The 137,615-nt window shown below is 59.3% G+C and overlaps 2 protein-coding genes across 4 annotated transcripts; one reads left to right on the top strand and one right to left on the bottom strand.

The window, feature by feature from the left end:
- The first annotated feature begins 28,543 nt into the window (after window positions 1–28,543).
- Window positions 28,544–35,001, top strand: LOC101541021 (cytochrome P450 1B1). Its single transcript, XM_055121713.1, has 3 exons — window positions 28,544–28,802; window positions 29,121–30,137; window positions 33,591–35,001. Exons 1-3 carry the CDS (start codon window positions 28,792–28,794, stop codon window positions 34,189–34,191), a joined length of 1,629 nt encoding a protein of 542 aa, XP_054977688.1. The 5' UTR covers window positions 28,544–28,791; the 3' UTR covers window positions 34,192–35,001.
- Window positions 35,002–35,178: 177 nt separating this feature from the next.
- RMDN2 (regulator of microtubule dynamics 2) lies at window positions 35,179–71,149 on the bottom strand. 3 transcript variants are annotated; one of them, XM_055121715.1, is made up of 12 exons: window positions 70,969–71,149; window positions 67,200–67,654; window positions 54,513–54,687; window positions 54,037–54,139; window positions 52,394–52,454; window positions 47,901–47,976; window positions 47,091–47,168; window positions 44,982–45,080; window positions 44,483–44,536; window positions 44,318–44,398; window positions 43,207–43,260; window positions 37,114–40,957 (listed from the first exon to the last, which is right to left on the bottom strand). In XM_055121715.1, the coding sequence occupies exons 2-12, from the start codon at window positions 67,637–67,639 to the stop codon at window positions 40,901–40,903; spliced, it is 1,278 nt and encodes a 425-aa protein (XP_054977690.1). In that variant the 5' UTR covers window positions 67,640–67,654; window positions 70,969–71,149; the 3' UTR covers window positions 37,114–40,900. The 3 variants fall into 3 exon arrangements, with proteins under 3 accessions (XP_054977689.1, XP_054977690.1, XP_054977691.1); XM_055121714.1 differs by lacking the exons at window positions 37,114–40,957; window positions 43,207–43,260 and adding an exon at window positions 35,179–36,180; XM_055121716.1 differs by lacking the exon at window positions 43,207–43,260 and having other exon boundaries at window positions 37,116–40,957.
- Window positions 71,150–137,615: the final 66,466 nt, after the last annotated feature.

The following is a 137,615-nucleotide window of genomic DNA, read 5'->3' as shown; positions in this document are numbered from 1 at the left end:
GGTGCCCCCGCCCCGGCTCTCACAGCCCTTGGTGCCATTTCCGGTCAGCGTCAGCCTCGTGCCCTGGTCACGCGTCACGGTGGCCAGGCCAGCCTGTAGTCACGCCCTCTGCTTCTCTGCCCATCGCGCTGGGGAGACCCTGTCCCCGGCCCCAGCCGCTGCTCCGCCTGTCTGTCTGTCTGTCTCTTTCCTGCCGGCCTCTGCCCAGCCGGCGCCCTGGGCGCTTCGGCACTGGCTTGGAGGAGGCGCCGGTTCCCTGCTGGCCGGGATTGGCTCGCGGACACGTGAGGCCCGCGGGTCAGGCGAGGCCCTGGACTCTGGTGTGGGACCTGAGAGCGAACTGCCCACCCCCCAGGCATGGGCTGGCGCGATGCTTCTCCCACAGAGGGACCCTGTACCCCGTGTCTGCCCGCAGAGGGTCCCTGCGCCCCCCCCAAGCCCCCCCAGAGTGGCCACACACCCCTCAGGCTCTGGGCCGGGCGAGACGCACTCACCGCGCCGGACCCCGCAGACTGCCCCCTGACCCCCCGCTCTGCGGCTGGGGGCTTTGCTCTCTGCACACCCCGGGACTGACGCCCCCTCCAGCCACCGGGGAGCAGGATCGGTCCCCGCCGTTTCCTTGAGCCGAACCCAAGGGCCAGAGGGCGAGAGAGCACGAACAGCACCAGGCAGCCCTGCGGGACCCCCGGCTCAGGGGGCGTCCTGCCCGCACGGGGCCCGGGCTCACACGCGGGGCATCTGCAGGTGGCGCAGACGCGGGCACACCCGGCCCGTGCGGTTCCCTCTGTCACTCTGGGGCTGGGCTGGGGTCTCGGCTCTGACTCGGGCTGTGCTGTCCGTCTCCGTGTTCTGCGGCTTCAGCCCCGTCTGTCCCCGGAGCTCACGTCCAAATCAAGGTCACCCCCTCCTGCCGCTCCGTCCCTCTCACGGGCTTCACCCCAGCTTCTGACCCGCTTCTCCCTCAGCCGGGCGGCGAGCGCTGTGTCCTGTCACCAGGCCGTCACTCTCGCAGGTCAGCCTGACGTGGGGGCCCCACGGGTGGCCCGTGTGGAGTGGGGAGGAGAGAGACGGTCACTTTCTCCCCATCCGCCTCTGCCACCCGGGACCCAGGGTTACTGGGTTCTTGTCTCGCCTCGCAGAAAGCGACTTCGGGAGTAGACGGCAGTGAAGTTATGGTTCCTACTGGGAGGCTGTGAAGGGAAGGAGGAAGAGAAAGCGGGAGGGACAGGAGAGTAACGTGCTCAAGAGAGAATGCAGGGGGCCGGAGCGATAGCACAGCGGGTAGGGCGTTTGCCTTGCACGTGGCTGACCCGGGTTCGATCCCCGGCATCCCATATGGTCCCCCAAGCACTGCCAGGAGCAATTCGTGAGTGCAAAGCCAGGAGTCACCCCTGAGCATCGCTGGGTGTGACCCAAAAAGCCAAAAAAAAAAAAAAGAATGCGGGCTTCTCCAAGGGCGGAGAGACCCCGACACACACCCCAGCATTAGACACGAAAGCATGACAGTCCCCATCTCAAGAGGGAAGACACGGGCAACACCTGTGCTCGGGCACCTGTGCTCGGGCACCTGTGCTCGGCCACATGGGCTGGGCAGCATATGGGAGCCCTCCCTTTGTCCAGGGTGGCCTTTATAGGGTTTCCCCACCACGTGGGGCTTCTCCCTAGGTCAGAGACAGTTGCTAAGGAGCTCGCCAGGGGGGTTGGCGGTGGTGATGGTCTTGGAAATTCCTTCCCTGGCCTCGTTCCTGCAGGCGCTCCTCTGGGTCCGTTGCTGTGGGTGGGTGAGGGTCTACTCAGGCCTTACTTCCTGTTTTTCCCCTGTTTTCTGCAAGGTCGGCTTTTGCCGTGGCCTTGGCAGGGGCCTCCCTGTCCTGCCTCCACCCAGCCCGCCTGCGGCTGGCCTCAGACCCGGCCCCAGTGGACAGTTCGAATCCACCCAAGCAGCCCACGCCTGACCTTGGTCTCCTGCGTCCCCCGGACCCTCGTCCACCCTCCTTCGGGCCAGCAGGCAGAACCGTTGCCTCCAGCTCTTAAAAGGAAGCCAAAGGGGCCGGGCCGAGGTGTGTCCGAGAGGAGCTGGCCAGGGGCAGGGAGATCAAAGCCGTCCCCACTTCACACGCGTTTACGAGGAGGCAAGACACGACAGAGACTCTCCAAAGGGCTTTTTTCACATGTTATTGACTCACCGTGAGATACAGTCGCAAGCCTTCGAGTTTGAGATTCCGCCGTATAATGACGGACACCCCCCCTCCACCGTGCACCGCCAGTGTCCCCGGCGTCCCCCGTCCCAGCCCTGCCAGTGTCCCCAGCGTCCCCCGCCCCAGCCCTGCCCCTGCCTCTGTGCAGACAGCTTCCCCCCACTCTCTCTCCACTGTTGGGCATTATGTTTTGCTCGAACTTTCCCACCACTGTTCCAGCCTGCCTGCCAGGGGCAGACGCTAGACGGGTTATCTTCCGTTGCTCATTTTGAACATCACGAGTGCTCGCTTTGGGGCTGTGCGCTTCCGGAATCCGAGGTTGCAAGTGGCTGGGTTCCAGAGAGCAGCGGGCGTTTTGGGAAATAGAAATCGACCTTTATCGGGTGGATACGAAGCCAGGTATGGGGACTCCGGCCGGTGGGGCCAGCACCCGCCCCCATCCCAGCCTACCCCGGGCCCCACCAGGGCTCAAGCAGCCCCCGGGGCCCGGGACCCCGAGACAAAGGCCCGACTGGGCCGGAGCTGACACTCCTGAACCGTGCAAGAAAACGGGTCCCTTTTTGGAGAAAAGGCAGTCGGGCCAAACCTCCCTCTCGTACCTAGAGTCACCAAGAATAAACGACACCGACCGTCTCACGGGGGGAACGGAGCAGCTCTGGGGAGCCTCAGGGGGCCTGCCTGCCTGCCCCCGGGGGCTGCCGCGCCCACGCCTGGTGAGGGTCCCACTGGCCTCACCCGGCAGGGCCCCGGCTTTCACCACTGCCTGAAAAACGGGGGGTCCTTGAGTCAGCTCTTGGGGGCCTTCAGCGGCTCCCGGTCGCGATGCCACGGAGAGTGGGAGGGGGAGGGGCCGCGGCCCCGGGGTGGGGGCTCCACTGCGCCACCTTCACTGGCCCCGAGGGCGAGCCCGGGCGGGGCAGTGCCCGGAAGTGGCCTCTGGGCGGCGCTGGCCGGCGGCTCCTTCTGGCTGGCTCCGTGGGGCCGAGGGGCCCAGAGGCTGGGCCCAGGGCCTCGTGGGGAGGAGGCTCCCTGGGTGCCCGCCAGGCCCCGCCCCTGCAGCAGCTCCTGAGCTCCCTTGGGGCTGGGAGGGCCGAGTGTGGCCTGGGAGCTGCTCTGGGCTGCTGGTTGTCCTGAGGGCGGGACCCACGGCAGCCTCAGGCACAGGCGGGGGTGGGGGGGGGGGCCTCGTGGGAGCCGGTGGGGAAGGGCGTGTGTGCGTCTGCGTGTGTCTGTGTCTGTGTCTGCCTGTGCATGTGTGTCTGGGAGTCTGTGTTTTGAGTGTGCGTGACTCAGTTTGCCCATCACTGTAGATGTTATTCCAGGTCTATTCCAGGCAAGGCTTGGGAGTGCGGACCCTCTACCCAGAAAGCCTCTACACACACACACACACACACACACACACACACACACACGTGATCACGTGCCCACTCACGCACACTCACATACACATGCATGGTACACACACATGGGCCCACTCACACACACACATTCACACACTGGCATGCACGGTCACACACATGCACTCATGGTCACACATGAGTGTGCATGATGTGCATGCATGCACATGCCCACTCACATGTGCGCACACACATGCGCATGTGATCTCACACACACATGCAAGCATGTGCACGCACACAGCACATTCAAGCTCACCTCATTTCCTGCTCAACGCTACACCAGCCCCTCGGGGGAGCTGGAACCCGGGGGGCCAGGGTCTGTCTCCCTTTGGCGCTGAGGTGCCCGCCCGTTCCCCAGGGCCCAGCCTTGTCCCGAGTGACGAGACCGCGGGCGGGCAGCGAGGCCGGCAGTCTGGGTGCCCCGGGCACGCCCTGGCCTTTGCCCCCTGAGACCCCCATCTGCCGCAGATGGCCCAGAGCTGCCCCAGGCTTCACGGCGCCCTCACGCCCGCCAGGTCCTCTGACCTCTCAACAAGGCGGCTCTGTGAGCCGGGAGGCTGGGGAGGCGCGTGTTTGTCTTGGGCCCCTCGAACCCGCGGGTCAACACAACAAGAAGCTTCTCCAGGCGTCACTGCCTGCCTTGGGCCCGGTCGCGGCTGCCTGTGCCAAGGGAAGGCCCGGCTGGGGGTGGTTGCGGCCCTGCGCCCACAGACCAGGCTCTGCCCCCTCCCCCGCCCCCGGCCAGCTGCCCTGGGCCGAGTTCTGCCCCAGTGGGCGAGTCCCTTGGCCACGGGCCCGCGTGAGGAGAAAGCTCTGGACGCGCGAGTTGGAGGCTGGCCTGGGAACGGTCCCCGCGGGGTGCCGGGGTCCCTTCGGGTGGAATCCATCATCATTAACCCCCCGCCGCCCCTTCCCTCTGCCAAAGCCCCGCGTGACCTGCCAGCGCCCCCCCCCCCCCGCCCCGTTCCCGGCTCTACTGGGCCAAGTTTACCAGCCGGGCCGAGACCGCTGGCGTCCTCCTGCGCCGCAGCCTGGCCTCACTCTCGTGGGCCTGCCGGAGGGGAGAGAGGGGCGGGGGCCTCCGGGGTCCACAGCTCCCCCTCAGAGGGCTGAGAGAGCCAGAAAGCAACTTCCACCCCGAATCAGAGAAGGAGCGAGAGGCCACGGCGGTGGGTGTCTGAGCTGCCGGCGGCCTGTTCTGCGTAGGTGGCCAGAGCACAGCGTGGCCGGGGCGGGCTGGACTGCCCTGAGGAACTAACGTCCAGCCTGGCCTGCAGCCTGGGGAGAATTCGTCCCGCATCGTCGGCACCCGCCTCTCCGGGGCGCGGAGACAGGAGAACGTCCTTCCCGCTGCCTCTCTGCTGGCTCGGGCCAGAGCCAGCACCCGCCTACCCGGGCCAGGGCGGCGGGGCGGAAGGGACCCTCGTGGGCCGGGTCGAGCCCGGGGCAGCTCCGCAGAGCGGGCCCCTCCCGCTGTCCCTCCCAGCCGCGCCTTGTTCGGGGGCGTTGATAACGCTGTTCCGCGTCTTCTCTTTCCCTGTTGGGTTTTGGTCTGGGGCCGCCCTGGTGACGCTCAGGGGTCACTCCTGGCGGGGCCTGGGGGCCAGGTCTGTCCCGTGCGGGGCCAGGAAGGGGCCTCACCCGTGGCCACGCCTCCCCTGCGTCTGGGCTCCGCAGTGCAGCGCGTCGCGTGGCCTTGGCGGCCGTCGGCTCTCGGCTCTCCACCCCTCCCCCTTGATCCCGAGAAGTGCCCGCCCAGGTCAGAGGGAGGCCCCTGGCGGGCTCTGGGACCCGCCGGCTCCCCTCCCCGACCCGCCATGACCGGCTCTCGCCACGCTCAGTGTTTCGCTGAGGCAGGCCCATGGTCATGTGGCTCCCAGGCCCTGCACACGTGGAGAGGCGTGTGGGCCGGTGGGCAGGAACAGTGTGGGGGGGCCACAGTGAAGCCCTCGGGGCCCCTCAGCGCGTCAGACACAGAGCAGCCCCCGGAGACTCCGTCCTCGAACCCCACCAGGAGCCGGGCATCAGCCCTGAGCACAGCTGGGCGTGACCCCCAGACCAAAAACCGTTAACAAGAACAACAACAACCACAGAATCAGAATAGCCCAGTGACAGAGCGAGTCCGCCTCCCGCCAGGACTGAGGGGAGAGCACTCAGCAAGGAGCAAGACGCTTGCACCCTCACTCAGCCACTGCTCTCCTCCCTCTACCCCTCCCCCTCTCCCCTCCCCCCTCCCCCTCTTCCCTCCCCCCTCCCCTCTCCCCCTCTCCCCTTCTCCCTCTCCCCCTCCCCCTCTCTCCCCTCTCCCCTGCTCCCCCTCTCTTCCCTCTCCCCCTCTCCCCTTCTCCCCCTGCCCTCTGTCTTCCCTCTCCCCCTCTTTCCCCTCTCTCCTCTCTTTCTTTCTTTCTTTCTTTCTTTCTTTCTTTCTTTCTTTCTTTCTTTCTTTCTTTCTTTCTTTCTTTCTTTCTTTCTTTCCTTCCTTCCTTCCTTCCTTTCTTTCTTTCTTAATTTCTTTCTTTCTTTCTTTCTTTCTTTCTTTCTTTCTTTCTTTCTTTCTTTCTTTCTCTTTCTTTCTTTCCTTCTTCCTTCCTTCCTTCCTTCCTTCCTTCCTTCCTTCCTTCCTTTCTTTTCTTTCTTTCTTTCTTGCTTGCTTTCTTGCTTTCTTGCTTTTCTTTCTTTCTCTCTCTCTTCCTTCCTCCCTCCCTCCCTCCCTCCCTCCCTTCCTTCCTTCCTTCCTTCCTTCCTTCCTTCCTTCCTTCCTTCCTTCCTTCCTTCCTTCCTTCCTTCCTCTCTTCATACCTGACAGTGCTCAGGGCTGACTCCTGGCTCTGTGCTCAGGGATCACTCCTCATGGTGCTCAGGTGAGCATCTGTGGGGCTGGGGATCAGACCTGGGTGGGCCATGTGCAAGGCCAGCGCCCCATCCCCCATCCTCTCTGGCCCCCCGGAAGGTTTCTTGAGCGGATCATTGAATGGGCCCCAGCCCCAGATTGTCTCCCTGTGATCGGCCCCTAGACCAGTTCCCCAAACACCAGCTGGCCCGAGGCCACAAGCCCTGCCCGTGGCCAGACACGAGGACCCTGGGGACTGCCCGCCTGGCCCCAGGTCCCGGGGCAGGGGGACGGGGCAGGCGCTGCGGGTGCGCTGTGTCCTGTGCACAGATGGGTGTCGCCGCTTCGCAGTGCCGTGAGCCAACGAGAAACGGGTGACCAGGGCCCAGGGAGGAGGCCTGCCCCTCCGGTCCCCACAGGGGCCGCCTCTGCCGTGGCCGCAAAAGGCCTGGGGGCCGTCCTCCATCACGCACCAGCCCGAGACCCGCCGTCGTGCCGCTGACCCTCCGTCCCTCCCTCGCCGAAGGCCTTTCCAGAACGTCCTCCCACGTGCCCTGGCCAGAGGGGCCGGCGGGCGGGACAGACCCTCAGGCCCCGACTCTAGAAGGTGGCTGGCCGCCCCGCGTGGCTCCGACCCGAGCACTGGGCTCCCTGCGTCCCGGGCCCAGGGTCCCGCCCGGAGGCCGACGCTGTGGTTTGGGGTTTCTCCGTGTGCCGGGTACTTCCCGGAGGCACTGTGTGGGTCAGAGGGCGGCGGGGGCAAGTGCTTTCCCGGGGGACAGCTGGGATAAATGTGGGGGAGCTCCGGGAGGTCGGGACGGACGCCAGGGAAAGCCGCGGGCCGAGGCGGTCAGCCCGTCCTCCACCAAACATGCCTTGTGGTCCGCGCCGAGGAGGAAGGCGAGAGCGCACTGCAATCCCTCGGGAAGCCGGGCCAAGTACTCCCCCCGGAGCCAGTGTTTACGAGGGACAAGCGCGGCCAGAGCTCGCGGGGCAGACAGGCGGGACTCTGCAGCCCTGGGTCCTGCACATGCTCCCGGCAGTGTCTCCGGCCAAGCCCTGCTCCCCCCACCTCCCCTCAGTCTCTGCCACTGTCACCGTGTCGGGGTCACTGGCCCGGAAGTGATGCTTGCGGGAGTCGTGCCCTTGCGAGGAGCCGGGCATCGCGGAACAATGCCCGGGATCAGGCTCAGGGCTCACCGGGTGGAAAGGGGTCTCCCAACCCCCCGTCTCTGGGCCACAGTGCCATGACATGTTCTGCCCCTGGTCAGCCTGCCTTCCAGAATATTCCACGTGAAGTTCCTAAAATCCAGCTCTGGTTTTACAGTTGAAGCAATGCTACGCCCACAGCTGTGACACCTGTGTAGCTGTAGCAAAATGCTGCTGCGCTGGAGGTCTGCAGATGAGAGGTTGAGGTGGGAGCTCCCCGGAGCGGGGCCTCAGGCAGTTCCCCTACAATCTGTGGTCATCACGTGACCTGATGACACCAGAAACTGCTGGAGCACAAGACAACCTTGGTTTTGCCTTAGCTTAACTATCTGTGCCTTTCTTCTGTGCATTTCTTATCTGTGCATTCGTATTGGAACAGTACGAGCGTTTCCTGATCAGGATGTTGCCGACACCACAGGCCGGCCAGAATTAGATGACTTAATATCTGAAGCCCCCCTTTCCTTTTGTTCAAGCACCTGTCTCAGAAGCATAGTAGAATGCTGGAGACGCCTCATTGGGTTTTTTCTAAACAAGGTTGAGGATAAAAAGAGCTGTTCTTGGAAACCAAAGCAACAGACAAAATGAAAGTAAAAACAAAGGTGTTGCAGAAATCACAGCATAGTGAGACAAAAACATTTCCAGAAAGAAGAGTTGGCTAAGATTCCCCGCAGGGACACAATATTTTGTGGGAGAGCGATGGCGGACTTTGCCGCCACGTTGCTCCCCCTGCAGTAAAAGATTACCTAGATCCACCCCCCTTTTTACAGGAACTAACGACAACATTGGGAATAGATGATAGATGGGTAAACTATGAAGGGAAACGACGGTTGTTTTCAGAGCTCCCATTTATGGCTAGATTAGCTAGATGAAGAAAACTCTGGTGTTTATTTAAACCTTTTGCAATATATTATAACAAATTTCTGACGGGAGAAAGGGCTTTAAACACTTAATGTTAAACTGACATGGATGTGATCATTGGCGCGAAACAGACATTTCAAAGAACCTTAGCTTTACCCTAGCCTTACAGGAAAGCCACAAGAGGTCACAGAAGCGATATGCGGAATTAGCTCATACTGTATTGTACTTCGTTAATAATTTTTCTGCTGAATTATAATCATCAAAGTAGTGTTCTAATGGTGTATTGTAATCATCAAAGCAGTGGTCTAATGGTGTAACCTGATGTTGTAATCCCCTGCTTATTGCTATTTCCTTGGAGAAACAATATATAAGCACAGCTTTGCAGAATAAAGTTGCAGCAGTTCACCAGCTTATAGTGTGGCTGTCTGTCATTTCCCCGCCGATTCCTGACTTCTCCTGATTCCTTCGACCCTGGTTCCCCGTGGTCGGTGGTCTCCACTGGGTGGTTTGCGGCAAAGCAAGGGGCTCCGGGTCCCCTGACGTAAGGTCCCCCAGCTGTGTCTGTGACCCTGTTTCACGCCGAGACGCGTCTCAGGGTAAAGAGGCACAGACAGAGGACACTGGTCACTGGTCCCCCCTGCCACTCGCGGCTAGCCCCCGGGGAAAGGGGCACTGCAGCAGCCCAGGAGGCGTGAGGGACGGGCGCGCGTGTCTCTGCGTCCACAGTATGCTACGGGCTCAACGCTCCCCTCGCCGCGGCAGTCTTACGGCCATACCTTGTAAGGCCGCACACTGGCAAGGGTCAAAGTCAGCGGCTGACTGAAATAAATGCCGCCTGCTAGAAAGCAGGTGTTGAACGTTAGAAACATTTCACTATTTACATTTAAAGTTTAAAAGCTTTTAGCAGAAACTTTGTAGCGAGCAGATGTTTTTCTGCTCCATCTTCTCGGCCTAGGCCCTGGAGGCGGCGTGCAGGATCAGGACCCGGGGCCACCTCTGTCCACACAGCTCGGCTCTCTCAGGCCTGGGTCAGCCTGGACACGTCCCCGGCGCTATTCCCGGCTCCTGGCTGGCCTGAACGGCTGGTCTCTGTCTCTGCTCGCTCAGACACTGAGGTTGCCCCGGCCCCGCCCACCCCAGGCGCTGCTCCCACGGGCCCACACGCCCACGGGCCCCCGCGGTCACAGGCTCAGCATGTCCTTAGAACACGGGCAGAGGCCCAGAAGCAAACTTCCTGGTAAAGGGACAACCCCAGGGGCCTGAATGATGGCACAGCAGGAAGGGAATTGGCTCTGCCTGTGACCAATCCGGGTTCGATCCCTAGAACCCCATCGGGCCACCTGAGCCTTCCAGGGTGATTCCTGAGCACCACCAGCTGTGACCTCCAGAGCAAAATAAATAAACGGATAAAAATGATAGCCGAGCCAAAACAAATTAGTGAGTAAACATTTAAATTAAAGCCACGCCCAAACCCAGGCCCTCTGCCGGCTCTGCAGGGCCCGTCAGCCGCTCCGCCTCTCTCCCACGGTGCCCGCCTGGCGCTCCGAGGCCCACAGTGAGCTGGGGACAGGGTCATGGGCCTCACGGCGGGACCGAGGGGACCACGGGGTCCCCAGACAGGAGGCCGGGGGAACTCAGGTCCATCAGGGGCTGGGGAGGCTGGCGACCGTTCCTGCGCCCCCATCATGCCCGCCTGACCGTTCACAGGGGTCCGTGAGGTAGGTCACCCTTGCTCGCCACCAGAGGACAAAACAAGCCAATGAACTTGCTCGGGGGAAGTTTGCCGGAGCTTCTGGAAAATTCCCCTGTCTCCAGAGAAGCAGGAGAAAGGGACTGTCTCGGGGGAGGCGCGTGTTAACGTCAGGTGAGGACGGGCCGCCTGGACGAGGCTCGGCCGAGTGGCCGCCACGCTCAGGTCAGACCCGTCTGCCCACCCGTCCCCGTCCCTCCCGCTGACCGGGAGTGTCTCGGCAGCTCGCGGTGTCCTCCCAGCTTCGCCTCCCCCCACCCCGATGTTCCAGAGCAGCCCCAGTGTGGGTCCCCGGAGTGGGGGCCGGGGGTCCCGTCTGTCTGCGGGGCTGTCGCCGACTGCCGCTGACCTGCCTCTGCAGAGGCGGTTGCTGGAGCCCCTGGTGGGTGGGGTGTGGGGTGGGGGGAGCCGAAAGCCCCCGACAGAGCGTCTGCCTGTTCCCTGGCCCTGAAGCAGGCCCGGCCCGGCCCGCTTGGTCCTGCAAGCCCCCCTCCGGCGCTGCTGGCTCAGGTGACCCGTCACTTCTGCACTGTTGCCCCTCCCCTGCGGCCCAGGTGGGCGTCCCTGGCCTCCTCGTCCCCCCCTGCCCCCGGTGGAGTTGCCCCACTCGGGCAGGGCTTCTGGGGGAGGGGGTCCCCAGGGCTGAGGCCCTTAGGGCCCCGATGGCTTTTTCTTCCTTTCGGATTTTGTCTTTCAACCCTCATGGGGGCCACCCGGACGACACCTGACTCGGTGGGGGGGGGGCATCAAGTCTGGGCTCCCACACACGCGAGACACACGTGGGCAAGCGGTGGGCTCCCAGGGCTGGCTCCCGGGGTCCCCGCCGCGTGCGCAGGGCCCAGTGCTCCCCAGCGTCTGCTCATTTACTCCGCACCGTGGGGAAGGCTGGAACAGAGACTCACCCAGGCCAGCTGGGCGCTGGGTTTGTTCACGCCACACATTCCTTTAAACGGCGTGCGAGGTTTTGTGTGAATCTCTGACAGGCCCGGCCTCTCACGTGTGACACGCACCCAAGGCTGCCGCCGCCGACCAAGGGGTAAGAAGGTGCTGGGGCCACAGCACAGCGGGGAGCCGCTGGCCCTGCACGCAGCCGGCCCGGCTCGAGCCCCCGCACCCCACACGCTCTCCAAAACCCCCGGGAGGGAGCCCTGAGCCCCCCCCCATGTGCCCTCCCCCCCCTTGAAGGAGAGAATCGCTGCCTCCAGGCTGGAGAGAGGCGCAGGGGTTCAAGGACCCGCCCGGTGCCCAGTGGTCTTGGCTCGACCCCGGGACCACACATGGCCCCTTGACCATCGCAAGCGCAGAGCCGGGTTACGGTAAGCCCTGAGCACTGCGGGCAGAGAACAAGAGCCGAAGGGAATTTTGAGTCTTATGACACGGAAGGTGCAGTGCTGAAAGGACACAAAGGCTCGGAGCTGAGGCCTCAGCTGGGTGTCAGCACTCGGCCGGCTGGCTGGACGCACCGCACTGTGGACACTGCGGGGGGCTCAGGGGGCGGGTCTGGGCACTCGGACGGGGATGAGGGGACAGTGCAGAGGGGCCCCTCCCGGGTGCCCTCTGCCGTGGCGGGGTGGGGGCCTGGAGCCTCCCTCTCCCCTGCCCCCCTCCCCGCCTGGAGCCTCCCTCTCCCCTGCCCCCCTCCCCGCCTGGGGCCTCCCTCTCCCCTGCCCCCCTTCCTGCCTGGGGCCTCCCTCTCCCCTGCCCCCCTCCCCGCCTGGAGCCTCCCTCTCCCCTGCCCCCCTCCCCGCCTGGGGCCTCCCTCTCCCCTGCCCCCCTCCCTGCCTGGAGCCTCCCTCTCCCCTGCCCCCCTCCCCGCCTGGAGCCTCCCTCTCCTCTGCCCCCCTCCCCGCCTGGAGCCTCCCTCTCCCCTGCCCCCCTCCCCGCGTGCTGGGACCCCTCCTGGGAGCCGGGAGCGGGCGGGCTGCGCTGCCAAGTGTCAAGTGAAGCTAATCGAGGTGGTTTCCAGCCGCTGGGAACCTTGGAGACAGCGAAAACTCTGCCGTGCAGCTGAGAGCGGGACCCGGGACGTTCCGCCAGCAGGCCCGGAGAGCACAAGCGCCCCCGCGGCCAAGGCAGCAGGGGCAGATCCGGAAACCCAGGGGTCAGCGCGGGCCCCTGCGGAGCCGCTGCTCTGCTCTCCTCCCGCCTCCCGCCCACCCCGACTTCCTGTCAGTTGGCTCTGCTTGGGGTCGGGGCCACGGGGTCTGCCCCCACCCTTGGGGGACTTTAAGTGACCGTCACAGCCTTGGAGGAAGCCTTCACGGCATGCGTGCCTGCGTGCATGTGTGCGTGTGTGCGTGTGTGTGTATGCATGTGCATTCAGGGCTCATGTATGTGCATGTCCTCACATCAGGAGCTCACGTGTGTAAGTCCACACATTAGGACGTGTGTGTAACACACCCAAGACTCGTGTATGTAGTGTGTGACTACACATTAGGACACGTGTGTGGAGTCCAGGCTTTAGGGTGTGTGAGTGTATATGCATCCAGGAGTCACGTGTGTGGTGTGTGTCCACACATGCAGGACTTGTGTGTGTTGTGTGCAGGGGTTCTGCCCTCCTCAGGACCCAGTCTAGCCTTCTTGGCTTGCTTGGTGGCGTCTGGTGACGTTCAGTCTCCCCCCAAGCTCAGGCTCCAAAGGACGCCGCGGCCCCCAGCCCCTTGATGTCCCCTTCTGTGCCAGCTGCAGTCAGAGCTGCTGTCCCCATGGGTGGGCGCAGGGGGGGCACCTGGGAATAACAGCTGGGATGGGCGGGAGGGTGCAAGGCGTGACTGGGCACCCCCTTTCTTTAAATCTTAAGGACCCCTTACAAAAAAAAAAGGAGGGAGGGAGGAAGGGAGGGAGGGAGGGAGGGAGGGAGGGAAGGGAAGGAAGAAGGAAAGGAGGGAAGGAGTGAGGAAGGGAGGGAGGGAGGGAGGGAGGGAGTGAGGGAGGGAGGAGGGAAGGAGGGAGGGAGGAAGTGAGGGAGGGAGGAGGGAAGGAGGGAGGGAGGAAGTGAGGAAGGGAGGAGGGAAGGAGGGAGGGAGGAGCTGCTGTCAGGAAACAGGCCTGGAGGGCGAGGCTCAAGCCCCCAGACCACAGGACCCCCAGCCCCGAGCCCCGCCTCGGTGAGGGTGCCCGTGCTCACGCAGCCATGTCCTGAGAGCAAACTGTCTCGGGGTTCGATTGTCAGCCATGTGATGGGAGAGGCAGGGCGAGCCTGAAGCACAGAATCGCGCAAAGAGGACAAGTAGCATCCGGCCACGGTGGACACCGGGCCCCGTCCCCCGCCGGCCCGGGAGCCCTCAGCCACGCTGGACACCGGGCCCCGTCCCCCGCCGGCCTGGGAGCTTCTTGCTTTGCCGGTCCTGGCCCTGCCCGTGTCTGCGTGGCTCTGCCCGTGCCCCCTCCCTGCTCTCCCCAGCAGGACCCCTGGGTTCCATGGCCTGCCGTGGCCTCCCGTGGCCTCCCCTGGCCTGGCCGCGCCCTTCCCTTGGGAAGTGCATCTGGGAGCCGTGGCTCAGCGACACAGAGCCGGGGCAGGGTGGGGGGGGGGCTCTCACTTGCTCCCGCAGTCCCGGGACCCCACACTCCAGGTCTGCGGCGGAGTGGGTGGCCCACCTGCTCTGGTCCTGGACTGGCCCCCGTCCTAGGCCTGTGACGCGCTGGGGCCTGCACCCCCAGTCTCGGGTGCGTCCGTCAAATCAGCATGGCGGGAAGTTCCGGACCCTCGCTGGGGAGAGGGTGCCCCTGCCCGAGACCCCAGGTGCGGGTGGGGGGGCCCTTCTCCTACCCTCGGGGGCTCGCGTGCCAGACGCCCCCCCAGGCGATGCTCCCAGTCTCCTGGGAGGCAGCGGAGTCGCCTGGAGTCTGAAGGGAGGAGGCCGAAGACCGGATCAGGACTTCCTGTCCCGGCCTCCAGGCTCCGGCCGCCCCAGTCCCCACAGCCCTCTGTCCGAGCGCGGCGTGGGCCAGGCCCTGCTCTGCCCTGCCGCAGCCCCTGCTCTGCCCTGCCCGGGTGAACTCAGGAGAAGCAGCTCCGGAGCACGGTGGGTCGAGCCCCGCTGTGGGCAGAGCCCCTCGCGCGTGACCCAGGTGGGCTGCCTGGGGGAGGCACAGCTGGCCCCACTGCCCCTCTGCACCCGGCCCTGCAACGGAGCTTCCCAGGCCACAGGGAGAGGGGCCTGTTCTCCACCCCTCACCTCCCTGGCCAGCTCTCCCTCTGAGGGCGGAGGCCACTGGGCCGAGAGCTCGCGCCTGCGTCTCCAGCCCCTTGTTCCTGAATAATTAGGGGCTTTCCGGTTATTTGCTATCAATGATAAATACTCTGCTGCAGTCTTTGTAAATAGCGTCTTCCCAAACCCATTAAACTATCTTTAAGATGAATTCCCACCAAGGGGCGGTGGGGACAAGGTCCCCCTCCAGTGAACTGGGAGCCCTTTGCATTTCTGCCCTAACAGTGGAGAATCCCCAAGCTCAGCTGTGCCCTTACACACACACGAGCGTACACACTCACGCACGTACACATACGCACACGCACACACACGAGCGTACACACTCACGCACGCACACACACATGCACGTACACACACACACGCACGTACACACACGCACACGCGCACACACACACACGCACACACATGCACATGCATACACATGCACACGCACACGCGCGCGCGCGCACACACACACACACACACACAGAACTTTTTGTCTGTAGCTTGGGCCACACCCGGTGATGTCATGGCTGCCTCCTGGCTCTGCTCTCAGGAACTACCCCTGGCGGTGCTGGGGACCCTGTGGGATGCCGGATCGAGTCAACTGTGTGCGAGGCAAACGCCCTCCCCGCTGCGCCACCTTTCTGGCCCCAGAAGCTGAGAAGGTTTAAAGGAACCCTGGCAGTGAAGCCGACACCCCCCACCCCCAGGCCGCTCTCCTGCGCTCCAGGGAATTCTCTGGAACATTTACATCTCCCTCCCGCCCCAGGCTTCTCCCTGTGCCCGGCGGTGCCCTGCTTCCATGTCCAGGGACGCCGAAGCCACGGAGGGTACCGTCCCCACCCCCATGTGTGACCTCACATGCACGCACACGTACACATACACTCCCACACACGCATACACTCATACTCGGTCACAAGTGCTCACAGACATGCACACTCCCCCCCCCCCCCCACACACACACAGTCCTGGCTGGAACCCTTGTCGTTGTCTTCCTGTTCCCAGGGAGCAGCCCGAGGCACCAGGCCCCACAAGTCCCGCCTCGAAAGGGCCGCTCGGCTGCCCTAGCTCTCCTGCACCGTCCTCTTGCCGCCCCGTGCTCGGAACCTTGGCACCATCCTCCTCCCGTGCTCCTCACCATCTCCCCCTCCTCCTCCTCTCACGCACCGCTTCATCAGTGTCCTCACTGACATCACTTCTCCCTCCCCCACCCCTCCCTCCTCCCTCCCCTCCCTCTCCCCTCCCCTCTCCCTCTCCCTCCCTCTTTCCCCCTCTCCCTCCCCCTTTTCCTCTCCCTCCCCCTCCCCTCCCTCTCCCCCTACCTCCCCCTCTCCCTCTCTCTCTCCTTCTCTCTTTCCCTCTCCTTCCCCCTCTCTCTCCCCCTTCCCCTCTCTCTCTGCCCCTCTCCCTCTCTCTCCTTCTCCCTCTCCCTCTCTCCTCCCTCTCCCTTTCTCTCTCCCTCTCCCTCTCCTTCTCCCTCTCCCTCTCTCCTCCCTCTCCCTCTCCTTCCCCCTCTCCCTTCCTCTCTCTTCTACCCTCTCCCCTTCTCCCTCCTTCCCCCTCCCTCTCCCTCTCCCTCTCTCTCTCTCCCCCTCTCTCTTCCTCTCTCTGTCCCTCTCTCTCTCCCTCCCCTTCTCTCTCCCTCTTTCCCTCTCTCTCTCCTCCACCCCCTCCTTCTCTCCCATTCTCTCCCCCACCCCTCCAGGTTAATTTCCAACAGCCCGTCTTAAAATAGAAGCAAATCTGGCACTGGGATGAAGGCACAGAGGGCGGGGGTGGGAGGGCTCTTGCCTTGCCTATGGCTGACCCGGGTTCTATCCCCGGCACCACATCTGGTCCCCTGAGCCTTGCCAGGAGTGGTCCCTGAGCACAGAGCCAGGAGTCAGCCTGGGCACCGCCAAGGGCAGCCCACATGCAAACAGAGTAATAATAAAACCAAATTCTTGTTTCCTCTTTTGTCACTCCGCGTCCCTGACTCCCTTCCCAGCAGAGCTTCCCAGCAAACGTCTCCACTGACCTCCCGCTCCCGCTCCTGCCGTCCCCTCCCCTCCCCCAGACCACCGCCTGCTCCCCCCTCACTCTCCGAGGCACCGCCCCTCGCTCAGCCCCCCTGACCCAACAGGACAGCCCCTGGGCTGCCACCCTCACTCCGCCCCTCGCTCTCCGAGACCCCTCCCTCATAACCGGACGCTGGGCCACATGCAAGCAGGGCCAGGTCCCTCGAAAGGAAAGCAAGCCCACCCCCGGCGGGCAGGACAGTGACCAGCCTGCCTTGCACGCGGCCAGCCGGGGCTGCTCCCTGGCACCCGGGCGCCCTCTGACCCTGTGAGGAGTGCTCTCCGAGCGCAGAGCCCCGGTCTCTGCCAGGTGTGGCCCAGAAGCCGAACAAGCCCCGCCTGTAACAACAGCAAAGCCACGCCAAGCAGGCCCAGGGCACCACTCACCCCCCTTCAGCCCTCTCTGCGCAACACAGATGCCAGTGCTCGGCGCTGAGGCAGAGCCGGGAGCCCCAGGCACCGTCTGGCCGGAGGGGCTTCAGTGCAGGGGCAGAAACATCCCGCCAAGAGGCAGGTCTTGGAAGGTACAGGGCTGGGCAGGGCGGGAGGGGGGCAGGGGGGAAGATGTCAGTGAGCACCAAGCGGAGCGGGGTGATCCAGAGAGGGACAGCGAGCCCGAAATGGGGCCAGAGGATGAAGATGGCTTTGGAGCTCTGTGGGGAAACCAGGGCGGCCGGGACCGGCCATAGGAAGGGGACGGGCTCGGGGGTCTGTTCTGGGGAACATGCCAAAGAGTCTGAGCAACACGCTTGGCTTCCCAGCTAACCTGTGTGATAGAAGGTACTGGAAACTCAGGGTTAATGGGGCTGGAGCAGTGTGGCAGCCGGTAAAGCGCCTGCAAGCAAAGGCTGGCCAAGGTTCAATCCCAGCATCCCACACGGCCCCACCAGGAGTGACCCCGGCTCCGAGCAAGGAGTCAGCCCCGAGCACTAGCCAGATGTGACCCCCAGCCCTCCCCCGCAAAAAGCGGTTTCATGATGTTTTCATGTTGAAATGTCCCCCCGGGAATACACAGTGATGGGGCCTAAGATGGGCCCCCAAAGTTCAGCGGCCCCTCCCCTCCTCAGAGCAGGGGCCGCGAACCCCGGGGGCCAGTAACTGCAGAGGAAAGTCTCTTAGACTCCCGTCCTTGACATTTGTTTCAGCACACATTTTCTTCTCTCTTTCAGGAGAAGGGAAAAAACAACCCCCGGCCCTGGGAAGAAATCTTGGCGGCGAGTCTAGACAAACAGAGGATTCGCTGATGTCTGCACTCCCAGACCCGCGCTTGTTTTCTCAATCCCAAGTGAGTTTCTGAAACATCATGTGACAGGAGGCTGGGGAGGAGCTGGGGCTGTTCTGGCCCCGAGCCCCCCTCAACCTCCCCCGCAAGCCGCCCCCCACCCCCACCCTGAGCCACCTGGGGACGGGATGATGCTGACAGCGCCCCCGCCCTTGGAGGAAAGCAAGGCCGCCAGGGGGGTTGGTCCCGGCTGCAGAAAGCCGCACGCGCGTCTGAGCAATGTGTGTTCCGAGCACAGGCTGGCATGAGTGCGCGGGGGTGTGGGTGGGGCGGGGGGAATCCCCTCTTTTACATGCAAGAAGGATGCCACCCCCACCCCCAGCCCCGGTAGCCGGGTCTGCTCCTGCGCACAGCCAGACATTTCTGTTTCTTTCTCCCCTCTCCAGGCTACGGGTGGGTGTCGGGACTCGGACCTCCCACAAGAATCCTCCCCTCAACCTGCCAGGGGGAAATCCTGGGTGCAGGGCCAGAGTGACCCCCAAACCAGTGACCCCCAAACCAACCAACCAACCACAGGAACAAGAATCATTCTCTCGGGCTGCCGCCTGCAGAGCGCCGAGGCTGGGGCTATTGTCGCTGGAAAAAGGATGTTCTCGCCTGTTCCGCCCCGTTCGGGCCTCCAGGGAAAGGCTTTACGGTCCAGCAGTTGCGGCCAGGGGCCCAGATTCTCAGGGAAGGTCCTTCGGCCCCTGGCGTCACGTGGCTCCCTGCCTTCAAGCTGATTGGTGGGAACCCCGCCTCGCAGCACACGGACTGCAAGCTGATTGGTGGGAGTGACCCCCTTGCAACTCCCGTCTGCAAGCTGATTGGTCTCCTTGCACCTGCTTGAAAGCTGATTGGTGGAGTTCTGTAGATGACTTTTTTTTTATGGAAGCTTAGTTCTTCCAGGGACCACTCGAGAGCGCAGTGATTGCCACACACACGGGTCACTTGGGGTACAGGTTAATGATCAGGTCGAGTGGACAAGAGCTCCTGACTCTCCTGGCCTCTCTTCCTGCCAGCGGGCCAGCTCCTCTCTCCGCCGCACAGAGTGCCCGAGTGGTTGGGACGCGCTTTCGTTTCTCTGCTTTTGCCCTCGGTGCCTGGAACCCCCGGCCGGGCTTTCTGAGGCCCAACAGCTGCCTCCATCCCGCCAGAGAGCAGCTGAGAGGCTTTGCTCAACAGCCCATGGATGGGGTCGTGGGAGGCCCCGCTGGGGTGAGCCTGGTGCTGCTCTTGGATCTCCAAGCCGGCCAGAGCCTGCCTGTCCCGGGGAAGCGGGCGCGTGCGTGGACACTGCAGGCCTGCGGGGCGTTGGGGCGGGAGGTGAGAGCAGGGGAGCAGAGCATCCACACACCCACCGCAAAGCCCCGCGCCCAAGACCCCGGGGTCTGGCTACACCGAAAAACCGAAAATATTACCTGCAAGAAAGGAGAGAGTGAGAGTGCCAGCTGCCCACGGGGCAGGCAGGGCAGGACACCGGGTCTCCTAGCAGAGGCGGGGTGCCCTCGGCCTGAGCCAGCAGCTTAGAATGGGGGAGGAGGGGAGGATGTGCTTCCCCTCAGAGCAGATGGTGGGGCCCTGGGAGAATGTCCTGGTCTTAGTGGGGGCGGGCAGGAGGCCCAGAACCTGCCATTGACCAGTGGGAGTGCCCAGAATGTTCCCACTTTGACCTGTTAGGCAAATTAAAGTATTTTGAAAGGAAGATGTGTGTGTGTGCGTGCGTGTGTGTGTGTGTGTGTGTGTTGTTGTTGTTGTTGGCCCTACCCAGTGGTGCTCAGGGCTGACTCCTGGCTCTGTACTCAGGGGTCACTCCTGGCAGGGCTCAGGGACCCTATGGGAAGTCAGGGGTCAATCCCAGGTCAGCTGCATGCAAGGCAGTGCCCTGCTTGCTGCGCTGTGGCTCTGGCCCTGCGAGGGTGATTTTGAAAGACTTGTCTGGCTGGTGAAATGTGCCGAATGCCAGAACAGACTCTCGGGACGGCACGGAGATAATAACAGTAATGGCTTTTGGTATAATTTTGAACTGAAAGTGATTTGGGATAATACCTGGTAGTTTAGAGCAGAAGGGACTTGAAAGAACACCCGGGTGACTTGTTTCAGTGATGAAGAAATTAATGGCCAGAGAAAACTCCCTTGTCTCAAGGCCAGGGGCTCTGGCCCGGGGCTCTTCCTGGCGAAACCAGCTCAGCCTTGACTGGACGGTCTCCGTCTGCCTGTCCCTGTGATGCGTTAGGGGAGAAAAACAGGGGGTGGGTTGAAGTGGATTGCCCAAAGGGAGGTGTAGGGGGCTACCAAACTTGGGGGCTCAAGGGAGAGATAGGGAAGAAGCTTGGGCGTGAAGACCCCTGGGCAGCTCGCCCCTGGAAACAGCCCGGGAAATCTCGGAGACTTCAGGGGACGAAGTGGAAGGCAGGGTCTGAGGGGAAACGTCGGGGACGTGCCCAAAGGACACCGGGCCTCAGCAGCCAGCAGCCAGGGGGGCGGCTCAGGGCGTGCTTCACGGGTCAGGGCTTGCCTTACATGCGGCCGGGCTGGGTTTGACTCCCATGTAGGGTCCCCCAAGCCTGGCGCCGGGGGACCCCTGAGCCGTGAGGAGCACTAAGCACCACTGGGTGTGGCCCAAACGCCAAATTTAAAAATAATAATAAATCAGGCTGCTCGGGGCTGAGCCAAGAGCCTGCTCCCATTAGCGCTGGCAGAAAGGACACGTTCGTCACGCCTGGGAGGCTCAGGGGACCCGGTCGTGTGTGGTCCCTCAGACCACTCCTCTGTCCCCGCCCCAGGTCACTCCCAGTGGCTTTCGGAGTCCTGCGTGCAAGCTCAGCGCTGACCATGCGGGGGGCCGGGCCAATCCCGGGGGCCACGGCCAGATAGCGTGTAGGTCCAGTCGGGCCGGGAGCAAATAAAAACCAGTGAGAACGTGTGCAGTGCTGAGCTCCTGGAGCCGGGCTGGGTGGGGGCGGCCGGGATGAGACGCGCCCAGCACCTCCTGCCTGCTGGGGAGTTTCTGCCGCGGGGCTGACCTCAGTCTGGGCGGGAGGGGCCGGCCTAGGACCAGCCAGGCCACGGCAGGGCTGGCCAGGGACCGAAGGGGGCCTTCGTGCAGCCTGGGGTGGGGGCGGAAGGACCAGCCCCTTGGTGGTGGCCGGCCATGGTGGAGGCTTGGAAGGGGTGGTGGGGGGTGGGTCCAGGACGGGGCAAGCCGCAGCTTTCTTGGGCCCGGGAACGTCCCCTCCTTGCTGCTGAGCCCCGTCTGGCCGGGGGGATCGAGAGGCTGGAGGCAGAGGCTGCTCAGGGCCCTCCCTGCAGCCAGGAATCAGGGCGCTGGTCGCCCCAGAGCCTTGCTCCTGAGGATTAACGCCATGGTTTCCGTCAGGGGTCTGGGGCCGCCTGGCCCCAGAGCTGAGAGCAGGCGGCCCGTGCGCCACCTCCTCCTGGCGGCTGGGTAAGGCCAGGCTGACACCCAGCGCTGCCCTTCCATGGCTCTGATGTCCTCGGTCCCACCCAGAGCAGAGCCCCCACCTCCCCAGCCGGAACTCACCATCAGGCCCCCACCCCTGGCCTGGGACCCCTGCGCCCCTAACTGTCCCCAGCTTTAATGGATCGGGGTTGTCTCCCTAAAATCGGGAAGGGGCACCACCCTCCCCGTCCGAGAGCACCCCATCCTGCCCCCCCATCCTGCCCCCCCATCAGTGTCCTTCCCCAAAGGCCTGTCACTCTGGTCAAGATCTGCCCCCGTATAGGACCCCCTAGGGTCCAGCTCCAGAGTCAGCACAGAGAGGCACGGGGGGGCGGGGGGGGCAGGGAGGTGGGCCCCCCCCACGGAGGGCAGGCTGGGCGAGTCCTCTTGAGGACACACGAAAGGCATGGGGGGGGGGTCAGGAGAAGCACCCGCAGTGCCTGGCACTTTGTTGACGTGTGTGTGTTTGTATGTTTTTATTGCTTTTGTTCTCTACAGCACCGCTCATCTTTCCGGAAGGCAGTTCCCACGAAGGCGCTCAGCGTCTCAGGAAGCCGCAGCCGTCTTGTCTCTGCGTGTCGGGCCTGCGCTGTTCCCGCTCCGGCTTCACGGTCTCACGGCCAGTGTGTGCCCCCCTCCGAGCACCCCCAGGTTCCCTCCCACCCCGGACGTACGTTTTTGTTCTTTCCTCATGAGTGGATCTTCAGAGCTGGGTTCAGCTGGCTCAGCTGCAGGGCTGAAGCGTTGCAGAGGAGAGTCGGGCCGAGCAGGGACTCTTGGGTTCCGAGATTGTTTTCCAAGGGGCCTCAGGAGCCCTGAGCTAAGTCTTTGGCGCGGGCCGCTATGAAATCATCGCTCTGTTTGCTGCCTTCTAAATAAAACCGTGGCGGTGAGGGGGGGGACGAGTGTGAATTTTATAGTAATTTCGACATCCCGGATGGCTGAGGAGCGGATGGAGCGACCCGTGAGGCCGCTGGAGGCCCCGGTCCAGCGCCCCGCCTGCCCCAGCCACTGTTTTGAAAGGAGAAGGTCCAAGCCCGCCCGGGACTGGGGGGCTCCCCGGGAGGCGAGGGAGAGGTGTTGAGTTGTGCGGGAACTGGAACCAGGACGCCTTTGCAGCTGGGGTCCTGCCCCCAGGGGAAACCTTCCCGCCCCTGCAGCATCTGGGGGAGGGGCAGGGCCCAGAGTCCCAGACTGGGCAACCTCGGGGAGAGTTCACGTTCCGAACCCTCGAACCCTCGAACCCTCGCCCCTTTTATGCAAAGTGGTAGCTAAAACACAGCGTTAGGAGCCCTGGGGTGCCCCGCTGCTGGCAGGAGCCTTAGCTTGTCCCGACTCCGCCCACCTTTGAGCATTGCAGCCCCCAGGGACCCGGCCCGGGTAGCCCACTCAGCTCCGAGAGTCCCGGGGATGTGTGGGTGCCTGAGTATCCCCACCGCCCAGGGGCCTTGTTGTGCTTTTGCGTGCTTGGCCTCCGCCTGCAAACCCCCACATGGAGGGGGTGGGTGGGCTGACTCAGCCCCTGTCTCCCGGAAAAGCCTTCCTCCCCAGCGCGGTCCTGTCTGTGGCACTCACTGCCTGGGGAATGTTCTGGAAGCCTTTAGGAATGGAAGCCTGGGCGGCAGCCAGCAGAGCCCCCCCACCCCGCCCCATCCCGCAGGGCAGGAGCCTCTGTAGTGCCCCTAGGGCTGCTGGAGACCCCCAACCCCTCCTCCCAGCCCGGGTGGGAGCTGATGACTGAGGGGGCAGAGGGAGGATGGGGGGCATTGGTGTCGGGGGCGGGGCTTGGGGGGCTGCCGAGCCCTCCGTGCCCTGGACTCGCTCCTTGGCGTCCCTGCAGCTCCCCTGGGTCCCAGAGGAGCGACCGAAGCCGCCAAGGGTCACCTGTCTGGGTGGGCCCCAGGGGTGGGGGTGGCGGGTGGGTCGGGGACTGGCCTTGCCTGACCCCCCAGCTGCGCCCCTTTCCCCCCAGGACCCCGCCCCCAGGCTGGGCTGGCGAGGGCGCCCTCCCTCTCGGCCTGTCTGAGCTCCAAAGAGTGGAGCAGCCCAGGGCCACTGAGGATAGAACCGGGGGTCGCCTGATGCTGCTGCCTTCCCAGGAGGCTCGCTGGGGTCACTGGGGTCCTGGCCCCCCTCGTGCTGCCCCATGTGTGTGGCCTGACCCGCCCTGGCGGCGCTGACCAGGCTCCCGCCTGTCCCGAGGGAAGGTGGAGACGCAGAGCTCAATCACAGGGAACCCTCCCCCCACACCCCCGGGCCTCCTGGAGGGAAGGTACGTGGCCCTGCTTCCTGGGACAGAGCCTTCGTTGAGGGGCAAACTAACTCCCCTTCCCAAGGCCAGGGGGTGGATTTCAGACCCGTGTTCAGGAAGATGCGTCTTCCCTGGTTGCAGCCCCAAGCAGAACAAGCAGGGGACATGCTGCGGGGCTGCCTGGTGTGCACGGAGCACTGCCGGGCGGCGGGCCAGCCTGTGTGTGTGTATGTGTGTGTGTGCGTGTGCTGAGAGACTGTGCGTGCATGTGAGTGTATGTGTGTGCATGTGTATGAGTGTATTGCGAGTAGTGTGTGCGTGCATGTGTGTGTGCTGTGAGTAGTACTCGAGCGTGTGCATGTGTGTGTTGTGAACACGGTGTGTGAGTGTGTGCATGCGTGTGTGTGTGTGTGTGTGTGTGTGTGTGTGTGTGGACTGGCCTGTGGACGCGCTTCCTCTGCCAGGGCCAGCAGCGGGACAAGCCTCCCGGCCCGGCTGCTTCCTGTGTGGGGGCTGCGGGGGGCTGCTGTGGCGTCCGCCAGAGCCAGGCGCGGTGGAGTGAGCCCAGGGACAGGGAGGGGAAGGTCCGGACAGGCAGAAACACAGAGGGGGGTGGGCACTGTCAGGCCAGAGGGGGGCTGGGTGCTGTCACTTCGGGCTTGCACACGCGGCCTTGCACACGCGGTCTTGCACGCGAAGGCTTGCACACGCGGCCTTGCGCACACAGGCTTGCACACATTCTGCATGTGCAGCTCGCTGGGGCCAGGGTGGGGCTCACACGTGTGCTCCCCGGGGCACCGCAGTCCCAGTGCTCACATATCTTTGATCGTGGTGTACCTCGAGAGCCACGCGCTCTGGGAACCGCCTGCGTGGACGCCTGTGTGGACGCCGGCTTGTCAACTCTGAACGAATCCTCTCTGGAACCCCGTGCGTCCACATCTTTGGACTCAGCTGTGTCTCTCACTGTCTCCGGACCCAAAGGGGCACTCGCCGCTAAGAGGCTTCTTGAGCGAAAAGTGACAAAAAGGCTTATTGAGATGCTAGAAATGCAAGAAGAAAGTCTCCCCCAAACCCTCTTCCCCCACCCCACAGCTGAGAAAGTGAGAAGACATGGGTGGTCTTGGGCGGAGCAGAGGGGGATTTTTTTCCTGGGCCCATCTGCTGAGGTCAGTGGGCCTGCGTGATTCCAGTGTCTCAGGCAGCTCCAGAGGGTCCTTGGAGTCAGCCGCGGGGGCTGACATCAGCAGGGTGACCTGGGGGGCTGTGACCTGCCGACATCAGCAGGTGACCTGGGGGGCTGTGACCTGCCGACATCAGCAGGGTGACCTGTGGGGGCTGTGCGGATGCTTCCCCACGAGCAGGAGGTGTCCAGTCATCCCGGAGGGCAGAAGCCCAGGAGTGCTGTGCGGGGAGAAAGCATCCTGCTAAGGCCCCTCCCCGCCCCAGCCGCACCCTGGCCCCGCACCCAGACACCAGGGGGGGGGGCTGCAAATACACAGTTACAGGGGTACAGTCTGGAGAAGTGCTACAGCTCAGGAGGTCATGTGCCTGAGGGTTTTAAGAATCAGCCCCTTTGTCCTGTAAGGGGGGCGAAATGGCTGCTCTAAAGGGAGAGAAATTCTGATAAAGATAAAAGGGTTAAAAAAGGAGATTAACATGGAAGTAACCCAAAACTCCCGCTGGGATGGTGGAGGGGCCTGTCCCAGAAGCAGCTCAGGGCAGACTAGAGGGGAGTGGGGGGTGCCGCAGCTCCCCCAACCTCGGAGCACGCAGAAGGTTGGTCCTGTCTGGCGTCTGGTCCCTTGGGCGGCATCCCCTCCTCCCTCCAGCTCACACGTCCCGCGGAGGAAGGGCTCAACATCCACCAAAAAGAAAGTGCCAGAAACGGAAACGTCAGTTTCCCCCAGGCGTTCTGGGGAGCAGAGGATGGAGGCTGAGGTGGGGGTCGTGGGGGAAGAAGCAGGAGTGGGGGGTGACCCCACTGCACTCGGGGCGCACATGCAGAGGGCGGGGCGCCCTGCAGGACTCACTCTCCCGGCTGACCCCCCTTGCTGGTTCAAAGCAATTCTGAGGGGCCCGGGGCCGAGGCACAGCTAGGAGGGCTCTGCCCGGCATGTGCCAGCCTGGTTTGCTGCATCCATACGGTCCCCCGAGCACCGCCAGGAATGACCCCTGCATCGCTGGGTGTGACCCAAAAAGCAAAATAAACAACCCCCACCCTCCCCCCAAATAAAGCAATAATGAAACAGCTCCATGTTGGGGGGTAGACAGAGCTGCCCAGTGGGCGCCCCAGCCCTTCCCGCTGGGAGAGAGCTGGTCTCTTCCTTTCGGGTGCCTCACCGGGGCGGCCTCTGGCCAGCTGGCCAGCCTAGGGGAGTGAGGTGGGGGCGCACGGCGGCGGGGGGCGCCACACAGAGCCGGGTGGGGTCCTGCTCCTTCCCCTCCCCAGGCCCGGGCGTCCACCTCGTCCACCTCCTGTCTTGCATCTGGTTTCCCATGTTTGGACTCGAGAGCACCAGGCCCAGAAGCCGTCTTCGTCCCACTCCCCACTGGACAGCTCAGAACAGGGCAGGACTGGGGCCCCGGACGTGCCCAAGCCCCAGGCAGCTGGCGGAAGGCAGGTGCAGCAGAGCGCCCCCTGGAGTCAGAGCTGCGCCCGCGAGGGTCTCCTCTTGGACCCCTGCTGGCTGCTCCTGGGGTCGCCCTGGGGCTCCCGACTGTCCGCAGTGTCGTCGCAGGGTACGGCCCATCCCATCGTTCTTCCAGGCATCTGCTGGACTGGTTCTGCCGCTTCCTGCAGGCACGTCCTAGAACTGGCCGAGCACCTGCTGGCGGGAGGGCTCCCAGGACGCTCGGCAGGGCGACGGCACCCACGGGTGCCGGGAGGGCCGATGGGCGGCCACCTCCTGGGTTCTCACGACCCGGCCTGGCCTCCCCCGCTGGGAGCCGTGCACAAAGGCTTTCTGGAATGTTGCCGGCTCAGGCTGGCTGGCGTCCCCACTGCGACAGGCAAAGGCAGAGTGGAGGAGGCAGGCGGGGGTCGGCGGCTGAAACGCAAAGGCCCCGGGGTCCACCCCTGACACTGCGCATGGCTCCCAGCCCTGGGGTGACCCCAAAACCATTGAGCTGGGAGACAGCGGGGCACTCAGGGCCAGGTGCTCTGCCCGCCCCTGGGTCCGGCGGACCAGCACACCCCAGCTGGCCTCTCACACCCTCCCAAGCGGCTTGAGCCCTGGGCCAAGTGGCCCTGAGGTCCCCCAGCACTGCTTGGAAGGTTCCTCAGAAACAAAGGGACAATAGCACAGCGGGCGGGGCTGACCCAGGTTGGTTCCCGGCACCTCATCTGGTCCCCCAGGCCTCCGGGAGTGACCCTAGAGCACAGAGCCAGGAGTAAGCCCTGAGCACTGCGGGGTGTAGACCCCAAGTGAAAACAAACAAGCCACTTGTTGTTTGAAGAATTGTGAGGAGGCTCCATCTGTGTTTCACTCAGAGCAACCATCACCCAACAGAGCCCGTCAACAGAGACAACTGCCAGTCTCTCAGCTGCCGCTCCCCTCCCTCCGTCCCCCTCTCTCCTTTTCTCTCACTCCCTCTCTCCCTCCTCTCCCTCTCTTTCCCTCCTCTCCCTCTCTCTCCCTTCTCTCCCTCTCTCTCCCTATCTCTCCCTCTCTCCCTCTCTCCCTCCATCTCTCCCTCTCTCCCTCTCCCTCTCTCCCTCCTCTCCCTCTCTCTCCCTTCTCTCCCTCTCTCCCCACCTCTCCCTCTCTCCCTCTCCCTCTTTCCCCCTCCCTCTCTCCCTCTCTCCCTTTCTCTCCCTCTCTCCCTTTCTCACTTTCCCCATCTCTCCCTCTCTCCCTTTCTCACTCTTTCTCTCCCCCTTCCTCCGCTTGCCTCCCCTTCCCTCCTCTCCCCCTCTCCTCTTCTCTCTCCTCTCCTCCCTTCTCTTCTCCTCTTCCCACCCCCCTTCCCCGGCAGTGGGAGTAAAAGGCACTTGGGCTTTTACAGGGCTTCCTGCCAGATTTCAGGTCAAGTGGTGCATCTGGAGGGGACCCCAGGGGCTCAAATCCGGACTCCTCTGCGAGATTGCTGTGTGCTCCTGGGAAAGCCACGCAATCTCTCTGAACCCATTGTTTTCCTCCAAACCGGGAACACGGAGAGCCCCACAGCGCCGGGAAAGCGCCAGACGCAGGGACACGCGGGGCACGCAGAGCTTGGTTGGCGCGGGCGGACCCGGGAGGCACAGTTTCTGCCGGGGAGGACGGCGCGCGGGGTGTGTGCGTGCGCCGGGCAGGGTGGCGCGGGCACTCCGCCCTCGGCCGCCGCCCGGGCCCGTCAGGTGCCGTGACAAGCGCCCTGGGCGCAGGAGCCGACTTTCCAGACCGGGCGCACGCGAGCCGCGGCTCCGCACGCAAGGGGGAGGCGACAGCGGAGAAACGCTTCCAGCCGATAAGTCGGCGCGGCCTGGAATCCGCGAGCACGCGGCCGCCCTCCCCGCGCGGGGCCCGGCCCGGCCCGGCCCGGCTCGGCCCAGGGCCCGGGCCCGTGGGCGGCGCCGCCGGGGGAGTCTCTCCGCGGGCGAACCTGGGCGCCCCAGCGCGGGCCTTTGTGCCAGGGACGCGCGGCCCGAGGCGCGGGAGCGGCGTCCGGGCTCACCCGACGGGCGCGGGCCACGGCCCCACTGCCCCGCGCCGGCCCGGGTGTTGGTAACAAAACCCCGCGGGGGCCGCACGGCCCCGCGCCCCCGCCCACCGACGCGGGAGGGACGCGCGCGCGTTTCTGTCGCATCACCCGGCGGACAGGGCGGTGGGCGCGCGCGGGGCCCGCAGCCTCGGACCCCGCGCGCGCCGTCTCCGTGGCGGGGGCCCGGGCCTGGGAGGGGGGTCGAGCGTCCAAAAACCTCGGCCCCCGCGCTCGCGACCCCCGAGAGCAGCCGGCCCGGGACCCTCCCCGCGCGCCCCGCCACGCCCCCCGCGCGCCCCGCCCCTCCCCCCGCCAGGTCCCGCCGCCTCCTCCCTCCAGGCCGACCTTAAAAGCGGCAGAAGGGGGACAGCGACCTCGGACTCGCCGGGGGACACTCGCTGCGGCGGCGCTGGGGGCTGAGCGGGGCGCGGGGCCCGGGAGTCCGTCCCCGCGCTGCGAGGAGACCCCGGCGTTGCCCAGGACGCAGGTTTGTGGGGCTCCGCCGAGGAGTTGGGGGGCGTCTCATCAGGCTCTAGTCCTCTCCAGGTCTCGCGGCGGCCAGAGTCTCCAGTCACCCCCGCGTACCCCCGGACACACGCAGGACCTGCTTCCAGACCCCGCCAGCCCCAGGCCCTACCGCCATGGACCCCAGGTGGGTCGATGAACGTCCTGGGCACCCTCCGGGTGCTGGGGTGGGCGTTGGGGGCGCGTGGCCGCGGTGCTGGGAGCTTAGGGGTGACTGCGCGCCACCTCCCTGAAGCCCACCCAGCGGTCTCTGAGCTGCAGGCGTGGGGGAGCGCGTGGCCCGGGGACGCCGAAACTAACGCGCCCCTTCCCTTCCCCTTTGGGGAGTGCTGGGGGGGGGGAAGGAGCTTCTGCCCTGCCCCTCCGCCGCGACCGCCGGTGCCCCGCTGTCCACTCGGGGCCGGCCGGGCGCCCCGAGCATCTCCCCGACGCCCTCTCTCCGCAGCGCGCGCTCCGGCCCGGCCCCCGCCGAGCCCCGGCCGCCGAGCGCGCTGGCCGCGCCGCCGTCGCTGCTGCTGCTGCTGCTGTCGGCGCTGGCCGCGCTGCACGCGGGCCGCTGGCTGCTGCGCGCGCGGCGCCCGCCGCCCGGCTCGCCCCCCGGCCCGTTCGCGTGGCCGCTGCTGGGCAACGCGGCGCAGCTGGGCCCGATCCCGCACCTGGCCCTGGCCCGGCTGGCGCGGCAGTACGGCGACGTGTTCCAGCTGCGCCTGGGCCGCTGCCCCGTGGTGGTGCTGAACGGCGAGCGCGCCATCCGCCAGGCGCTGGTGCACCAGGGCGCTGCCTTCGCCGACCGGCCGCCCTTCGCGTCCTACCAGGAGGTGTCCGGCGGCCGCAGCCTGGCCTTCGGCCGCTACTCGGAGCGCTGGGCGCAGCGGCGACGCGCGGCGCACAGCTCCCTGCGCGCCTTCTCCACGCGCAGCGCGAGCGGCCGCAGCGCCCTCGAGGGCCACGTGCTGGGCGAGACGCGCGAGCTGGTGGCGCTGCTGGTGCGACGCAGCGCGGGCGGCGGCTTCGTGGACCCGCGCCAGCCGCTGCAGGTGGCCGTGGCCAACGTCATGAGTGCCGTGTGCTTCGGCTGCCGCTACCGGCACGACGACGCCGAGTTTCTGGAGCTGCTGAACCACAATGAGGAGTTCGGGCACGCCGTGCGGGCCAGCAGCCTGGTGGACGTGCTGCCCTGGCTGCGGCGCTTCCCCAACCCCGTGCGCTCCACCTTCCGCAAGTTCCAGCGCCTCAACCGCAACTTCAGCCTCTTCGTGCACCGCAAGTTTCTGCAGCACCAGGAGAGCCTGCGGCCCGGGGCGCCCCCGCGCGACCTCCTGGACGCGCTCCTGCTCCTCGCGCAGGACGGCGCCCCGCCACTCGACCTGCAGGACGTGCCGGCCACCCTCACCGATGTCTTCGGCGCCAGCCAGGACACGCTGTCCACCGCGCTGCACTGGCTGGTCCTGCTCTTCATCAGGTAGGGGCCCCCAGACGCCTCGTCTCTCCCCCGTGGCCGGCGCCCAGGTCTGAGCCCGCTGGCTCCCGCCACCCCCAGGCCTCAGCTCTGCGCCCCAGCGCCCAAAAGGGGGCTTCGGGGACCCTCGGCGGCGCTGCCGCCCAGACCAGCCTCGGCACCTCCCGTAGCCACCAGCTTAGAGATGTGACGCATCCGTGAGACCTTCTCCCACTCGCTGGGAAACCGGGACGTTGGCGACAGTGTTTGCAGAGCAAGCAAGCCTGGTCCCTGCGTGTCGGGGAGCGGAGGGAGGGAGCTGGTGCTGTAGTTAACCCGCCGCTCCCTGAGTCCCTCCCAGCGTTTGGATCCGCAGTCCGTCGGTCGGCCTCACTCCCCCAATGGGCTGCCCAGAGCCAAAACCCACTGCTGGGCTGGGTTTCCGGGGTCCAGTGGTCACTGGGTAAGGGAAAGGGAAGGGGCCAGGAAGAGACAGCCACTGGCCCAGGGCGCTGAGCGGTTTCTAGAAAGGCACGCTGGGACCCACTGGGTCAGTGCTGGGGTGGAGGTGGGGACCCCCAGGGAGGTCCTGTTCTGGGCGCCCGGGGGGTGGGGGGTGGGGGTGGTGGTGACTAGATTTAGCAAATCAAACAGTGAACTTTAGGTAGCACATACTTTTCCTGGAGATCGGACATTGCTGGCCTGAAAACTCACATTTGAGGGTTTTTTTTCCTTCTTTTTGGGTCAAACCCTGCGATGCACAGGGGTTACTCCTGGCTCTGCCCTCAGGAATTACTCCTGAGTGGTGCTCAGGGGACCATACTGGATGCTGGGATTCAAACCCCGGTGGGCTGTGTGCAAGGCAAACGCCCTCCCCGCTGTGCTAGCCCTCCAGCCCCTCACATTTGAGTTTTGCCTGAGTTTTATCTGGCAGCTCTATTGGGCAAATGCATTTCTTCCGGAGAGACCAGAAGCCTTGGTGCTTCTCGGGTGAGGCCGCCCTGCCTCGAGCCTTTCCTCCGTGCTTGGCTCGGAAACAGCCGCTCCCCACAGCACCACTACCGGGAGCTGCCAGGCTGCTGCCAGCTGTCCTAGGGACCAGCTCTTCTCCTTCTGCAAGGTGGAGAGGAATGTCGCAGCTGCACAGCAGGAGGACAGAGTGAAACAAAAGGAGAGAGAGAGAGAGAGGGAGAGAGAGAGAGAGAGAGAGAGAGAGAGGGAGAGAGGGAGAGAGAGAGGGAGAGAGAGACGGAGAGAGAGAGGGAGAGAGAAAGAGAGGAGAGAGGGAGGGAGAGAGAGGGAGAAAGAGAGGAGAGGGAGTGAGAGAGGGAGAGAGAGAGGGAGAGAGAGAGGGAGGGAGAGAGAGAGGGAGGGAGAGAGGGAGAGAAAGAGAGAGGGAGGGAGAGAGAGAGGGAGAGAAAGAGAGAGAGAGGGAGAGAGGGAGAGAGAGGGAGAGAGAGAGAGAGGCAGCTCTGAATGGCGCAGCCGCTACACAAACTTTTCTTCTAGCGAAGGGCAGGGCTGAGTGGGACCCGGGAATGCGGGGCGGGCGGGATACGGTGCGGGAATGCGGGGCGGGCGGGATACGCGGGGCGGGCGGGATACGGTGCGTGCATCTCTTGGGCTTTTTGAGTGTGGCATGAACGGGAGGAATAGTCGCAAAAGAAAAGGTTTGATTCCAAAGACCTGAAATGTTGCCATTCTGAGCCTTTTGGGGAAGTTTGCGGATCCTCACAGTGTGACGATAAGCAACATTCAGAACCACCCCAAACGTCAGCGCACACATGCTTGAGACCCCCAGCCCTCTCCCGACCTGAGTTGTAATAGTTATTTATGTATTTCATTTTGCTTTTGACACTTCAGGACACTGCAGTGCGCATTCCCCATCTTCTCAACTTTGTCTTAGTGACTTGGCTGACTCACGGAGTATTTCCCCACGACCATGTCTTCTGATCTGTGATCATTTTTTGAACTTTAACATCATTGGTTTGAACCCTTTTTCCTTGAAAATATATTTCCAGACCTGGCAGGGATAGATGGATCTTGCTTTGTGTAGCACTGGAGCACTGTTGTCCCATTGCTCATTGATTTGCTCGAGCGGGCACTGTAACGTCTCCATTGTGAGACTTGTTGTTACTGTTTTTGGCATATCGAATACGCCACGGGGAGCTTGCCAGGCCCTGCCGTGTGGGCAGGATACTCTCGGTAGCTTGCCGGGCTCTCCGAGAGGGGTGGAAGAATCAAACCCCGGTCGGCTGTGTGCAAGGCAAATGCCCTACCTGCTGTGCTATTGCTCCAAGATTTTAATTTTTGTCTTTTCAAACAAATGTATGAGTTTATAATGCAGCAAAAGAAACTGATCTGCCATTTACGGCTGCCCCCTAAGTGTCAGGATGTAGGTGGCTTTGATGATCAGACACTGGTTCTCTCTGTAGCACCAAGTGTCCAGGGGCTGGGGGCAGCCTCCTTCCAGAAACTTGGTTCCATAAAAAACATTGTAATACATTCTGAGACAACACTGCTATAAAAAGCAAATATATTAAAATTAGACTAAAGCACTTCTTTGGCATGAAAGCTCCCTCTTAGCTTTTGACTTTGGAGAAAGGAAAACATGTTTTGTGGGCTCAGCCCTGGTGCTTGGGACCGGTGACATGGGACGGTTGGCGGGTCCCTCTTCTGCCCTTTCTGCGGAGAAAATTGGACTGTATCGATTGCCCAGCAGAAGAAAATTCGACGCCTGCAACTTTTTTTTTTTTTTTTTTTTTTTTTTTGCTTTTTGGGTCACACCCGGCGATGCACAGGGGTTACTCCTGGCTCTGCACTCAGGAATTACTCCTGGTGGTGCTCAGGGGACCATATGGGATGCTGGGATTCAAACCCGAGTTGGCCGCGTGCAAGGCAAACGCCCGACCCGCTGTGCTATCACTCCAGCCCCTGCCTGCAACCTTTATTCCAGGGGCCGATGCTCAGTTTCGTTTTGGGCAAGACTCGGGCGGGATGCTAATGGAATCCAGAGCGCGCTTAAACAGACTGAAAAATATCTGTCAGCAACGGGAAGCCACGGGGGATGAGGGACGAGGAATCCTGCATTTGCAGCAAGCGGGACGCCCGGGGGGGCGGGGGGGGCAGCATTCAGGGTGAAATAGGGCAGCTGCAGAGACAAGGAGCGTCAGTTTCACTTGTGTGGCCTCGAGAGAAAGTGAACGAATGTGCGGCTGTACAAAATAATAAGGAAAAATCCCACCCTGCAATCGTCTTGAGAACTAAGGCCAACGAAGCGTTTCCTATTTGATTTGGTTTTGGGCCACGTCTGGTGGGGCTTGGGCCTCACTCCCGGGGGGGGGTTGTGGGCCGGGGGTCGGCCCCCGGTGGCGCTCAGGTGGCCCATGGCTCCAGCCCCCAGGAGAGTTTTCTAGGAAGACGGAACTTGTCAAGTGCCTTGGCCTCGCTCACCGCCTCTCTCTGCCCCCCACACAGGTACCCCGCGGAGCAGGCTCGGGTCCAGGCGGAGGTGGACAGCGTGGTGGGCAGAGGGCGGCTGCCCTGCCTGGACGACCAGCCCCGCCTGCCCTACGTGATGGCCTTTGTCTACGAGGCCATGCGCTTCTCGAGCTTCTTGCCCATGACCATCCCCCACGCCACGCGGGCCAGCACCTCCGTCCTGGGCTACCACATCCCCAAGGACACGGTGGTCTTCATCAACCAGTGGTCGGTGAATCACGACCCCGCCCGGTGGCGCGACCCCAAGCACTTTGACCCCGCGCGCTTCCTGGGCGCGGGCGGCCAGCTGGACAGCGACCTGGCCGGCCGCGTGCTGGCCTTCTCGATGGGCCGGCGGCGCTGCATCGGGGAGGAGCTGTCCCGGCTGCAGCTGTTCCTCTTCACCGCCGTCCTGGCCCACCAGTGCCACTTCTGTGGCCCCCCCGAGCAGCGCGAGGTCCACTTCGACTACGGCCTGACCATCAAGCCGCAGGCCTTCCAGGTGCACGCGTCACTCCGGGACTCCATGCGGCTGCTGGACCAGGCCGCCCAGAGCCTGCTGGGCGGGGGGCCGGGGAGCAGCTCCGGGGCTTTCTAGCTGCCGGCTCGGTGCTCCGGGCGCGCAGGGGCCCCGCCCCGTCCCCCCGCACCCCTCCGCATCTGTCACAGGCTGGGAGCACTGCTTGTATTTGTCCTTAGGGGGCAGCACCCGGGCCGGGGCCCCTCCTGGTAGTTCTCGGCCAGCCACACACCCTCTCAGCTCAGTGCTCGGGTCTGGTGATGTGATTCAGCCCCGGGGACCTCCGGGGTCACACCCACGGTGCGGGAGGCGGCCACTTGGTGCTGGGGACTGATCTTGGGTCCTTGTGCTGGGCCAGGCTTATGCCCCCACCCGGATGGCTCCTTGAGGAAGGACTGTCTGGAGGTCAAGACACATGGGTGCCACCCCCACTCCCCATCACGCCAGCCTGTGCCTCTGAGGGTGGGACTTGAGGGTGACACGCCTCGGGCAACCGGGTGACGCCGGAAAGGCCCAGAAACACTCTTCTCGCCTGTTATTAAAACGACTCCTGAGGCTTAGGCACCGTGATGGACTCACCTTTTGCCCCAGGTTTTACTTTCTCTACGAGTTTTTGATTTGGGGCCACACCCAGCGGTGCTCAGGGCTTACTCCTGGCTCTGTGTCTCAGGGGACCCTAGGCAGTGCGGGGGACTGAGCCTGGCTCGGCCATGTGCAAGGCTGTGGCACTGTCACTCCAGCCCGGTGCCTTTTCTCTTTGGGATGAGTCATTTGCTCAAGAAAGAAACCAGCAGTCGTCAACATAGTGATTATCTTGGATTTTGGTGGATTTTAAGGTTGGAGCTCTTGAATTAGGCCTCCAAAGGTGAAAGTTAGCTCCCCTGGTTGGCAAATACAGAATTTCAGTTACAAGCAAAAAAAAAAAAAATTCCAGCTAAGCTTTCAATTATGAAAGCTATGAAAATGCAGAGATTTTTAGTGTTTGTAAGGCTAGAAAAGAGTCACCAAATAGTATTCAATATGTATGCATATATTTTATAATTATTCACAAGCACCACATGTTAATAATTTTTAAATCAGTATTCATTATTTTGATCAAGAACAAGTTAAAATGTAATTACTCTAGCAAATAGAAACGTAGAATGAGTTGAATCAATTTTGGCTCAAATACATGAAGTGAACTTGTTGAAACTGTTTGCCTCTTTGACATCATGGGAAATCAAGTTTTCATCCAAAACTTGCATGAGACTGAAAAGTCTCCGGTTGCAACTGTAAGAGGCCCTTTCACCACCTCCGATAACTTTATTAAAATCAGATCACAATACAGACTCTCTTTTTGAAACAAGTCCTGTTCCTGTGTGGAAATCCACGGTCTCCTGGCGTTTGCATCTCATCTTGAGGCCGTTTTGGAGCTGGAGTTCTCCCCAGAGTCGGTGAGGATGGGGTGGCAGAGACGAGGCGCAGGGGGGATGAGAACTGGCTTGTTGTTCATTGGTCAGGTGGCCAGGAGGCCGGGAGGGGGTGTTGTAACTGGCCTCACTTCTCTCAGATCATTCTAGATTATTTTTCCCATTTGAAACTTTGTTTAAACACTGTGACTGACCAAGTTGTTCCTCATACAGTCCTTTCAGGGGTTCTGTTTCCAACACAGTCTCACACCAGCACAGCCTTCCCTCCACCGACGTCCCCGTTACCCACCCCAGCCCGAGTCCGCCTCCTTAGCAGGCGCAGAGTAAGTTACTCTCCATTGCTTGCTCAACAGCTAGCTGAAGTGGCGTCGGGGAAGGTTTTGCCCGCAGGTCTGCCTGGCTCTCCCCTCCCTGAGCTTGGTGGCTTCACAATTCCCCGTCTAATTTGCCGAGCTTGTCCTGGGCTGCCAGTGGCCGTTACGTGGCTGTGCGCTCTGGCTGTGGCCGGGCTCCGGCCCGGTGGCGGCTTCTCTCCGAGCTGAGTGACAGTTTTCAAGCAGCACGCGTGTCTGATCTGGGGACCCAGGGCTGAGGACTTGTGCCCCTGGAGTTGGTCAGACGGACCGAAGACAGGGAACGGGAGCCACAGTCTGGGCAGCTGATGTAAAGAAACCGGAAACCGTAAAAAGGGGTGGGCATCTGTGCAGCTCTGATCTTCAGGGCGTATAACCTGCATGCAGGGAGCTGAGCGCTGGCCGCATCTTATTTATTTATTTATTTATTTATTTATTTTTGCTTTTTGGGTCACACCCAGTGATGCTCAGGGTCACTCCTGGCTTTGCACTCAGGAATTACTCCTGGCAGTGCTTGGGGGACCATATGGGATGCTGGGAATCGAACCCAGGTCGGCCGTGTGCAAGGCAAACGCCCTACCCGCTGTGCTATCGCTCCGGCCCCACATCTTATTTTTTTTTAAACTTTTTGAGTCACACCCGGCGATGCACAGGGGTGACTCCTGGCTCATGCACTCAGGAATTACATCTGGGGGTGCTCAGGGGAACCTATGGGATGCTGGGGATCGAACCCCGGTCAGCTGTGAGCAAGGCAGACGCCCTCCCCGCTGTGCTATCGCTCCAGCCCCGCTGGCCGCATCTTATTCAGCGGGACTCTCCTTGCCCAGGGGGTGAGGCGGGAGTGGACGATGGCCATGTGTGGGGTGGGGACAGGAAGCAGCAGCGCAGCGCCTGGGAAGGAAGATGGTTCAACATTTCCCCGTGCGTTCTGCATTCACTCACTTGCAGACCAACTGCATTACCGAGAGAAAAGTCACTTCAGATGCCTGGGCTGGCTCCGAGTAGATGTGAAAAAGCAACCCAGCAACATAGCAGATGTTTTATGACTTGGGATTCCCCCCACCCCTTTCTCAGTAATACTTTCATTTAGGACTGGGGATGGGCACAAGTGGCCGATTCTCCCAGCAAGTCCCCCCCCCGCCCTCTCCCCCGCACACAGCTGGGTGCACCCCCTCAGCAATGAGCATGTTTTTCATCGAATTTTAATGAATAAAGCCTGATCTCTCTCCCACCCACCCCCCACTTTTGTTTTTGTTTTGGGCCACACCCGGCAGTGATCAGGGTCTACTCCTGGCTCTGCACTCAGGGATCACTTCTGGTGGTGCTCTGGGAACCATATAGGATGCCAGGGATCGAACCCAGGTCAGCCGCATGCAAGGCAAGTGCCCTCCCCGCTGTCCTATGGCTCAGTCCCAAAATATCTGCCCCTTTTACAAATAAAGATCTGGGTCAGTAGTTTTGAAAGGTTCCAAGTCCACCACAGACTTCAGGCAGCCCAAGTTCTATTTTTTTTCTTTTTTTGGCTGTGGCTATTCCAGACATTACGGCCCACCTCTGCCCCTCCTGCCCAGTAGCAGGGAGACTGCCCGCTGTGTGGGCGGCCACCCACCATGGCTGACTGGCTGGCAGCTGTGTGGCAGCTCCAGTCTGGACGTCTCGCCACGTCAGCCAGCTCCAGATGTGCTGTGTCTAAGGCACAGATGAGTAGGGGCATCAGTTGTGCTGACGCTTTTCGTGGAGAGGAGAGAGCGAGGCTCTTCGAGGGTGTCTGGTGTCCATCACCTCCTGAAAGGAAGACAAGACCCAAAGCCAACAGAAACCCCACGGGGGGCCGTGGGAGACGGACTGGAGGCTTTGCAGGAAACCTCTCTCCACTTCTCCCCGCGGGAGTGGGTTGACCGGCCCCGTGAAGGTGAAGGCCACGGCCTCTAGGGATGGCGTCTGGCTCACCAAAGTTTGGCTGGTTCCGTGAAGCTCTCAAGGGCCTTGCGGAGAAGCCGCGTTCCACACCCCGATGCAAAAGAAAGGAGTGTCCGTGGGTTTCCCAAACTGCGTGTCCAGGACTTAGCTCTGTCCTGCGAAGCCTTGTGACTGCGCCCGCGCCCCGTTGGGAGCAGCCCGAGCTGCCTTGCGGGTCACTGGTTCTGCCACTCTGCGGAGTGGGGGGAGAGGGGAGGGATTCTTCCAGGATGTCACTGGCTGGGGACAGCTGTGTCCCCAACCGTTTCCCCGAATTTGCGCTTCTCCTGCCTGCGTACACGGCCGCTGTGGTTTCACCTGGCGCCGATGTGGACCCGGTGTGGGGCTCCTACTAGACCAAACAAGTGTGTCCTGGAAGGGGAAACCACATGGCACCGTTACCACAACACCAAAATCACGTGCACAGTCGTTCTTGTTGAGGTGTTTCCCTTTGTACCGCAGCGACTTGGCCATTTGCCTGGCCCTTCCGGAGGCCGACTGCAGTCCCGGGTGAATGCTGTGCCACGCGGATGTGCTTGGTGTGGATGAGCCAGCAAAGGGTGGGTGGGCGCCGTGTGGGTGGGCACCGTGTGGATGGGCGCCGTGTGGACGGGCGCCACGCAGCACTGTGTGGCTGTGCTGCGTGGACAGGTGCTGCGTGGACACACGCCCTCCTGCCTGCGCCCTCAGGCTGCTCTGTCCTCAGCTGACCCTCGCGCTCAGCTCCCCGCCACCCCGCGGGTGTCTTTGGTGAGTGAGTGTAAACCGCATCAAGTCCAGCGGTCGCGCTGGAGCTGAGCGTGCCGCCCCGTGTCTGCACAGCTGATGGCCTGAAGACAGCACCCGGCCCTCGGTGTCGTCCGGGAACCCCGGGGCACCCCGCCCCCGCAGTGCACTGCCCAGGACTTTGGGCTCCTTTGTGCGTGTGGACACAGGCCCCTTTCTGTGTTGGTCACAGCACACACTGGGTCGCTGTCGGGCGTGTGCCGAGGTGTCCTTGCTGCTGCCACTGTGACCCCGTGTCAGGGAACCTGGCTGGTGAGACGCTCGCTTCCCGGGCTAGGGCCCCTCCTACAGACGGCAGGACTGGGCGGTGCCCAGGCCATGCTTCCTCGGAGTCCAGTTCTGTGCTGCTGTGAGGTCGCCAACGGAGGCAGCACCCTGAGACGGGGGCAGCGCGGGTGTGAGGGAGCCCCCGGGTGAGGCAGCTCAGGCCTGGGGGCTCAGTCCTTTCGGGGGACAGGGGTCCTGACAGTCTGTGCAGGGGCCACCCCGGCTCCCTGCCCAGGGCACCCCGGGAGCCCTCAGGTCCCCATCTGAGTCACCTCTGACTCCTCTGGGTCCCTCGTAAGGCTGCTGTCTCCTGTGTCTGTCCCTGTCCATGCTGGCGGGACAGCCCCTCTGGGGCATCGCTATGAGGGACGCAGGGTGCCCGGGGGAGGGGGCAGGGCAGGAAGGGCCAATGCCCTCAGGGCGCTGCAGCACGCGGGCGTCCCCTGCTGGTGGAGTCACATCTGCACCGACACGCCCCCACACCGAATTCCAGTTACGCCAGAGACCCCTGGGTAACCAGGAGCCCCGGTGCGCCCCAATCCCGCCAGGGAGCCTGGGCGGAGGGGGGCTGGCTCAGGGCAGAGCACCTGCCTTTGTGAGGGGGCCTCCTGAGCGCAAACGCGTGGGGCCCCAGCCCTGCTCTCACGGAGCCTGAGCTGGCCCAGGCCCTCGGGGTTGCGTGTGGCTCTTCGGGGGCTGCAGGGTTGGGCAGGTCCGGGGGCACCTCACTCCGTTCTCCTGGGGCAATGGCTCTGCGCGGCCGCTGCCGGGAGCCGGGCTTGCGGGTGTGTTTGCCGGCGTACGGCGGAGAGGGTAGCTGCTCCCCGGGACTCCCAGGCGGGCACTGACACCGGCCCGTTCCCTCTAACCGCAGCCGGCGCGTGCAGAGCAGTCTGGCGTCGGGAAGTGAGACGGCACTGTGGCCTCCGTACCGGAAGCGGTCACCCTGCCTGGGTTTTAGGGCAGCAGACGGGGTTGCTGGGCCCTGACCCCGGGCCTTGGGCCCGCCCCGAAAGGGCCCAGCCTCGGTGGCCCGCATGCCCCAGGCCCCGTCTGTGCAGTCATCACGGTGGGGATGAGCTGGGGGCAGCGGGGGCTCCCCAGTGGCCCGCGTGCACAGAGGGTGGGGAAGGGCTGGCCACGGAGGGGGGTTGGTGGGAATGACCATCCTGCTGCTCCCTCAGACAAAGAGATGAAGTGGGGCCCAGCTAAACGCCCCCTGGTTAAAGAGCTGATGCATCCTGTAGTCTGAGCAAACATCTGTGCTGAAGAGCTTCCCACAGCCGTGTTGAGAACGCCCGGCCTCGTTCCTACCAGCACCGAGTGGCAAGAAAACGGCCCGCGGCTGCTCTGACGATTCAGTGTCTCTGCACGGTACTCGTCCCCGACGACGGTCACGTCCGGGTGCTCTCCTGGCAACAACTCCCTCACGCCTTTGGCCTTTCTCCCCTTTCGCACTCGCATCAAGGGGATTCTTTGATTTGGAAAGTCCTCATTGAAGCAGCAGAGTGAATTATATGACATTGGTTTCATGATTTATTTCCAGAAATAGTCCAAATGCTAGTTACTGATAGGAAAAATACAAAGCTTACACGCTTAATGATCGTTTTGTACTGACATGGTAGCAGGTAGCTTTCAGGGACCGTGATTCACTGTGTGTAACCTGTGCTAACACTGGCCAGAGGAGCATTTTCCTTCCAGATCTGAGCCCGCCGCCCTTGGAGCGAGCAAGGGGAAGGTCGACGAAGATCACGGTCCTGGCCAGTGTCAGTCGACAACAGCTGTTGGCTTCTGTTTTTTTTTTGATTTTTGATTGTGTAAGTTTGGCTTTGGGGCCATACCCAGTGGCGCTCAGTGCCGAGAGGCCCACCTGGCAGTGCTGGGGGGAGTGGGTGGTGCCGGGGCTTGAACCGGGGGTCCCGCACGCACACGTGGACCCTGGGCTCAGGCCCTGAGGCCACTTCTCGGGCACAGCAGGGCCACCTGGGACTGGCTGGAGAGTCCAGTTGGTGTTTACCTCTTTGACAAGGAGCCGAGCATGGCTCGTGCCTGCGACTCGGCTTCTTCATCCTGCAAGGACAGAGAGGACATGTGAGCGCGCCCCGGGCCCTGGGCTGTGGGAAGAGCACTTGCAAGAGGGGTGGCCGCCACCGGGTCTGGCAGCGGGGGCAGGAAGGAGGGGTCCTTGCAGGCGGGCTGACTACGGGACCCCACTGTGGGGTCCTGAGCGGGAGCAGGCCTTGACGGGGTGGCGAGAGGTGTGACCGGCCAGTGCCCGAGGGCCAGTCTGGGCCGGGCGCTGCCTCCCGCACCTGCTCTTTCCTCTGTTTCCATTTTGCTTCTCCCCCGGGAAGGCAGATGCTCATCACTCAGATACTGCTGCTCCCGCCCCACCCCCCACCCACAGCAGCTGAGCCCCCTCCAGCCCCCCAACTCCTTACCCCCACCCTCCAGCTGCCCCCACCCCGGCCCCTCCCGCCCCCCACCCCCAACGCCTCTGACAAGCGCATGTGCTGTGAGTCTCTGCAGGCTCCTGTCAGTTTGCTCGCCGGCTCTGCCTCTGCACAGACCCGAGAGGCGGACTCCTCCCACGCTAACGTCCTCTGAACAAGGACGGGGCTGGAGAGGGTGGAGACAAACCCGGTGGACGGGCAGTCCTACACAAGGGTCAGCGAACATTTACTCAGGATCCATCAGAAAGGCTTTCAGAAATTAAAAACAAACAGACGAGGGGAACTGGGCAAAGTATGTTTTTGGAAGTAGTTGCTTGCTAGATTAAAAAAAAAAAATTGGGGCTTGAGTTGGTGGCGGGCTCAGCAGATGGGCTGCCCGGGGCTCGGAGCAGGAGGCCACAGGCTCCCAGGGCCACGGGCTCCCCTGAGCAGGGCCAGCGGCCACCCTTGGGCACTGTCAGATGCAGCCTAAAGCCCAAACGAAACTTTCCCCGACAGTTTTAATCCTGAGCACTGCGCGCTGCTGCTACGCAGTGCCCTAAGCCCACCGCTCTGGGCTGCACAGTACCTCCCGAGCAGTGCCGTCAGTGGCCGCGGCAACCGGGCGGCAATTCAGTGCTAGGGCCAAGGCAGTCGTGTCAGCAGAACTAAAGCAGGCCCAGGGGCCTCAGGCCCGCCACGAGCTCCCCGGCCTCCCAACCCAATTGCTGATGGCCCTGAGAAAGGAAGATGAATGAACCTCTGATACTAATGTGGTTTTTGAAAGCTCTTACATAAAAGTCTAAATTTATGTGTCTCTTTGTTAGCCTTGGGCTGGCTCAGGAAGGCTCCCTTATCTAAAATCAATCTCTCGCAAGAATGCAGACAGGAAATGATTTCAGTATGTACAAGCTGTAATGAAAGATTTAAATTTAAGATCACAGCTTAGCAATATCTCTACTGACACACCGCCAAGAATTTCTCCACGGCTGCCTCAGTCTGAGAGCCAGCACCCCCCCCTCCTGCGGCCTCCCCGCAGGCTTCTCCCCAAGTCCTACCTATGTGTGCAACTGTGTGTGCATACATGCATACACATGTCTCTGTGCATTTACGCACAAGGCATGTGTGCACAAGTGCCTCTGTATGCATGCATATGCCCCCTGTATGCATGCATGTGCCCCTCTGTATGCATGTGCATGTGCCTGTGTGCATGCATGTACCTGTGCATGCAAGTACATCTATGTCATGCACATCTCTGCATGCATATACACATATAGGTCCATGGGTGTATGCACATGTGCATGTGTCTCCGTCTACGTATGAAGTGCCACTGTCTGCATACATGTGCAAATGCATGTGTGCACATCTCTTATGTACACACTATACCTGTGTGCGTGTGGATATGTGTGCACATTTCTTACCCACACACATACACCTGTGTATGAAGCACACATGTATGGGCATCTGTCCTTGTGTGAGTTCAAGCATGCCATTGCGCCATACACCTTTATGCACGTGTGCAAATGTGCCTCTTGCGGAGCTGGAACGGAAGGAGGGGGCAGCTCTGCGTTGGCGCAGGGGCGCGAGCAGCTTCAGAAGAGAGTCTGGGTGGAATCCAGGTGGCTGGGGGGTGGCGGGGGCAGAGGGGGTGCCACTGGGGAAAGGCTTCTACCAGGCAGGGACCCGGGCGGGCAGGTGGGCCACTGTATGCGTGCATATGCATACAGAGACAGGGTGAAGCCGGGAGGCAGCCAGGGCTCAGGGGCTAGAACCAAACCCCGAGGGTCCCTAACGTGCAGCCCTTCCATGGGAACAGCCAACTTCATGCCTGAACATTTGCATGTCAGGCCAGATGTGAGCACTCATCATACTAAGCTCCCCTGTCACCTGTGTCCGAGGCAGAAAACAGCTTGATCTCATAATCTGCTCCAATCTCATATTCTAAAAGGATGCATAGACACTCGCACTTAAAATGACTGCACAGCTCAGCAACAAAACCAACCAGAAAACTCCACAGCGAGTAACGGGGAAGGAGCGAGAGACACTTCTCCTGGGACGCCTGAGAGCCAACAGGGGCACGGAAAGATGCCCACGGTCCTGTCGGGAGGGCGCACATGACAAGGACAAGCGACCCCTGGACCGAGGGAGCCTGGGCGGCTGTGGGGAGAGGAGCAATGCAAGGGGGTCCGCCTCTGTGGGAGGCAGAGTGGCGATGTCTCAGGACTTAGAGAGGGTCCCTCTAGGGTCCAGCCATTCTACCCCTAGGTAGCGATCTGGAAAATGGGAAAGCGGGAATGTAAAAAGATAAATGCACACCTATATTCACTATGGCACTACTTACAACAGCCAAGATTTGGACACCTGAGAGTCCAGTGATGGGTGAGCAAAGGACATGTGGCCGACAGACCCGGGTGCGGGGGGGTGGGGGAGCTCACTGAAGAGAGGAAGCGCTCTCGATCTAGCCACAGCCTGGGAGGAACTCGGCGAGGCTCTGCTCAGCGAGAGGAGCTGGATGAAGAGCGATGAATTTCATCCACGCAAAGGATGCCAAGAAACGAGAGAGGGGCCAGAGCGACAGTGCAGCGGGGAGGGCACCCGTCTTGCACGTGGCTGACCAGGACCGGACCCCCGGCACCCCATCAGGTCTCTCGAGCACTGCCAGGAATAATTCCCGAGGTCAGAGCTGGGATAAGCCCTGAGCACTGCTGGGTGTTGCCGACCCTCCTCCCCAAAAGAAATTAGACAAATGAGCACAACACCCTGAAACAAGAGTTTCAGACACGCGCTAAGGCCCAATCTGAGGCTGTGTGAAGAAAGGGGCAGGGGTGGCAGCCAGGATGAGAGACCCACGCGGGCGGAGAATGACACACACCCCACACCTCCGGGCCGGCAGCAGCCAGCGCCGCTGAGTCAAAAACACGGTTTCCTGGAGCCAAGTTCCAGACGCAGCCGGGCCAGCTGCTCCCGCCGAGACCCGGGCAGCACGTGCCTGACTCACCTCTCTGCTCACGCAAGGCAGCAACTGCGCCAGGTCGCAGAACTTCAGAGCTTCAGGCACGCTGTCGAGATCCACGTAACACTAGGAAGGGAACAGGCCCCACGTTAAAGGCCAGCCCGCCCGGGTCATCGGCGCGAAGGGACCTCGGAACAGCGGTGCGGTTACCTTGGCCAAGAACACGTAATTGTACTTAGAAAAACCAGGTTTTAGCTCTTCAGCCTGATTTTATGAGAGAAAGAGAAGAGCGAAAGGTTAAACCACAGTAGCAAGGACAGGGCACCTGTTCCCAGGAACCAGGTGGAACTGAACCGCGCTGTGACCTCAGTGCGGCCAGCGGTAGCGCTGCCCCCTCAGGCACGGGGGATCTGGTGTGACCTGGGCCACCAGGGCGATGCTCTGGGCCACTCCACAGACTTGGCACCCTCCCTTCGCTCCTGCCCACAGCTGACCCTCGGCCCAGACTGTCTCTCCAGAGCCCCGAGCACTCGGCAGGGCACTACTGCTCCAGGCCCCAGTTTGGGCTTCAGACACGACTCTCCCGAGAGGCCTCCAACAGAGGGTCCCTGGGCTGCTTGAGAGGGGGCTCGGTCAGAGACTGAGCGTCCCTGGGCCCGAGAGGCGGCAGGGACAGCATGACACCGGGGCAGTGTTCAGACCACAGTACCTTCAGGAAGTCTTGCAGCGCCTCCGTGACGGTTGAGGTCGGCATTATCCCGAACAGAGTGGCGGCCATTCTCCTCTCGATCCAGCTCAGCCTCGACACCTGCGGGCACGGCACACGTGCTGTGGGCGCCCCTGGCTTCAGTGTGGGTGACTGTGTGTGTGCGAGTCGACGTGAGTGGATTTCGATATACGACTGTGCACTTGGTTGAGTGTATGCATGTGTGAGTATGTGTATGTGGACTGATGAGTGTATGTGTGTGAATGTGTGTATATCTGAGTGGGTGCACTTACGTGTATGTGTTAGTGTGTGAATGAGTGTGACTATATGTGTTTGTTAATGTGCTTTTTTCTGTTTTTTGGCTTTTTTGGGTCACACCTGGTGATGCTCAGGGGTTACTCCTGGCTCTGCACTCAGGAATGACTCCTGGCGGTGCTCAGGGGACCATACGGGATGCTGGGAATTGAACCTGGGTCGGCCGTGTGCAAGGCAAATGCCCTACCCGCTGTATTATCACTCCAGCCCTGTGTTTGTATATGTGATCATGTATTTGAGTGAGCATATGTGTGTGTGTGTGTGAGTATCCTTGTGTGTGTCTGTGGCTTCCGGGCCCCCACGCTGGGCTCTGAGAGCAGCCCCAGATGCCTCCGTGGGGGCCTTCTCTTCTCTCCCGTGTTTGCTGCTCGGACCCTGCTGTCCCCGGCTCTGACCCTCCAGGAAGAAAGAGCAGAAAGCCCAGAAGATCAGTTTCCATCTGAAACAACCATTTCCTTCCTGGGGCTTTGCGCCCAGACTAAAGCGTGCCCATTCTGGCCCGACCTGAAGCTGGGACAGGCACTGGCGCGATCCGTGGAGCAGGATGTCTGAGGACAGGATGCACCGGGTCCCAGCGCGGGGTGTGGGGGTCATGGCCCTCTCTACCCCTCACCGTCTTCTAAAGCCTCAAGGAAGAAGCCTGTCGAGCACGGTTGCATCACCCTGAAACAGCCTTTCTCTTCATGGTGACTCGGCCCTGACCCTCAGGGCTCAGTGCTCACATCCTGTGCCGTTCTTAGAGACTGATTCTTTCCAAACTCTGGGGCTCAGCGCTGCCTCACTGCCACAGCTCACGGGCCCCGTCTAATGATGGCCTTGAACACAGGAGCACATGGCTGATGCTCAGCCGCACAGGCTGGAAACAAGCCGCATGGGAGGAAAGCAGCATATCCTGCCCTGTACAGGGCAGTGTCTGAGCACACACACACACACACACACACACACACACACACACACACACACACAGAGGCACGCGTGCCTGGTGCATGAGCCAGTATGTACATGAACCTGCACATCTGTGAGTCTGAGCATGTACCTGCACATGTCTACACAAGCATGTGGGTACCCACACACATGTATCTGTGCTCACGTGTGCACACATGCTTGCTCACATGTGGTTATGCACATGGTGTATGCATATACATGTGTATGTCTGTAATTACACGGTGTCTGTACCATAGTAGAGAGCTCAAGGGGAAAAGCAAGCAGTGAAAGAGAAACACCACAGGGAACCTCACAATAGCCAACACAGGGAGAGAGAAACACCATGGGGGAGCCTCACTCCAGCTAACACTGTGAGAGAAACACCACAGGGAGCCTCACAATAGCCAACACAGTGAGCGAGAGAGAAAATGCACAGGGAAGCCTCGTTCCAGCCAGCAGTGAGAGAGAAACACCACAGGGAAACCTCACAATAGCCAACACAGTGAGAGAGAAACACCACAGGGAAACCTCACAATAGCCAACACAGTGAGAGAGAAACACCACAGGGAAACCTCACAATAGCCAACACAGTGAGAGAGAAACACCACAGGGAAACCTCACAATAGCCAACACAGTGAGAGAGAAACACCACAGGGAACCTCACAATAGCCAACACAGTGAGAGAGAAACACCACAGAGAGCTTCACTCTAGCTAAGGCACAGAGAGAGAATGTTGGGCTCAGGCAGGGCCTGCCCAGGAACACCCATGTCCCTGTGTCACCTTATGTACTAGAGCATATGCGTGTGTCCATAGGCAGGTGCAGCCAATCCGTGCACCATCTAGAAAGTTCCCGGTAACAGTTGGCAACTTACAGCGTAGCAGTACCTTCCTCTGAGGTAATACAAATAGGGCTCTTCAGGTAAGAACTCGATTGCTTTATCTAGATGTTTCTGAAAGACAATCGGAGAGAGAGCAGGCTTTAGGCGCTGTGGCCTGGAGGTGCCCCTGATACTCCCTGGGGTCCTGCCAGTGTCGCCCTGCTGCCCTGCTCCCCCATCCTCTGCACCCACCTGTCAGCCACCCGCCGAGGGGCCTCACGGCCAGAACAGCCGCGTTTCCCTGGGGGGCACGTGTGGAAGGAGAAGGACAGGGTCACAGGAAGAGGGGACATCTGAGGTGAGTCTGCTACCAGAGCAGCCCCGGGGCTCTGCCCTGAGGCTCACAGACCCCAGAGGCGAGACCCCCAGAGTGCAGGAGAGCACCAGATGCTGGGGCCAATTTCTTCCTGGCCGTCAATATGGTTCTAGCAGCTGGAAAGCCAAGAACTCGCCATGGCCCTGGTGGCCCCTCTGGGGGGTGGGGTGCTGTCACCCATAGCCAAGTCTGGGGAGCTCAGGACAAAACAGACTGGTCCTCAATCTTTGAAAGAACACGACTCATTCATGAGCAGCCCCTTGTGGGTGGGAAAACAATAATCTTCAACCACTGACAGACTTTCAGGTCACATTATGATTACTTTGGTTTTCGGGTCACACCTGGTGGTGCTCCTTGCTCTGTGCTCAAGAGTTACTCCTGGTGGGACTCGGGGGACTATTATGTGGTGCTGGGGATCAAACCCAGGCTGGCCACACACATAAGTGTCTTAGCCCTCTGTGCTATCTCACTGGCCCCTCAAGAGATACCTTGAAGCAGTGTCCATAGTTGATTTTGTTTTGCAAACCCTCAAACTCAGACACGTGGCCACACAAAACCGCGTACCTGCAAAGGATGGAAAATGGGGTGTCAGTGGTCCTGGACACAAAGACCCACAAGTTTCCTCTGAAAAATACCTCTCACGTGTCTGTTAGCGTTTACTAAGGCGGTGACCCAGCAGCCGCAAGGGTGTGACACTAATTCAATGTCAGTCTCTGCCCCCAGGGGCGGGGGCACCCTCTGTCCAGCTGTGTGCTGGGGCTGAGTTGATACATTTCTGGCTGGGCGAGGAACGGTCACCGTGTCCCCAACACTACCGAAGTCATAGGAGGGTCACAGACGTCTCATCCCTCAGACACTGACATCCAGGCAGCTCTGCCCTCCAGAATGAGGACAATGAAGACCAGTTCCCGTGGCCTCTATTCTTGTCACCTGAAAATAAAAACCCTGATCGGGGCCGGAGCGATAGCACAGCGGGTAGGGTGTTTGCCTTGCACGCGGCCAACCCGGGTTCGATCCCCGGCATCCCATATGGTCCCCCAAGCACTGCCAGGAGTAGTTCCTGAGTGCAAAGCCAGGAGTAACCCCTGAGCATCGCTGGGTGTGACCCAAAAAGCAAAAAAAAAAAAAAAAAAAAAACCCTGACCCCAAACAAATCAAACTCAAAGGTGGGGCTGCTGGAGCCACAGACAATGGGGGCTGCTAACCTCCAACTTAGGCCCTTTCTAGAATTCTCTGTGTCAATATTGAAAGTAAAGCCAATTATGGACAAGATTCTCGCTGGAACTATGAGAACAGTTCCCTGTGGTCAGAATTGGCACCAGGGCCCGTTACATTCGGAGAAGCAAAGGAAGAATCTGAATATTTAAGAATATAAAATCTGGGTTTAATATTTGAACAAATTCATGATTAATTTCAACATAAGACACCACACACACACACCCTTCACTCCCCCCAGTTTCCCCATCTCTACAATGGAAATCAGTTGTTCTGCGAGTTCAAGTCAGGAAGAAGCATGTGGATATAATTTGTGGATGGCAGAGCAGAACAAATGTGTCAGACATTAGTTACTATGAAAGCTGGGCCAGCAGGCTACGGCCTGGCTATTGATTCTGTTCTCCTAATTCTAGGGGCAAATGTTGTTTTATTTAGATTCTCTTCAGAAGCTTCTGGAGGCTTCAAATGAGAATTGCAGTTGGAAACCATGAAGCTAAAAACCCACGCGTCTCCAAGGTGGGCTCTGGGGACAGGACGGCACTGCGACCCTCACCGAGGCTGTGAGCAACAGGACCTTCAGCCGGGCAGGAGGCGGACCTGGCCCGGAGCCTCATTTGTACAGTCATTTGCACTGAATGAATGAGAAAATACCCAGTCCCAGAAGAATCAAACCCTTTCCAGATGGTCTATTACCATTACAGAATCAGACAACTGACGGTGCCTTAAGTCCGCGTTATCTTTTTTCCATTAAGCTCCAACTACTATTTAGTTGAACGAGAACTCCTGTATGCAGTAGATACATGAGACTGTGATCCAGGAAGTAAGACTGAACTACTATAGCGAATTATTATTAAAAGCTGACACTGACTAAGAGACCAAGTATGACACAACCGGCCCATTATTTTGTGCACACGCACATGTATGCATGAATAAACTTAACCTCATATTATAAGCCAGGAGATTAGTTCATACCAAAAAAGTGGGTAAAATGAGTATAGACGCAACAGCCCAACCTGGGAGTCAGAGTAGAAGCCCCCAGGAAGGGATAGACAAGCACTGACAGCCAGATCGGGTGTGAGGGCCCCAGGGCCCGTGCTCAGTGCTCAGCCAGCTGAAGCCCCCATCCGAGCAGAGGCTTCCCTGCCTTCTTTATCAGGCTTTCCTGTGGCTTCAGAAGATCCCGATTTTGTCCCGGGGTCTCTGAAGTCCTGTGTGGGGACAGGACGAATCTAACAAATGTAACCAGGTGGCCAGGCGGGATTTTAGCTTGAGTGGAGCTCCCCCTGCTGGTGGCAGTGTGAAGCAACAGGCGTGGAGAGAAAGAAAATCACCCCAAAGTAGGTGGCTCCTGGAAACCTAGGGCTCAGGTAAGTGTCACACATTAACCCGTTTCTCTTGCATTGTTTGTTTTGGGGTCACACCCACTAGTGCTCAGGGGTTACTCCTGGCTCTGCACTGAAATCACTCCTGTCGGGCTCAAGGGACCAGATGGGGTGCTGGTGGTTGACCCCAGGTCAGCTGTGTGCAGGGTGAACGCCCACGCTGAGCTCTCTCTGGCCTCTCTCATGCTTTTAGTTCCTGCAGCACCTGCACCGGTGCCGTGCATGGGGACCAAGACATGGAGATGGTCACAGCCACTGCCAACTCTCGTGCTGTGCATGGAGACCAAGACATGGAGATGGTCACAGCCACTGCCACCACTAAGCTCACCGCCAGGCTGAGTATTCTGGATGCTCTCGAGAGCGTAGCTGTGACTGCGGCCGCGGGACATCTCCAAACTCTATAGTACCTACATCCCAGTAGGGGCACATCCGGTTGGACAGGGATATAATGTAGCCAACTGAGCTCAACTAACAGAAACATTAACACAGAAGGCTCAATGGCAACAATAGCTAAAACTCCCAAACAAGCACTAATGTCCTCATGGTGAGATACAACAATTTTCACAAATTTTCTTTTTACCTAAGTATTTTTTTTTGATAATTCCATTAGCCATTTAGAGGTTATAGGCAACATAAAATAAATTACTGTGGGCCTACTATGGGGGCTTTAGGGGTGACTGGGAAAATGGGGACAATCGTGGAGGGAAGGGGACAGTAGTGGTGGGATTAGTGTTGGAATATTGAGAGCCTGCAACAAACCGTGGTGTTTAAATAAAGTGCGGAAAAAATGAAACAGGTTATAAAAATGAAAGTCCCAGTGAAATGAAGCATTCACTAAAATGACACATCAAAACACATCCAAGAATATTTATTTTCCCCCCAAAGATATGAACTTGCACCAAAGATATGAAAATGCATCCATCTTTTCTTCCTTAGTGATTTTCTACTTAGATTAGTTTATCTCTGCTCTGGAATTTGTATAACTCAGCAAGGTACACAGGATGGCTGATACGTGGTCATTTTAAAAGAGTTCTTTCTAAGTATATGATGTCCTTTCAGTATTTGCCTTCAAGCAAATACTTCAAGTTTTATTTTTATTTTTTTAAATTTTTTTTGCTTTTTGGGTCATACCGGACAATGCACAGGGGTTACTCCTGGCTCTGCACTCAGGAATTACTCCTGGCGGTGCTCAGGGGACCATATGGGATGCTGAGAATTGATCCAGGGTCGACCTCGTGCAAGGCAAACGCCCTACCCACTGTGCTATCACTCCAGCCCCTCAAGCAGAGTTTTAGATTGTCAGATTTAATTAGCATTCATTCTCCTGAAAGCCAGTGGACTCAGTAGTTTTGCTTATGAAAAAGTCATTGAAAGTTTAGCTTAATGGGGTGCCCCAGAGGGGGCAGGTGAGATCCCTCCCTGCCCCAAGGGACCGAGCCCCAGCAGCTGAAAACCTTCAGAACTCAACTGCCACTATGCTCATGGCCGCTCTCCACACGCTCAGACAGTCTCACCCATGAGTGAACCTATTCCTGGACCTCGTGGCCTCGACACTTCATACCACACCCTATCCATACTCCAAGAGTACCCGAACCACATCTGATGGGGTTCGAAGTAGGAGGCAAACAATCTTAGAGGGAAATATACAGTTTTTCAGATATATATGTATATATATATATTTAGATTTATATATATATATAAAGCACACAAGGCTCAACCTTTAACAACATGTTAGTGATCTCTTATAGAAGAGCTTCATGGCCCCTGGGTGAAATACAACAACCTCCATACACTTTCCTCTAAGGATACTTTTTTGTAGCATTTTCAGCAGTTTTTCATAACAAACAATACAAAATATATTATTTAGTTCTGCTTTGTGACAGAGATTGGAGTACAGGATGGAAACATCCAAAATATGTTGGTGGGAAGGTGTCATGGTGGTGGGATTGGTGTTTGAATATTAAATGTAATAAAATATTGTGAACTACTTTATAAAATAAAAAATTTTAAAAAAAGAAAGCTTAGCTCAAGTATGTTTAAAATATGCACACTAGGAACATGCGAGAACCAACAGAAAGAACACAATCTCTGCTAGGAGTTGATGAGTGAGAAAGGCACGTGACCTGGGTCAAGGACACTTTAGCACCGGGGGTCAGAGACGCAGCGCAGTGGGTAGGGTGCTCGCGAGGCTGCTCTCACCCAGGCAGTTCCCTCCATGGTACCCCCTGTGTCCCCGAGCCCCGTCAGGAGTGATCCCTGAGTGGAAAGCCAAAACCAACCTGGGCATGGCTCCCTGAAAACCAGCCACAGAAGCATGTTAAGACCTGTGCGGCTGGCTCAGGAGGCAGAGCTGCCACCGGGGCCGTGACAGGCAGCGCACTCACCACAGGTGACAGTATCCATTCGTAGGCGCCTGGGAAACTGCTTTCTCGCCCAGCGTCTTCCCTGAAAGGCAAACGTGCTCGGGCTGAGTAGGATGCTGCTAATGGGAGGGTTTCACACGACACGGTCCCACACCACACCTGCCACCAGCACCTTCCCGGGAGCCTGCGGGTGGGGATCGCTGGGTTCTATCAGTGCTCTCCTGAGTGTGCTCAAAACTACTGCGTGCCCCCGTATGTGAACCCTGGGGAGTCAGGGGGCCACTGGGCCCCAGTCAGATGCAGAGCACAGGAGGCCGCGGGGAGTGAACCGGCGGTGGAGCAGGTGCCTGCAGAAGAGGCGAGCTAGGGTGTGTGTGTGTGTGTGTGTGTGTGTGTGTGTGTGTGTGTGTGTGTGTGTGTGTGTGTGTGTGTATGTGTCTGTGTTTGAGTGTGTGTGTGTGGGGGGGAGGTGTATGTCTGCAGGCCAGCACAGGCTCCAGAGTGGATAATGCACTCTTCTTCCTGTAGTTCACAGAACTCCCAGGTCTATAATGAGCACTGTGGACTGAGGTTTTGTCGCTGGAAGAATCAAAACACATACAACAGAAGTGAAACCACTCTGGGCCAGAGCGATAGCATAGCATTTGCCTTGTGCAAGGCCAACCTGGGTTTGATCCCCGGCATCCCTCATGGTACCCTGAGTGCAGAGTGAGCACCACTGGGTGTAGCCCCAAACAAAACAAAACAAAAACAAAGTGAAATCGCTCTGAAGACCTTTCATCCAAAGGGGCTGTTTTGCTTCACACGTCTCCCTGGGGCCTTTTCATTTTATTTACATTTTGCCATAGAAGACAATCCCCTGACCCGCCAAGTGTTAATTTATAGTTCTATCCATTAAAAGAGCCTGTGTGTAGATTGACATAGACTGGAAGAAAACCCACAGATGAAGAGTTTCAATACCAACTGCAACTGATCGCAGTGCACCAGGCTAACTGAAAAGCCACAGCACTTTCAATCGCGCATTAGAAACAGGCATCTTTTCAAGCAAGCAGCAGCCTGGGTGCTCCAAGGCGCCTAAAACAGAGGTGACACCAGCACGGAAGCGGGGCGGTTCTTCCCGGGCTCTCAGAGGAGACAGCAGGGCAGGAGAAGACGGGGATGAGAGTGGAATTCAAGGTGTCCTGATTTCACGGGGCTACATGCTCCTAGAGACGGCACACGGCTGTTTTGTAGGCTTTGGTTTGGGGGCCACACCCAGCGATGCTCAGGGGTTACTCCTCCTGGCTGTTCTCAGGGGACCCTATGGGATGCTGGGGCTCAAACCCAGATAAGCTGCATGCAAGGCAAACACCCTGTTCACTGTACTATCGCTCCAGCTCCAAAATGATTTTACTTAAAAAAAAAAAAAAAGCCTTCCTGTCTCTAGATTTTGTATATTCTTCAGTACCAAGACATAATTATATGGGTTAAACATAATGGCTAACTATTAACATTTGGTAATTAAACACCATTAAACTAATTAAACATTAAAGTTAGTCATCGCATCCCCTTTGGCCCCATTTCCTCATGCGAAGCTTCATCATTTCTAAGATAATGCAAAATTGATTACTGGTTCATTGTAGGCGATTGCTGAATTGAATAATCAGCCCTTATAAAATACTCACCGACATTAGCATAATGCTTCTTCTCACCTACATCCGTAGATAGCTCACACATGTCTCCGTAAGCCCGAGCCAACCGCCAAATAAACTCGATTTCATCTCTAAACTGAAAAGAAGGAATTGCACTTTGGGTGAACCCAGTTGGGATAAATACTGATTGCAGTTAGATGAGCCCCTATAAGAAAGGAAATTAAAAATTAGCCTTTTCTTCCCCCACAGGGAAGCAGGAGGCCTTATTTCTTTTTATCTGTTACATTAAACACATCAGATTAATAAAAAAAAAACAAAATTCAGCTGCAGAGATCACATTTTGTGTCCTTATGGGTCCCAAATACTCTGTTATTTACTTTTCAGAAGTTGCAGCCCGAAAGCGTGTGGCACCCACTACCCAGCTCGTGCCGCCACGGCCTGGTGCGCGTGGAGCGGCACTCACACGCAAGGCTCAGACTCACGAGCAGGTGACTCCACGCACCGCTTACCTTCTCTCTGTGGTAATAAAGTAGCTCAAAGCTTTCCTTCTTGCCAGAATCATTGGTCCGTAAATGATCGGCCTTCCGGAGGAGGTCATCCAAGCTTAATTCTTCTATGTAGGTGTTGAGTTGCTTCGTGACGGGGAAGTCCTGCTCTTCTGTGTCTGTGTTGGCGGTGTTGTATCTAAACCCGCAGAAAGAATGATCAGGTCCCTTGAGGGTTCCCCAGACAGACGGCTGTGCTCACTCTTCTCTGCTGCTGGCCATGCTGCCCTCTTGGCCCATCCTATCGGGGTGACGGAGGAGGCTCTGGCGCCACCTTGCCCATCCTGACCTGCTTTCTAGCCGCTTCTCACCCACACTGCAGCCTCCAGTGCCATCCATGTGCTCCTCCCCTGGGGCCTGCTCGCTGTTCCAGGCTAATCCCCCAGAAGAGCACAGACTCCTGGACTCACCTCGGGCACTGCCCACTGCCTGCCGCCCACCCAGACCGCTGTCCAGGTCAGTCTGACGCGTGGCCGCCCTCACAACCCCGGCACTGCATACCCTGGGCCCCCATCTCCTCACCATGCTTAGCTTCATCGCTCTGCGGCAGAAGCTTCCTTCAACCACGAATGTCCACTTTACTGACGGATCGGAACCGCCAAATGCCGGCGGACTAGCTACTGCTCCAGAAAAGTGATTAGCTAACGAACACACGGAAAAATGTTCAGTACTCATCAGTCATTCGGGACATGCAAATCCAGCCACAGCGGAATTTCACTGAGCTGTCCACTAAAATAAGAGACTGCAACAAGTGCTGCGCGGATACTGGAGGACTGGAACGCTGTCCACGACGGGTCTGTGAGAGGCTGTTTGGAAAACCCTCTGGCAGATGCTGAGGGCCTCAGACGCAGTCACGACTCAATGGTGACCCTCCTGAGCAAGCAGTCAAAATCGATGTTCACAGGGAAGCCCTGCGGGGACACCGCAAATACCTTCTTCCTAACAGTGAAAAGTCGGAAATGTGACCCACATGCTCATTGTCTTCTGAGTGGGCAGCCCAACAAGGAAACGGAGGAATCAGACTCTTAAGACAAAGCCATGCAGTCCCAGTGGCAGGAGCCAAGCCCTGATGCCACCTTCGAATGTGCAGGATTAAAGGCACCTGAAGACAAACTCATTCACTGACTTCTGTGCCACAGACAAGGGATGAGAGAGAACAAGAGGGTCCAGAGGTCCTTTCGATGGTGATGACGATGTTTTGAAATTAGGGGTCATGGCTCTACACCGTGAAACCTACCTACTTGCATACTTCACAAAAGGGTGAATTTTATAGTATGTGAAAAATATCTCAATAAAGATGATACTGTTTAAAAGGAAAAGGAGAAGGATGTTGAATATCCTATAGCCATTAAACAAATCAAACCAGAACGTAAGTATTCACAAACTCAAGAAAGAAATGTTACAGGAAATTCTACCAAATAGCCAAAGAACAGAATTTTACTGAAAATCTACCATTTTGCTAATTACAAATAAAAGGAGCATCTTTGCTTACTTCAGAAAGTTAAAATGAAATCAAAAGCAATAGAGGAGAGTACAAGAAATAAAAATGACAGTCCAATTTCACACAAATGTAGGTGAAGAAATAAAGAAGATCTATTTATTCCTAGGCTGTTAATGGATTTTATACATTTTCATAATGAATTAACAGTTAAATTTAATAGCTATGTCTGGTATGTGGACTTAAAAATATTTATAGATATTTTCGTTATACCTTTAAAACTAATTAATGCACATACTTAAGCATTATCACTTGTATCACTTGTCATCCTGTTGTTCATCGATTTGCTCGAGCGAGCACCAGTAACATCTCCATTTGTCCTTGTCGAGTGCTAGTGTAGTGCAATGGCATCTGCTCGCTCCAGGAACATGAAGAACCTCAAACCGTTCATTTAGGGTCTTGATGAAGAAGTCTGACCATCAGTGTCATCCTCGACTGGAATGGGAAGGAATGGGAGTGAAGATGGACGGTCGGCAACTGTCCATCTTCGCTGTCTGCTTCGCTGTCCGCTTCACTGATGACATCGTTCTAATAATGACGGTGGGCAGCCATGAGTCTTTTGATGTCCCATGGAATCCAGCTGGTAACAGCTCTAGTCCAGCGGTCGTCTCTAAATCACATTATGTGTCTGGTCCATCTGGTTTTCGACGCCTTGGCAAATGAGACAGTGTCCCTCATTCTTGATCATTGACAGAGGTCGGAACTCCGGATTCCTTTCTCTCACTTGAGTGAAATGTGATATTCCTAGCATAGCTCTTTCAATTCCTCTTTGGGATACCTGAAAAGCGTTCTCATCCTGTTTATGTAGGGCCCAGGTCTCTGAGGTGTATGTTAGTGCAGGAAGAACGGTGGAGTCGAAAAGATGTGCCTGGAACCGGAGGTTCTTTGTCCCCTTAACTACTTCTTCAATGCTCTTGAAGGCGTTCCACGCTGCTCTCTTCCTCCTGCACAGTTCAGGTGCCAGGTCGTTTGTCATGTTGAGTTCCTAACCTAGGTACACATAAATGCTGCATTCAGAGATGTTCGTTCTATTGAGGACAAATGTAACATCAGGAACATTCATTCTGTTGAGGACAAATGGAACATCATGTCCGTTTCTCATGAACATGTTTTTGTGAGAGTCAGCTGCAGTCTGACCTTTCCACACTCATGGTCGAAGTTGGCCAGCATTCATGCCACTTGGCTGATATTTGGTATTATTAGAACGATGTCATCAGCGAAGCAGAGGTGGTGCAGTTGCCGACTGTCTATCTTTACTCCCATTCCTTCCCATTCCAGTCATTGTATGATGTTCTCGAGGGTGGCACCGAAGAGTTTCAGTGAAATGGCGTCATCCTGCCGAACCTCTCTCTACATTGATGATCACTTCTTTGTAGAATGGTGAGATCCTGGTGGTGGATCCATAATACAGTTCACAGAGTTGTACTGAGTTTGAACTAGGGCTTCGATGACCGCTTCAGTCTCAACAGAATCAAAGGCCTTCTTTAAATCAATGAACGTTAGACAGAGCGGCATCTTGAACTCTCGCAAAACCTCAATGAGCTTGGTCACTGTGTGGATATGGTCGATCACGCTGAATCCTTTTCGGAACCCGGCTTGCTCACATGGTTGTCCTTTGTCTAGTGTTCTGCCAATCCTATTCAGGATGACTTGAGTGAATAACTTGTAGGCAATGGACAACAGGCAGACTGGGTGATAGTTGCTGATGTCATGGATGTCTCCCTTCTTGTACAACAGGATGGTCCTGCTTGGGACGGAACCTTGCATTCAGACAGATAGCGTGTGAAGAACCAAGCCAGTGTATCAATGAGTACTGGCAGTAGATTCTTCAGGTGTTCGGGTCTGACCCTGTCTGGACCGGGTGCTATATTTTTCTTTTCTGGTGAAATGGCGTGTCAGATTTTGGGAGAGAGAATGCTGGGAATGACATATCCATCCCACGGAATTTGGTATGTGGGCAGGTGGATATGGCTGTCAAAAAGATCCAAGTAGAAGTGGATAACCTTTTCCATTGCCCTTCTGGAAGATGTGATAGATCCATCAGGACGTCAGAGGGCAGTCATCTTGGTTTTGGTCTTATAGTTGGCAAAGGACAGGTGGGTATTGCAAATACTTTTCCTGGCTTTTGCTACATCGGCCAACACTGCTACTCTTCTCTCTTTGAGGTCTTCCTTTATTGCTGTCAAAAGTAACAACTAGACTAGGACCCTGCTAGGGATAGGAAAGACTAATCTGGCCTGAGCACTGTAGTCTGAGACTGAGATGGCCCCAGGAGAGCAATTCTATAAGCTTAATGCATTTCTTACTGTGTCCATACAAAATGATTAATATTATGAATGCTTATATGTTTGCTGGACAAGGAGAGGAGAAACACACTCATGGGACTCAGCCCTTGGGTGGATGGTCCTGCTGAAGGAGAATCTGTCCTAGAAGCAGCATCCCCTGAGGGAAAGAACTTTACCCCTATTGATGGTGACCACACCTATGTGTAAGCCCCAACCCCCTCATGTTTGGGGGGTTTAACTAGGCTGTAAGAGTGGGTTGGGGCGAGATCAAGCATGAGAGAGATTGAGAGCTGGGAGAGAAGCAGAGAGAGAGAGAGAGAGAGAGAGAGAGAGAGAGAGAGAGAGAGAGAGAGAGAGAGAGAGAGAGAGGAGTGAATGGAATAAATGGCAACTGATCAATCAACCGGCTTGGCCCTCTTTTTCCTCCTCTGTCTGCCCCATGGCCCAGGCCGCTCGAGCTGGGCGAGTGGCCCGGGACTGACCCCCTGAACACTCGGGGGCAACCAATGGGGAGAGCCTCTGGGGCTCTCCCCGAGTCACCCCCCACCAGATGTTTTTTACATACAATGACCTTGTAGAAAGTGTGGTCTTCTTTATAGAACTTCTCCAGCTCCATGTAGAACTTCTCAATTTCTTCTTCATTGTAGTTGGATGTTGGTGCATAGACGACAAAGATAGAAACTGCCGGCAACGAGCCACATCTATTCAAATGTAAGTGTTCGATTCAGGTTGTTAGGCATTGGAACGAATCAATGCTCATGGCCAAGTTCATGTTGACAAGGACATCAACACCACTGATGCCTCTATTGTCACATGTTCCGAGGAACAGTCCTTTATCAGTGTCGAAAATGGCTAAAACTTAAGCATTATATATAGCATAATAACTTTCTAACATAGTCATATTTTCTTTTTAGAATAAAATACACCTTTATGCTTTTATAGACCTACTCAGAATTTCTCTTAAAGAGACTGATGTCCTTGATAAACAGTGAAGCAAAACGCCTCAACAAAATACTGACAACTCGAAAACACATGAAAATGACAACATGCCACAACTGAGTGGTTTGCCCTGAGGAGGCAAGGCCAGTTTACCAAGCGAGGCTCCTATCACAGGTCACCTGGACACGCCATCTCAACTGCCACAGAGGAAAAGCATGGGACAGAACTGATCCCCTCTCATGCCAAGAACGGTGACAAGTGAGCAACATAAAGGAACAGGTTCAATGTGATGAGGGTCATGTAGATGAAGTTTCTGTGCACGTTGCCCATCTTGGGGTCCCCCTCACTCCACCGAGAGGTGTAATTTTTTTCTTTGACTTTATGAGCCCCTTTGGCTCTCTGGAGAAGAATGGATCTTTCTCTTCCTTCTTGTGTCTTACTAAATAAAACTATCTTACTTCAAATAGAAAAACAAAATAATCAACAAAATGATGTTTTTTAAATAAAAAATTTTGAAAAAATATGAAAAGATTCACTTTGTGCTCTGCACTCAGGGATTACTCCTAGCAGGGCTCGGGGACTACATGTGATGCCAAGAATTGAACCTGGGTCAACTGCACTCAAGGCAAGTGCCTTAACCCCTATGTTATCTCTCTAACCCCAAGATTCACCTTTAAAGATAATATTAATAACAATAATAATAATGATGTTTGTATCCTATATATTATTAAATCTGACTCTACTTCAGAGTTTTCTGAATTCTCAGATATGTTCTGTACTGAAAATGCTAAGTTAAGAGCCTTCACCATGTCAATGGCCTGGCTTCACAATCTCATGGCTGACCTTGGAAGATCAGTCTAAGCCATGCAGATGGAAGTCACAGGTGCACCAGTCTTTGGGCACCCTCAGGAGGGGGTGGGCTGAGTCTCCACCCTGCAGAAACCCCAGGAGCTGCACCCTCAGCCCACAGCCACCACCATGCAAACAGCCCAGCCCTACTGCTTCACGACTCATCTTGCAGACTCCAGGCAGGTAAAACTCCAGGTACATGGGCCTTTGGGCTGAAAACTCTGGAGTCTTCTTGGAGTAGGGGTTGGTGGCCTCCCCCAGTGGCCCCATATTCTGGGAAACCCCAGCAGCCACACCCGTAGCCCACAGCTGCTGCCACCTAAACAGTGGCCAGCTTCACAGCCTCACGACTGATCTCACCTCAGAAGAGACGCCAAGCAGAGAATGAAAACCCTGGGAACCCTCAGGAGGGGGCAGACCACTGTCATCCCAGCTCCACAGATCCTGGGGCTCCTGGAACATGCACCTCCAAACCCCACAGTCCTGACAGCCCAGTGGGGTACACACATGAGGCGGGAAAGTAACGCAGAAACCAACTACGCTCAGTATTACTGTATCGCTGTCATCCTGTTGATCATTGATTTGCTCGAGCGGGCCCGGTAACTACACTCAGTAAGCGGAAATAACACAGAGACCAACTACACTCAGTAAGCGGAAACAACACAGAAGCTCAACTACCAACAAAAAGCCCAGTAAACCCTCAGACACTGGCTTGAGCAACACCATTGTAAGCTATAATTTTTTACGCATTTTCTTTCACTGAACTGTATTTTTATAATTCCACTTACCATTTTATTATAACAAGCAATATAAGAAAATTAATTCTGTGCCTGTCAAGGTGGTAGGCTTGGGGAGTGGGGGTAGGGTAGGAAACTGGGACAATGGTGGAGGGAAGGTCACACTGGTGGTGGGGCTGGTGCCGAAATACTGACTGCCCAAAACAACGGCATTATGAACAACTTTGTAAACCACTGCTTAAATAAAGGTTAAAAAAAAAAAGAAAATTCTTAAAGATCTGTCTTTGTTAGAGTCTATATATTTCTTCTACAGTATTTGTTTGCTTATAATCTGAGCCTTCTATTAGGAAAAGTGTCTTCTGGCAGCAGGAAGACAGCTGAGCAGATACCCACGACAGGCTGTGACAGGGGGCTGGCTCCACCCATTAGCTAGGAGTGTCCCCAGTAGAGGGGTATAAGACATGGGTGCTCAAGGAACACAGCGCACTCAGGTCATCATCTGCCAAAGCAGAGCGGAACACAGTGGCAGTCACCTGGCTGGGCTGGCCTGGTGTGGTCCTAAGCTGAGGGAGACCTGCCAAAGGCTTCACAGAAGGAAGCAATCACCCGGACACCATATTCCAACACAACCGGTCAACTGGTCTCCAAAACTAACAGTGCCCGGAGTTCAGTGGAGATGGCCATGCGGGGTGGGTGGGGGGGTCGGGGGGATCCTCTACGAGAACTGGGCCACACCCTAGGCTGCCAGACAGGGGACTGAGGGGGATGCCTTGAGAGAGAAGGTGAAATCTGGAGTGACCTTAGAGGAGGAATTCTGCTGGGCGATGCTGTTCCTTCAGCCTGACGGGAGAGCTCGAGGACAGCCCCTTCCATGCCTTCTGACACCCCTGTGGTCCCGGGCTGGCCAGAGCACCCGACTTGGGGGCCACTTTGAGGCCCTTGATTTGCGGTGGCCCTGCATGTGTTACAACAGTCCTTCAGGAAGAACGAGTCCACGCTCAGAAAAGACAGGAAGGAAATTGGGCCTAGCTGACAGCCCGCGGTGGCCGGGCACGGGGCTGCGCCTGCCTGGCTCCTGAGCTCTGGGGTGCTGTCGCGCTCGGGAGATACCAGGTCTATGTTGAGCTCTGCATCCTGCAGACTGGCGAGGCGCCCCACCGATCTGGGAGGGCCCGGTAAGCTCTGCGCACTTGGCTTGAGAGAAGAGATGCTGGGTCTCTCAGGGTAATTGACCACGGTGAGCCTGGGGCAGGAGGTCTCGTACAGAGTGGATTTTCTCTTCTTTTCAGGATCAAAGTTAGCTCTGCTTTGCTGACAAGACATGGAGGCACGACTTCTCTGACACGGCAGGCGAAAGTGGCTTTGGCTCTTGGTGGAAGGACTGGGCTGACGGTAAGGTGAGGCCTCCCTGCTCCTGGCAGGCGACTTGTCGAGGCGTGGCACCGGCCAAGCTTCAGGAACAGGAGGGTGAGCTGCGTGGGCCGTGACAGTGGGTCCCTTATGTGAGGAGGCCTGACTCGCTGCCTCTAAGTACTGCTTCTCCTTGTTGCAGCTAGAGTGACAAAAATGTCAAGTCAGGAGAGAAGGCGGGTGGCAGAGGTGCGGCTCAGCGGGGCCCTGGGACCAGCACTGCCAGACCAGTCTGGACACGGCCGGGAAGGAGACAGTGGTGGCGGGCATGGGGATGGGCCATAAGACCAGGCAGACGCTTGGGTCTGAAAGATTCTCTGACTTGTGGGGAAAGAAGGATTCAGGGGCCACATGAGGGCATGAGAACTCTGGGGTCCTCTGGAGGAAGAGACAGGACTTCCTGGTTAGTGTCTGTGTGAGACCCAGCTTTCAAAACCACGGTCTTGAGGGGAATCTAGCAGAACAAACTCAGACCCAGTGATGCCAAAGTTTGACAATGTCAACACAGATACAAGAGGGGCCCTCCTGAAAGAGTATTTCAGCTCAGTATCCAGATAGTTCAGACACTCCACTCTTTGGGGGAGTGGGGCGGGGGGCAGCATCAGTACTTGGTTCACACAGAGTCTAACGTTCTCAGCAGATGGAAATGTGATTTATTTACTCTTTTAAAAGCTTACCTTAAGCATTTCCCCATCTTGAGTCTAATCAAAAGCAAGTCTTTCTCTTCCTAAGTCATCGCCCTTAAGTCTTGTAGGCCTGTGCTGGTGAACAGCCCAGAAGACTGAGTGCTCACAGTGCAGTAACACACCAGAATGAAGGAAGATTCTAGAATCCAGGGGCATCAGCTCAGAATGCCGAGGCTGTCAGAAGAGCCGTGATTCCTGGGGCTGTGGGCTGTGTGTTCCAGCCTCACTCTGCCAGGGTCAGAGGAAAGGAGGACGTCCCTCCAGCAGCCTGGCCATTAATAGGCTCCCACCCGGTTCGTATACACGCTGTCGAAATGTAAAAGCTGGGGTCTAAAGACACCGTGAAGGGCCAGAGTGATAGCACAGTGGGGAGGGCATGTGCCTTGCACACGGACAACCAGGTTCAATCCTTGGCATCCCATATGGTCCCCCAAACAGAGCCAGGAGTAATTCCTGAGTGCAGATCCAGGAGTAACCACTGAGCATTGAAGACACAGTATAACAATTTCTGTAAATGCCCAAGGATCTCCAAATACCACATTTTCTTAACAAGTGCAATTTTGACCAAATTAATCATTCTTTGCTTCAGATTCTATCAAAGGAAAATATCAGTGTTTATAATGTCATATTTGAAAGAGTATTTGGGACATTTTAGGATTATGTATGTTTCTACTAGAATTGTCTTGGTACTTGGAACTATCAATTTATGTTATATTGTTTTGAGAGATATTATTTTGTTTATATAAGGTATACTTTTTAGGAAATATGGAGATGGATCAAAAGGCTGGAGTGAATGTTTGAATGATTTGCATGTGGGCACTCCAGGCTCAATGCTTTGTACCGCATTAGTCCACAAGCAATCATCAGAAACAGCCACTGAGCAGTCCTGAATGCCCTACAGAAGTAAAGACATTTAACCAGCAATGATTATGTCAGAATTCACAACTGCTAAAATAATAGGCTCCAACCCTAATTCAGTCTACTACAAGAGGCATGAGAAGTAAACATTCATCTGTAACAAAATTCTGGCTTACCTCCTTACAGACAGCTGTAAGACCAACTGTGAAGTTGGGCCCTGTTCATGTGACTGGCTCAGGTCAACTAAATAGTAAGGAAAACCACTTCCCTGCATTCTTTGAAAGAAATAAACTTAAATAATTCTAAAGAAAAAAATTGGCTCTCTTCCCAGAGGAGACCCGGAGCAGCGGCACGCGAACGGCTCCTCTGCACCTAAAAGACCATGATCCCGGAGGCCCACTAACTACTTTCAGCACCCAGTGGCTTCTTACAGAGATGCCTCTAGACTGTGAACTGAGCTGCGACCCCATGCCGCCCCAGGAGGGGAAAGGTTTTTCTCTCTCGGCTTTTCCTTTCCTCGGTGGTGGCGGCGGTGGCAGTGGCCGTGTGGCGACTGCCATCTTATACAGCCCACTAACTGAAGGTACGAGCTTGTAGTGACGCAACTTCTGGCAGAAATTTCTCTGGACTTGATTACTGAAATACTAGAAATCCAAAACCGCACGGCCGCTGTTGTGGCCGCACAACCTCATATACTCTTCATTCTCAGCAATGGAAAACAAAAGATCAAATGATGCCTTTTCAGCAGGTTTGATTGTTGGGGGAAAATTCCAGATAACAATAGTGAGTTTTCTGTTGAAATACTGAATGTAATCAAAGTATATAGAGAGTAAAGTGAAGATCCTTAGCCACAAAGGTGGGGGTGGGTGGGATGGGAGGTATACTGGGGTTCTTGGTGGTCGAACACGTACACTGGTGAAGGGACAGGGGTCTGATCATTGTATGTCTGAGACTTAAACCTAAAAGCTTTGTAACTTTTTTCATGGTGATTCAATAAAAAAGAAAAAAAAAAAATCCAAAAGCCCAAGTAGCAACTGTCTTTGCTCCCCTAAACGAAATCAACCTCTTCTACTTGGGCAGAGAGGAATGCCTTCTGTGGCTGCAGTTTTTGGTTTGGGAACCACACCTGGCAGTGCTCAGGGCTTGCTCCTGGCTCTAAGCTCAGGGGTCATTCCTGCTGGTACTTGGGAGAGACATGCTGTGCTGGGATGGAGCTCGGTCTGCCACATGGAAGGCAGGTGCCTAACCCTGTACTATCTCTGGGCCTGAAATGTTTTCATGTGTGATCACGTGCCCAGAATATGGGGACTGGCCCTGCCACCGTTTCTCAAAAGCAAGACCAACAGAATTATTGGGAAAGAAACTGTCTTCTCCACGCCAGAGCACAGCGGCTCACCATCTGTATGGTGAGTGTGTGAGCCGGGCGGGAAATACCGATGGCATGAAACCCCCCCAGAGCTCTGCGTCACCGGCTTCTCATCTCCTGCTCTGGCCCCTTGAGGAAGCCCTCCCATTCTGCTGCAGAGGAAGAGTCTTAACTCATCTTAAGGTGTTATTTGTATTTTGGTGGTGGAATATGTGCACTGGTGAGGGGATGGGTGTTCGAGCATTGTATAACTGAGACTTAAACCTGAAAACTTTGTAACTTTCCACATGGTGACTCAATAAAAAAATTTTTTAAAAAAAGGTGTTGTTTGTAATTTTAGTCTCTCCTGCAGGCTGGCTTGTAAGTGACTGGCCTGCACTGGTCTGTGGACATGACAGAAGACCCGGACTTTCGGGTCAGAGATAAGACGGAATCACTCACTGGCACACAGGCAGCTGATGATGGAGATGTTTGTGTCCCCGACCCTGATTTCAGAGACCGTGTGTCCATGGTGCTCCTCACAGGAGCTTCTTGCTTCTTTACAGCAAGAAGCACACAGAGCTGTGAGATCTGCTCTGAGGTGCATGCCCCCTCCTCAGCTTTTCTGCAGCACGCAGAGAAATAGCCCCTGTGCCAGCCCCGGGCCCCATGTGAACTCAGAGATCAGATGCAAAGGCAAAATGTGGCCCTTGAAAGCCTTGTCCTAGGATGCGGAATGGCAGAAACTGAGCTAGGTCTGGGTATGGCCATGACTTTCCTAGATGCTTATTACAAAGGTTCGAGCATAAGCCCACGCAGGAAAGAACGAAGTGCCTGTCCAGTGGAAGACACTCTGGGGACAGTAAGAAGCCAGAGGCTGCGAGGAATATTTGCCAAAGATACAGCTGAGAAAGTACTGTGAGCAGAAACAGCACCGGGAGCCCTTGAACCTCAATACGACACAGAGGAATGATCTGATTTTAAAAGTGGCCAAAGACAGCAAGAGCTGCACAAAAGGAATGAGCTGAAAGGGTCAGGCAGGTTCTGGCCACACATGCCAGGGCCCTGGGCAACAGTCAGTCCTGAACACTGGGTGTAAAACTAGTGGATGAGGGAAGCTAGAGTCAAGATAAGATTCTAGAAGTTCATGCGGATCTGAGAAAGTCCAGGAGGGAGGAGACCACCGGACAGGCCTGCAGGCGGGAGACGCGGCAGGTTTCAGACTGCAGTATCACCTGCTTAGACAAGGCCGAGGACCTCTCCGTGCACGGACAGACCTGCGGTTGGCTGAGGCACTGTGAGACTTTCAGAAGCCAGTTCCTCTCAAACACAGCTAGGCACAAGTTTGTCACTACTCCCCTAAAGGAGAAATACTGGTGCCCCTGCTGGCACTCAGGGGCCGTGCATGTGAGGATGACTCTGAGTTGTGGACACGCCCTCAAATCTCAGGCCTGTGCTGCCTGGCTGGGGAGCCCCCTGATAATTCAAATACGCCACAGTAAAAAGAAATGGGAAACACGCTTCCTTAATCGCACAGGCTACATCACGCACATGGGCCTGGGCCACAGGGCAGGTGACCAGCTCCACATCTCCACACCAACACCGTTCTGCTGATCAGCACCTGCCAGAGTCCAAGGACGTGGGTCCCCGGGGCCAACAGGCACATTCTGGCGGCCGCTCTCTCCCTCAGCATACACGCAGTTCTACCTGTCACTGTCACTCACATCGGCGCAGACTGTGCTGCCTCACAAACTGCCCACTACCAGACCTCAGCTCTGACTAACATGAGCTGAAGAGGCCACGGCCGGTCTCGTTAGCGGCAGAACTGCAGAAACGCAGAGCGAAGCCCTAGGAAGCAGCGTCCTCCAGCCTCCCGCCCCTGCAGCCAGCACCCCTCCTGCCATCAGGAACCAAGTGTGCAGACAAGTGGGTCGGAACCCTGGTCCACAGTGGCCCAGCCCGGTACAGGACCAGCTGGCCCAGACAACGGCACCGACGCAGTGCACGATAAGCCACCCAGCAGACACAGCAGGCGAGCACTCACCCTCCTTCACTTTCCGCCTCCTCTGAGCTGTTGCTGGTGGCTGGGTGCTGCTGCCCAGGGACCGGCCGCCTCTTCCTGGCTCTGTGCTGGGGGCTGGCCCTGGGCAGTGACGCCTTCCCACCCAGTTCCCCTTGTATGTACTCCTCCAGCCTGGGGAGGGCCTCCTTCAAGGCCCGGACCTCCGCTCGGAGGGCCTCCAGATGGGTCACCAGTTCATCCAGCTTGTCCAGTATGTGTAGTTGCTGGCCTTGAGAGACGCCCATGACTTCGGGGCCTCCGCGAGGTTTGTGGGGCCAGTGTGTGGGGCCCGGAGGGAGACGAACAGGTGGCTCGGCCGAGGCCCGAGGTCTGCGGCCCCGGCAGTACCACAGGAAGAGGCTGATGCCGGCTGTCCCCACCAAGAGCCCAAGGACCAGTTCATTTCTTGTGGATCGTGGCATCTCTTGGGGTTGCTCCTAAAAGTCAAAGAATACAGAGTAATGTCGTTGCTGTCTTCACCCGAAATCAAAATAATTGCGACTTTTCAATCAACACATAGATGTCTAGTACCAGAAGGAGAATACGAGGCTAAGTGGCAGACCCTGGTTGGAACCCTGGCACCCTCGAGAGTCCCCTGAGCAGAGACCCAAGAGTAAGTCCTAAGCACAGCACCCTCTACTTTTGTTTTGCTTTTTGGGTCACACCCGGCGATGCTCAGGGGTTACTCCTGGTTCAGGTACTCAGGAATTACTCCTGGTGGTGTTCTGGGGACCCTATGGGATGCTGGGATTCGTACCCGAGTCGGCTGCATGCAAGGCAAATGCCCTACCCGCTGTGCTATTGCTCCAGCCCCACCAGCACTCTCTACTTTTGAAAAAAAACAAACAACCCGTGGGAGGCCCTGGGTCAGGTCCTGAGCAGAGTCTCATCATCCCATTGATGACAAATAAGGATGTCAGCCTTTAAGGGCATGACAGAGGTGGAAAGTCCATCTAGGACTTCACACCAGTCCTTGCTGTGTCTGAGCTGGGTGGGGCAGAGTTGGGAGCCTGGCGCTGAGAATCCAGACGCAGCCCCTGGAGTGGAGGGGGCTGAAGAAAGCCTGCTGGCAACCCTGAAAGGCCGTTTCCCAGGGAAGGACGATGCCTGGGGTCACAGGGGACCGTCCCTAAAGATGCTGAGAACCAGAGCAGAACTTTGGGTGAGTGAGGATCAGGGGCGACGAGTGGAAGCCTCAGTGGGGCAATGGGGATCAATGGAGCCCGAAGGAGGGAAGATTTGATTTGTCCCCCCTCTCCCCACAGACACACAGAGGGTCAAAGAAATCCCGAAGTAACCCAGGCCTGTCAGTACAACAGCCAGGGACAGGAATTCAGAGCCCCAGACATGCTGTCCCCACTGTGGGCCACCACTCACACACGGCCAGGTGCAGAATGGCGGGGTTGGGGCGAAGGCGGCACTCGAGGCAAGGCCACAGAACCGGCCAGAAACGCGCTTGTCACTGGAAGGCCTGGAAGCATGCACGACAACACAGATGTGGGAGACAGAGGCTCTTCCAGAGCCGAGAAAAGGAGATATCTGAAAGAATGACCGCGTGGGAGTAAGGGAGGAAAAAACCGCCCGGGGTGGGGGTGGGGGCAGCCAACCCAGAGACGCGACACAGACCCTCTTCTGTCCACCCCCTGCCCCCAACTCTGGGCCTTATGCTCTTGGGGGCGGGGCCCTTGGGGGGGCTGAGCATTTTGGAGGGAGCCTTGTGAGACTGCGGAAGGTCTCTTCTCCCCTCCCCTGCGCCGGGAACCATGGCGGACACCTCACCAGCCGCAGCTCTGTGATATCCAGGGTCCTGGGGTTCTCAGCACTGGGCACAGCACCCAGACTAAGCGGCATCTGCATGAAGCCCACAGACAAAGTGCACAAGCCTTCAGGGGCACCCCCAGCAGTCTCGGGGTTCAGACACGAATGCCCCAGTCAGGCAGCTGGGCGGCGGGCCGAGCAGGCACAGTGTTGGCGGGGACAAGCAGTGTTGCCTCTGGAGGAAGGAATCTCAGGGATGCCAGCGAACAGGAGAGGGGTGCGGGGGGCGGGGGGCATGCAGGCAGGATGGCTCAGTCGCGTCGGGAAAGCCACTCTTGCGGGAGGCTGGCAAAGCGGAGCTTTACACAGTGCCAGGAAGCGCCTGCGGAGGCTTCGAGGGAACTGGCTGCCGGGAGAAGCAGGACAGGCGGGAAGACACGGGCTGAGGGGTCACCGGTGGCCAGTGGGCAGCGACGCCTGGAATCAGGGGCGCAGGCGGCCTTGTGTGGGGACAGGAAGTGCCGCGTCCCCGTCCCCAGGGCTCTTGGTGAAACAGCCCAGCCAGGCAGAACGGGAAACATGCAGAACAAACCGCCAGAGGGGGGCAGAAGGAAGTCTGGGAGGGTCCCAGATGGTGACGTGTTCAGTGGCCAAGGTGCTGCCAGGGACCCCGGGGAGGCCCCTGAGCCGGGAGCCGCCACACCAGCTGCCCAAAGGCAGAGAAGGGAGACACGGGTCCCCTGAGAGTGCCAGTGAGGCAAGAGAAACCCCAGAAAGGGGGATGGAAGACAAAGGGGCCAGGGGCCAGGGATGTCGCTCATGAGGCGGAACACGCCTGCGGGGCCCTGGGTTCAATCCCCAGCACCACCGTGGGCGGCACAAGAAGAGAGAACTGGGGAATGGTCCTGAAGACGGACCCTTCTGGCCCGCGCCAGACGGGTTCTGTTTGCTTGTTTCTGGTGTTTGAGCCACATCTGGATGTGTAAAGGGGTGACTCCTGGCTCTGTGCTCAGGGGTCACTCCTGGTGGGAATCAGGGACTAGAGGGGGTGCCGGGCTCAGACCCAGGCCTCCTGCTGTGCCCTTTATTTTTTTATTTTTTATTTTTTTGCTTTTTGGGTCACACCTGGCAGTACACTGAGGTTACTCCTGGCTCTGCACTCAGGAACCACCCCTGGCCGTGCTCAGGGGACCATATGGGATGCTGGGGTTCGAACCCGGGTCGGCCACGTGCAAGGCAAACGCCCTACCCGCTGTGCTATCGCTCCAGCCCCCTGCTGTGCCCTTTAAAGGCGCATCTGCTAAGCCCTGAATTCTCCAGGTAACGGTGCACACGTGACACGGGGACGGGCTGGCGTCCCCCAGGCTGCAGTGTGTGGCCCCAGGGGCGGCACAGCAGGCAGGCGCCTCCCTCCCGGCGCCTCCATCCCGGACCCCGCGGGGACCCTCAGGGTGAGCCCGTGACTAGAACAAAGCCGAGCCCGGGCGGCTCCTGGCGGGACAAGCAACACCGCGGCGCCAACGGGCAAAGGCTCGGCCCAAGGTGACAACCGAGAGTCCAGGGCAGAGAAGCCTCAAGGAGCCGGGACACGCGCTCGCGCCGCCTCGGGTGACTTCGTGCCTGTGAGCTGCGATGCCGGGCGCCGCCTCAGGTGACTCCGCCCGGAGAAGCCGCTCCCGGCGCCTCAGGCGACTCAGTCGGTCCCCAGAGCCCCGTCCCCGGCGCCTCCTCAGGCCACTGTGTCCCCGAGCCGCGGTCCCGGCTCCTTTCAGGCGACTCCCTCAGGCGACTCCCTCAGGTGACTCCCTCAGGCGACTCCCTCAGGTGACTCCCTCAGGTGACTCGGTTCCCCCCAGCTGCGGTCCCGGCTCCGCCTCAGGTGACTCCCTCAGGTGACTCCCTCAGGTGACTCCCTCAGGTGACTCCCTCAGGTGACTCGGTTCCCCTGAGCCGCGGTCCCCGGCGCCGCCCGGTCGCTCCCGCGGGGACTCACGGCGATCGGGGTCGCGCACAGCTCCGCGCCCGTCCGTCCCGCACCGCCGCAGCCCGGACCCAGGAGGCGCGCGCGGCGGGGGTCGCAGGCGTCCCCGGGGGACCCGGGCACCGGCCCCTCCCTGCTGTCATCCGGCGGGGCCCTGAGCGTCGCGCGGGTGGGCGGGCGACGCCGGGCGGGCGCTGACCCGGAAGCACATCGCCCCCGGAAGTGAGAGGTCCGCGCACGGGACTTCCGGGCAGGTCGCCGCGGCGCGGCGCGAAGCTAGGGCGCCCCCACCCGCGCCCTCCCTCCTCATCCCCGCGACCCTCGCCCTTACGACCCCCTCCCCAGGCCCTTTCCGCAGCGAGGTCAGGGAGCTGTGACTCGGGGCCCCGCCCCCTGCCCACACCCCAGCGCTGGGGACCCCGCCGCCCCCCCCCCACGGGCCTCCAGGGCGACTGGCCATTGCCCACCCGCTTCCGCACGCGCCCAGTGGGCCTTTGAGGAGCGCCCCGCCCCCACGGCACGGTGCTTTGCAGAGACGCGGCGCTCTGCAGGTGTGACACTTGACAGAGACACGGCGCTCTGCAGGTGTGGCACTTTGCACAGACACAGCGCTCTGCAGGAGTGACACTTTGCACAGACGCGGCGCTCTGCAGGTGTGACACTTTGCACAGACACAGCGCTCTGCAGGTGTGACACTTTGCACAGACACGGCGCTCTGCAGGTGTGACACTTGACAGAGACACGGCGCTCTGCAGGTGTGGCACTTTGCACAGACACAGCGCTCTGCAGGAGTGACACTTTGCACAGACGCGGCGCTCTGCAGGTGTGACACTTGACAGAGACGTGGCGCTCTGCAGGTGTGACACTTTGCACAGACACAGCGCTCTGCAGGAGTGACACTTTGCACAGACACGGCGCTCTGCAGGTGTGACACTTTGCACAGACGCGGCGCTCTGCAGGTGTGACACTTGACAGAGACGCGGCGCTCTGCAGGTGTGCACTTTGCAGACACATGGCGCTCTGCAGGTGTGGCACTTTGCACAGACACGGTGCTCTGCAGGTGTGCACTTTGCACAGACGCGGCGCTCTGCAGGTGTGCACTTTGCACAGACACAGCGCTTTGCAGGTGTGACACTTCGTACAGACACAGCGCTCTGCAGGTGTGACACTTTGCACAGACACAGCGCTCTGCAGGTGTGACACTTTGCACAGACACGGCGCTCTGCAGGTGTGACACTTTGCACAGACGCGGCGCTCTGCAGGTGTGACACTTTGCACAGACGCGGCGCTCTGCAGGTGTGACACTTTGCACAGACGCGGCGCTCTGCAGGTGTGACACTTTGCACAGACGCGGCGCTCTGCAGGTGTGACACTTTGCACAGACGCGGCGCTCTGCAGGTGTGACACTTTGCACAGACGCGGCGCTCTGCAGGTGTGACACTTTGCACAGACGCGGCGCTCTGCAGGTGTGACACTTTGCACAGACGCGGCGCTCTGCAGGTGTGACACTTTGCACAGACGTGGCGCTCTGCAGGTGTGACACTTTGCACAGACACGGCGCTCTGCAGGTGTGACACTTGACAGAGACGCGGCGCTCTGCAGGTGTGCACTTTGCACAGACACAGCGCTTTGCAGGTGTGACACTTCGCACAGACACAGCGCTCTGCAGGTGTGACACTTTGCACAGACGCGGCGCTCTGCAGGTGTGCACTTTGCAGACACACGGCGCTCTGCAGGTGTGACACTTTGCACAGACACGGCACTCTGCAGGTGTGCACTTTGCACAGACGCGGCGCTCTGCAGGTGTGACACTTTGCACAGACGCGGCGCTCTGCAGGTGTGACACTTTGCACAGACACGGCGCTCTGCAGGTGTGACACTTTGCACAGACGCGGCGCTCTGCAGGTGTGACACTTTGCACAGACGCGGCGCTCTGCAGGTGTGACACTTTGCACAGACGCGGCGCTCTGCAGGTGTGACACTTTGCACAGACGCGGCGCTCTGCAGGTGTGACACTTTGCACAGACGCGGCGCTCTGCAGGTGTGACACTTTGCACAGACGCGGCGCTCTGCAGGTGTGGCACTTTGCAGAGACTTGACACTGGTCCACTGCTGCTTTGTTGGCCCACGCACTGTGCACGGACACCAGCTTTGGTCAAGCAGTGCTTTGCTAATGGGACAAACTGCCCTGTCCTGCAGGACTTGCGGAATGCTCTGGCGTGGGGAGAACCAGAGCCCCCGGGGTCCTTCCTGCTGCACCCCGGCACCTGGCGCCCAGCCCTGAGATTTGTTTTAATGAGTCAGGGAACACCGTCAGACCTGCATGCTTCCCTTTCTTCCCTCCCTGGCTCCAGATCTGTCCCCTGGTGGGTTATACCCCTTGGCTGCCCCACCCTCCCATACCGTGGGAGCCCTTATCAGTTGGTGGGTTCAAAAACCAAACCATACCTAGGTGCCAGCACACCAGGGGTGAGGGAGGGAGGGGGCAGGGGGGAGAGAGAGAGAGAGAGAGAGAGAGAGAGAGAGAGAGAGAGGAGAGAATTGGAGGGGGGAGCAGTGACAGTAACCAAAGTCTTTTTCCCCTCTCCACACCCAAAGCCTGCTCCTGTGAAAGGAACATTTGGGGGAAATCGGTGCAGATCTCACGTTGCCCGTTCAGGGATTATACTGGCAGAGCTCGGGGGTGCTGGGGATCCACCCTTAGGTGCCAATATGAGGCAGAGTCTTAAATCCTTTCTGCAGGCAGCTGGGTCTCGAGGGCAGGCAAGGTGGCTTTGGGGGAGAGTGAGTGTACAGAATTTTCCCTCTGCTGGGAAGCCAGTCCGCCAGCCTTCAGGAACCCGCCTGTGGAGTTTTTTGTTTTGTTTTTTTGGGGGGTCACATCTGGCGATGCTCAGGGGTTACTCCTGGCTCTGCACTCAGGAATTACTCCTGGCGGTGCTCAGGGGACCCTATGGGATGCTGGGATTCGAACCCGGGTCGGTCGCGTGCAAGGCAAACGCCCTCCCCGCTGTGCTATCGCTCCAGCCCCAGCCTGTGGAGCTCGAGGGACAGGATGAGACGCCACCCTCCAGGCCTCCTGCCCATCGCAGCACCCAGCCCACTACGCCTGCGCTCCAAGACCGGAGCCACTCCCCACTCTGCCCCTCTAGCCTTTGCTACAGCCGCAGGTGCCGTCACCGTTCCAGAAGCCACACACTTTGGGGTCCTTCTTGGCTCTGCTTTTCTTTGGAAAACCGTCACCTCCAACTCATCCCGATTTCTGCTTCCCTGAAGGATTTCTGTGCCTGTTCCTGTTTTCATTTTCTTTGAGGGTGTTGTTCCCGCTGGGTCAGTGGTTAGTGGCCGGGTGGCCAGGTGGCTTCTGGCATGTCTCAGCAGTGTTCCCTCGGGGTGAAGGGTCACAAGTGGAAGGCATGTGCACCAGAGAGAAAGGCTCTGGACACTTTCCGGTCCCTGGCACAGTTGTCCCCCGAGAAGCATCAAGGGTTTGCACTGTGCATGCTCTGCCTTGGGTCCTGGCTGCGTGGCCCTATGTCGGAGAGGAAACTGAACAGAGCGTTAAGTGTCAGCCCTCTTTGGCAACACTCTTTGATCTCATTCTCACAACTCCCTGTGAAATGATTTCCAGGCTCTTCCTTCCATCCCCGTCAGCTTGCGTGGTGAGGAACTCACTTGGTAGGCAGCCCAGAGTCTTTTTCAAACTGGAGAAGGGCTGTTCTTTTTCTGTTCTAGAAACTTGACCTGAGTTTCAAAGTTTGGCTGTGGGAATGGCCTGGCATCATCATTTGCATCCCATTCTCACCTCCTTTAATATTTTTGGCTTGGGGGGGGCATACCTAGCAGTGCTCAGGGCTTTTATTCCTGGATCTGCACTTAGGGATCACTTCTGGCAAGGTTTTGGGGAGCACCTGGGGTGCCGGGGGTCTCACCTGGGTCAGCCTTGTATAAGACAGGAGCCCTTCCCACTGCGCTTTCTCTCTCCTCACCCCATCCCGTTCCCTTTTTGCTTGCCAGACTCTCCCATCTGCAACCTGGAGTCCTTCATTGGTGCAGGCAAGCCCTGGATGTTACCGCCCACCCCGAACACCAGCTCCTGCCTCAGGGATCCCGCGTGCTTTTCCAGGCTGCGGCCGCTGCCTTCACTCCGAGAACACGGGCAAGGACAGAGCGAGGCCGCTGGGCAGACAACAAGGACAGAGGAGGAGCCGGCACAGCGCAAGCAAAGATCTGGAGGCCGGCAGGACGGAGAGTCCCGGGCCTGGCACCGGCCAGAGCAGGCACGAGGGCTGGAGCCACAGCCCCGTGGGAAGGGTTCTTGCCCTGCGCGCGGCCGGCCTGCGTTCCATCCCTGGTGCCCCAGATGGTCCCTAAGGAACTGCCAGGTGTGATTCCTGAGTGCGGAGCCAGAAGTAAGCCCTGAGCATCGCCGGATGTGGCCCCAAGGTAAACAAAACACAGCCAACGCAAGAGCCGGCAGGCCCCGGGGCCCGCGTAGGCCCGAGTGGTGCTGCCCTTTAGGGGAGGCCTCTCTCTCCGAAGGCCAGTGAGGCCGATGCCGGCGCAGCAGGGAAACAGAGGCTGAGAGAGGACACAAACTCCTCCCGGCCGGGAACCCCTCTGGGGGATTCTCCGCCACCCTCTCCCCATGACCTTTCAAGCCTGCTCCCATGCTGTCTCTGTCCGCACCCCCCGCCCGGCTCTTTGGGGTTCAGCCTTCGCTGTTCCTCTTTCAGAGGGAGCCCCGAGCCCCGGAAGGAGCGGCTCTCTCCGCAAGCCCCGTTAGTCCGAGCACGGTCAGACCAAGCGAGGGACTGCCGGGGCCACGGAGGGAGAAGAAGGTTCTGGAGCCAACTCACTCTCTTGTCTTGCTTTTTAAACTGTTCCCTGGAACACAGAAAATTCACTCCCCACTATGACCCTCCAAAGGAAAAAGTGCTTTTCATGGAAAGGGTCTTAAGGATCAACATATAAACTGTCTCCTGAAGGTCGATTCCTGTAGCAAGTCACCAATCACTTAAATACACTAAAATTGTCAACCCAATAGCCCCGAATTAGATGAATCAGAAAGAACGACTCCTCCTCCCCCCAAGAAGGCTCAAAAAATCGAGTTGCACAGTTGCGGCCACACAACCCCGCAGCTGGACGTGACATCAGAGGGGGTGATCAGAGGGATGAGAACCCCCTCCTGCCAACGCCCTAGTCTTGGCCGAGACTTTCGGCTTGGGTGGAAACATCCCGTTTCGTTCCCCAAGAAGCGTGCCTGGGAGGGGGGGCGTGCCCAGAGACCCTGGCGGGTACCAACCTGCTGGGTGACTCCTGGGCTTCTCACGGCTCTGGCCAGGCCCAAGGAAGGTCCGGGGAGACGGAGGGAGGCTGGTGCGAGCGTGTTCCTGCCCCGCTGCCTCCTGCCTGCGCCTCGCTGTAAAGTGAAACTCAGCTGGCGGGCAGAGAGCACTCCCTCCTCCCGCTCAGGGCCACCCTGCGGCGGCCCGGCCCGCACTGCCAAGGCTGCCGCTGCCTGCGAGGGTTCCGCAAGCCGGATGTTCCCTGGGCAGATAAGACTCTCGCCATCAGTGAACATCATGGAGGGGGGGGGGTTAAGTCTGCGGACTCCGCCAGGCCAAAGCAGTTGATTTGGGACTCAGTGGTGAGTGCTAGGCTCAGTTCTCCTGGCACCGTGGGGGTTCGCCGCTCTCCAGACTCTGTCCCCTGGGCACAGCCTCCGGGTTTGCAATGGAGCCAGGACAGAGACGCCCCCTGTGCCCCCACCTTCCTGGTTCCGGTCACTTCTGCTCTAAGGCCCCAACAGGGCTGTCTAGTATTTCAGCCCCAGACACATGTGGACTCATGTCTGGGGGGACGCTCGGAGAAGCAGAAGCTGAGATCCAGCCCGTGGCCCCACCAGGCCCCCTCTCCCCCGGCTCCCCCTGCACATGAGCTAAGTTCTACACCACAGCGGCCCCGCCGCTCTGCAGAGCTCCCGAGCTGAGGGCATGGACACTGTTTGGGCGCGCAGTTAAGTGCCACGGCCGCAGTGGCGTCAAGGCTGACGGTCTTGGGGTGCAGCTCCGGCCCCCCTCCCCCAGTGTGCTCCATGTCACTTGCTCCCTCCTGGCCCAGCGCTCCGCTGCCCCTCCCCCATGGCTCTGCCTGGTCATCTCAGGTCCGTCCCCCAGGGTCCAGGGTTCGTCATCTCTGGGGCGAATTCCCTTAATGGCCCCCAGGTCCTTGGCACTGGCCTTTGTCCAGCTTGAAATCTCGAGTCACTGAAGAGCTTGAGGGATGAACCCCAATGGCTGGGCGGCTCAGTTCTTTGCTCCTCCCAAGAAAGTGTGTCCCTTTGGCACAGGCTGGTGACCCCGTTTTATTGCTCCCCACAGATAACTGGCATTTGCCCAGGGAAGGAGCGGCAGGAGATGGGGCTCCCCACGCCCCATGCCCGGCCGGCTCCTGCCTCCGCGCTGCAGTCGGTGGATTCTGGCTCGTCCCTCCCTCCCTCCCTCCCTCCCTCTTTCCCTCCCTCCCTCCCTCTCTCTTTCTCGATCTTTCTCTTTCTCTCACTCTCCTTCCTTCCTTCCTTCCTTCCTTCCTTCCTTCCTTCCTTCCTTCCTTCCTTCCTTCCTTCCTTCCTTCCTTCCTTTCTTTCTTTCTTTCTTTCTTTCTTTCTTTCTTTCTTTCTTTCTTTCTTTCTCTCTTTCTTTCTCTCTTTCCTTTCTTTCTGTTTTTGAGCCACACTGTTCTCAGGGCTGACTCCTGGCTCTGTGCTCAGGGCTCACTCCTGGTGGGGCTCAGGGGAGAGTGTGTGGCGCCAGGGGTGGAAGCCGGGTCACCCGTGTGCGAGTCCCATGTCTGCTTGCTGTCCCAAGGCTCCGGCCCCTCATTTTCTATCTTATTTTCTGTTTGGAGGTCACTGGAACCTTAACCTTGGCTGACAGCCAACTGTTTCTCAAACGACTTTCTTATCGGAATGAGACTATCTGGTGACTGAGATTTCTAGAATTTCATGTTTTTTTGCTTTTCTGGCCACTTCTGGCTGTGCCAGGGCTGTTCCCAGCTCTGTGCTCGGGGGGATCAGAGGTTCTGGAACTCGGGAATTGGCTGGGGTCCTCGGCACGCTGGGTGTCCACTGGCCCCTGAGCACTCTCCGCCCAGCTTTTAGAAAGTCAGAGAATGTTATTTCACATTTAACAGACACAGGATAGTGTCAAGTATCGTTCACAAGTGCTGGGAAGCCAGAAAATATTGTTGACTTGCAGTGTTGAAGTGGTCTGGGGTCTCTAGGGCCTAATGCTGCCCCCAGCACAGTCCTGACTGAACCAGCCTCGGGGGGCCGTATGTGACTTGCCTGTGTAAGGCCTGAGAGCCTTTCATGGGGGCCAGAGAGACGGGGAGGCAGGTGGAGGCCGGAGAGACAGTGAGGCAGGTGGGGGCCGGAGAGACGGGAGGCAGGTGGGACACTTGCCTTGTCCATCGCCAGTCCTGGTTTGACCCTGGCAGCCCTTACGGCCCCTGGAGTGACCCTTGAGTGCAGAGCCGGAATAAGCCCTAAGGACCCCCAAAGCGTGGCCCCCCAAAACAAAGCCAAAACCAAACAAAAATCACCATTTTTTTGTTCAATAACGTTATTAAGTCATTAGCTTAGTGGCAGGCGTTCAACATCCCAACGCTGATCCCACCGCCACGGCCCCTCCCACCGCCATTATTTCCCGTTTTCACCCACCCCTGGAGCCTGCCCCCGCCGCAGGCCCGTGATAATTTATTTTGCATCGCTTGTTATGAATAATTGCTAACAGGAGGACCAAGACGTGTTTCCTCAGAGGAAAGCGAGATTGTCGCATGTCACCGGGATCCGCGGCGCCCTGCAGGGGCGATTGCTAAGGTGCTGTCGCGGGCTGAGCCCTCCGTGCTGGTGTGCTGCTAGTCGAAACATCCCCTTGAGCTGCTAATGCCCGGCGGGCCGGCCTAGGAGGAGGAACGGGCACCCCCGTGGCACGCAGCAGAGCTGAGGAAGGAGAAGGGAGGTGTCCGGCGTCTGCAGCCTTCGAGCCCCGCCCCGGCCTGCAGCTGCCTCTGAGCTGCCTCTGTGATTATGACCCTCCAGCTCTCCTAGCCTGAGCTAGCCAGGGCCGAGTATCTGGAACGCGTGTGTCCCTGCTTTCTGGGGCCGCATGCCCCTCCACGGGCCGGGGAAGATGCAGGTCATCTGCGGGCTCGTCGCCTCCCGGGTTAGCCACCCCAGAGCTTCAGACCCCGGGCTCTGAGGTGCAGGCGGGGAGTTTTCATTTCCAGCCGGGAGCTGCGGGGGCCACGCCCCCCCTTCAGAGACTTTGCCCCTCTGGGCCGGGCCCTCTCAGGGACGCTCCAGCACGGTCCTGTCTTTGTGCAAAGAGGTTCACGGGCCACGTGAGGCAGCTCTGGACCAGGTGCAGGAGAACTCGGTCCCTCCTGCTGGGGCGATCAGGTGGGCCCAGCCCTGCCCAGGGCCACGCCCCCCGCGACCCACATTCTCTGGGGCAGGTGGCCTGGCTCCGGGTCAGAACTCAGCCAAGGCTGGCCCCAGAGAGTGACCTGGAACCCGATCCCCGTGGGGCCTGCCTCCACCTGACGCCTGGAGGAGGGGAGGGAGGGCCGAGGGAGGGAGGGTAGAGGAGGGGGTGAGGAGGGAGAGGAAGAGGGAGGTGCAGGAGGGGGAGGGGGAGAAGGAAGAGGGTGGAAGGAGGGAGAGGGAGGGCGTGGAGGGCGGCCGGCCCTGGTGAAGGAACGGTGCCGCCTTTCTGCTTCCAGACCTTTCCGTGTCTGTGAGGCGGCAGAGCGGGTGAGAGCTCCAGGGGTGACTAAAGCCCATCGTGTGGCCGGGGGCCGTTACGAGGGGCAGGGACCCTGTCTGTGATGAAGAGACCCCCCGTGTGATTATGAGATGTGCAGTTTCACTTTTTTTTTTTTGCTTTTTGGGGTCACACCTGGCGATGCTCAGGGGTTACTCCTGGCTCTGCACTCAGGAATTACCCCTGGCGGTGCTCGGGGGACCCTATGGGATGCTGGGAATTGAACTCGGGTCGACCGCTGCATGGCAAACGCCCTCCCCGCTGTGCTATCGCTCCAGCCCCAGTTTCACTTTTTCAACACAACAGATATGCTGAATAAAAAAAAAATTAATATTTGATGGAAAGAAGTTTAATTTCCTCAAAATGAGAGAGAGGGGCCAGGAGGGAGCGTGGGGTTAAGACACGCGGGACCCCTGAGCCCCCAGGGCCTGGGCGGCACGCACCCTCGGGCTGGGCGAGCGCCGGACCGAGGCCTGCTTAGCAGAGAATCACAGAGGGACCCCGGTCCTCCCGAACACCACCTCGGAGCCCCCCAGTAACCAAAGGGCCCGCTGGGCAGTAAGAGGGGGTGTGCGGGAGCACAGGGGGTGTGCAGGGAGAGATCTTCCTTCCCGCCTCCTGGGGGGCCTGACCCCGAGAAGCCGCCCCACAGACGGGAAACTGCCCCCAGCTCCGAGGGACCTGCACGGCTCGGGGGTGCCTGGATCTCCCGGAAGGACCCACCCCTCCCTGTCTCGAGCTTCCGTTAGCGGGAAGGATTCCCGAGCCTCGCCCCGGGGGCGACACCTGAGGCAAATGGGCCCCCAGGGGAGAAGCAGACGCAGCCAGGGATTTCCCGGTGAGCGCCCAGCATGGACGACAGCGGGGCTGGGCTCTAACAAGCCTCCTTTGTTCATCACACTTGGAGATACTGTCATTAGGGGCAGAGGTAGTGCAGTGGTTAGGGCCGCAGCCAGGGATTTCCCGGTGAGCGCGCCCAGCACGGACGACAGCGGGGCTGGGCTCTAACAAGCCTCCTTTGTTCATCACACTTGGAGATACTGTCATTAGGAGGCAGAGGTAGCGCAGTGGTTAGGGCGCGTGCCGGCAGGGCCCGACCCGGGTTCCATTCTGACACCACGTGACCCCGGGCCTCGAGCACTGCTGGGCTGTCGGGGTGGCCGGGATCCCCAGTGCCCGGCCCGGCCAGCACTGCACGCTCAGTTCCAGGCTCTGAACCCACAGCAGGCTTGGCGGAGAGCCAGGGGCCCCCGGGAGACCGAGGGGGCACCCTTGGGAGCCCCCAAATGTATTGTTATTAATCCAGCAATTCAACATTGGGATTTTTACTTACTTTTAGTGTTTGGGTCACACCTGGCAGTGCTCAGGGCTGACCCCAGGCTCTGTGCTCAGGGGTCACTCCTGGCGGCTTGCGGGACCATACGGGGTGCCGGGGGTTGAACTGGGCTGGGTGCGTGCAAGGCCAACGCCGCCCTCTGTGCTATCCTCCGGGAATACTTGAGTTTCAAAGGCCCGAGGTGTGAGGCCCCTCCTGCTGCCCCCGGCTCCCGGCTGGCACACTCACGGCTCTCCCGTTAGCTCCTGTGTTGTATGGGGACCAGGGGACCCCCCACATCCAGACCCTCCGTCACCCTGCTCAGCCCCATGGCCACACAAGCTGCCCTGTGTGCAGCCCTCAGGGACGGCATGCTGGGCGACGCTCACCCCAGCTGGCAACACCCCACCTCTCCACAGGCAGGTCTCGCCCGGGGTGCTCACAGGGCAGGCCCCTCTAGCCCCAGGGCCGACTTTCACTGGCGACCCAGGACTGTGTTCTGGAACATTCTCTCACAGTCCAGGTGGCAGGAATCCTGGGGGAAACGCCTCCGTTGGGAGTCGGCCCAGGACAAGCGCCGGCCCAGGAGCTGTGGAGTGGCCCCTCACAATCTGGGGTGCAGTTTTTAGGAAAAGAAGTTTGGTTTTGTTCTGTTTGGGGGCCATATCCGGTGCAGCTCAGGGATCGGTCCTGGTGGGGCCTGGGACCATCTGTGGGGCTGGGTGAGTCTCACTCAAAGCGAGTGCTCTAACCACTGTGCTCCCTCCCTAGCCCGCTCTATTCTGACCCGGGGAGCCGAGTGAGGGGCTGCGCCCCAGCCCCCACTCTCTGCCCGGCCGCCGTGCCCAGGATGCGTGGACGGGCCCGAGTCCAGCTCAGAGGCGAGGGACGCCCCACAGTTACCTGACGGGGGGTGCTCCGGAAGAGACGCACCCCACCTTCTCCTGTCGCAAACTCGTCCTCTGCAGCCTGACGCGAATAACGGCACTTGAGCTCCTTCGGGTCAGATCAGGTGCTTCAGACGCCAGAGCCGGAACTAAAACTGCACACGAATCTAAAGCAGGCGCTGCGGGGTTCGAAACGTCGTCATTTGTGTGAGTGTGTGTGTGAGTGTGTGTGTGAGTGTGTGTGAGTGTGAGTGTGTGTCAGTGTGTGCGTGTGTAGTGTGTGCGAGTGTGAATGTATGTGTGAATATGCATGAGTGTGCGTGTGTAGTGTGTGAGTGTACGTGGATGTGTGAGTGTGTGATTGTGGATGTGTGTGAGAGTGTGAATGTGTGTGAGTGTGTGAATGTGTGTGTGTGTGTGTGTGTGTGTGAGTGTGTGAATGTGTGTGTGTGACCAGGCCCTAGTTTTCACCTGGTCGCAGTGTGGCACTTCACTGTGGGCAGCAGGTGGCGCTGCTGACCCTCAGAAGAGCCGTAGGTGCCACCAGCCTCCCCCACCCCTTTGAGCCACAGGACAGAACCACCCGCGGTGCAGGGAAGGAGGCGAGGCCCTCGGCCTGCCCCTCGGAGGAGGCCGCACCCGAACAGGGGGGGCTGACATGAGTGGGGGCCCTGCGGGTTGGTAAATTTTCTGGGCTCTTTGCAGACTTTTGAGAAAAGGATGAAAGTAAATAGATTGGGCTTTCAGTGACTGTGACCCCCGTGACACTTGGCCTTCGCTGCTGCTTTCTCCCGAACACTGAGGAGGAGACGGGTGCGAGGGCCGAGCTGAGCGCTCAGGACCCCTCCCCAGGGGCCGCAGAGCTGGCAGGGTGGCGTCGTCTCCCCCCAGGGGCAGCGGTGGGTACTGAAGTGGGCCCCGAGGGCGGGTGGCGGGTCCCTTCCTGCTGCCCCCCCCTCCGCCTCAGGCTAGTCCCTCAGAGGCCCACGGTCCCTGGTGCTCAGGGACCCCTCGAGCCTGCACCTGCTCTGGCCTCACCGAGTCACACGCATGTCCCTGCTCAGGCTGGGCGTCGGGCCCTGTCCACCCTCTCTGTTCCCGGACCCTGGGGCTTTGTTCGAACCCTGGCCGGCAGGGTCCCTTCCCCTGTCACCCAAACCCCCCTCCCCCCACCGCCCCCAGCCACGCCGCATCCCTGCACACTCTCCTCTCTGAATGCGAAAGAAAGGCTTAAGAGGGCGGCGAACAGGAGGAGGGCAAGGAGGGTCAGTGGGAGCACGGCACGGGGCGTGGTGGCCGCACCGTCCCTCTAGAACTCCCAGGGGAGACGACCAGTCCCGACCAGTCCTTCGTGGGGCTCGCTGTTCCGAGTGCTCGCACCTCTGCTGCTCCCGGTGGTGCTGGGTGCTGGGTTCTGGGTGCTGGGTGCTGGGTGCTGACGGGCTTCCCGGGTGCCGTGTCCCCTGCGCAGACGCTCTGAGAGTGGAGACGAGCGAGCAGGTGCCGGGAGCACCCGAGCCAGGGCCGGGTGTCTCGGGGGGAGACGGGTGCAAACGGAGCAAACCAGGCGCCGTGGGGACCGAGAGGCAGCCCCTGGTGCCTCGGAGCTGCGACACTGTTACCCCATGTTACCCCACGAGGGCGGGGAGGGCCGGCCGAGCCCGGTCCCGGGCGGGCTGGGGGCCGTCAACCCCTCAGTCTGCGCCTTTCAGCTGTGCCCACCCCAGCCCACACCCGAGTCCGGCGGCCCATCACCACTGTCCTGGCCCTACTTTGCAGAAGCCACGAGCCAGACAGCAGCCCCCGCCGCCCCCCCCCCCCCCCACACACAGGACCCCGTCTGTGAGGGAAGCCGCCAAGATGAGAGACAAATGTCCCGGGGCACCTACATGTATACAAGCGCACGAGACGGGGCATGGGAGTCGGCTGGCGGGGGAGGGGGCAGGGGGGGGTGCAGGGACAGGGACGCCCTCCGGGGTCAGGACGCAGAGCTGTCAGGCCATGAGGGCGTTGGGGTGCTTCCTGTACCCAGGGTTTGAGGGAGCTGAGTGACGAACAGGACATGGCCCTGGAGGCATGGGGTCCGGGGGAACCAGAGGGTGGGGGTGGGGCAGGCCAGGGCAGCTGGACCGAGATGGGCGCCAGGAGAGGGCAGACGTCCTCACGCGGCCTTTGAAGGGCAAGGAAGAGCAGAAGTGCGGAGTTTGGAAGCTTCCAGAAGGAACAGAGCCCTGTGAGCGCAGAGCCCAGAAGCTTCCTGGGGTTTCCAGAAAGGAACGCGGCTCGGCCCACCCAGAGTCTGACCCCGCGAGACCCGTTCTGGGCTTCACGAGTGGCCACGGCTTGCGAGAGGCCCGGCAGGCCCCTTGTCGGGACGGAGATGCCGCAGACCGCCCCCGCCTCCTGCGGGGAGAGCCTTCCCGTGTCCGGCTGCGAGTGGACGGGAGCCAGCTGGCCGGCAGGGGGCTCCCAGGGCCCCTCTCCTGGCCGAGCGAGCAGCGGCCAGCGCACGCTCCTCCTGGGAGGACAGTTCTGGCCTGCCGGCAGGACGTAAGCTCTGGTTACAGCAGTGACACCCTTCCTGGCCTGCTCTTCCCTGTGGCCCTCCGCCTGGGCTGGGCCAGTCGGAAGGTCACCTGCTGGTCTGAAAGTCGTGCCAAGGTCGTGGAGGGTGGGGCCGAGGTGTAAGGACACACACTGAATGGAAGGGGGGCGGTCCCGAGGGATTGCCCGCCTCTAGCCTGCGAGTTCCCCGGGACCCTCCTGCAGCGTTGGGCTCCCCCATCTCAGAGGAGCGGGAACGCTCTTTCCTGAGGGAGAAAGTGTGTCCCCCCAGGGCGGAGACGGCTGCTAGGTCCTGCCCGAGAGCACCGAGCTCAAGGGCTTCCTCACGGCCTTCGTACACACACTCCTGTTCCGGCTTGTCTAGAATCAAGAGTGTAAGGGTTGTTTCCTGCGCCTTAGGAGCACATGCTCAGGAAACACGGTGCTCGATTTCCCGGAGACCGTCTGGGGGCCCGTGGTCTGGAAACCCAGCCCGCCTCGCCCAGACAGACAGACAGACAAGGAGCAGCAAGCTCCTCCCTCCCGGACGCTGCTCCGGAAGGCCCGGGACTGGGGGTGGGTCTGAGCTCTGCCTCCTGCCCTCTGCCCCGTACCCTGCCCCTGCCCTCTGCCCCCTGCCCTGTGCCCTGTGCCCTGCCCCTGCCCTCTGCCCCTGCCCTCTGCCCCCTGCCCTCTGCCCCCTGCCCTCTGCCCCTGCCCTCTGCCCCCTGCCCTCTGCCCCGTGCCTTCTGCCCCGTGCCCCCACTCATGCCCTCTGCCCGTGCCCCCCCCCCCGCCCTGTGCTCTCCCCCGTGACTCGTTTGACTTTCTCATCTGCTCAGCAACTGGCCCTCCTTGGGCTCGACTGACCAGGTGCGTTTGACTCCAATGAATCTTGCTTGTGGGACTTTGACCTCAATTTCCCTCAGGGGACCAGGGGAAACGGTGCCTGAGCAGGACCAGTGGGCAGGGACTGTTGGCAGAAGTTCAGCCCTGAGCCGGCGTGGGCGGGGGGCCGGCGGCAGGAGGAAGGAAGAAGCTGGCGAGGCGGATGGTGCAAGCCCAGGGGACGGGAACCGGCCGTGGGAGGTCGGGGAAGCGAGTTGAGGCATGTCGGACACTCAGTCCCCGGCTCACAGACCCCACCCCGCCCCTCGGCCTGCACCCAGGTGGGGTTCTCCTACTCTGTTCTCCCAGCCTGGCCTGCACAGGCTTCAGAGCACCACGGCATGGAGCTCACTTGGTGGCAGCCAAGGCTCCCGGTGTGGCCACCGTGGGGGGTGAATAATCAGGAGGGCGGCACGCGTGCACCCCGCTGTGGGCGGGTCAGCTTGAGCACCTAGGGGCTCCTGCAGAGCTGACACCATTTGTCTCGGCGTCAGGCTGGGGGCCGATGGGGGCCGTGCTAGGGTCTTCCTTTGATCCCGGCATGCAGCCTTCACGTGGGTGGGAATGAAATTGTCCTGGGCTGCAGCGACAGCACAGCGGGGAGGGCATTTGCCTTGCACGTGGCCGACCCGGGTTCGATTCCTCCGCCCCTCTCAGAGAGCCCGGCAAGCTGCCGAGAGTATCCCGCCCGCACGGCAGAGCCTGGCAAGCTCCCCGTGGCGTATTCGATATGCCAGAAACAGTAACAACAAGTCTCACGATGGAGACGTTACTGGTGCCCGCTCGAGCAAATCGATGAACCATGGGACGACAGTGCGACAGGGCTACAGTGCCGGGTGCACGAACAGATGCAGAGAAGCTGGGAGGTAAACGAGAGCTGGTGAAGGATCGAGACTGCAGGGAGGCCCCGGCTGTGCAGAGGAACAGACGGGCCCTGATGAAAGGTTCCTCCTGCCATCTGCGAGTAACAATGCCCGTCGCGTGCTCACTGCTATCTTTACCCGGGAAGCACGGCCCTCAGGAACGAGGCTGTCCCCTCAGTTTCTACATAAAGGAGGGGGCAGAGGCAGCGCCTGGGCTCTAGGAAAGCGTGGGGTCCCCTTGGGATCGCGAGGGGCTGGGACCCCGCACACCCCAGCAGCCCCTCCCCACCACATTTCACGTGCTGGCTTCTGGCTTGGGGTGGGCTGTGCGTCTTCTCACGTGCCCCTCACGTTGCTCAGCTTCTCGGCCCCTTAGCTCACTCTCCCGCTGGACACAGCTGTAGAATGTTCTAGAGACAGCTTCCTTCTCCCCTACCTGTCCTTGCCCCAGCGCCAAGCCCAGCCTGTGACCCTGACCGTAGCAGCTTTGGGGGCCCCTGACCTCCTTCCGATCGGGCCCAGCTCTGTGCGGTCGTCAGAAACTCTCGAGGACTCTGGACTAAATCCTCACCTGCTACCGTCTGCTCCGGGCCAGCTCCCGTCCGTGAGAATTCACTGGGATCGATTCCCCTGACGCGGGTTCAGGAGCCTCCACGGGGCTGGCCGTCCTGGGGCCTCCTGCTGCAGCCTCGGGCAGAGCAGAGCTGCGACACGTCACGTCCAGGAGCCCTGGCGGTGGGGCATGAGTTGGCCACCCTGGTCCTGTGTCCAACCACGCCTGTCAGTTGAGCGCATCGGGACCACGGCCCTGGGCGGGGCACACAGGGGTTCCCGGCTCAGTCTTATGGCTGTTGGCAGGGAGGGGAGGGTGGGGGTCACTCTGCCTTGACCTAAAGCCAGATGAAGCCAAGCAAACTGCAAAAGATGTAGCCTGCGCCCAATAGGAGTTCCAGAGACGGGAAGGGGAAAAGAGGATGGGAGGAAAGTTAATTTCTGAATGACGAGAGTTTCCGTAAGGGACGACATGTTTCCATAGAGATGAGAGTGCAGGGGTCGCAAAGGGGACAGCGTCAAGCTCACTCCCGGGGGCGCTTGGGTGGGAGTAAGGACACTGACCTGAGATGGAGACCAGGCGCCTGTGGCCAGAGACAGTCACCGACAAAGGGAATATTCAGGGGCTGGAGCGATAGACAGAGGGAGGGCGTTTGCCTTGCACGCGGCCGACCCGGGTTCGATTCCCAGTGTCCCATATGGTCCCCTGAACACCACTAGGGATGATTCCTGAGTGCAGAGCCAGGAGTGACCCCTGTGCATCACCAGGTATGACCCAAAAGGCAAAAAAAAAAAAAAAAAGGAATATTCAGAAGGAGGAGCTTACACGCCACCCTGGAGACCGGAGACCCCGGAGCCTCAGACAGTAGGAGAAGCCAAAGGCTGGCGGCAGGAAGAGGAAGCCCGAGGCTTGCACCTCACAGTGTTTTGACCTAAGGACGTGTCGGGGCCACCACACAGGAGGCTGTAGAACAAAGACGCGACAGGTGAGGGGACGCGACCGACGGGGTCTCCGGGAGTCTGATGGGCCGCTGGACGTTCAAGCCGGGGTGCCGAGTGGCAGAGCGAGAAGGAGGGAAAGGGCAGATCAGATGCGCGCAAGCAGGAAGCGTCCACGGCCGAGTGGGCTTAAAATCATGGGGCGGCGAGAGAGGATGGTGGGAAGAGTCCCCGGGCGGGCCTGGCACCTTCCGGAAGGGCGAGGCCAGCAAGGGCAAAGAAGGCTGCACCCCCTGGCAGGGCCATGAGCTGTGGGGCGCTGGGGGTGAGGGGGAGACGCCCTTGTACGGGGTGGGGGCACGCCAGCAGTGCGCAGGGCTGACTCCTGCCTCTGTGCTCAGGGGTCACTCTGGGAGTGCCTGAGTGGCCACGTGCGGTGTCGGGGATTGAACCAGGGTCAGCCGCTTGCAAGGCTGCCCCTGGACTGTCTGTCCAGCCCACGAAGCCACAGGAAGGACGAATCATGGGGACTGAGAGATGAGCAGGGCATGGGGCAGGGGGGTAGAATTACGGAGATGAAAGTCCCACCGGAAGCTGAAAGCCGGAGGAGAAAGGGCACCTAGAAATACAAAGGACACGGGGTAGAAAATACAGAGGGTTATTGTCCTCATCTTCATCATCCTCGTCCTCATCCCAGAAGGATCAGGGGAGCTGGAGGCACCGCCAAATCCAGGGAGGAGCTTGGACAAGGCCAGAAACATGTGTGTGGAGAGAGGAACATGCGGTGTGGAGAGAGAAACATGCGTGTGAAGACAGAAACATGCAGTGTGGAGAGAGAAACATGCATGTGGAGAGAGACACATGCAGTGTAGAGAGAGGAACATGCAGGGTGGAGAGAGGAACATGCGTGTGGAGAGAGGAACATGCGTGTGGAGAGAGGAACATGGGGTGTGGAGAGAGAAACATGCGTGTGGAGAGAGGAACATGCGGTGTGGAGAGAGAAACATGCGTGTGAAGACAGAAACATGCAGTGTGGAGAGAGAAACATGCATGTGGAGAGAGACACATGCAGTGTAGAGAGAGGAACATGCAGGGTGGAGAGAGGAACATGCGTGTGGAGAGAGGAACATGCGTGTGGAGAGAGGAACATGGGGTGTGGAGAGAGAAACATGCGTGTGGAGAGAGGAACATGCGGTGTGGAGAGAGGAACATGCGTGTGGAGAGAGGAACATGCGTGTGGAGAGAGGAACATTTGGGGTGGAGAGAGAAACATGCGTGTGGAGAGAGGAACATGCGGTGTGGAGAGAGGAACATGCGTGTGGAGAGAGGAACATGCGTGTGGAGAGAGGAACATGGGGTGTAGAGAGAGGAACATGCGTGTGGAGGGAGGAACATGTGGGGTGGAGAGAGAAACAAGCGTGTGGAGAGAGGTGGGGAGAGGAACATGCATGTGGAGAGAGGAACATGCAGGGTGGAGAGAGACACATGCAGGGTGGAGAGAGACACATGCAGGGTGGAGAGAGACACATGCAGGGTGGAGAGAGACACATGCAGGGTGGAGAGAGACACATGCAGGGTGGAGAGAGACACATGCAGGGTGGAGAGAGACACATGCAGGGTGGAGAGAGACACATGCAGGGTGGAGAGAGAAACATGCGTGTGGAGAGAGGAACATGGGGTGTGGAGAGAGGAACATGGGTGTAGAGACAGAAACATGTGTGTGGAGAGAGGTGTGGAGAGAGGAACATTCAGTGTGGAGAGAGAAACATGCGTGTAGAGAGAGGAACATGCATGTGGAGAGAGGAACATGTGGGGTGGAGAGAGAAACATGCGTGTGGAGAGAGGAACATGCATGTGGAGAGAGGAACATGTGGGGTGGAGAGAGAAACATGCGTGTGGAGAGAGAAACATGCGTGTGGAGAGAGGAACATGTGGGGTGGAGAGAGAAACATGCGTGTGGAGAGAGGAACATGCAGGGTGGAGAGAGGAACATGCAGGGTGGAGAGAGGAACATGCAGGGTGGAGAGAGGAACATGCGTGTGGAGAGAGGGCGTGGGGTGGCGGGTGGGGGCAGGGCCCACCCTCCGCCCGGGTGCTGAGGGCCTGGCCCACGGGGGGCGGGGGGCTGGCAGCAGGGGAGGGGTCTCTCTGCTCGCCCTCTCCTGCTCCCTCCGTGGGGCGGGGAGGAAGAGGAGCTGCAGCAGGAGGCGCGTGGGGAGAGGAGGCCTTGGAGCCGTTTCCCGACGCGGGACTTGGCCCTTCCTGCCCTGCCCGGCGCCGACCCAGACCCACTTAGCAGGGCTGAGGGGCGCCCAAGGAGCCGAGGGGGACCCACGCGGGCGAGTCCCCCCTCGACGCTCCGCGCAGCTGTCGGGGAGGGAGGGCTCATATTCCGCGTGCGAGCTGCGTCCGCACCCCCACCCGAGGGGTCCGTGGCAGGGTGGCTTAAGCCCCACGGAAGGTCCCCTCGGTGCGAAGGAGAGTCTCAAGCCTCTCGTGGGCCGCTCCCCTGCCCTCAGACTGTTGCGGAAGCAGCCCCCCCAACAGGCCTCTCCCCCACCCCAGCAGAGCCTCTGCCCTCGCCCTCTCGGCTCCCACACCCGTTTCCCAGCACCCTGCGCGCCGACGGCCTCCACACCACTCTCCTGTGCCTCCCTCAGGCTCGTCCGTTCACCCCACTGTGTCAGGCGCCGGCTACCCCTCCCCGCCCCACCAGCCCCCCGGCTCCAGGCTGCGGGGTCACCTGTGGGAACCCAAGAGTCTGCTCTTGGCCACTCACCCATGCACGCGCGCGGGTCTCCCTGGCCTCCGCTGCCCCCCACCTGGATGATTCGGTTACCTGTGCTGCTTCCACTGAATTCTCCAGGGGGTTCTGCTGCTCAGCCAGAGTTGCCTGCGGAAGCAAATCTTTCTCAAGTTTTCACTGAGTCAGATGACCAGGACTGACCCAAACCCTGGCCATGCCGCACCCCAGGACCACAGGAAGCGGACGACACGGAGGGTCAGCTCTGGATAGGAGGACGCCTTCCTGGGGACCGTAGCCAGTGAGACGCGTCTCAGATGCGCCCTCCACCCCCAGCTCTGGTGCAATGCGGGAGAGGTGAGCTGACGGCCTTTAATTTTTTTTTAATTATTATTTTTTAAAATTTTTATTTTATCACCATGTGGAAAGTTACAGAGTTCTCAGGTTTATGTCTCAGATATACAATACTCAAACACCATCCCTTCACCAGTGCCCATATTCCACCACCAAAATCCCCACTATACCCCCCGCCCCCACCCCCACCCCCAACTGTATAACTGATGAATTTCACTTCATTTTCTCTTTACCTTGATTATGTTCCATATTTCAACACAAAACTCACTGTTGTTGTTGGAGTTTCCCCCCAAGAAAGACAGCCCTACTAAGGAAGCATTTGATAATTGGTTTTCCATTAAAAGATTGTATGTTTTCAGTTTTTAGAAAAGTTCGAGCTGTCCCAGTCCCGCATCCCGGAGCCATGTTAGTTGCTGCTCAGTGTCACCAGGGCTCCATCTGGAGAAGGTGTGGTGGCTGCAACTCCTCCGTCTGGATCCCCGGTGTTGCTGGCCCGGTTTTGGGTCCGGAGCATTCTCCGGCCGCATTGCTCACCAGTAGGCCCGGCTGCTTCTCTGTTGAATGTGGCAAGATGGCGCCGAGGGTGGGTTGAGGGCGTGATTTCCGGCGGCCGGGACCACTTGGAGGCTGGGCTGGTGCCTCCCCACTCCAATGCCCCCCCGCGGTTCGGATGTGTCCCAGTCCCGCATCCTGGAGCCGTGTTAGTTGCTGCTCAGTGTCGCCAGGGCTCCATCTGGAGAAGGTGTGGTGGCTGCAACTCCTCCGTCTGGATCCCCGGTGTTGCTGGGCGACCTTTAATTTTTTATTGCTGGGTTGGGACTCGAACCCAGGGCTAGCCTCTCCACCGCTGATGAAGCGCTGAGACACTTGGTCAAGAGGTCACCTGTCACCCTGTAAAACTTCTCACTATTTGTGAGGCTCATGCATTAAGAGCAGGTCTGATCTACACAATGGAATACTATACAGCTGTTAGGAGAGTTGAAGTCATAAAATCTGCTTATAAGTGGATGGACATGGAGAGTATCATACTGAGTGAAATGAGTCAGAAAGAGAGGGACAGACACAGGAGGACTGCACTCGTATGTGGAATATAAAATAACATAATATGAGACGGACACGCAAGGACAGTAGACACAGGACCAGGAATATTGCCCCATAGTTGGCAGCCTGCCTCATGAGCTGGGGAGAAGGCAGCTGGGATAGAGAAGGGATCACTGAGTCAATGATGGCTGGAGGGATCACTCAGGATGGGAGACGTGTGCTGAAAGTAGACAAAGGACCAAATGTGATGACCTCTCAGTGTCTGTGTTGAAAACCATAATGCCCAAAAGTAGAGAGAGTATGAGGGAAATTGTCTGCCATGGAGGCAGGGGGAGGGCGGGAAAGGGGGAATACTGGGGACATTGGTGGTGGAGAATGAGCACTGGTGGAGGGATGAGTGTTCGATTATTGTATGACTGAAACTCAAACATGAAAGCTTTGTAACTGTATTTCGTGGTGATTCAATAAAAAATAAAAGAAAATAAAAGAAAAATCTCACAGGAAAATAAAAAAAAATTGGAATTCATTAAAAAAAAAAAGGAGTGAGTCTAGATGTGCCCTGAGCAAGGAGTGCCCCTGGGGGTCCAGACACCCCCCTCCTGCAGCCTTGCTTCAGAGTCATAGACTTCCCTGACAGACAGCCGGGAGGAGAAAATGATGCCAGGGCCCAGGAATGTGCCACCGTCACCCCCATCTGCAGCTCAGCCGTCATCGGCCTCAGCGTGGAGGCTCCTGGTGCAGTGCTCCGGGCTCCCCGTGGCTCTGAGCTCGGCTGGAACCAAGGTCCTCTCCTCAGCAGACGATCTCGAGACGTTTCTCCATCGCTCTGAATCCGGTCAAAGAATGAACGATTTCCCCTTGGCGCCAACGCCCTTCACTTCTTCACTCGTCCGAGGTGAAGGTCAAGGAAACGATGCCCCCCTGGCAAAAGACTCCTGGGCCGACGGGGAAAGTGGGTTCATGGCGTGGAGAGGCGGGAGGGCGGCTTCCTGCAGCCTGATTCTGCCCGTGACCCCCGAGGTGGCTGGCTTGACCCCAGGACTCGCGGGCCGCTCTGAGCCCCCAGCCCTTCCCAGGGGGCCGCGCAGGCCTTACCTCCAGGCCGTGGGTCCGGAGCAGTCCTCACTCGGCCTGTGCAAACACGGCCTGTGGACACGGGTGGACGGCGGCTTCTCTCCAGCCTCGGCGTTTGGGCGAGAGACACCGTCAAGCTGTGCAGACACCGGCACCAGCTCCCGGAGCGACGCCCCTGAACCGCGCTGCGCGTCACGCGAGCAGAGAGGGCGCTGGGCCCGGGGCCGGACCCGGGACGTGCCAAGGGGGTCCAGCCCGGCCAGGAGTTAGGGAGCTTCGGACCTCCCGCTTCCTGCTGTGGTCTGGAGCGAGAGCGCCACTGGCCAAAGACCGGGCGGGGTGACCCCGGCGTCCTTTTCCAGAGTGTGTGCAGGGACCCCTGCAGGGACCCAGCCGAGGACAGCACCCAGGGCCCCTCCCGTCCATCTCTCCCTCCCTCCGTCCATCTCTCCCTCCCTCCATCCGTCTCTCCCTCCCTCCGTCCATCTCTCCCTCCCTCTGTCCATCTCTCCCTCCTTCTGTCTGTCTCTCCCTCCCTTTGTCCATCTCTCCCTCCCTCCATCCGTCTCTCCCTCCCTCCGTCCATCTCTCCCTCCCTCTGTCCATCTCTCCCTCCTTCTGTCTGTCTCTCCCTCCCTTTGTCCATCTCTCCCTCCCTTTGTCCATCTCTCCCTCCCTCCGTCCATCTCTCCCTCCTTCCGTCCATCTCTCCCTCCTTCCGTCCATCTCTCCCTCCCTCCCTCCTCCCTCCTTCCCTCCTCCCTCCTTCCGTCCATCTCTCCCTCCCTCCTCCCTCCCTCCCCCTCCTTCCTTCCTCTTACCCTCCCTTCTCTCCCTTCCCTCCCTCCCTCCTCCCTCCTCCTTCCTTCCTTTCCTTCCTTCCTTCCTTTCTCTCACCCTCCCTTCCCTCCTTCCCTCCTCCCTCCCTCCCTCCTCCCTCCTCCTTCCTTCCTTCCTTCCTTCCTTCCTTCCTTCCTTCCTTCCTTCCTTCCTTCCTTCCTTCCTTCCTTCCTTCCTTCCTTCCTTCCTTCCTCTCACCCTCTCTTCCCTCCCTCCCTCCCTCACCCACCCTCCCTCCCTCCCTCTCTTCCTTCCTTCCTTCCTTCCTTCCTTCCTTCCTTCCTTCCTTCCTTCCTTCCTTCCTTCCTTCCTCTCACCCTCTCTTCCCTCCCTCCCTCCCTCCCTCCCTCACCCACCCTCCCTCCCTCCCTCTCTTCCTTCCTTCCTTCCTTCCTTCCTTCCTTCCTTCCTTCCTTCCTTCCTTCCTTCCTTCCTTCCTTCCTTCCTTCCTTCCTCTCACCCTCTCTTCCCTCCCTCCCTCCCTCCCTCCCTCACCCACCCTCCCTCCCTCCCTCCCTCTCTTCCTTCCTTCCTTCCTTCCTTCCTTCCTTCCTTCCTTCCTTCCTTCCTTCCTTCCTTCCTTCCTTCCTTCCTTCCTTCCTTCCTTCCTTCCATCCTTCCTTCCTTCCTTCCTCCCCACAGAAGTGAGTGACAGGAGGGCCCGGAGTCCCTGTCAGGGACTGGCTCAGAGCCCTCGGCCGACTGCCTCGAGGTTCCACTGCTCGCACCCCGCCTTAGAGAGGAAGGGGTGGGGGCACAGGGTCCCCAGGGGCCAGTGGAGCACTGTGGAACGTGCGCAGCTGAGCTGGTGAATGTGCTCTGGAATCCAGCGCCCCCTCTCAGTGCCGCCCCCATCACACACAGTGCCTCCTCATCACACACGGTGCCCGCCCCCATCACACACGGTGCCCGCCCCATCACACACGGTGCCCGCCCCCATCACACACAGTGCCCACCCCCATCACACACGGTGCCCGCCCCATCACACACGGTGCCCGCCCCCATCACACACGGTACCCGCCCCATCACACACGGTGCCCGCCCCGTCACACACGGTGCCCGTCCCCATCACACACGGTGCCTGGCCCATCACACACGGTGCCCGGCCCTCCTGTCTGCAATCGAGAGACAAACAAGGCCGCGAGCCAGAGACCACCCAGCTCACCCGCACCCACCGGGGCCCCGCAGACGCCGAGTCACCCGGGCACCGCGGGGAGAGCCGAGAGCTGGCTTCCCTCTGGGTGCTCGAGGCTCTGAGGAGGACCCGGGAAGCCAGGAGTCTAGGCGGGGCCGCGGTCTCTGTCACGGCGTCCTGCTCTGGGGGAGAAGCCGCCAGGCTGAGACCCTGCTGGTGACTCCCTGGAGCCCGCGGGGAGTGGCGGGAAGGGGAGTCAAGGCCGGCGTTTCCACAGGGGGCGTGACGGGGCCGGCAGGCAGGGGTGAGGACAGGCAGGCTGAGGGGAGGCGGCGGGCGGGTCTCGGGGCTGCCAGCCTGCCGGGCTGTGGGGTGCCCAGGTCAGGCGGAGTGCGAGGACAAGTTCAGCTTAGCCGGTGCAGGCGGAGGCGTCGTGGCCGGATGTGCTCGGCGTGAGGGAGGCGTCCGGTGGCCCCTCCCTGGCCCTCATTGCTGCGGTGTGCAGGGGACGCTGCCCCAAGCAGGGCCTCGGACCCGTGCGCGCGGCCCAGCACGGATGCGGATGCAGTGAAAAAGACCAGAGTGGGGGCGGGGCGGGGTGCCGGAGAGTGCGTGGGGGGGGAGGGGAGGAAGGAGAGGAAGGACCTGGGGGAGGCCCGGCTCCCAGGACCGCGGCTGTCTGGGCGGCACTGACCAGCTGGCTGCCACGGAGGCCATGGGCTGTGCCCGGGTTTGGGGTCCCGCACTCGTCTCTGCTCCTCCACAGCTGCAGCTCACACCCGCTGTACCCCATGGGCCCGCCGGCAAAACCTCTCCAAGGACACACGCAGGAATTGGGTTCTGGGAATGGGGGTTCGAGGGGAGCCGCCGCTGAGCCCCCTCCCGGGCAAACGCCGCCCCCCTCTGGGGATGCAGGGGTCCTCACCACTGGGAGGGTCACGGGGACTCGGGCAGCGTCCCGGGGCCCGTCTGCTGCAGCCGGCGGCTCTACAGGCCCCAGAGGTCCAGGGAGAGTTGGAGGGGGCGGGTCTGGGCCCAGCCCCACGTCCAGTTTCTCCCCCGACGTCTTGTCCCCGACACCAGACCCAGGTCAGCATGTCTGGCCCCGTCCTGAGACTTCAAAAGTGTGGGCGCGCGGGACAGGTATGTCTGGTGGCCGAGAGCCGCCCCCCAGGCCAGCCAAGGAACGGAGGGACGGGGCCTCGGGCTGTTTGGGGGCCAGGGACCGTTTATTTCTCGCACAGCGCAGTTATTTCTCTTCTCTCCCTCCTTACAGCTCAGTTCTGTAGACCCACAAGGGTGGGAGACACACAGGTGGGGTTGGACATCGTCGTAACAACAGACAGAGGTAAAGCCCCGCCTTCAGGGGGTTCTGGGGGATTAACTGCAGGACAGACTCTCATCTGAGGGGTCCGCACTCCAGCTCACTAGGAGACCCGCCGAAGGGCGGGGTCCCATCAGGGTGTGCTGCTTTCTCCTTCCTCGGCCAGTCCTCCACGTAAACACCATAGTGAACTTACTTCTTATAATATTTCGGGTCACTGTGTGAGCACAGTAAGAGACATAATTAGCTTGAGGGGTGCACCTCACTCTATAGCCCAGACTACAGTTCTCAGGCCAGGGTGGTCTTTCCTAACCCCAGCGCTGGTCTCCGCTGGGGCGTTTTATCAAACCGGGCCATCCTCAAAGGGAAACTGAGGTGCTCGTGGATGGTTCCGGAAGCCCAGAGCCTGTTTTCTGTTGCTCCATTTTACTTCCTGCTCTCCGTCTGGCCTTTGCGACGCAGCTGGGTCTTGGCACCTCTCCTGGCTTGGAGCCTGAATTAGAACATCACACTTTTCCCGGGGGAAGAGAGGGCGCGGGGGCAGGAAGGGGATCTGTGAAAAGTTCAGAACAGTCGTGGTGTGTGTGTGTGTGTGTGTGTGTGTGTGTGTGTGTGTGTGTGTGTGTGTGTGTGTGTGTGTGAAATCTCCGGAAGGAGGCGTGTGCTGAGTGAGAGCTGGTGGGTGCTGGGGAGAGGAGCTGGTCCCTGCGGGAGGTTCCCGGGACCCGCTGGGCAGAGCAGCCTCTGTCGGGGCTCTAGAACGCTCCAGGCTCAGCGCCCGCCTCTGTTCTAGCAACCTCGAAACTGACTTTAGATCCCAGGGCTCCAGTCCACCCCATAGCAGGGTCTGGGGTGTATGTGTGTGTGTGTGTGTGTGTGTGTGTGTGAGCATGTGTACATGCATGTATGTGTGTGTACGCATGTAAGCGTGTGTCATACATGTGTTTGTGGGTGTGAGTGTGAGCATATGTGTGCATGCGTGTGTGTGTACATGTATGTGTGTGCATGAGTGTGTGTGCGTGTATGTTTGGCAGGACTGAGTCCTCCTTCACGGAGAGGCCTGGGCTCTGGGCGATCTCTCTGAAGCATCTGGCGGCTCCTGCCCAGTGGGGCACCGCCCGGGGCTTCTGGGTAGTCTGCCCCTCAGCCCGCCAGGGAGCCCTTCCGGGGGCAGGCGGGAGGGAAAGACGGTTGTTTGATTCTGTCCAGCCTCCCTGGGCACCAGGCCTGGCCGTCGAAGGGAAGCAACGGCTGGCCGCTGAGGCTCGGGACAGCTGACCGCAGAGCACAGCTGCGAGTGGGGGCGGTCCCTGTCCCCGGCAAAGGGAAGGCAGTGGCAGAGGAGGGCCGGCTGGTGCCTGGGCTCCGGCAGCCATCCCGGTGGAGGTGGCTCTCTGCCCCCCACACCCAGGTCGGCACAGAGGCAGACAGCACCGAGCTTGCTGTGGCTTTTCTTTTCCTTTTTGGGTCACACCTGGCGATGCACAGGGGTTACTCCTGGCTCTGCACTCAGGAATTACTCCTCATGGTGCTCAGGGGACCATATGGGATGCTGGGAATCGAACCCGGGTCGGCCGCGTGCAAGGCAAACGCCCTCCCCGCTGTGCTGTCGCTCCAGCCCCCTTGCTGTGGCTTTCTAAGAGGACGCGAGAAGATTCCGGAGAGTCCACTCAGGCCTGGCGTCCAGGAAGCTCCGCGGGCGGCTAATTACTGCAGCTCGATGCAGCGAGAGTGTCTTGTAAGAAAACGCAGGAGGCTCCGCCCGATGGCGCAGGAGCGGCCCGGCCGGGCAGTGCTCAGGCCCTCGAGTGCTCTCCCGAGATCCGTGTTGCTGTCTCGGGCCCTGACGGGAGCAACGGCCGCTCCCGGAATGTCCCTGTGCTTCGTCACTTGTGCGAGGGGTGACGACATCCCAAATCTGTCATGCGGGGACCACTAGTGCCCGCTGGCCCCGCACCAGCTGGACCGAGGTTTCCCCAAGCGTCCCCTCCCCCGGGGGGCTGGAGAAGCCTGGGGGGGGGTCCCCTCAGTTCCGGGAGCTACAGACACTTTCTGGTCTCAGAGCGCGGCACGACAGGCCTCTCGGCAAAAGCAGCCGTTGTGGCCGTGTGCGGTCACTGCAGCCAGCTCAGGCTGGAGAGAATGATGCGGAAACAAGCTGTAGAGCTGCCGTGAGGGTGGCCGCACAGACGTCCGGCTTCCGTCCAGGCCCGGCCGATGCCCACACACTGCCCGCGAGGCCCCGTGGGCTGGAAAGTGTTTCTGTGGGCGGAGAAAAGGAACGGTCTGTCCGAGCTGCCCAGGCAAACGCCTTCCTGTGGATTTATGGGCCGTGGGACAAGTGGTCCCCAGCACCCCTTTGGCTTCTTAATCACCCGTAAGGAAGAACAGATTCTTCCCTGAGCTTCGCTGCCCGCGGCCCCCGGGCACACACTTGCACTGGGCGCTGGGCCGCCAGGCTTGGGAGTGGGGCCACAGCACCCCTCCCCCGGCCCTCCTGGTCACCCACGGGCCGTGGAGCACCCTGGGCCTCTTAGCTCGGTCCAGCAATTCGCACAGTATCTTCAGATCCTTGCCTCACTAGATTTCTATTTCTGGATTTTCCTTCTCCTACAAGCATGATGATTAGGCAGAATTGTTAGCCCGGGACTCAGTTTCCCGAAAGACCACCAAGGAGCCGACTCCGATGCAAGCACAAGAGGGTCTTTATTGACTGGCTCGGCTAGCTGGAGCCGGGGCCCCTGTCCGGCTCGTGGACACAGCAGCATCCTTGGAGCGAGCGGCCCCGAGCCACGGAAGCCGGGGTACTTAGCTTCCAGCCGAGCACAGCAGGTGCTGTCTGTTGGCAACGCCCAGGGCACTTGCCGCTTACGTGCTCCTTTCTGATTGGCTAAGGCTCTAGGTTGCATCATGAGGACTTTCCTGGTCACAGGGGATTGGTTGTTCTGGCTGACTTCGCCCATTGCCACATCACGTCGGGGAGTCTCGACATTTCTGGGAAACCGTTACCTAGATTTTAGGGAACGGAAACTAGGCCTGGCTCTTTCCTAGTCCCCTCTCGAGCCTGTCGTGGCGCTGCCTTTGCCCCTCTGTCTTTCATAATAAGCAGGGGCACGTGGGCTGTCGGGTAACGGGGACGCCTGGAACTGGAGCTCAGGCATATCCGACACCCAGCTAGCCCAGGGCCGGGCGTGGCGAGGAGGCAGCGGGAGGGGTTGTCTGGAGCTCCCGCCAAGTGGCCGAAACTCAGGAAGGCCAAGTGACCAATGTCCTCCCGGTCCTGAACCGCCCCTGCAGGGGTTGAGACGCCGGGGGTCCCTCAGTGGCAGCAGTCTACTCGGCGACTGAGCACGCTGCTCCCTGCAGCACTCCCCGAGGCCCTGCTGGCGGCCACCGAGGGCCAAGGCTGGGACCACCCGCCCCCCACCTGCCCCACCCCGAGTGCCATGCCCACCGTGAAGCGGCTCAGCTCCGGGACCCCCACGAGGCTACAGGCGGGCGCCCTCCTCACCCTCTTGGCTTTTGTGAAGGGGCCACTTGACACTCCCTCGGACACTCGAGACGGGCAGTGATGCGTCTCACATTCTCAGCCACGCCGCCCAGTTCGGGAAACGTGCTCGATCCAGCCCCTGTTAGCATGCAGACACATGCAACATGACAGCCCGTTTGATCCCCGAGATATGGGGACGATCAGACGGGCAATATGCTATTGTTTCTTTGGGGGCCACACCTGGTGGTGCTCAGGGGTTACTCCTGGCTCTGTGCTCAGAAATCACTTTTGGTGGTGCTTGAACCCGGGTCGACCACATGCGAGGCAAGTGCCCTACTCACCGTACTCTCTCTCCCACCCCCAGCCCCCAACAGGCACTATTTATTTATTTATTTATTTTGCTTTTTGGGTCACACCCGGCAATGCATAGGGGTTACTCCTGGCTCTGCACTCAGGAATTACTCCTGGTGGTGCTCAGGGGACCATATGGGATGCTGGGAATCGAACCTGGGTCGGCTGCGTGCAAGGCAAATGCCCTACCCGCTGTGCTACTGCTCCAGCCCTGCAACAGGCACTATATTTAAGCACAGGTGTGTGCTATCAGGGATGCGCTGAGACAACAAATTTCTTTCTGCGGTAGCTTTAAACATGATCAAGCCTTTCCAGAACTGCTATTTGCAACGTGGACCAAGAGCTTGGAGGACATTGATACTGACTTTTTTTTTTGTAAAAAAATTTTTAGTGATTGGGCCATCGCAGCTATTGGGGCGGGGGGGGGGCGGCATTTCTAGTTTGGTGGGCAGACCTCCAAATGTGTGTTGCACTCATTTCACTTCTGAGGTTTTCTCTTTCTTTGGCAACCCTGGGCTGGACCCAGATTCTCACGATACAAGGCAAGTGCTCGAGGGCTGAGCCCACCACAGTCCTTATTGATGAGGGTTTCTTTCTTTCTTTCTGTTTTTTTTTTTTTTTTGCTTTTTGGGTCACACCTGGTGATGCTCAGGGGTCACTCCTGGCTCTGCACTCAGGAATTACCCCTGGCAGTGCTCAGGGGACCATATGGGATGCTGGGATTCGAACCCGGGTTGGCCGCGTGCAAGGCAAACGCCCTACCCGCTGTGCTATCACTCCAGCCCTGATGAGGGTTTCTTTCAGAGGTGGCTAGAGTTTACATCCAAAGGCATTTCTTACAATGTTCTTTTACGGTTTCTGTGGGGTGGCGGTTGTCACGCTCATGGCATGGACCCATTATACAGGTAGGAACTTGGGCACGACCTGGACATGAATACCGCAGCAAATAGTGACGGTGTGCTGCACAAGGGACACCAGGAGTCCCCGGGGACAGCGTTTGTGAGGCACTCTGAGTGGAATCAGCCAGAAGGCAGCACAGAAATGCAGGCTCACATATTTGCATGATCATAGCTATATGCAAATGAGTATTTAAATCCACTCAGACTGCACCGGATTGTGGGGGGGTACCAGAACTGTGACCAGAGGTTTCCGGATTATCTATAATTTTGTGTTTAAAATCTGTACTGGGGCCCAGAGAGCTGTCACAGTGGATAAGGCTGGGAGAGGGGCCCACTTGGCAGGCTGGGCAGAGAGATCCAACGGGCAGGCTGGGCAGAGAGATCCAACGGGCAGGCTGGGCAGAGGGGTCCAACGGGCAGGCTGGGAGAGGGGCCCACTTGGCAGGCTGGGAGAGGGGCCCACTTGGCAGGCTGGGCAGAGGGGTCCGACGGGCAGGCTGGGCAGAGGGGCCCGCAGGGCAGGCTGGGCAGAGGGGCCCGCAGGGCAGGCTGGCAAGGAGACGCAGATCTACGCCTCCATTCATTGCTCTCAATGTTGCCAGCAATCGTCCAGGGTCGAGGGTCTTTTGCTTCATATGGACGTCAGCCAAATCTCCAAAACAGACCCCAGGGGCCCTGTGGGGGGTGTAAGGAGGCTGAGCCCTGGCATCGGGCAGCCGGGCACATTGAAAGTCGACGCGGACGATCAAGAGGGGCCGGGGGGAAGGATGAGCAGAGGGGGCAGAGGCCAGGGCGAGGCCAGCCGGCGTGCAGAAGAGGGAGAGGCTGAGGCCGTGCCCTAGCAATGAGTATGGGGGCGTGTGTCTGCGTGTGCACGTGTGGCTCTGTACATGCACATGGCTGTGTACGTGTGCATGTGTGTCCGTGACTGCAATTAGTATCTGCACATATGCATGTGCACATACAAGCAGGTGTGTTCGTGTGTGGAAGAGGGGACCTCCTTGTGCACACACATGCCTGCACGTGTGTGCTCATGTCTGTGTGTATAGTGTGTCCGTGCACCTGTGCATACACACGCACACACACGCAAGCATGTTTGTGTGTGTGGCATAGGTGTGTGCCACTGTGCACAGAGCACCTCCAAATGTGCATACATATTTGTGGCTGTGGTGCACACACATGTGTATGTGCGCCCGCACGGCTGGGCATGCAGTGTGTGCACGGGTGTGTGGGAGGGTCAGTGCTAAGCCGGGGCGAGGAGGCGTGTGAGCATGTGTGAGTGCACACGCGCCTCGTGCCCTGCACACAGACCGGGCTCCTTGTCCTGAGCTTGGCCCCGTCCCGGCGCTCACTGTGGGCCTTTTCCATGGACTTTTATGTCTCTGTTTACTCTGTGTGTTCCCCGAGCAGCGCAGACCTTTAAAGGAAAAGCACCGGCCTCGCCCCGCCTCTCCGGCGGCCTCTCTCCCCCGCTCTGGCTGGCCCTTGCTCTGACAGGAGGTAATTGCGGCCTGGGCTTCTACCTCTGAAAATAAATCAGGGTGGCGCTTTCCGGCTGGGGGCCCGCGGGCCGTGCTCCCCCCGGGGCTCCGGCCAGGGGCAGCTGGAGTGGCCAGTGCTGGCGTGGCTGGTCTCAGCACCTTCCCCTTCCTCCTCGGCACTTCAAAACATGCAATTTGTGTTTTCCGGAAGCGCCCCAGAGGGCAGAGTGAGCGCCAGGGTGCTGTGTGGGACCACCCCCAGCTGGGGGGCGGGGGGAGGCTCTGATCCTGGTGGCCACTGACCTTCGGCCCCAGTTCTAGCTGCTTTTGTTCAAGTTCGAGTCCATGGCATCTGCTCACCAGGTCACCCTCCTGGCTGGGGCGTCCTTCTGCCTGGGCACCCTCCTGGCCGGGCACCCTCCTGGCTGGGCACCTCCTGGACAGGGCGCCCTCCTGGACAGGGCACCCTCCTGGCCGGGCACCCTCCTGGCTGGGCACCTCCTGGCTGGGCACCTCCTGGACAGGGCGCCCTCCTGGCTGGGCACCCTCCTGGCTGGGCACCTCCTGGACAGGGCACCCTCCTGGACAGGGCGCCCTCCTGGCTGGGCGCCCTCCTGGCTGGGCACCCTCCTGGCTGGGCACCCTCCTTCCCTTTCATCTCGGGTGCAACACTTGCAGAGGAATGTTCAGGCTGCCGCAGTGCCTGGGCCGGGGGTCAGGGTCAAGCCTTTGACAGGAGGACGAGAGGCAGAGGGCGAGAGCTCGGACACCCCCGGGCGCCCTCCGCCCCTCCACGGATCTGTCCTCAGAGCAGAGACGCTGCGGAGCCCTGAGCGCAGTCAGGGCGCTGGAAGCCCCCGGGTGGGATGAGAGGAGGACCCCGGGGGCGGGGGATGGAGCGGCAGGGGAGAAGCCCCAGCCCCTCTCCCCACTGGCTGCGTGACCCAGGGAGGTTCCTTGCCTCGTGTCTCCCGCCCGAGAGCCGAAGGCAGGCGGTGCTCCCTACTGGTCAGGACCGCCTGACAAGGAGGTCGCCAGCTCGCTTCAAACTTCTGAACAGGCATCCCCCGGGGGGCCCAGACCCCGCTCAGGAGGGGCGTCCGCGCTCCCACGGCCATTGCAGCCCCTTTCGCAGCAGCCCGGAGCTGGGCCGGCCGAGTGAGGAGCGGGGCAGGACCCAGCTGTGAGGAGTCTGTCCGGCTCCTCGGGCGGCCCGGAGAGTCGTGCTGGGTGACGCCGGTCCGCGGAGCAGCACAGGCCCAGTGTGGCCCCCTCCACGCGGGGTCTCGGGAAACGCAGGGAAGCAACTGAGCCTGAGCTTACCGTGGGTGGGGGCGGGGGAGCGTGGGGCCGGAGGTCTGAGGGGGGTCCTGGGTCAGCGGTGAGGAAGCCAACGTTCTGGTGGGTGCTGAACACCAACGCACAGACCTCCCATCACTGTCGTGTGCGTCACCACATGTCAGAGACACAAAAACAAGCCTTTCTTCTTTTCTTTTCCTTCTTTCTTTCTTTCTTTCTTTCTTTCTTTCTTTCTTTCTTTCTTTCTTTCTTTCTTTCTTTCTTTCTTTCTTTCTTTCTTTCTTTTTTTTTTTAATTTTATTGAATCACCATGAGATAGTTACAAGCTTTCATGTTTGGGTTACAATCTCACAATGATCAAACACCCATCCCTCTACCAGTGCACATTCCCCACCACCAATATCCCGGGTATATCCCCCTTTCCCACCCTCCCCCTGCCTCCATGGCAGACAATATTCCCCATACTCTCTCTCTACTTTTGGGCATTATGTCTTGTAGCACAGACACTGAGAGGTCATCATGTTTGGTCCATTATCTACTTTCGGCATGCATCTCCCATCCCGACTGGTTCCTCCAGCCATCATTTTCTTAGTGATCCCTTCTCTATTCCATCTGCCTTCTCCCCTCCTCTCATGAAGCAGGCTTCCAGCTATGGGGCAATCCCCCTGACCCTTGTATTTACTGTCCGTGGGTGTCAGCTTCATGTGATGTTATTCTATACTCCACAAATGAGTGCAGTCCCTCTATGTCTGTCCCTCTCTTTCTGACTCATTTCACTTAGCATGATACTCTCCTTGTCTATCCATTTATAAGCAAATCTCATGGCTTCATCTCTCCTAACAGCTGCATAGTATTCCATTGTGTAGATGTACCAAAGTTTCTTTACCCAGTCATCTGTTTTAGGGCACTCGGTTGTTTCCATATTTTGGCTATTGTGACCAGTGCTGCGATGAACATATAGGTACAGCTGTCATTTCTACTGTGCTTTTTTGCATCCTCGGGATATATTCCCAGAAGAAGCCCAAGCCTTTCTTCAAAGCTCCAATTCCCCACCCTCGGTGAAATGAGCGAAGAGGCACAGGACAGGACCGTCAGTGTCACGGCTACTGCCGCTGCAGCGGGGGCGGGACTCGGCCCTTCCAGCCGACCCCTGCTTCCCGCCCCGGGTGAGACCGAGAAGTCCGCTGGGACTGATTCAGTGTATTCACGGCTGCCGAGGCCCGAGGGCGTGGCTCCCCGAGGGCGTGGCTCCCCGGGGGCGTGGCTCCCCGAGGGCGTGGCTCCCCGCAGCTCACACTGGCCTGCCCGGACACAGCAGGGCCCAGGCAGCGTAGAGGCAGCCGCAGAAGCGGTCATCTGTGCCTTGTTCCGTGTGATCAAAGCCAGGACTGAGACGCAGTTCTGAGCAGTCGCTCTTGCGTGAATGTCTTTGCGACTGTGGAGGAGTCACGCGCGTCGGAGGCGAGAGTGGGACTCAGGAACTGCTGTCTTAAGAAAGGGGCCCCTCCAGTTTTTTTTTTTTCTTTTTGGGTCACACCCGGCGATGCACAGGGGTTACTCCTGGCTCTGCACTCAGGAATTACTCCTGGCAGTCTCAGGGGACCATATGGGATGCTGGGATTAGAACCCGGGTCGGCCGAGTGCAAGGCAAACGCCCTACCCGCTGTGCTATCGCTCCAGCCCCCCCTCTAGTGTTTGAAGGAATGTCCATATTGTTTTCCAAACAGGCTGGACCAGTCGGCGTTCCCACCACCAGTGAGAGAGCATCCCCTTTCCTCATGGTTGGCAGCCCGCCTCACGAGCTGGGGGGGAGGCAGCTGGGACAGAGAAGGGATCATTGAGTCAGTGATGGTTGGAGGGATCACTCGGGGTGGGAGACGTGTGCTGAGAGTAGACAAGGGACCAAGTGTGACGGCCTCTCAGTATCTGTGTTGCAAACCATAATGCCCATAAGTAGAGAGAGAGTATGGGGGAGATTGTCTGCCATGGAGGCAGGGGGAGGGTGGGATGGGGGGTATACTGGGGAGATTGGAGGTGGGGAATGAGCACTGGTGGAGGAATTATTGTAATTTAATGTTTTATCATTGTAATTTAAACTCAAACGTGAAAGCTTTGTAACTGTGTCTCACAGTGAGTCTATAAAAGAAAAAAATAGGTGGGGCTGGAGTGATAGCACAGCGGGGAGGGCATTTGCCTTGCAACGGGGCGACCCAGGTTCGATTCCCAACATCCCGTATGGTCCCCTGAGCACCATCAGGAGTAATTCCTGAGTGCAGAGCCAGTAGTAAGTAACCCCTGTGCACTGCCGGGTGTGACCCAAAAAGAAAAAAAAAAGGGGAAAGAAGAAGAAGAAAGGGCCCCTTTCCAGCAGGGGCACTAGCGGGGCCCTCTGAAGGCTGGACTGGAAGCAGATCATCACAGACTCTGGGAAAACAGGTGACAGAACAGATGTCACGGCTGACCCACCCGCCCAGCACAGCCTTTGCTCTGGTCCCAGCTAACAGACACTGGGGTCGTGGTGCCAACATTTGTCACGTGGGATCAAAATATTACTCAGTGCAGACGCTCCCTGAAGCGCCAGAAACGCTTTGCTATTAATCTTAGTAACGTAGCAAACTCCCAGAGCCTTTATCACACTGGAGCAAAAGAGGACAAAGACCTTCTTGCCCAGGGAGTGTCTAGAGGAGGGAGTGTGTTACAAGGACCGGGAGGGGGTGCAGGAGGAGTCGGGAGTGTGGTCTGGACGCCCACGAGTCTGGACACTCGCATAATCATTCATGCATTGAACCTTCGGCTGATTTGTGTTCAAGGGCATAGAAGGGTTCCTGTCTTCTAGGAAAGTCAGCCGGAGCCCCGCCCGCCGCTGGGTGGGTGATCGTTACACAGCCTTATTACTGCTTTAGCCATTTATTGATTTTCAAAGTATTTCCCTCAAATTTTCTCAGTGCTGTGACCTCAGTTACCCGTCCTGTAACAAGTGAAGTGTCAGTTGGGTGAGGAAGTGCCGTGGGCTTAGCTGGGCGCAGAGGGGAACGTATCCCAGGGAGATGCGGTTCAGTGGGTGACTCGGGCTTGAGCCCTCGGAGTCGATCAGGAAAGAGTCGCGGCGTCAGGACCGGGGAGAAGTGGAGCTGTGGGTGACGTCCAGAGTCGACACAGCTCCTCGAAAGGGAGGAGAGAGGCTGTGAACAGCGCCCAGCCCGTCCAAGGCCCAGTGAGCTGGAACCTGGGCGAGATGCTTAGGATGCGGAGGGAGCCCACAGGGAGTCATAAAAACCACCTGCACTGAGAGTATGTGGTTAAAAAGGGCAAAGAAGGGGGGGGAAGAGGATTTGATTTTGGAGGGTATCGAGTCACAATATGGCCGCCAACATGGCAACCACGGATACCCAACATGACCATGAAGACTCAACACATGGCAACCGTGATCACCCAGCCACGACTGGCTACCACTAGGACTCTGCATGGGGACCTTGAAGACCCAACATGGCAGTCGCGAAGACCTGACCTGAAGACCCTGAGTACCCAGCACGGCAGCCATGAAGACCCAGCCTGAGACACATCACGCAGAGGCCATGATACTCCACGGAGCCTGCGTCGGCTCGACCTGGACGCCGTGCTGGTCCAGATAAGGTGGTTCTACCTCAGAAGTATTCATGTCAAAGGGACATATACATTTTTGTCAGAGTCCAACCAGTCAGTACATACAGTGGCTTGTGCCAAAGGGAAGCTTGTGGTCTGACATAGAGAAAAAGGCCGGCAAGGGAGGTTCGAGAAGGGTCTACACTGGAGGCCCAGGGCCAGCTGTCCTGTGTGAAATAGAGCCGGGATGGTGACGAGTCTTTGGGTCAGGGCGCGTCCAAGCCCCTCCCTCCCCGAGAGCCCACGTTCCCGGGTGCGAGGTAGCGTGGTGTGTGCTGGAAGGGAAGGGCTGGGTGGGGTCACCCTTTCCCTGGTGCCCACTTTCCTAGACGTTCGTTCACAAGACAGCGGCCTGAGAGGGCAGCGGCCATGGCTGGGGCTCTGGGGGCAGCTTCGGAGGGACCAGAGGGCGGGGTCGCCTGTTGTCGGGGCCCCTGGTTGTTGGGGGGCAGAGCCTCGCCCCAGGGGAGTGCACAGCGGGTCCCCACTCTGCCCTCCTGGCTGAGGCACAGGCCACCCTCCGTTAATACCCGCCTGGGCCGGCAGAGACGAGCCCTGGGCGGCCCCCATGGAGAGGATCACCCCGGGACAGCAGCGGGGGAGCGACTCTCTGAGGGGGCTCCGAGACAGGCTTCCTCCACGCACACACACACACACACACACACACACACACACACACACACACACACACACACACACACACACGGGCTCAGGGCCGTGTCGTCAAAGGGAACATCAGTGCTCAGAGGACCACGAGCGTTTGCGGGTTCATTCGGAACCTGTAAGGGGCTGGGGTAGGGGTGTGACCCCAGTACTCACGCGGTGAGGCTCGAGTCTCTCCGGAGGCCCAGGGGCCACGTGTACCCACACTGTTCTGTGTACCCACAGTGTCCCATCTACCCACAGTGTCCCATGTACCCACACTCTCCCGTGAATCCACACTGTCCCATGTACCCACACTGTGCCATGCACCCACACTCTCCCTGTACCCACACTGCCCCACACCCACACTCTCCCTGCACACACACTCTCCATGTACCCACACTCTCCCGTGTACCCCCACTCTCCCTGCACCCACACTCTCCCATGTACCCACACTGCCCCACATGCCCACACTCTCCCTGCACCCACACTCTCCCATGTACCCACACTGCCCCACACGCCCACACTCTCCCTGCACCCACGCTGTTCCCGTGTTGTGATGGAAGACCCCGGTGGCGGGCCGTCCCCCCCTTCTCATCCATTCCGCAGGTCACTGGGTGCACACAAGCGCTGACCCAGACAGGAGGGCCAGGGCCCCCTCCGCTGCCCCAGGGCTCGGGGCTCCTGCTTCTCTGCTTTGTCAGGCGAGAGGGCGGGGAGGCAGGGAGCCGCCTGGAGGGGCCCAGGGCCAGCAGACCCCTCTGGCCCTCAGCACCCTCTCAGAAGATCCTGTGACCCCACTGTCGCTTCTGTGTGTTCCTCTGGCTGCTCATGGTCATTCCTGAGCCAGTGGCCTCCTGCCAAGGCCTCTTGGGGGGGCTTTGGGTAGGGCGGGGGCTGGCGGGGGGCTGGGGTAGTGGGATGTTCTGGGACTGCTCAAACCCTCCGACAATCCCCTACTGCGCCCAGCCACAGCCCCGAGCCACACATTAATCTGCTCTGAAGGTTTCAGGTCAGGGCTGGCCATTCGTGCTGCTGAAATTAGGGACCTGGGGACCGGGGACTCGGAGGGGGCAGCTGGGGAAAAGAGAGGGAGAGAGAGAGAGAGACAGAGGGAGGGAGAATGGGAGAGAGAGAGACAGAGGGAGGGAGAATGGGAGAGAGAGACAGAGGGAGGGAGAATGGGAGAGAGAGAGAGGGAGGGAGAATGGGAGAGAGAGACAGAGGGAGGGAGAATGGGAGAGAGACAGAGGGAGGGAGAATGGGAGAGAGAGAGACAGAGGGAGAGAGAGGGAGATAGAGACAGAGGGAGAGAGAGGGAGATAGAGACAGAGGGAGAGAGAGGGAGAGAGAGAGACAGAGGGAGGGAGAATGGGAGAGAGAGACAGAGGGAGGGAGAAAGGGAGAGAGAGGGAGATGGAGGGAGAGAGATAGGGAGAGAGGGAGAGAGAGCTTGTGAGAACGTGTGTATGTGTGTGTGAGCATGTGCTGTGAGTGCCTGAGTGTCCAAATGTACCGTGTGCCTGTGTAAGAATGAGTATGTATGGGTGAGTGTGTATGAATGTGTGTGAGCGTTTGGGGAGTTTGTGTGAGTGTGATGTCTGAGTTATTGTGTCTGTGAGTGTATAAGGTGTGAGAGTATCTGAGTGTGAGTGTATGCACGAGCGTGTGTATGTATATGCGTCTGAGTGTCAGTGTGCATGTATGTGAGAGTGTGGCTGTGTATCTGAGCGTGTGTATGAGTATGTGAGAGTCTGTGTGTGAGTGTGTGAGTGTGTATATGACTGTGTATGTGTGAAAGTGCAGGTGTGTATATGAGTGTGTATGTGAGTATGTGAGTGTGTGAGGGTGTATGTATGTGTGAGTGTGTATATGAGCATGAGTGTGTCTGAGTGGGAGCCTGTGAGTGTGCGCGTGTGAGTGTGTGCTGTGTGTGTAGTGTACTCGTGGCCGCCCCCTTGCCTGGGCCCCCTCCTCACACGCACACGCACACGCACAGACATGAGTCCTGCGTCTACACCCGCTGGACTGAGCGAGGCTGACGGGTCACCTCCCCCAGGCGTGCAGTGAGGGCCTGCCTGGGGGACCGTCCTCTCAAAACGCGAGGTCCCCGACAGTGCTGGCCACTGGGCTTGCTCGGCTCCGTCACGGGAGGCGGCGAACAGAAACTCTTGCAGTCTTGTGACCGCGTGCGTCCACACTCCGAGGGCGTTCACACTCCGAGGGCGTCCACACTCCGAGGGCGTCCACACTCCGAGGGCATCCACACTCCGAGGGCGTCCACACTCCGAGGGCGTCCACACTCCTAGGGCGTCCACACTCCGGCCGGCTGACGGGCTGCGTGCACTCGGCGTTGGTGGTGGCTCTCGCCCTGCTGGGGGTTTGGGGACTGAAAGCCAACCCCGGGGATCCCCCAGGGTTCCCGGCAAGCCTGGGGCCGGAGCGGCAGTGCAGCAGGGAGGGCGCCTGCCACGCACACGGCTGAGCGGGGCTCAGTCTCCGGCGCCCCGTCTGGGCCCCTGGCCGCCAGGAGTGAGCCCGGAGCATTGCTGTACAGCCCAGAACCAAAAATAAAGACCAAGCCGCGGGCGAGCCTCCAATTCCTCCGCAGAGACAAGCCCCAGCACTCCGCAAAGCGGGGCTCCGTGCCTCGGCCTCCCCCCTGTGCCTGGGTCAGAGTGTGGCTCCTGGAGCCCCCCCACAGGCCACGCTCGCTGGGGTCCTCCCGGGGCCTCGGGGGGACTGAGTTGGGCGGCCGGAATAGCTGTGGCGAGGGCTCCTTGCTCGCCTGTTCCTGGCCGGGCCGTCCTTGTGGGGAGCCAGGAATGTGAGGCATTTCTCGCAGCTCTGCCCAGGCTGTTCCCGTGGCTCCCCCCTCCCCTGCCTCCCGCCTCCCGCCTGCTTCTCCCCGGCCCGAGAGGCCATGTCCCCTGGAGAAGCGAGAGGCCGGCTGCCGTGGAGACGGGTCCAGGGCAAGCCGCAGCCGTGCCTGCCGGCGTGCCCAGGGGACACGGAGCCCGTCTCCAGGCAGCGGGGAGGAGGCATTTCCTAGTGCCAGCAGGGAGCGTTTGCCAGCAGGGAGCAGAGCGCGGAGCGGACAGGGCGCTCGGGCCTCCCTGGGCTCACGGGGCCCCGAGGCGAGGCCTTTGACTCTCGGTGGGTGCTCTGCTGATTCTGGCCTCTCCTCTGACCACAGGGCGGGCAGCGAGGGGTTTGGTTTCTTCTGCAGTCATTGCCACACACTTATGCGTAAGGACATTTTCTCCAACAAGATGCTTTGGTCCCCAAAATACACCCTCCAGATCACTTCCCGGCAGCTGACCTGGGGGCAGAGGGTGCCCGGGGCAGCTGCCGGCGTCTCTGCTGGGATGGACAGAGGAGGGTGTGCGGGTGCCCAAGCAGGCCCCCGGCACAGCCGCGCTCAGAGTCAGCCCGGGCAGACCCGGGCCCACCTCTGCCCTGCCGCTGCGTCCCCAGAGGCCTCGATTCGGGGGCGAAGAGTGTCCGCCCTGCGCCGACCCCCTGCCCCAAGCAGTTAGCACAGACCCCCCCGGGCACATGGTGTCCGGGTCTGGCCTTGGGGTGTGGCCGGACTCACGGGGACCCTCGCGCCCTGCGCTGCCGCCTGGGTTCCTCCCCCGCTCCTGGGCACTGTCTGCACCTGAGTCTTCTGTTGGGTTTTGGTTCAAACCTTGGCCTTGAACGTAAGGCCCCGGGCTCCAGAGGAGAAAGCAAAGTGCTTTGGCTCCTGGCCCCACCCCTGGTCTTCTGACCGGCCAGCACCACGGGGGGCTTGGCCACTCACCGTGTCTTCACCGGAGGGCCTGATGGTTCAACCTTACTGCCCACTCCCCTAAGCTCTTGCTTTTATTTTACTTTATTGAATCACCATGAGACTCAGCTAGGAAGCTTTCTTGTTTGAGTTTCAGTCATACAATGATTGAACACCCATCCCTCCACCAGTGCACATTCCCCACCACCAATGTCCCCAATACCCCACCCCCCAATCACAACCCTCCCCCTGCCTCCATGGCAGACAATTTCCCCCATACTCTCTCTCTACTTTGGGGCATTATGGTTTGCAATACAGATACTGAGAGGCCACCACATTTGGTCCTTTATCTACTTTCAGCACACATCTCCCATCCCGAATGATCCCTTCAACCATCATTTTCTTAGTGATCCCTTCTCTATCCCAGCTTCCTTATCTCCCAGCTCATGAGGCAGAATTCTAACTATGGAGCAATATTCCTGGCCCTTGTCTCTACTGTCCTTGGGTGTCAGTCTCATATTCTGATTTTTTTGGGGTTTTTTTGGTTTTATTTTGCTTTTTGGGTCACACCTGGCGATGCACAGGGGTTACTCCTGGCTCTGCACTCAGGAATTACTACTGGCAGTGCTCAGGGGGCCATATGAGATGCTGGGAATCGAACCTGGGTCAGCCGCATGCAAGGCAAACACCCTACCCACTGTGCTATCACTCCAGCCCCATATTCTGTTATTTTATATTCCACAAATGAGTACAGTCCTTCTATATCTGTCCCTCTCTTTCTGACTCATTTCACTTAGCATGATACTCTCCGTGTCCATCCACTTATAAGCAAATTTCATGACTTCATCTCTCCTAACAGCTGCATAGTATTCCACTGTGTAGATGTAGCAGAGGTCCTTTAACCAGTTGTCTGTTCTCAGGCATCGGGTTGTTTCCAGATTCTGGCTGTTGTGAGCAGTGCAGCAATGAGCAGACAGGTACAGATGGGATCTCTCTTTCAAAAAAGAAACGGTGCTCAGGGCTCCCTCCTGGCAGGGCTTGGGGGACCATGTGGGGCCCTGGGCTAAACCTGGTTCAGCAGCATGCAAGGCAAGTGCCTGACCCGGTGCACTGACCCCAGGAACCCCTTGACGTCGTCAGTGTGGTTTGGTGGCTGGAGACATCACAGAGCTGGGGCGGGGGGGGGGGGGGTCACGGCCAGAGGAAGGTTTGATTCAGGTTCGTCTCCGAGACTCTGGGCTAGAGGTGCCAACATTGACCTCGGGAAGGTGTCAGGGGTCGTGTGGCAGGAGCAGGGTGTGATTGGCGCTCGGTGCTTCTGGCCCACCGGGGCCCTGGACACACTGTCATGCTCCGTCTGCTGTGCGGGAGAGTTTCCTTTCTCTCCCGGGACCCAGCCCAGCGACGGTGCCGAGGGCGGGCTCAGAAGAACCTCTCTGCTCCTCTGAAATTCCAGTTCACTGGGGCTTTCGCTTCACTGAGGAGCTGCCTCTACATCAGCCTGTCCCCTCTGAGCTGAGGGGGACATCAGCGGGCACGAGACGCCTGAGGGGCTGCTGCCGGGACCCCCCCCCCCGCCCCGTGACCCATAAATACAGGGTGATGCTGAAGAGTCATTAGCTTGACTCTAGGGCTTAAATACGACCAGGGGAGGCCTGAGCCAACAGCATTGCAGGGAGGACGCTTGCCTTGCATGTGGCTGACCCGGGTTCAACCCCCAGCAGCCCAGAGGGTCCCCTGAGCACTGCCAGGAGTGGTCCCTTAATGCAGAGCCCGGAGTAAGCCCTGAGCATCGCCGGGAGTGCACAGCCCTCCTCCCCCCAAAATAACGCACAACCAGAAAATGATCATGGGCTGGAGAGACAGTACAGCAGGGGTGGGGGGGCGCCTGTCTTCCTTGCAGCTGACCCGGGTTCAATCCCTGGCACGATATACGGTCCCTGGAGACTGCTAGGAGGGGAGGAGTGGTCCCTGTCTCCAGCTGGGTGTGGTGGTCCCTGTCTCCAGCTGGGTGTGGTGGTCCCACAGCAGTGGAAGGAAAGCAGGTCACAGCCCACTACGTCCTTGGCTCTCGGAGGGGCCGGAACCCGGAGAAAGGAAGGCGGGTGGCCCCACGGGGGCGGGGGGTGTTGGCACCTTCCTTCCTGCTTCTCCCGCCACCTCCGCACCCCCGGGGTAGGGGCTGATGGCGCAACAGGGGCAGGAAGCTGGAGCTGGGAAGTTCTCGGTGAACGTTAAAGAAATCTCTGGCCTCAGTCAGCGCTTTCTCGACACCTTTGGCAGAGGGGAGAAATGAGCCCCCGTGGGGGGGAGGCGGAGAGGGGGGGCAGTGACCACGAGAGGGGAGGCACGGAACCCCCGTCTCGGTTGCACGGCAATAAGGAGCCGTTGGCCTGAGAAACGCCTTTGCTCGGCGGCTTCAGGCCGTGCTGGGCTCTTATCTGCCGTGTCCAAAGGGCGTCTCTGAGGAGCGGCTGGAATTCCGGCTGCCGCCTTTCCAGGCCGAGGCCTCCCCGCGCGTCCCCCCGTCACCCCTCCGCCCCGCTGTCCTTTCACTAATGAACATTCTTGACATTTGACTTGCCGGTAGTATTTTCGAAGGCGGACGGACAAGCTCTGTAAACAAACACCATATTTTCAGTGTGAATTATTGCTCTTTATGAGAAATGACTCAGGACTGTTTCCAAACTAAGAAAATTGCAGCTTATTTCGTCCGGTACAAGAGGCTAACATTTTTGTGGTTGGCTGTCTTTCTGCTTCAGGACCCCACAGGGATTTCCTCTGGAGGGACCTGGGATGGGACCGTCCTGCTCTTTGTAAAAATAGCCGAGCTCAGACACATCCACGGTGGGCGGACGCTGCCTGCTGAGGGATGCACGGAGGGTTTGCTCACGCGCTGGTGACGGGTGCAAAGGATGTAAAACTGGAGACAAGGGGGCTGTTCTTCTCGGGAAACTCTGGCCTGAGCCATGGGGTGTTTGGGGAGGCCAGTATGTCCCTCCCATGACCTCCCGGTGCCCATTGTATGTTGGTTCAGGTCTCACCCCGTAGACAGGTCCATGAGGTTTCCAACTCCTCATATTTCCTCTGCTGAAAGTGCATATGTAGGGGCCGGAGCCATAGCACAGCGGGGAGGGCATTTGCCGTGCATGCGGCCAACCCAGGTTCAATTACCGGCATCCCATACATTCCCCCAAGCCCCACCAGGAGTAACTTCTAGTGCAAAGCCAGGAGTAACCTCTGGGCATCACTGGGTGTGACCCAAAAAGAAAAATAAAAAGTGCATATGTAGAGTTCATGCCCACGTCAGTCAGCTTAATCGGGGCTGAATAAATAGCAGTACTCCTACACTTAAAAGAAGTGCAGGGGCTGGAGCGATAGCACAGCGGGTAGGGCGTTTGCCTTGCACGCGGCCAACCCGGGTTCGAATCCCAGCATCCCATATGATCCCCTGAGCACGGCCAGGGGTAATTCCTGAGTGCAGAGCCAGGAGTAACCCCTGTGCATCGCCAGGTGTGACCCAAAAAGCAAAAAATAAATAAATAAATAAAAAGTGCATAAAATCTTGAGGGGGAGAACAATAATCACTTCAAAGGCCTGATACGTATATGAGCGTGTGTTTGTATGGAAACAATTTTGCACTTGTCAGAGGAGACCTGAATGATGCTGGAATACCAGGAACACCGACAGTGATGCTTAGTGGCAGGTATTAAACAGGTACACCCGTAAGTCCCTTCTCTGGCGTGTCGTGCAGCACTGAGGCCATGGGAGGACAATGATGCCGTCCCCGTCCCCACCTTGAGGGCAGTGGTTATTGGTGGTCTCCTAGTAGACCAAAGCCCAACCTTCTACACACATGATTTATATTATCTCATGCATCTTTCTGGCTGCATTTTGAAACAGTGTCAGACTTACGGTTGTGAGAGCAGCGTGCAGCGTTCCCCTCACCCTACAGCCAGCGTCTGCTGCTGGGTCTGATCTGACCCGAGCACAGTGCAAACGCTGATCCATGCGCTGGTTGCCCCTTAGACCGGCTCACATCTGTGTGGTTTCCCTCGTGACGCCCACGTGCCCGCCCAGCCAGGGCCCACACTGCTTCGACAGCAGGTCAACACAGCCCTGTCCCATCTTGAGTACTGTCTCCTTACCTGTCAGGCTCTGATTTAAAGAATGCGTCACCTGAGTTTTGCAAAGTCTCCAGGCGTCCCTTACAACAGAGGCAAACAGCACAGGAGCTGGCAAGAACAATGTCAAACATAGACAGAGACATTTGCATCGTGAAAGAACAATGGCTAAAACTTGGTGAATATTGTTCCTCACATCTCTGGGCGCACATATGAAGTTAGAAGTGTGGATAGATAAGTGGATACACTCTTGATAGAGTGGAATTACTTACAAATGAAAGCGTTAGCACAAAGTAGTGAAGCCATTTTTATGTTTATTTATTTATTTATTTTTTGCTTTTTGGGTCACACCTGGTGATGCACAGGGGTTACTCCTGGCTCTTCACTCAGGAATCACCCCTGGCGGTGCTCAGGGGACCATATGGGATGCTGGGATTCGAACCCGGGTCGGCCGCGTGCAAGGCAAATGCCCTACCCATTGTGCTATCACTCCAGCCCCGTGAAGCCATTTTTAAATTTAAGAAGTCTTAAGTGTAATTCCAGTTGAACATAGCACTGTAGCACTGTCATCCCTTTGTTCATCTATTTGCTCAAGTGGACACCAGTAAACATCTCCATTGGGAGACTTGTTATTATTTTTGGAATATTGAATATGCCACAGGTAGCTTGCCAGGCTCTGCCGTGCGGGCAGGATATTCTTGGTAGTTTTCCGGGCTCTCCGAGAGGGACAGAAGAATCAAACCCGGGTCTGCTGCATGCAAGGCAAACGCCCCACCCTCTGTGCTATTGCTCCAGTCCAGCTCAACGTAAGAGGGAAAAATAAAACTGGAATAGAATTAGATGTGTTGAATTTCAGGCAAGTATTTCTTTACAAATTGCATGTCCTAACTCTAAAAGTAAGGAAAAGATTATGAAGACATTTAGTTCTTCATCAGCTCAATTCATTGCTCAATAAGCCACTCCAAAGCCTTGCAGGCCAAGATAATCACTGTTTATCTCATCATGTCAATAGGTCCAGTGCTTATGTGTATGTGTAGATGTCTTTGGGGGCATATTTTGCCCATCTTATGGTTTTCCTGACCTTATTTGTCCCATCTGAGCTGTGCCAGCGTCTGTGCTCTGGATGTGGGTCACCTGGGGCTGGCTGGCCTGAACTTGCCTCATGCACAGGTGTGGCAGTTGGCTCTCTGGGTGAAGGTAGCGGGAGTGACCCATTCACGTGGTCTGTCATCTTACGGGAGAGCTCAGGTTAGTTCACATCGTGGTGGCAAAGACAGGGAGGCTGGAGGGGTTCCTGGCCTCAGAGAGGACGGGATCGGACCAAGCAAGTCAAGAGAAGAACTCCGAGTCCGGGCTGGATGTCAACACGATTCTCACAGGCTGTGCCGACCGGGGCTGTCAAGTTTTCACACAGAGTTAGTCTTCCAACGTGCAGCTTGAAGGGTTTATTTGGGGGATGGTTTATTCTGTTACATTTTTTTTTTTTAGTGTTTTCTATGGGGCTGGAGCGATAGTGTAGCGGCCACGGCACCTGCATTGCCCGTGATGATCCAGGTTCTATCCCTGCCCCCCCTTAAGCATTGCTAGCCAGGAGCGATCCCTGAGTGCAGAGCCAGGAGTAGCCCCTGAACATCACCAGGTGTGGCTGAAAAAACAACAAAAAGCATTTGATTTTCTTGTATTATTTGTTCATTTCTTCCCCGCATACACCAATTTTGCATCTGTTGGATATTGTTAACTGTGACTCACGCCCCTTTCTGCCTTCTCATCTTTATATATATATATATATATATATATATATATATATATATATATATTCCCAGGGTAGCTCCCATGACCATAGTGAGACCCCTGGCCTCTAGCGCTCGACCCCGTTTGACCTCTCTCGTGGGACTGCACACACTCATTCACGGGCTTGTTCCCTCTGGGTCCTAAGTGCAAAGAAGCAGCAGTATCCAACAATGCAGGAGAAGCCTGGGTTCCCGCAGCACGGACATACTTAGGACACTCAGTTACTCCCTGTTGAAGTGAAGGAAGAGACAGATGAGCTCTAACTACCTGCCTCTGGCTTTATTCTGGCCAGGCTTGAGGTGGCCTTAGGGAAACAGAAGTCGCGGGCCACTCTGGGAAGTGCAGATTGGGATCGTTGCCCCCGACAGCCTCTCACCAAATCTATCGCCTGCCTCGGCCTCTGAATACTTACACACTTATTCATATTTGGGCATCGAAGGGGTCAATTGCCCTGAAAATGCTGGGTTTTGTTTGGCTTGGTTTTGGCCACAATTGGCAACGTCAAGGATTGCCCCGGCTCTGCACTCAGGAATCACTCCTGGCAGTGCTTGAGGGACCGTACGAGATGCCAGGATCGCACCTGGGTCCGCTGCACTCAAGCCAAGCACCCCACCGGCGGTGCTATCCCTGCAGTCCCAAGAAAATGCTGTTTTCTTCCATTTTCTTGCGCTCGCTTAATTTCAGATAGTCTTGACAGCTAGGGCACAGACAGCAAGGAAACTGTGGGTCACCGTGGTTCCCCTTTATCTCCACCAGCCGTACCCTAGGCTGTCAGAGTTAGCCCTGGGTGGGAAAGTCCACTTTTGCGATGTGCTCGGGTCTTCCACCCACTAACTGACCCTTGGATGGGCATTTCGGGACAGTTGGGGGACATGTCCTCTTGCTCAAGTTCTGACGATCTGTTGGTTCTCCGCGTTCTTCCTCATTTGGGTCCAGATTTCACAGAATCTGTTTTTACATAACTTGTGGTTTCCAATTGTGTGACCCCAAAACAAAACCAAAGCATCAACAACGACAAAACCACTTTGCAATCAGACTCTTAGAATGACCGAGTTCTTAGAACGTTAGGAGAGGGGTGGGGAGGAGGGTTGAGAGGAGAAAGCGGAGTGTCGCAACCAGCGTCGAAGGGAGAAACACACCAAAGGAGAGGAGAGAGCCCCTGGGGTGGGAGCCAGCCCCGAGAACGAGCCCAGGAGACTCCCGGGATGGGCCCGGGCGGGGGGTGGGGGTGCTGACTGAGCTGACAGTGCTCCCCTCGTCTGTCTCCTTATCCCCAGATCTTTTAATCATCAATCAGATACCCGATTCTTAGAACAGGGGGGACTTTCTGGGGGTCCTGTAGAGGGGTGGGCATCCCATTTTGGACTGTACCTCATGTCAGTAGGGGGTGCTGCAGAAGGGCACGAGACAGGCCCCTCTGGGACTCGCAACCCTCTGAGAGGAGACGGGCACAGCAACGGGCATAGGGGTGGTGGGGAAGGCGGTGGAGGCGGGGGGGTAGCCAGTGTATGGTGAGAGGGGTAGAGGCGGCTCTGGGGGAAGTGGAGACGTGGGATGGTGGAGGAGGTGATGGCTGAGGTGGGGTTGAGGTGATGCTGGTGGTGTTGGTGGAGGAGGTGATGGCTGAGGTGGGGATGGGGGTTGAGGTGCTGGTGGTGGTGGCCATGGAGGTGATGGCTAAAGTGGGGTTGAGGTGACGCTGCTGGTGGTGGAGGAGGTGACGGCTGAGGTGGGGTTGAGGTGTTGGTGGTGGTGGTGGAGGAGGTGACGGCTAAAGTGGGGTTGAGGTGAGCTGGTGGTGTTGGTGGAGGAGGTGATGGCTGAGGTGGGGTTGAGGTGTTGGTGGCCGTGGAGGTGATGATCATGGTGGAGGAGATGGTGAAGTAGAGGTGCTGGGGATGGAGGGGGGGTGGCGTAGTCAGAGGTGGTGATGTGGTAAGAGAGTGGTGGGGGAGGTGCTGGTGGTGGTGGCGGAGGTGGGTCTGGAGCTGATGGTGGTCGGGGCCGTGGTAACAGTGACGTGGGCTTGGCAGAAGTGATGGTGGAGGTGATGGAGCTGGGCTGGGGGCGGCGGGGATGAAGACGGCCTCGTGGTGGCAGAGCTGGTGACGGGGTGGCTGGGGAGGAGGAGACGGGGGTGGCGGGGGAGGAGGAGACGGGGGGCGGTGGCGGGGGAGGAGGAGATGGGGGTGGCGGGGGAGGAGGAGGTGAGTTGGAGCTGCTGGGGGTGCTGGGGCTGAGGTGGTGACGCCTTGGGCGGACCCCTGCGCCGCACACCGGCAGAATAATAACCACACACAGGAGTGGCGTGGCCGCCACTCGAGAGTCAGCCCTTGTGCCGCGTCAGAGGAAACGGCCGTTGAGCCAAGTCCAGAGACGCACAGCCCTGGTCACGCCTGACTCTCTTCCGAGTCCAGCCCCAGGCAGCCCTGTGGCTCCGTGGCCCGCGTCTGCTCCTGCCAGTTTTGTCACTGAATAAAAGCAAGACACCGACTTCTCCTGAAAGGAGCCGTCCTTCCCGAGCCAAGGGCATCGGCGTTCCCGTTTCCCATTAAAAACCGTTTCGAAATGTACCGCCTGGACCCGCTGGCCTGAGCCCCTGAATCCGGGTGGGGCTGCCGGGGCCCTCTGCGTGGCAGGACGCGCGTCTGCACCCACTGGCGCACTGGGGAGTGAGGCCTGGTGGCCCTGGAAGCCCTTCTAGATCATTCTCCCGGTCACAAGGCCCCGGGCACAGTTTCTGGCCCCGTGACTTCATCAGCTGTTCCTCTATTCCTAGTGCCTGTCTCTGGGCCACAGGGCAGCCGCCAGTGGGCACAAGGCCCCGCGCACCCCCTGCAGAGACGCTCTGTCCTCCACCAGGGAGAGAGGCAAACAGCCTTCTTCTCCTCCCGAGATTCTTGCCATGAGGATTCCAGCGGGGCTCAGCCAGCAGTGCTCAGCCAGCAGTGCTCAGCCCCGAAGCCCACCGGCCTTGCCTGTGCCCAGGCACTATCCCCTGTCAGGCAAGGTGGCTTTTCTGCCTGGCCCCCTCCCGGGTTTCCCAGGGGCCTCTGTTGGTGGGACGGGCTGGGGCTTGGAATTCCCAGGAAGAACAGGCCATAAAGATGAGACGATCCTGGAGAAAAGGAAAGGGAGGAAGTAAGAAGAAAACACGAGCAGCGCAGGAGACAAAGCCACGAGTCAGTGCAATAAGGCGCGGCCAGGGGGGTGGGCAAGGCCAGGCGCCCCTCATGCCGGAGAGACGCGGCCTGCAGGGACCCTGCCGCAGCAGGACTGCAGCTCTAAGGACTGGGAGGCCGTAAACCAGGGCGGCTGGTTCCCCCCACCCCATGGACGCTGGGCCCCGAGGTCAGGCGGGTCAGGGTGGGCTGGTTTCCCGGCCCCGAGAGCCAGAACAACACTTGGCAGTGGGGGGGGCTGCCGCCAGGGCGTCCCCGGGACACGTGGGAAGGCACAGCTGGCACAGCTGCCAGGGTCCCTGCCGCCACGGCCCGACGCCGCCCTTCCTCCGCACGCCCGCGGCAGCAGCTGCGAGAGCCCCAGGCGCCCGCTGCACACTCGGGAAAGGGACGGGCGGATGTCTGTTAGAGGGCCCGGGAGCCCAGCCTCTGCCCCGGCGCTGGTGAGCACAGTCCCAGGAGTCTGACGGGCGCCCACAGCCCGGCCCCGGGTTCTGGAAGCAGCCTGGCAGGCCCTGCTCTGTGAGGCGCTGGCTGAGGCCCGCTATGGCTGTGAGGTGAGACTCGGCCCTGTGGGCTCCCCACCGGCCGTTCCTGAGTGCTGCACCCCTCCCCCCTCGGGAATGTTCCAGGGACGAGCACTCCTGTCACTCGCACCTTCCACAGACTGAGCGTTCCGGAGGCCGCCCCTCCGTGTTTCCTTCCTGGGTTGCGTGGTTGTTTGCTTTGATGCCGTTTGGCTGCAGAATGCCTTTCACACGGTCCCGGGGAAGCTCCGGGTGTGTGTCAGTCTCCAAGAGGGTCGCACCCACGGCCAGTGGGGATTAGCCCAGGGCGCCCGGCAAGACCAAACATACAAAAGGGCGATGGACGCCCTACGCCAGCGCAGCAGAATAGACGAAGGAAGATCCCAACAGAAGCTGGAAAAGCACTTGGCAGAATTAGCCCATGCGATAGAGACAGTTCACGGGTGGAGAGAGAATCAACATTCCTCAGGAGGCTGAAGGGAGTCTACCCAAATCACCTCCTGCCACGCATGCACACATATGCGTCTACACACATACACATACACACATACATATATAAACACACACATGCACACGTCATATATAAACACACAGAAACATATATACATGCATACACATGTGCACACATCATATATAAACATATACACAAACACATATACATACATACACACATCATATACAAACACATATATACATGCATACACACATACATAAACAGATACACATACACACAGATACACATACACAGATACATGTATATACAAATATATAGATATACATACACACGTGCGGGGCTGGAGCGATACCACAGCGGGTAGAGCATTTGCCTTGCACGTGGCCGACCCGGGTTCGATTCCCAGCATCCCATATGGTCCCCCGAGCACCCGAGGGGTGATTTCTGAGTGCAGAGCCAGGAGTAACCCCTGAGCATCGTCGGGTGTGACCCCCCCAAAAAATACATACACACGTGCACACATGCACACACACAAACACATAGTCCCAGATGCACACACCACCAGGAAGGCTAGGGCGCGTGCTCAAAGGGCTGTGAGTGTGCGTGGCGTGCAGGAGCCTGGGCTCAGTCTCTGTCCCCCACGTGCCCTGAGCAGCCCCCGGGTGCCCCTGAGGTGTGGCAATGCGGCGGTGACAGTGGGGGAGGCTCATGGTGGCGGGGTGCTGGAGCTGGTGGTGAGGGGTACCGAGGTGCTAAGGCAGGTCGCACTTAGTTCTCCTGCAGAAAATAGAAACTGCCGGGGCTGAGGGTGGCAGGGAGGGCACGTGCCGTGCATGTGGCTGACCTGCTTTGGTCCCCAGGACCCCATCTGGTCCCCTGAGCAGCACCAGGAGTGACCTCTGGGCACAGAACCGGGAGTGAGCCTGAGCACTGCTGGGTGAGGCCCCAAACGCGAACTAAGAAGGCGACTGAATGACGGGGAGCAGACTGCAGGACCCTCTGGGCCGGCTCTCCCGAGCCAGGGCGCCCGGGAGACGAGTCCTTCGCTAGCAGGAGTGACCTGGGGGACCCGGAGCCGTGGGGGCGGGTGGGCTGGGCGCCCGCGGCTGCGGGGAGGAGGAGCCGGAGCACGGCAGCGGCGGGGCCGTCACACGCGCCTGTGTCGGGAGCTCTGGCTTGCTCGGTGCCATGGAGAGGCACCAGGAGGCTCAAGTGGGCACAGAAGAGGCCTCCTGGGCGGGCACGAGGAGGGCACGCCTGCCGCTGCCCAGATGAGCCCCGGGGGAGCGGAGACTCTCGGAACTCGGAACATTCCAGGTGCAGGGGCAGGGGTGGTGCAGGGGCAGGCGCTGGGGTGAACCCAGCGGGCTGGGCCGGGTAAAGAGCCGGGGTGGGGGGGCGGGGCAGGGGGACAGGGTGGGCGGTGACGGCCCCTTCGGGCTCCTGCTTTGCCGTCGGACTTTCATGCTGGCCCCGGCCCAGTGCACATTGGAAACAGAGGGCGGGGGCCAGAGCGATGGTACAGCGGGGAGGGCGTTAGCCTTGCACGCACCGACTGGGCTCAACCCCCGGCACCCCCTAGGGTCCCCCGAGCACGGCCAGGAGTCATTCCGGAGTGCAGAGCCCGGAGGAGCCCCTGAGCATCGCCCGGTGGGACCCAAAAAGCAAAAAAAAAAGACAAAGAACAAACCAACAAAACCCAGAGAGACGGGCACCAGCAGCGTGAGGAAGCGGGGGCCTCACCCAGGGCGCCCCGGAGTCGGGCCCGCACGCCCCTTTCTGCACATGCGCCATCGTGAGCCGGCCCCGGGGATGCTCCTTCCCCACTCGTCCAGGCCCGAGACTCGCTCCGAGAGGCCCAGATGCAGTTCCAGGCCCGTGGGGAGCACTGTGGCGCTGAGCTTGTGACCGGGTCTCCTGTGGGGCAGTGGTGCTCCCAAGCGGTGCACCGGGGCCCGGGGGCCCATCCCTGCAAAGCCCCGTCACGTGACTGGGACAGTTCCCCGCGTAGGCCTGGCCCCTAGTGCCTGGGCCCCCAGTGCCGCCTGGTGCTCTCGCTCCCCAGTGCTCTCCCGCAGCCAGACAAGTCCGCGCTTCCTCCGTGGCGTGGCCGCTGCTTCCCAGGGCCACCCGTGCACCTCAGAGGCCCGGGGCCAGCGAGGGAGGGGTTCTCCACACCGGCACGAGCACCACGCTGCCGGCCCGGGAGTGGCCCTGCCCCGGGAGCCCGCGGGTGCCCCGGGCAGCTGGCATGCAGGACGCCAGCCGCCGTCTTTGGGCGTCGATCTTTCCCGCTGGGCTCAGAGGAGCAAAGAGAGCCCGGAGTGGTGGTGCTCTGTAGGGGGCCCGAGTCCCGCCCGGAGCAGACTCGCTTGTTTCCGTCCCGCGGGTGCGGGTGGGACTCTCAGCCCCTGACCCTGAGTGCTCACGGGGCTCAGGGCGCCTCCTGGCAGGGTCCCGCTGGCTGCTGCCCGCCCTGCTCCCAGAAAGCAGAGAAAGGAGACCACCAGCACTCTGCTCAGCTCAGCAGCCAGTGCTCCGCGCGTCCTCACCTCCTCCCATGGCTCCAGAGGGCCAGGAGGGCCCCGGGCTGCCCACGGCCTAGTGCCCCAGGACGGGGACAGACAGAAATGGGAGACGGAGGCGGGGTGGGGGGTCCTGAGAATCAGCTTCCCGGGCCTGGCAGGGGCCGGCAAGGACCCCCCCAGCACCCAAGTGCTGCGTGAGGCTCCAGAGAAGGGCGGGGAGTTTGTTCCCTTACCTGGGAGGGGTGTATCTGATTTTTGTTGTTGTGTCTTTTGAGCCACTCCTGGCAGTGCTCAGGACTGACTCCCGGCTCTGTGCTCAGGGTTCACTCCTGGCAGGGCTCGGGGACCACACGAGGTGCAAGGCAAGTGCGCACCTGCTGTACAATCTCTCCAGCGACTCCCGGAAGTTGTTTATTTGATGTCAACAATCTTAAGATGCTCCCCCAGTGGAGAAAGAAACAATGACCAGAGGCTCGGTACATCCGGGCTAGTTTATTGCACTAGATAATCTGTTGAGAGGAGCAGCAAAGTGGCATGCAAAATGCAAACTCATAATAATAATAATAATAATAATAATAATAATAATAATAATAATAATCTGTCACTGTCATCCAGTTGCTCATCGATTTGTTCGAGTGGGCAGCAGTAACGTCTCTCATTGAGAGACTTATTGTTACTGTTTTTGGCATATCCAATACGCACGGGTAGCTTGCCAGGCTCTGCCGTGTGGGCGAAATACTCTCGGTAGCTTGCTGGGCTCTCCAAGAGGGGCGGAGGAATTGAACACAGGTCGGCCGCATGAAAGGCGAAAGCCCAACCGCTGTGCTATTGCTCTAGCCCAATAATAATAATAATAATAATAATAATAATAATAATAGCAGACAAGGTCACTCTGACTCGGGATATGTCCGTCTGCTCCCTGAAAGCTGCTGTTCGTTTGGATCCCTGTTTCCCCGGGGCACTGGCAAATGCTTCTCAGCTAACACCTTTGGCTCCTGGCCACAGTACTCTGTCCTCAGTGAAGGGAGGGACTTTGGGGGCTCCCCGAGGCTGTGCTTCTGGGGGGCACTGTGCTGTTGGCCCTGTAACGTCAGACCAAGGGCCACGCTCGGGCCTGTGTGAAGATCTCGCCCTTCTGGGCCAGGCTTCCTGCTGCTGACGGCCGCTGAGGCTTCTCTGCTCTGAGCACGGGGGGCGAGAGGACGGGGCTTCCAGCCAGGAGCCGCAGAGAGCTGGGGTGCAGTGGACACTTACCCCCAGCCCTGTCGCTGGAAGAGGGCGGGCTCCCCGGGCCCCTTTCAGAGGCTCTGGTCACTCCCTGGCTGGACTCCTCCTGCACCCCGCCCCGGGCCCCTCCTCTCCTGGCCTTTGACCTTTCCCAGTGCCCTCGCCTTGACCCCGACGTTGTCCCGCTGCTAATCCTGCACAAAGGGCCACAAAAGGTTGTGCCCACCTGTCCCGGGGATGTGGCAGTGACCACTGAGAAGCACGAGGCTCGGGAGGGCGAGGGCTGGCCGGAAGGAGCTGTGGCGTCCACACCGGGTTCCACATGGCCCGGGACCCTCGGGGGGGGGGGATGGAGCAGATGCTTCTCTCTGCAGACACCTTGGGAGAAGCTCAATGGGTGTGTGTGTGCTCGCGCGCGCGTGTGTGTGTGTGTGTGTGTGTGTGTGTGTGCGCACGTGCACATGCACTCAAGGGCCTACTTCTTGCTCTGTGCTCAGGGCTCACTCCTGGTGGGGGATTATGTAGAGTGCTGGGGATTGAACCCGGGTCGAGAGCTGTACAAGGCCCTTCCTCCTGTCCTATCACTTCCACCCCATCCCTTATTATTATTATTATTTCTTAAATTCTCTGCCGCAGGAGAACTAAATGCAAACCCACCTTACACCTCAGCACCTCTGCAGGCAAAACCTCCGCCAGGACCGTCACCACCACCAACACCGTCATCATCACCTCGGTCACACCAACACATCACCACCACCAGCACCATTGTTCCCATCAGGATCCCCGTCACCACCAGCTCCACCATCACCATCACCTCCACCATCACCTCCAGCATCACCATCACCTCCAGAATCACCTCCACCACCTCACCATCACCTCTATCATCACCATCACCTCCACCAATGTCACCTCCAGCATCACCATCACCTCCACCATCACCTCCAGCATCACCTCCACCATCACCATCACCATCACCTCCACCATCACCATCACCTCCACCATCACCATCATCTCCACCACCATCCCCTCCACCTCCACCATCATCACCGTCATCATCATCACTACCAGAGCATCAGGACCGTCAGCCCACCGTCACCATGACTATCACCCTCTGGCCATCACCCCCTCCCACCACCATCCCAGTTTCTGACCACGAACAACCCACGAACCTCGGGCAGTATCTCCAGCATTACCCATTTCATCCTGACCATGCGGAGTCGGAAATGGCGCTGCCTCACCCCACAGCCAGGGACGGGGACGCGGTGGCCGGACTCCAGGCTCGGGGCCAAAGGATTCCCTCACCAGATGCAAGTAGATCTGGAAGCTGATTCGAGTTTCGCATCTTCCAAACATCCTTTCCCTTCGCCAGCACCGAGCCTTTGTTTGCCATTATTGTTGCTGTCGTTTTTGCCGTTGTTTTAGCAATTTCAGCTTTTGCTGTAAAAGCCGCCTCTGCAGCAGACGCGTATTTTCGGGGCAAGGCGGAGAGACACACTGGCTACACAAACACAAAACACATGCGCTTATTTTTCTTGGAGAAAACCGAAGCTCTCCTGAGCCGGCTACAGACGCCGCCGCCCTCGTGCTCAGCTGTTCGCTAATCGCAGTGGAATGGAATGCTCGGTGGGCGACTGTGCCCGCAGACCCCGAGACACCCTTGTCCCTTCGGAAGGACAGGAGCTGCGTGGCCGGTGCAGCCCGAGCATGTGGCCGAAAGCTGGAGGCGCCTGCACAGGGAGGGCGGAACACGGCCCTGGCCAGGGGGCGTCCCGGGGGGAAAGGCACGTTCCCCGCCCAATCGCCCAGCGCTGGGCAGGAGCGGGAGACCGGGCCTGGGGGCGCGATGGGGGGCAGCCTCGTGGGAGCAGCTCCGGCCTGCCCGCTGCCGTCAGCCAGCCTCAGGGCCTGGCCTCTCTGTGCCGGGCACGGGGACTCAGGGCCGCGCTGTCTGCGGAGCAAACACCAGCTTGTGGACTCGGGGCCAGGCAGTGGGACGTGGTGCCCCTAGAGGTGGAGGAGAGGGGGCCCGAAGGGAAGGCGACCCCCTCGGAGAGGCGGAACTCGGCGTGGCTCGGAGAGCCCTGTCGGTGCTGTCCAGAGACGGGGCGCGTCTGCTGGAATCGACTTTAGTCAGGGCGGGGCCTGACGCAGGCCTCAGACTCGCACGGCCAGGGCTGGGCCGCACAGCCTCGCGCCTGGCCCTGATGGGGAAAGAATTTCTCTGCAGACCGTCCCGGAGAAGCCGACCTCACACCCCGAGGCACGCGCGGGGTTGCTGGGCTAACCGTGTTTCTCAAACCCAGAGTCTTTCAGGACGAAAGAAAATTCCTCTGGCCTTTCCGTGTAATTTTGATAAGTCGCTCCAATGTGAGAAAGATAGAAAACTAGGCTAATGAGTCCTTGTCTTTCTCCTAATGTTTCTTAGCCAACGGTAACGCCTAAACGAATTCAAACAGACAACATTGCAAACGCTATTAGCTAGTAAGCATCCGAACTAGTCAGCCAGCAAGTCGTGTAGGGACCGAGGAGCTGGGTTGTTTGTATAAAACTCATGCCCAGAGAGTGAGGGGTAGAAAGAGTCTTACCCTGATCTGCACTCAAACCCCAGCAGCTACGCCACAAACACTGCACATCGGGATAACAATGCCTTTAGAAAAAGTCTGCCAGGCCAAGTCTTGTCCAAAGCGTTGCTTCCTCGTTCCCAATAATCGACCTGCAATTGACTGGCCACATGGCAGGTCTTTAAACAATGTCACTTCATTCAACATCATAAAAGGGGGGGTGCAGAGAGATAGTACAGTGGGGGAGGTGCTTGCCTTAACGTGCCCACCAGGGTTCGACCCCTCGTCCCCTCCAAGGTTCCCCAAGCCCCACCAGGAGTGAGCCCTGAGCACTGTGGAGTATGGGCCAAACACCAAAAATAAAATGAAAAAGAATACAGATGCAGAACACACGTTCCGTCCCGCAGGCCCGAGGGGCGTTCCGTGACCCTGACTGTTAGGGACCCGTGCTGTGACCCCCCCAGGGGAAAGCCAAAGTGGTGTGGCCTGTGGCGGTGGCTCCTCGTGGGGGTCAAAGGGCGTCAAAGGGCGTCACCAGGATGGAGACGGGGCCCTAGAGGGCAGGGCGGGGCGGGGCAGCAGGGACGGTGGTCCCCAGGAAGCGGGAGCAGCGATGAACGGACTGTCCAGGCCCCGCTGGCCGGGCGTCTGTCCCTGCCTGTCCACGAGCTCCTCCTCGGGAGGACACTCCCGTGCCGCTGACCACAGGGCCGAGTCCGGGACGCGCAGAACGTGTCCTGGCGCCACCCTGACACCAGGGGTGCTGGGGGACCCCAGGCGGCCCCGGCTTTTCCGTGAAGCAGGAACGTGGTGGCCATGAGAGCAGGGCCATGTGCCCCCAAGTCCCCGGGCTGACCCCGGGTGTCCCCAAAGCCCCCCCTACACGCGTGGTCTCCCCCGGGCACCGGTGGGCGCCCCTCCAAGGGCCCTGCTGCAGAGAGCACCTGCCCGGCCCTGGAGCCCCCGAGGGCCCTCTGTGTCAGGCCCCCCCTTGCTGAGTCCCCGCACCGAGTGCGGCGGCTGAGCCACCCGGTGTCGGCCGCCCGCCCGAGTCTGCCGAAGCCAGGGCCCGTCCTGCTGCTCCGTGTCCACCCCTCGGGGGCCCACGAGGCCCGGAGCCAGGCCGGGGTGTCTCTGGATGCCCCATCTGGGCCTGTCCCCGCCCTCTGGGGCTCTCCCCGTGAGGTGTGACCCCCTGGGGCCAGGACCCCAGCAACTCTGCCCCCCGCCCGCATGTCCGACCCTGCGGAGACCACGCCTGCCCTGCTGGCCTCCCCACTGGCCTCCCCACTGGCCTCCCCGAGGAGGACGGGCCCGAACCCGCAGCGCTGAGCTTGGCTGGGGCTTGGTCCTCCTGCACGTCTGCACAGCTTCCCTCGAGGGAGCTGGCTCTGGGGGGGCAGTGGGGCTCCCCCCCAGCTCAGGGCACAGAACCGCTGGACGCCACTATGTCTCCACCCCCGCCCCCGGTGCTCACGTCTCAGCCTCAGTTTCCTGAAAGCACAGGCTCATTCCAAGGGCTGGCCTTCCTCCTCGAGTGCGGCCGAGGCCTGTGACGCTCACAGGAGTCAGCCCTCGCCGGCCCTGCTTCCAGCACAAACCATTCTCCAGAAAATAGGTCAAAGGGAAGCTTCCTGCCAGTTGCTCAGATGGTCGTGATTATGGACTCGAGCCTGAGGAATTAATAGCGTTTCGGCATAATCATCCTGTTTCGGCAGATCTGCGCTAATGCGAAGCATTCCCGCGGCGGGATGAGGCCTGGGCTGGCCCGGAGCTGACTTCCTGTTTCCAGATGACTTTGGGGCTGGCTCCAGCCAGTTTTCCACGGCTCACGGAACCCCGGGCTGGCGGGCGGCTCCGCTCCCTTCTTTGGCGAGGCTGCGCGAGCCTTTCGGGAGACGTGTTCTCACCGAGCGCAGGGAGTCTCGCGTCCGGCCTGGTTGGCGCAGACCCCGTGCCAAGGCCAGATAGAGCAGCTCAGCTTCACCGGGACTTGGGCTGGCCCCGGCCCCAAAGGGCCAAGTTAAACAAGGCAGAATCGTGGCTGCTCTGAGCCCCACAGCCTGTGTTCATGGATCCTTTAGAGAAAGTTCTGAATTAGTAGGGCTGGGGCCATAGTCCAGGGGGAGGGCATTAGCCTTCATGCGGCTGACCCGGGTTCGACCCCCAGCATTTCATATGGTCCCCGGTGCACAACCAGGAGTAATTCCTGAGTGCAGAGCCAGGAGTAACCCCTGAGCACCGCTAGGTGTGACCTAAACCCTCTTCCCCCCTCAAAAATGTTTCTAAATTAGAAAGGAAGGAAGGAAGGGAGGGAGGAAGGGAGGGAGGGAGGGAGGGAGGAAGGAAGGAAGGAAGGAAGGAAGGAAGGAAGGAAGGAAGGAAGGAAGGAAGGAAGGAAGGAAGGAAGGAAGGAAGGGAAGGAGGGAGGGAAGGAGGGAGGGAAGGAAGGAAGGAAGGAAGGAAGGAAGGAAGGGAGGGAGGGAGGGAGGGAGGGAGGGAGGGAAGGAGGGAAGGAAGGAAGGAAGGAAGGAAGGAAGGAAGGAAGGAAGGAAGGAAGGAAGGAAGGAAGGAAGAAGGGAGGGAGGGAAGGAGGGAGGGAGGGAGGGAAGGAAGGGAGGGAGGGAGGGAGGGAAGGAAGGAAGGAAGGGAGGGAAGGAGGGAGGGAGGGAGGGAAGGAAGGAAGGAAGGAAGGAAGGAAGGAAGGAAGGGAGGGAGGGAGGGAGGGAGGGAGGGAGGGAAGGAAGGAAGGAAGGAAGGAAGGAAGGAAGGAGGAAGGAAGGGAGGGAAGGAGGGAGGGAAGGAGGGAGGGAAGGAAGGAAGGAAGGAAGGAAGGAAGGAAGGAAGGAAGGAAGGAAGGAAGGAAGGAAGGAAGGAAGGAAGGAAGAAGGGAGGGAGGGAAGGAGGGAGGGAGGGAGGGAAGGGAGGGAGGGAGGGAGGGAAGGAAGGAAGGAAGGGAGGGAAGGAGGGAGGGAGGGAGGGAAGGAAGGAAGGAAGGAAGGAAGGAAGGAAGGGAGGGAGGGAAGGAGGGAGGGAGGGAGGGAAGGAAGGAAGGAAGGAAGGAAGGAAGGAAGGAAGGGAGGGAAGGAAGGGAGGGAAGGAGGGAGGGAAGGATGGAAGGAAGGAAGGAAGGAAGGAAGGAAGGAAGGAAGGAAGGAGGGAAGGAAGGAAGGAAGGAAGGAAGGAGGGAAGGAAGGAAGGAAGGAAGGAAGGAAGGAAGGAGGGAAGGAAGGAAGGAAGGAAGGAAGGAAGGGAGGGAGGGAGGGAGGGAGGGAAGGAGGAGGGAGGAAGGAAGGAAGGAAGGAGGAGGGAGGGAGGGAAGGAGGGAGGGAGGGAGGAAGGGAGGAGGGAAAGAAGGAAGGAAGGAAGGAAGGAGGGGGAGGGAAGGAAGGAGGGAGGGAGGGAGGGAGGAGGGAAAGAAGGAAGGAATGAGGAGGGAGGGAGGGAAGGAGGGAGGGAGTGAGGAAGGGAGGGAAGGAAGGAAGGAGGGAGGGAGGGAGGAGGGAGGGAAGGAAGGGAGGAGGGAGGAGGGAGGGAGGAAGGAGGGAGGGAGGGAGGAAGGGAGGAGGGAAAGAAGGAAGGAAGGAAGGAGGAGGGAGGGAAGGAATGCACGTGAGCGGTGTTGTCCTGGTCCACGCCCGGAGGAGCTGCGTGTCTAGGGCCACGGGGTGGCAGACACGCATGTTTGCAGGCGCCAGAGGCAGGCTGTTCTCTGTGCAGTTGGGTGGAGGGAAGCGAATGAGGGTTCGGGAGAGACCCTTCAGCTCCCCTCTGGGGACCCCCGTGGAGAGGTGAGGAGGAGCCGAGGACGGGGTCTCAGAAGCCGCTTCGTCAACCCAGGGGTCCCGAGGCAGAAGCACGGGCGATGCACTGTCTCCTCCATGTCCAGCTTCCCCTGCAGGGCACAGGCTCAGCAGACGGGTCTGGCCCCTCCCGGGGGAACCATGTGAGGAGCCGGCGAGCCTGGGGAGACCGCCCTCACAGTGGGGGGGTTCAGGCCACAGCGGCATGCACAGCAACCCCACGTGAACAGCGCCTCCTGGATTTGTGCAGAGGAGAAATCTTGGACCCAGCTCAGGTGCTAACCCTCAACTCCAGCTGGGCCAGAGAACTGGGCGCGTTCCCCTCACGCAAGCCCAGCTCCTGCGGCGGGCATGAGAGACCCCCGGGGAGGAACTCCCGCTGGCGCGCGGCTGCTCCTGGGAGAACCAGGCCCATGTGGGTGCGTGTGGGGTGGTGGGGGGCTGCATAGACATCACAGGGCCCCCCCGTCCTTCTGTCCTTGGGGTCACAGCCCATCTCTATGGCCCGGAGCGAGAAGCACCGTGGAGACTCAGTTGGTGGCTGGCAAGGAACCCGGTGCAGATACAAACGAGTCACTTGGGGCCCGTCTCTAGGTCTGAGACTCCCTTCCTCTGGAGGGGACTCCAGCGCGGCCCTCGGCCACCCGCGGCCCTCGGCCACCCGCGGCCCGAGGACTCCAGCCTCTGTGCCTCCGTCATTTCGACGGGCACCGGCAGCTGAGCCCCCAGCTTCCTGCTCGCCGGGTCTGACCTAAGCGAACTGGGAGAACCCGTGACCGGCCACTGCACTGGGGAGACGGCGGGAAGGGCTCCGCCGGGGCACGGGCAGGCACTGCCACGCTCTCGCTGGACAAACAAGCAGTCCCGGAGGCCACGGAGGCGTGAGTGGAGACCCAGGGTCACGTGCCGGTGGGGGCAGGCAGGGGCTGGAACCCAGATGACAACTGCCCCAAAGCCAAGTATCATCTCAAAGAAATGCACGGGCAGCGCCAGCCTTGTTGCTTGTTGTTAATTTTAACTCCCCAGTGATGTGATCTGGACAGTTTCTAATTCTGGAACATATTCCGGGCGGGGCGGGGTGCGGGGGACTCCCGGCGAGGGACTCAGTCGCTTCTCCAGGGAATGAGTGACTCAAAAGCACAGAGCGGCCAGCCACTGGTGGGGAAGAGCACGGTGCCAGTGTTGTACCGTTCGCCTGAAAGGACCCTTCTAGAACTTGGCGTTTCTAGATCGCTTTGAAGGCGCCGGCCGTCACGTGTCAGCCAAACTTTGGAGAAGTAGCGGTCTCCCAGAGTCACAGTGCTCCTTAGCCAAAAGGGAGAGAAGGGAGAGCCTCTGGTCTTGGCCACGTGTCAGCGGCGTGGTCGTGGGTGACGGCCAGATGCTGCCCCCTCCCGCTCCACGGGTGGACACGCTCTCACCGGGATGCAGATTGAGGTGTTGGCTCCAGACGATCGCAGAAAGGCCGCGGGCTCGAATCCCGCTGAGCGCGGCATCCTTCAGCCCGAACAGCTGGGCGGATTCCTCCCTCAGAGATCAGGCCATTTGCGCCCAATTAAAATCCCCTTCCAGGGCCAGCGATGTGACTCAGTGGTGCCACATCTGGCGCCCATGCGTGAGATCCTGGGTCTGAGCTCCAACCCTGCCCCCACGCGGTAATTAGAACCCCTCCACACCGGCGTGACCCAGGCTACCGCTGGCTGATGTCTAGTCCCCAGCCAGAGTCGCCAGGGGAGCTCACTGCCACAGGCTCTCCCGAGGTGCAAGTGGGGGCGTGTTAGCCTGAGTGTGGTGTGTGTGTAGGAGGCTGTGAGCGCGTGCACACCGTACATGGGTGAGCATGGTACGCACGTGTCTATAGATGTGCGTGAGGGTGAGTGAGGTGGTAGCATGCGTCTGTGTATTTGTAACTATATGGATGTGGACATGTACAGATGAGTGCACACGAGTGTGTGAGTGTGTTATTGTGTGTGAGGGTATGTGTATGTGAGTGTATAAGATTAGCATAAGTGTGTGTATGCATGAGTGTGTGTAAGTGTGAATAAGAGTGGGAATGCATGAATGTGTAAATGTGAACATGAATGTGAGTGTTGAGTGTGAAAGTGTGTATGAGCATGCATAAGTTTGTGTATGGTGTGAATGAGTGTGTGAGCATGCTTGAATATGTGAATATAGTGTGTGTGAGGGGGTGAGAGCACACATGAGTATGTGTATGGGTGTGTGTGAGTGTGAATGTGAATGAGTGTATGAGCATGCATGTATGCGTGACTATGTATGTGAGTGTAAATGAGTGTGCGAGCATGCGAGTGTGTGTGACTGTGTGATGAGTGTATGAGCATGCATGTTGACTATGTGTGTGAGTGTGAATGCGTTTGTGAGCATGCATGAATGTGTGACTATGTGAGTGGGTGTGAATGACTGTGTGAGCATGCATGAGTGTCTGTGAGTAGGAGTGTGAATGAGTGTGCAAGCATGTGTGACTGTGTGAGTATGAGTGTGTGCATGTGCATGAGTGTGTATAAGTGTGAGTGTGATGAGCGTGTGCATGTGCGAGTGTGTGAGTGTGATGAGTATGTGCATGTGCATGAGTGTGTATAAGTGTGAGTGTGATGAGCGTGTGCATGTGTGTATGAGTGTGATGAGTATGTGCGCGTGCATGAGTGTGTATGAGTGTGTGAGTGTGATGAGTTTGCAAGCATGTGTGCATGTGTGAGTATGAGTGTGTGTGATGTGTGAGCATGCATGAGTGTGTGTGTATGAGTGTGAGTGTGATGAGTGTGTGTGCATGTGCGAGTGTGTGAGTGTGATGAGTATGTGCGCGTGCATGAGTGTGTATGAGTGTGTGAGTGTGATGAGTGTGTGTGCATGTGCGAGTGTGTGAGTGTGATGAGTATGTGCGCGTGCATGAGTGTGTATGAGTGTGAGTGTGATGAGTGTGTGTGCATGTGCGAGTGTGTGTGTGATGAGTATGTGCGCGTGCATGAGTATGCATGAGTGTGTGAGTGTGATGAGTGTGTGTGCATGTGCGAGTGTGTGAGTGGCCCCTCACCTGGTCCAGGGCTCATCCATCGGGTTGGTTGTGGTTCCGGCCGGTGAAACTGGGGTTTCCAGATGTGCGACAGGGAAGCAGCCGCTCTGGCACGGCAAGGAGGGAAAGACGGGACAGGGAGAGGGGCCGGCGACCTCGGGACAGCAGGCGCTTTGCCTCCCGCCTCTCCCTTCCCGGGCCTGCCTGCACTTTCCAGCTGGAAGACCTGAAGTCCCCCCACCCTGCGACCCACCGTGCTGGCACCAGAGCCCTGGAAGTCAGGTCGCTGGGTATGAGACAGCTGTGGGCCTGGGCCGCCCCACCCGCCCGAGCTTACGGGCCCACGGCCACCCCGCATGACCTCACGGGGACCACGGCCACCCCGCATGACCGCACGGGGACCACAGCCACCCCGCCCACGGCCTTCCTGCATAAGGAAGGGAGGAAGGAAGGGAGGGAGGGAGGGAGGGAGGGGGGAGGGAGGGAGGGAGGGAGGGAAGGCCGGACTCGTGGATTGTGCGTGTCTGTGGAATCCCATGGAATGTTCTCCCGCAGAGCAGAGGGGCGCAGGGTGATTCCCAGGGCCGAGCGTGGGGAAGGGCCCTGCCTGCTCAGACCCCTCGGGCCTGTTCTTGATCCCCTCCCCAGGAGCCCCTCCCCCGAGGAATCCTCCTCCTTCTTGGGCTGGGGGTGAGTCCAGCTCAGCGGGGAGGGGGTGACAGCACATTTGGAATGTGGGTTTCGGGGTCAGATGTGCCGCCACAGCTGGGTTTGGAGGAAGCGCAGGCCGAGCTCGGCACACCCTGGGCTGTGACTTTCACATGCAAATGCCGCCCGAGTGTGCGTGTGTCGTTAAGCACCGCGCTATTCTGAGCCTACACTTGAGGCCAAGTCAGACGCCCCGAGGAGGCACGAGGCTGGGTTGTTTCGGGTGCTGACAGCTCCCACCTTGGCTCCCGGCTCTCGACACGGGCTGGGGGTCGGGGACCCCAGAGGTGTGGGGAGGCTCAAGGCCAAGCCAAGATTTTCCTTCTGAAAGAAACAACTTAAGACCTGCAGGAGGCCCGTCTGCAGAGACCCGCGTGGGCCGGGGGAGATGTCCAGGCCGCTCTGCCTCCGTCCAGGGCTCCGGGGAGAGAGATGGCCAGGCCGCTCTGCCTCCGTCCAGGGCTTCTCCGTGTCCAAGCAGCGGCGACACGGGCTCTAGAGGCTCACACGCATGCCGGTGATCCACGGGAAAAGGCCCAAGCTGGGTGATTCTCCGCCAACAGAGAGGTTCGGGTGCCAGGCCCACACCGGCCGAGCAGGTGCCGGGCCGCGGCCTCTGTCCTTCGTGCCTTGGCCAGCGCTGCCCGTCTCCCTCGCTTGCTCCCAGGGGTCGCCGACAAAGGCCTCGCTCTGCTCCTTTCCTGAAGCTTCCTTTGCTCCTGAGCTGTAGCTCCGAGCAGCCAGGCTGTGACCCTCGCCCGCACACTGCCAGCAGGCCCTGTGGCCAAGGAGGGCCCATGCCTGACAGCCACGCCTGCCCCCTGGTCAGAGGCAGGGCCCGGGACCTCGGGCCAGGGCTGCCCCAGGGGGCTCCACGTCGTGGCTCTACCTCCAGTGGCTTCATGTGCCCCTCTGAGCTGGCGGGGACGCCGCACGGGACTCGGGACAACGTGAAGCGGCTGCTTGCGGGGTCTGGCCTGCAGCGGCCGCCTCCTTGGGGTGGGGGAGGGACGACCCTCATGCTGCTGCCTCTGGGAAGGTCCCAAGGGCTCCTGGGTGGAAGGTGGGCGGGAGAGACTGGCCGTGCCTGTGCCCACACGAGTAACCGTCAGCCCCGTCCCTGATGAGGCGGAAGGAGGCATGGTCTGGGGAGTGCCAGGCCAGGCCCGGGGAGTGGAGAAGAAGGGGCGCTGGGGGGAAGGAAACACCCAGAGCCGAGGCGTGGCCCTCGGCTCCCGCTGGCCCAGCCTCGCTTGGTCCTTATCTCCAAAGTCCAGGCGTTGGGCCCAGGCGTAGACGAAGGCTTCACGCTGACGGCTGCCTCCTCTGAGAAGCATCTGGAACCCATCACGGGGGGCCGGGGGGGGGGCGCTCGCCGAGAGCCCCTGCAGGGAAGACTCAGCCTGCCCACGTGCTCCCCGTCGGAGCCGGGAGTACTCCTGAGCACAGTCAGAAGTAAGCCCAGAGCACTGCCTGCAGTGCCCCCAGCCCCCACCCCGTGCCCGTGCCCTCCTGGACGTGAGGGTGGGCGTCGCACTTGGCCCTTCGGGGGCCGCTCAGGACGTGATCCCGTCAGGCACGGGGCCCGCGTGCTAAAAGAGGGGTGTGCGGGTGAGGAGTGCCACCCAGAAGAGGGAGGACAGCCTGTGCAGGCAGCACCCGGGCTCGCCCAGACCCCCCACCCCACCCCACCCGGCACTCATGGCGTCCCGCACTGGGCTGGGAGGGGAAGAGGGGGGGGGCGAGAGGATGGTGCCCTGCCCCGGATCACAGTTATCACGAAAGCTGAATCGGGGCGAACACCCAACAGCCTTCTCGGTGTC

Source organism: Sorex araneus, chromosome X, assembly GCF_027595985.1.
Source record: "Sorex araneus isolate mSorAra2 chromosome X, mSorAra2.pri, whole genome shotgun sequence".
NCBI classification, from domain to species: Eukaryota; Metazoa; Chordata; class Mammalia; order Eulipotyphla; family Soricidae; genus Sorex; species Sorex araneus.
Note: the sequence above shows the minus strand (reverse complement) of the source record. Positions and strands in the feature narration are given on the sequence as shown.

Excerpts from the sequence above, each read along its gene's own strand:
- LOC101541021 (XM_055121713.1), top strand. Across the intron at positions 30,138-33,590 it reads CTGGTCCTGCTCTTCATCAG|GTACCCCGCGGAGCAGGCTC; the intron begins GTAGGGGCCCCC and ends CCCCCCACACAG.
- RMDN2 (XM_055121714.1), bottom strand. The coding sequence starts at position 67,639 with ATGCCACGATCCACAAGAAATGAACTGGTCCTTGGGCTCTTGGTGGGG. Across the intron at positions 47,169-47,900 it reads ACTATGGACACTGCTTCAAG|AAACATCTAGATAAAGCAAT; the intron begins GTATCTCTTGAG and ends ATTGTCTTTCAG. Across the intron at positions 44,399-44,482 it reads ATTACGTGTTCTTGGCCAAG|TGTTACGTGGATCTCGACAG; the intron begins GTAACCGCACCG and ends TTCCCTTCCTAG.